The 137,255-nt window shown below is 48.6% G+C and overlaps 9 protein-coding genes and 1 non-coding gene across 44 annotated transcripts; 6 read left to right on the top strand and 4 right to left on the bottom strand.

Moving 5' to 3' along the window:
• Window positions 1-4,767: 4,767 nt before the first annotated feature.
• Window positions 4,768-10,582, bottom strand: LAG3 (lymphocyte activating 3). Its single transcript, XM_059682074.1, has 8 exons — window positions 10,104-10,582; window positions 9,687-9,831; window positions 9,114-9,361; window positions 8,216-8,479; window positions 7,511-7,786; window positions 5,697-5,936; window positions 5,284-5,414; window positions 4,768-4,997 (listed from the first exon to the last, which is right to left on the bottom strand). The coding sequence occupies exons 1-8, from the start codon at window positions 10,159-10,161 to the stop codon at window positions 4,845-4,847; spliced, it is 1,515 nt and encodes a 504-aa protein (XP_059538057.1). The 5' UTR covers window positions 10,162-10,582; the 3' UTR covers window positions 4,768-4,844.
• Window positions 10,583-11,893: 1,311 nt separating this feature from the next.
• On the bottom strand, window positions 11,894-16,453 carry PTMS (parathymosin). Its single transcript, XM_059682073.1, has 5 exons — window positions 16,024-16,453; window positions 13,012-13,083; window positions 12,796-12,874; window positions 12,614-12,675; window positions 11,894-12,448 (listed from the first exon to the last, which is right to left on the bottom strand). Exons 1-5 carry the CDS (start codon window positions 16,066-16,068, stop codon window positions 12,398-12,400), a joined length of 309 nt encoding a protein of 102 aa, XP_059538056.1. The 5' UTR covers window positions 16,069-16,453; the 3' UTR covers window positions 11,894-12,397.
• Window positions 16,454-25,967: 9,514 nt separating this feature from the next.
• On the top strand, window positions 25,968-30,975 carry MLF2 (myeloid leukemia factor 2). 2 transcript variants are annotated; one of them, XM_059682071.1, is made up of 9 exons: window positions 25,968-26,149; window positions 26,661-26,738; window positions 26,980-27,106; window positions 27,362-27,397; window positions 27,853-27,906; window positions 28,700-28,828; window positions 28,994-29,153; window positions 29,937-30,187; window positions 30,427-30,975. In XM_059682071.1, the coding sequence occupies exons 2-9, from the start codon at window positions 26,689-26,691 to the stop codon at window positions 30,463-30,465; spliced, it is 846 nt and encodes a 281-aa protein (XP_059538054.1). In that variant the 5' UTR covers window positions 25,968-26,149; window positions 26,661-26,688; the 3' UTR covers window positions 30,466-30,975. The 2 variants fall into 2 exon arrangements, with proteins under 2 accessions (XP_059538054.1, XP_059538055.1); XM_059682072.1 differs by having other exon boundaries at window positions 25,971-26,149; window positions 29,975-30,187.
• COPS7A (COP9 signalosome subunit 7A) lies at window positions 30,478-49,443 on the bottom strand. 4 transcript variants are annotated; one of them, XM_059682067.1, is made up of 9 exons: window positions 49,287-49,443; window positions 48,622-48,826; window positions 46,530-46,605; window positions 46,214-46,302; window positions 44,814-45,016; window positions 44,077-44,182; window positions 43,763-43,914; window positions 39,294-39,401; window positions 30,478-31,574 (listed from the first exon to the last, which is right to left on the bottom strand). In XM_059682067.1, exons 2-9 carry the CDS (start codon window positions 48,781-48,783, stop codon window positions 31,463-31,465), a joined length of 1,008 nt encoding a protein of 335 aa, XP_059538050.1. In that variant the 5' UTR covers window positions 48,784-48,826; window positions 49,287-49,443; the 3' UTR covers window positions 30,478-31,462. The 4 variants fall into 4 exon arrangements, with proteins under 4 accessions (XP_059538050.1, XP_059538051.1, XP_059538052.1 ...); XM_059682068.1 differs by lacking the exon at window positions 30,478-31,574 and adding an exon at window positions 33,356-34,150 and having other exon boundaries at window positions 49,287-49,442; XM_059682069.1 differs by lacking the exons at window positions 30,478-31,574; window positions 39,294-39,401 and adding an exon at window positions 42,728-43,590 and having other exon boundaries at window positions 49,287-49,442.
• A 5,793-nt stretch (window positions 49,444-55,236) lies between these two features.
• LOC132228856 (U6 spliceosomal RNA) lies at window positions 55,237-55,343 on the bottom strand. Its single transcript, XR_009451467.1, has one exon. It is a non-coding gene; the product is annotated as a U6 spliceosomal RNA (small nuclear RNA).
• Window positions 55,344-65,256: 9,913 nt separating this feature from the next.
• PIANP (PILR alpha associated neural protein) lies at window positions 65,257-74,877 on the top strand. Of its 2 annotated transcripts, none has more exons than XM_059682065.1 (6): window positions 65,257-66,072; window positions 68,205-68,264; window positions 68,520-69,031; window positions 70,026-70,107; window positions 70,885-71,112; window positions 74,021-74,877. In XM_059682065.1, exons 2-6 carry the CDS (start codon window positions 68,248-68,250, stop codon window positions 74,145-74,147), a joined length of 966 nt encoding a protein of 321 aa, XP_059538048.1. In that variant the 5' UTR covers window positions 65,257-66,072; window positions 68,205-68,247; the 3' UTR covers window positions 74,148-74,877. The 2 variants fall into 2 exon arrangements, with proteins under 2 accessions (XP_059538048.1, XP_059538049.1); XM_059682066.1 differs by lacking the exon at window positions 74,021-74,877 and adding an exon at window positions 71,464-72,735 and having other exon boundaries at window positions 65,433-66,072.
• Window positions 74,878-77,661: 2,784 nt separating this feature from the next.
• ZNF384 (zinc finger protein 384) lies at window positions 77,662-97,420 on the top strand. 18 transcript variants are annotated; one of them, XM_059682037.1, is made up of 13 exons: window positions 77,662-77,862; window positions 78,995-79,054; window positions 85,251-85,321; window positions 85,967-86,204; window positions 86,440-86,487; window positions 86,687-87,020; window positions 87,848-87,940; window positions 91,754-91,978; window positions 92,681-92,863; window positions 94,353-94,431; window positions 95,167-95,325; window positions 96,002-96,172; window positions 96,227-97,420. In XM_059682037.1, the coding sequence occupies exons 3-13, from the start codon at window positions 85,256-85,258 to the stop codon at window positions 96,452-96,454; spliced, it is 1,824 nt and encodes a 607-aa protein (XP_059538020.1). In that variant the 5' UTR covers window positions 77,662-77,862; window positions 78,995-79,054; window positions 85,251-85,255; the 3' UTR covers window positions 96,455-97,420. The 18 variants fall into 18 exon arrangements, with proteins under 18 accessions (XP_059538020.1, XP_059538019.1, XP_059538017.1 ...); XM_059682036.1 differs by having other exon boundaries at window positions 96,221-97,420; XM_059682034.1 differs by having other exon boundaries at window positions 96,002-96,196.
• A 2,595-nt stretch (window positions 97,421-100,015) lies between these two features.
• ING4 (inhibitor of growth family member 4) lies at window positions 100,016-107,139 on the top strand. Of its 11 annotated transcripts, XM_059682063.1 has the most exons (9): window positions 100,128-100,187; window positions 103,118-103,189; window positions 103,695-103,792; window positions 104,904-105,070; window positions 105,247-105,361; window positions 105,526-105,634; window positions 105,928-106,120; window positions 106,311-106,372; window positions 106,491-107,139. In XM_059682063.1, the coding sequence occupies exons 4-9, from the start codon at window positions 104,942-104,944 to the stop codon at window positions 106,528-106,530; spliced, it is 648 nt and encodes a 215-aa protein (XP_059538046.1). In that variant the 5' UTR covers window positions 100,128-100,187; window positions 103,118-103,189; window positions 103,695-103,792; window positions 104,904-104,941; the 3' UTR covers window positions 106,531-107,139. The 11 variants fall into 11 exon arrangements, with proteins under 11 accessions (XP_059538039.1, XP_059538038.1, XP_059538037.1 ...); XM_059682056.1 differs by lacking the exon at window positions 103,695-103,792 and having other exon boundaries at window positions 100,016-100,187; window positions 105,247-105,352; window positions 105,529-105,634; XM_059682055.1 differs by lacking the exon at window positions 103,695-103,792 and having other exon boundaries at window positions 100,016-100,187; window positions 105,247-105,352.
• A 2,537-nt stretch (window positions 107,140-109,676) lies between these two features.
• On the top strand, window positions 109,677-121,429 carry ACRBP (acrosin binding protein). The gene is made up of 11 exons (XM_059682052.1): window positions 109,677-112,136; window positions 112,433-112,687; window positions 112,982-113,206; window positions 113,376-113,470; window positions 113,944-114,061; window positions 114,635-115,169; window positions 116,262-116,394; window positions 118,842-119,021; window positions 119,141-119,308; window positions 120,437-120,520; window positions 121,092-121,429. Exons 2-11 carry the CDS (start codon window positions 112,645-112,647, stop codon window positions 121,212-121,214), a joined length of 1,704 nt encoding a protein of 567 aa, XP_059538035.1. The 5' UTR covers window positions 109,677-112,136; window positions 112,433-112,644; the 3' UTR covers window positions 121,215-121,429.
• Window positions 121,430-123,491: 2,062 nt separating this feature from the next.
• Window positions 123,492-135,860, top strand: LPAR5 (lysophosphatidic acid receptor 5). Of its 3 annotated transcripts, none has more exons than XM_059682030.1 (2): window positions 123,492-123,802; window positions 132,055-135,860. In XM_059682030.1, exon 2 carries the CDS (start codon window positions 132,274-132,276, stop codon window positions 133,378-133,380), a length of 1,107 nt encoding a protein of 368 aa, XP_059538013.1. In that variant the 5' UTR covers window positions 123,492-123,802; window positions 132,055-132,273; the 3' UTR covers window positions 133,381-135,860. The 3 variants fall into 3 exon arrangements, with proteins under 3 accessions (XP_059538013.1, XP_059538015.1, XP_059538012.1); XM_059682032.1 differs by having other exon boundaries at window positions 123,492-123,819; XM_059682029.1 differs by lacking the exon at window positions 123,492-123,802 and adding an exon at window positions 129,393-129,556.
• The last annotated feature ends 1,395 nt before the right edge of the window (window positions 135,861-137,255 follow it).

The raw sequence follows: 137,255 nt of genomic DNA, 5'->3' as shown, positions 1-137,255 counted from the left end.
CCAGTTCTGTGAGATTTGATGGTTGCGGAACCAGCTGCCTGATGGCTCTTTTAACTTCGTCCCACAAATGCTCAATTGGATTGAGATCTGGTGATTGTGGGGGCCACCTAAGCAAGGAAAAGTCTCCCTCATGTTCTTGAAACCACTCCTGCCCAATACAAGCACCGTGGCATGGTGCATTGTCTTGTTGGAAGAAGCCATCTCCATTGGGATATACCATCAACATGATAGGATGAACTTGATCAGCAACGATACTTAGGTATGTTGTGCTATTCAGGTGTTGTTCCACACGAATTGAAGGGCCCAAATCATGCCAGGAAAACATGCCCCAAACCATAACACTGCCCCCACCAGCTTGAAGGGTTGTACTCATGTATGTGGGGTGCATGCTTTCATTCTGTTTCCGCCAAATTCTCACTCTGCCATCTGCATGATGCAACTGGAAAGGTGATTCATTGGACCACATGACTTTTTTCCAATGCTCGACTGTCCAATCCTTGTGTTCCTGTGCAAATTGGAGACGATTTATCTTGGTAACTGCAGACAGCGAAGGTGTTCGAACAGGCCTTCGGCTTCCATATCCCATACGATGCAGTGTACGGCTAATATGCCTACAAACGTCAGGTGGTCATAAGAACCTGGCCACTCAATATATATATATAATATATATTTTTAATTTTTTTAAGGAACCCCAACTGGCGTGGCAACTCAGTGGTTGAGCATTGAACTATGAACCAGGAGGTCATGGTTTGATTCTGGTCAGGGCACATGCCCAGGTTGTTAGCTCAATCCCCCATTTTCTTATTTTTAAAAAAGAATTCTATAACATACTATCTTTTAACCTAAATATGTCCTTTTTTATTGAATATATTTTTATTGATTTCAGAGAGGAAAGGAGAGGGAGAGAGAGATAGAAACATCAATGATGAGACAGAATCACCAATCGATTGACTGCCTCCTGCATGCCCCTCACTGGGGATTGAGCCCACAACCTAGGCATGTGCCCCTGACCAGAACTGAACCTGGGACCACAGTCCGCAGGCCAACACTCTATCCACTGAGTCAAACTGGCTAGGGCCATACAGAATTCTTAAAAAGAAGACCAAGGTCAGGGGAGGGGGACATCTGGCCAATGTGACCGCGGGTCTGGATGAGCACAGCATGGCCTCTTGCTTGACACACTTGACTTGGCAAGGCTCTGGGCCTCATTTGGCTTCCAGAATTTCTGGACAGTGGACAATGGGGGAGGCTGTCAGGTCATGCAGGGCTGTGGGGAGAGGGGAGGCACTCAGAGATACCGCTCCCCCTCTCATAGGCTAGCTCTCTTTCAGGCACTGTTCCCCCTATGATAGCCCAGGTGATGCAAGATGGACCCCCAGTGATTCCTGTCTCCTTCAGTTCCCACCCTGTGTTGTCCCCTCCCACACTGCACTAGCATTGGCCTGTGTGACCAATAGAATAAGGCAGGAGGGAAGGTATGCCACTTTCCAGATTAGGTTATAAAGACATGGTAGCTTTTGTTTTGGCCACTCCCTCCCTCTGGGGGAAACCACTAAGAGGCGGCCCACGTGGGGCAGAACTAACCCCTCTGGCCAGCAGTCACCTGAGGGTCCTTCTTAGAAGCAGACCCTTTAGTCAGGCCTTCAGGTGACTCAGCTCTGACCCACATCTTGGCAGCAACCTCACAAGAGAGCCTCACCCAGAACTACTCAGTTCAGCTGCTCCTGGGTTCCTGACCACGTGAGATAGTGTTTACTGTTTAAATGACTGAGTTTTGGGGTGATTTGTTATGTGGCAATAGGTACTTAATACATCCCCACCCCCTTTTCTTTTTTTAATTCTCACCCAAGGATATTTTTTTCCATTGATTTTCAGACAGAGTGGAAGGGATGGAGGGGGCGGGGAGGGGCGAGAGAAACATCGACTGGTTGCCTCCTGCATTCCAGGGTCTGAGATTGAACTGGGAACCAAGGTACAAACCTGAAACCGAGGTACATGCTGTTGACTGGGAATCGAACCCCAGCCCTTTGGTCTGCGGGCCAACACTCTAACCCAGCCGTGGGCAAACTACGGCCCGCGGGCCAGATCCGGCCCGTTTGAAATGAATAAAACTAAAAAAAAAAAAAGACCGTTCCCTTTTATGTAATGATGTTTACTTTGAATTTATATTAGTTCACACAAACACTCCATCCATGCTTTTGTTCCGGCCCTCCAGTCCAGTTTAAGAACCCATTGTGGCCCTCGAGTCAAAAAGTTTGCCCACCCCTGCTCTAACCACTGAGCCAAACCCGGCCAGGGCTGCATCCCTTCCTTTTTTTTTTTTTCATCCCTTCCTTTTTAACAAGGACCTAAGCCCTAGCCAGTTTGGAACAGTGGACAGATCATTGGCCTACGGACTGTAGAGTCCTGAGTTTGATTCTAGTCAAGGGCACATACCTGGGTTGTGGGCTTGATCCCCAGTGGGGGGTGTGCAGGAGGCAGCCAATCAATGATTTTCTCTCATCATTGATATTTCTATCTCTCTCTTCCTCTCTGAAATAAAAATATATTTAAAAAAACACACACAAAAAAAACAAGGACCTGAAATGATCCCTCTCCCACCCTCCACAGGCCCCACTGAGCTTCCTGCCTCCTTTTAAAAAAAAAAAAATTATTTACTGATTTGAGAGAGAGAGGAGGAGTGAAGGGGAAAACAGAGCGAGAGATTATTTGTTGTTCCACTTATTCATCCATTTATGCATTCATTGGTTGCTCCTTGTATGTGCCCTGACCCAGGATCAAACCTGCAACCTTGGCATATCAGGACAATGCTCTAACCAACTGAGCTACCTGGCTAGGGCTGAGGTGCCTGCCTCCTTGGTGCCCCTTCCCCTCTAGGTCCCCAACCAGGAATACTGGTTCGGTTCACAGAGAAGCCGGAAGGAGCAGGATGAATTAACCCAGCTCCCTGGAAGGACGAAGACAACACAAAATGGGCTGGAGGTTATCTTGCTAGAGCTTTGAGGGGAGAGGGGGAGGGGCAGGGTGTGTCACCCCCTAAGAGAGATCTCATAGGGAAGGGGGTGAAACTTAATAAAAGGATCACGGTAAGCACAAGCCCCATGCCCTCTCTTCCTTCCGTTCTTTCTTTGCTCTTCACTTCCTTCGTGGGTGAACAAGGTGGCCCATCGCTCTGCCGCTGTCCCCTCCCTGCTCCCTTTGTGCAGGAACAAGGGGAAGTCCCCCCCAGATTCACACTGGTGAATCCTCGATGACTACTTTCAGAAGCCCAAAGGGCATAGGATGTTACCTAGTCAAAAGGAAAAATGCCACCCACAAAAATTTCCAGGAAACCCCTGCCCCACTAAAACAAGGGGTCCTGCTGCTGCAGTCTTGCTCCCACTCTCTTTCAATATTTTTTCCCTCCTGCCCAGGGTAAAGTTCCCTGACAGCTGTCTGCGGCCAAAGTCCAGAGCGTGGCCCACACTGCAGGCAGAGGTCTAGGTCGCTGTGGGGGTGCTGTGGGCTGAGGCTGTGTGTGTGCTCTAAGACCACGACCAGCACTCATGAATGTTCTCTCTGAGAGGGACAGACAGACAGGCCGGGCAGGCAGGCGGGGGGGTCGTCTCTATCACTCCTGGCATGACCAGAGCAGACCTGCTTCCTCCTTCACAAAGGGATGATCAGACAAGCACATCGCATGCGTGGAGCACAGCACAGTGAAGCCCTTTTGCTATCCAATACTCACAACAGCCCATTCTGGTGGGTTATTACTATCCCATTTAATAGGCGAGGAAACTGAGGCTCAGGGAGATTAACTCCGGTCACGTCAGCACAGCTGGGGTCAGAAGCCAGGGCTCCTGACTCCCAAAGCTGCAGCAGCGGCCAGCTGCCTTGCTGGCTGCTCTTGTCCCCACGTGGGGCCTTTGTCCACAACACTCTCCTTTGTCAGACTTGGATCTTAACCTCGCAGGTCCAGGGCTATGTATCCTGAGGCATGTATTGTTCAGTCCTTCTCCTGGTGGGTGCATAGAGCATGTGACAGCTGCTGGGTGCACCCTCATATGCAGACCATAGCAAGGGCACCCCACAAAGGCGGTGCCTACATGTGGGGACACCAGCTGCCTGTCCACTGCACTGTTAATCTCCCACGTGCCCAGCCTACCCAGTAACCCCCAGTGGTGTGAGACAGTGACCACTGGGTGGCAGTGTGTCCTCATACCTAGGAACAGATGCGGCCCCAGGAGCTGAGGAACATGGGGGTGGGGCAGAAGCAGACAGGAACCCCAGCAGCCCGCACAGAAAGGTTGCAAGACTTGATCTCCAGGAGGATTCGACAGGGCAGGGCTGTTCCGTGTGTGTGTGTGTGTGTGTGTGTGTGTGTGTGTGTGTGTGTGTGTGTGTATACACGCACCCACTACAACTAGAGGGACAAGGACAGTGCTGAAGTGGAGCTGAATGTGGGATGGGGTGGGGTGGGCCAGAGGAATAAAAATATAAAGGAAACCAGGGCAGCCAGCACGATAGCCAAAGGACAGGAAAGGGCTGTCGAGGTAAGGGGTGAGGGCTTTTTGGAGCTTTAGAAAAATTACTCCCCATAAGAGATAGCAAGAAAGAGACTAAGGAGAAAAGAATCACTGAGAAGCCAGGAACAGAAAGGAGAAGATAAGAGAGACTGGCGGGAGGGGGGCGGGGCGGGGGGGGGGGGATTTGGTTGAAAGGCTGGAGTGGGAGAAGGGAGCCCCCAGAGGTTGGGGAGAGACAAGACTCTTCACTGGACAAGAAGGAGCCAGACTCAGGCTTGCTGCTGATGGGAGTTTATTTGTACTGAGCTATGGAGATCCACTGGCTGCCTCAGCTCCAGGTCAGGGCTGCTGTGGCTGTGGCTGTGGCTGTGGCTGTGGCTGTGGCTGTGGCTCCAGCTCTGGCTCTGGTTCTTGCTCCAGGTCCCCTATCTTGCTCTGAGCCTGAGGTGGGTGAATCCCATGCTCTAAAGCAGAGAATCTTCTTGGCCGCCACTGTGGGAAGACATGAAGGGTGAAAGAAAGAAAAGGACGAAGAGAAAGGGAGTAAGGAGGCTACTGGGTCCATCTATTCTTTTTCCGCCCCTGCCCTCGCCATGTGGCCTCCCCTGCATTCTTCAGGCACAAGGGGTCCCTGGAGTGCAGAGGCCTATGAAGAAGGGGTTGTAAAGGCAACTTCAGGCCCCACCTTAGTCACCTTTGCTGAGGAGGTGGTGCCAGACAGCACGGAGGACTGGGGAGAAGGGAAACCAGTGGCAAGGGAGGGGAGTCCCTGGCTCACCGGTCTTCTCCAAAGGTGAAAGCCAAAGGCTCCAGCCGCCAAAAGGAGCAGGAGGAGGACACCGAGGGCGATAAGGAGAGGGAGGTGGCCTGTCTTCAGGGCTCCTGGGGCTCTCTCGGAGCGCTGGGCACCTAAGGAGAAGTACAGGATTGGGCATAGAGTCACGACTGAAAGGACGTTTGGCCACACCCTCATATTTCACAGACGCAGACCATGAGGCCCAAAGAGTTTAAGGGACTCATCCAGGATCATTCAACTAATTCCTGGCAGGAGAGGGTCAGGACTAGACAAGAGCTGGGAGTCAGGTCCCTGATTGGAAAAGAAAGAGCTGGGAGGGGTGGGGAGGAGGTCTGCAAGTGGGATCAATATGACTGGTCTGAAGTTGGGGAACCCCGTGTTGCGGGGTCTCAGACCTGGGCCAGGCAGCTCCGTGAAGTAGACCGCTGTTCCGAGAAGCCTCTCCCCCTGGTACAGATGGCACTGCCAGGGCTGGGAGAGGAGGCTGGCCTCCTGCACCTCCAGCACGGGTCCTGGGGAACTCCGCGAAGACTTGTCCCGGGGGCGCCACACAAAGCGCTCCTGTCCAGATGCCGGTGTCACCTCACAAAGAAGTTTTCTCAGGTTGCCAGGTAACCCGGAGGATTTGGGAGTCACTGAAAACATTAGAGGGAAGAGATCTTTTGAGTCCCCGGCCCCCTTGACACCATAGGATCAACTCCCAAGTCTCAGGCACACTGCACTCCCCTGGGCTCTGATTGGGTGAGGCTGAGGGGAGGAGACCAGGGTCATGGCCAAAGTAATCTTATGAAGACAAAGTTCTGGTCAGATCACTCCGCTGCTCAAAAACTTCCCCGGCTCCCTGTTGCCTTCAGGGGACTGTTCAAACTCAAACTGGGCCAGAAGGATCCCATAACGAATATTATTTCAGACTCTTTTACATTACTACCACTCAAATGCTCAAACCCTCAATATCTGTTGGGTGAGTTGGCCCCCAATATACTTTGCACTGTTCCTGCTTTCATAATTTGAATCACACATCAGTGCCCCTGCCTTGAGGTGCCCCCTGAATGAACTTGCCCACTTCCTGGATGTTTGGAGAAGGGTGAACTGACCAACTGACCTAGAGACAGAGCATCTCAAAGCTCAACGGTGAGAGACAGGGTGAGTAGGAGGAGACAAATAGTGCACAGGAACCTGAAGATTTGGTGTCACAGACACCTGAGTACAGACCCTGAGTCTGACACTTCCCCGGGGTGTGACTTTGGGAATGTTCCTCCTCTAGAAAGCATTTCCCATTGAATTGTCATGAGATAGCATGGGAAACTGACACAAAACAACGGGCCCTCAAGAAAACCTTAGACAGAAAGAACTGGTAGGCTTTGGCAACTGACTGGACATGAGGGAAGGAGAAAGCCAGGTTTCAGGGTGAGTGGGATGCAGATGGCGTTACTGACTGAAAGGCTAAGTCAACAAGACTTAGCACGAGGAAAAGATGGGGTTCAGAGAGAGGCTGAGATCTAGGTAGAAATTTCCAGGAAGTATATGGAAATTCAGCACTGGCAGACAGGGGATGTATTATTTGCTAGCATAGTCACTTATTCATTCAACTATATTCATTAAGCACCTACTATGTGGTGCTATTATTTAGTTTCCACAGGTTAGTACTGCAGACACAGTCAAGTAACCACCACTGGTAATTGATTGAATAACCAATCAATCAACACATTTTGAGGTGGGTTTTTTTTTTGTTTTTTGTTTTTTAATGTGTTTGTTTTACACTGTCTTGAAAAGCTCATGATCAGTAAATATTTGCTGACCAAGGAACTGATGTATTAACTCCTCCCAAATCCAGGCCACTTCCTGCAACTTTAACCCAAGCCCTGGCCCCAAAGTGGGACAAGGATTCTAGAAATATAGTCCACCCCTTTGGAACCATTCAAACTTTTGCCACTTCTCCTTCTAACTTCTCAGACCCCACCCCCCAATTCAGAGCAGGGGATCCCCTTAGAGAAGAGTGGAACATGCATCTAGTGACTCAGGGGAGATTTTTAGTTTCAGTTTTTATATGTGGGGGCGAGAAAAGAAGAGGCCTCGAGGGGCAGCCTCTGGAAATTGTGCCCATGGCGTGGCATCATGAGGTGGCTTTGCCAGTATTTGCCTGGCCAGGCATCCCTCCCTGTCCAGCTCCTCTGGGTTGGGAGCTACTCCTTTCCCACGCAGGCCTGACCTGTGATGACTGCCAAAGTGACGGTGGAAATGAGCTGCTGCCCCTGCAGATGGACGCGGCAGGTATAGGTCCCAGCCTGGGCCTGGCTCACAGCCTCCAGTTGAAGGGTAAAGTTGCCATTGTCTCCAGTCACCAGCAGGTCAGGGCCTCCCCCAGGAGGGGCCCACTTGGCAGTGAGAAAAGACCCGGTGCCTACACCAGGAGGCAGAGGGCAGGGCAGCTCCACCCGGGAACCTGCTCCTGCGTACACTGTCAGAGGGACTGGAGGCTCCAGATCTGGAGAGAAAAGGAAACCCAACGTTAAAGCAGAGAGGGGGAGGTGGCAGAGGGGCTGGGACACTGGATCTGAACGGAAGAGAGGCAGAAAAGTGCAGGAGCGAAGGAAGTAGTCTGGCTCTGAAGAGGGCTGAGGAGTAGAATAAGGTGGAAGAACCAAAGAGGCTCAGAAACCCGGGTTGGGAGTGGGCCAGCAGGAAACCAAAGGCTGGCCATTGTGGCTGGGTGGCCCAAGGAAAGTCTACAATGGGAGAAGGCAGCTGAAAGGCTGCAACAGGAGAAAGGAAGAAACCGGACAGTGAGGCCCAGAATAATCACAGGTGGTGTAAGCTGCTGAGGACCTACTGTGGGGACCCGCAAGTCAGGAGGAGATGAGAAGAGGGCAGCAAGGCATTGTGGTCACGGGTGAAGGCGGACTGGAGGAGTTACCCAGAACAGTGAGGTTGTAGGTGCTGGAGACACTGAAGCCATCTCTGTAGGTGAGGATGCAGCCCCAGAGCCCAGAGTCTATGGGGCTGACTTTGGGCAGGAAGAGGAAGCTCCCATCTAAGTGGTGATGGGGAGACTTCTGAACAGGGACCCTGCCTGGGCCCCGGAACCACCGCACAGAGGCCGGGAAGTCAGGGCGGCTGAAAGAGCAGTTCAGGACGACCCAATCCGAGGTCCTGAGAGGCCCCTGGGGACTGGCGGTCACTGCACAGGGATAAAGAAGGTTGGAAGAGTGGATCAGCCCACGGCAAACACTTTCCCAACACAGCAGGCCAACTAGGCTGGGAGCTCCAGGCACCACCATGTAAATTTCTTTGTCTTCTCCCCTCGCGCTCCTGGCTCCCAGCTCAGTGCCTGGCACCTGGAAGTGCTTAAAATGGATGCCCAGAGTCTCCAGCCTCCAAGTGTACTTGGCTTGGTCTTCCCTTTCACCAGGCCTTCCTTGCCCGAGGATCCCCACTCAGCCCACCTCCTGAGCCACAGATGTCTGAAATGAATCACTCTAGGCCGGCACCCTCCCTCCACCCACCCTCCCCAGGGGTGCCTCCCCTCCTCCACCCTGGCACTCCCACAGCGGGTGGGGGAAGGGGAGCGCAAGGGGTGATATAATCTCTCCAAAGAGCCCTCCTCCCCCACACGTGCTTTTCTGGGGGCACCTTCCACTTCGCGATCTGGTTCCCCACCCTCTTCCGCTGCCCTTCTGGGGGCTTGCCGGCAGGGCCCAGGGCGCATCCTTAGAAGCGCAGCCTCGGCCCAGCCCTTCCTGCCTCCGGACGGCGGCGTCTGGAACTGGGCGCCCTCCTCCCAGCCCGGCGCCCCTCGCCCCGCCCCCACCTACTGGAGGCCTGGCCCACGCGCAGATGGAGGCGGCAGGTGAGGGCGCGGTCCCGGTCCCGGAGGTTCACGGCGGCGCGGTACTGGCCCGCGTCCGCGCGTCGGGCCGGGCGCAGCCAAAGCGAGAAGTCGCCGCGCCGGAGGCCCCGCTCTTCCAGCTGCACGCGGGGCTGCAGGGGCGGCCGCCCGCTGCGCAGGCCCCCGGGCGCCAGCCTGAGCACCGTGTAGGGGCTGCTCCGGGCTGGGGGCGGGCTGGGAGCGGGAGGGAGACATGGAGACGTTAAAGGGAAAGAAGTCTCGAGAGAGATGCAGTCCCGCCACACTCTGAGGATAAGGAAACCCACCCAAAGGGCAGATCTCTTGACCATTAACGCCCCCCGTGTCCGCCCTCGCACTGGGCCAGCACCATCCCCTGCTGGCAACCTAAGGCTGCCTGGATGAGGGAGGGCCGAGGGTGCATGGTGGCCGGGGAGGCAGGCCACTGGCTTCAGAGGGACTGACAGCTCCCGGCAGGGGACCGAGGGCCGGCTTGGACCTTGGATTTGGGAGTTCTGTTGCCCAAGTTTGGAGTGCATACCTGTCTGGTAGATGCTGCCAGGTAACCCCTCCTATTCGAAGGCTGAGATCCTCGAGGGGGATTGTTGAACTGCAAGGGAGCTGGGCAGGAGCCCCCTCCTGGGCCCACACCTCCCGGACCTCTGTCCGGGGCCCTGGTGCCTCCACTGGGGAGGAAAAGAGAGGCCAAAGGGAGGGACCATGAGCCAAGAGACTTAGGAGTAGAGAAGGAGCCTGAGGAAGACCAGGGTTCTGCCCTTTTCCTGCCAAGGGGGAGCCTGATGAGAGGCTTTGGGGCTGAAGGACTGCCCCCAAGCAAGGCTTGAGAAAAATCCACCCAAACTACGAACCCTGGTTTCTGTGTAGTCATCCGGAGATCCCTGCTGACCCCCTCCTGTGGGTCTGGGTCAGCCCTCTCACAGCATCATCCCCATCTTACCTGGAGCCACCCACAGCAAGGGCAGAAGCACCAAGAACAGGAACTGGGCTTCCCCCATCTCCCCTTAGGTCTGGGCCGGGAGGAGCCCTCCAAAGGGAAGAGGTCAAGAAGGAGGGAGAGACAGCCTGACAAAAGAGCGGTTCTGCAAGGTGGAGGGTGGAGGAGAAGAGGGACAGGGACAGAGGCCTGGAGGGAGAGGGGAGGAACCAATGACCAGAGGCTGGAATCCAGAGGAAAGCTGGCCAGGTCAGGCAGCCACGGGCTGGGGAGGGGAGGGAGAAAGGTAGGGGGTGGGGGTGGGCGGGAGTCCTAGGTAATGGGGCAGGGCAGTGGCAGAGAGCAGAGCAGAGGCAAGGTGGATGTCTTGAGCTGGGAGGCCCGTCTGTTCCCAGGGCCCTTGCCCCTGTCCTTCTGCCTTCCCTTCACCTTCCCCACTTCCCCTCTGCGTTGCCCCCCCACACGCCCCAGGGCTCACGGTTTCGCTTCGCAGTGGAAAGTCTGAGGGGGTTGATTCCCAGCAGCACTACCCTCCACCCCTGTGTGGCTGGCGCTCCCCTTGTTTATTTCCTCAGTCCTGGGTGTCCCCACCACCTCCTCCCCACTCCCCGACCCCCCTGACTATTCCCTTTCCCAGGACCTTCTGCCCTTCTCCAAAAGCTGTCAACCGTTCCCCCCCCCCCCCCCCCCCCCCCAGCTCCAACAGCCACACTTTCTTCCTGGCCAGCCCTTCCTTTGGTACTCATCCCCTCCCTCACTCCTTTAACCTCCCAGGACTTCATTACCGCTCTAGACCTGCCTCCCCCACCCACCCAATCATTTTTGGGAATAAGGTAGACAGGAAGATTTATGGGACCTTAAAAGATAGGCCTGGAAAAGGGTGCCTCAAGCCCAAATAGCGATGAGCTTTCAGCATGAGCTAGGCAGTTTTGGACACTACACACAGCAACTCATGAAACCTTGTCATCCCCATTGTACAGATGAGGAAACTGAGGCGGGTTCAGAGACGAACTAATGTGGCAAGGTCAGTTACGGAGTATGAAGACAAAAGCTGTGTGTAGTCCTGACCGCGGGTCAAGTGTGGGTCTTTAACAAGCTGGTGGTGTTAATAAGTCACACGCACCTGCCCCAGCTCAGACCCCTGCTCCCAACCTAGAGGTTCTAGATTGGCAAGGGAGATATGGCGAAACGCAGAAATCCTGCAACAGAGACCAAACTCGAGAAAAACTGAGGCAGAAGTACTAGGGAAGGTTGAAACCCTTGCTTCCCACCTGTCCCAGCCTGAGGAGCCCAGCAGGGAGTGATGGAGGGCGGGGGCCAAGAACTTGCCACCAGCCTGGGTACAAGAGGCCCTGGAGTTCTCTACTTAGCCAGGTACTCACACCTCAGTGCCAGGCAGAGGCAACTCACTCACTCCAGGTCCCAGAAAGTTGAGACCCAGGCCTCCAGCCTTCTCCCACTGCAGGGGTGGGACTTCCTGTTTCTGAGGCTGTCTCTGCCTGGTTCAGCACAATAAGGCTGGTAGCTTTCCACTGGGCTCAGCAGTGTCTAGACCTGGTGTGGGCTAGCAGGGAAGTGCGCGTGTATTGCTGGGGAGGAATTCCCCAAGAATCCAAAATCAGGACAACAGTCAGTTCTCAAAGAAGCCGTCCTCCGTGCCCACCCTGAAAGTGCTGACCTTGTCTTCTTTAATGGTGGGTAATAGGAGGGCACTTTTTAATAGAAGGGAACGGTCCTAACAAAATGTGACATAGCCACCCTCCTCCCTCTGCCCTGGGAAAGCAGGAGACAGGTTAAAAACAGAAGCGCGACCATTTCTTTATTAATTATTAAATTATACAAAAAGGGGAGGAGAGGGGGGCAGCTGTGGGGCTTGGTCCCAACCCTGGCCCCACCCCGGCCTGGCGCTGTCTGAGAGAAGGGGATCTGAAGGAGACCCAGGGATCAGGCAGGGTAGGGATGGGCAGGACAGAAGGCTAGGATGCAGAGGTTCCGAAGGAGAAGCTATCGGAGGCGGGGTGGGAGTGAGGAAGAGAGAAAGAAGAGGGAAAGGGAGCAATTGGGGACCAGCTGGGGAGCTCAGATGGAACAGGTCAGGAGGTGGAACAATGGCAGAGTGAGGATGGCAGGGCAGAGTCTGGAGAGGTGGACATGAGAAGGCTGGGGAGAAAGAGGGTGGCAGCTCTGATGCAGGGCCCAGAGCAAGGAATCAGGTTGAAGAGTGGCTGCACTGAACTGTTCCTGCCCCCATCTCCAGGCCTTGAGGGGCCTCCTTCCCCAGCCCATTGGCAGGGGGCTCATGCCGACGCCCCATTTTCTGTCTTCTGCCGCTTGGGATCAGCTTCATCCTGTGGGAGAGGGAAAGAGCAGGTAAATGGGAGAGGGACTTCCCTGTCCCTGCCCTACTCCAGCACCCGCCCATGCACCACAGGGTTCTGTGATCCAAAATCCAAAGGGCTCCCAGCCCCTGCTGCATCCCTGACAGCCCCTCAGGCCCACAACCCAGCCCAAACCTCCTCTTCAGCAGCTCTCTTCAGCGCGGGCCCCTCGTCGTCATCATCTTCTTCTTCCTCATCTGAGGAGCCAGAAATGGGTCATTGGGGAGGCAGGGAGCCCCAGCAGGCCCCAAGTGGTCGCCCCTCAGCCCTACATCAGGTCTTCAAGCCCACCCTGGCTATTTCTTGCCCCTCCCCACCTTCTTCTTCTCCTTCATCCTCCTCCTCTCCATCCTCAGCGGTTTCTTCTTCCTCCTCCTCAGCTCCATTCTCCTCCTCCTTTGGGGACCAGAGGAGAGAGCAGTGTCAGGCTGGCTGTTTGCCTCCCACACCATCACCACCAGCGGCCAGGGGCACTGGGAGGGCCGGAAGGGTGGGGCAAGGTGGGCACAACCCCCAGCCCTGACCCTCAGCACCTCCACCACTTCTTTCTTCCGCTCTTTCCGGCTCGCCTTCTCCTCCACCTTCTCTTTCTTCTCCTTCAGGTCCTGCGAGAGAGAAAGAGGTCACCTTCTCTCACCAGAAAGCATCTGCAGCCCTGAAGTCCTCTAGCCCTGGTTCTCCCTCTGCAGTGAGCTTAGAGGAGAATGTGAAATAGAGAAGGTAGTGACAGCAGTTTAGAGTCAGAACAGAGGTCACAGGGGCCTAAAGGCCACAACAGGGCTGAGATCAGACACTTTCTTCCTCACGTCTCAGAGGAGATGAAAAGTGATGAGGAAAGAGAACTAGGTGGCCAAGGTAACTGCTCACCATCCCCATCAAGTTCTTCCAAACCTCACTGGCTGCAGAGTTCAGCTCAGCAAAGCAAATCCCCTCCATCTGCTCACAGCCCTGACGCCCCACCCCCTCCCACTGCCTGCCCAGCTCTGCCTTTTGTCTACCCCTAGGGCCTTTTCCTAGTACTCTCCTGGGCATCCCTCCCAGCTTCCCCCCAGCTACCAAAGCCTTTGTTTCCCTGTCTGTGTGTCTGTCCCCAGAATCCTCAGGCTCCTACTTGGGCAAACACCACAGGAATAGGGAGAGCACTCTAGCCCAGTTCCTGGCACCCCCTCTCATTTTTTCCCACTCCCCTCTCTGGGGGAAAAAAAAAGTTCAAGTAGTTTCCACCTCCCTCTGGTGTGTGCACGGTGTGGTAGGAGGGTAGAAATAACTACTTCCAGGGGATGTAGGTCAAGTAGGATAAAACAAACATGGGAGAATGTGGGACATGGAGATGAAATGAGACAAGTTCTGTGTCTGGGGTGGGACAGAAATACAGACAGGGAAAGTACAGGTCTAGAGGACACCCCCCCCCCTGCACTGCCCCTCTTCTTCACCCCAAGATCTTAGCAGGCACACCCTAATGTCCTTTTCTGATGTGGCAGAGGGAGATGCTCCTGAGAGTCCCCCTTCTCTAGACACACCTGCCCTTCCAATTTTGATTCCTCCTCTTCCCACCCCACCCTTGGCAGGCCCTGAACCAGTGTCTCCTTATGATCAGATCTGGCATTGGTGTGCAACTCTGTGTATCTGATTCCGTGTGGATGGAAGTTTTCTGTGTGAGTAGATCACCCTGGGAGGGTGTGTCCTTTCTGGAACTGAACTGGGATAGGAGGGGGTACGGGCTGGTGTCAGTGGTTGGCCTGGAGGGACACTCAATTCCCTTCTCCCTTTCAGGGAAGGGAGAATGCTTGACCCTCTCACTCCAGCTAGGTTTCCTCATGTCACTTGGCTGTCCTCATTTCTTTGCCACATGGTCGGTATGGCATTTCTTTCTTTCAAATTTATTTTTGATGAGCGAGAAAGACATTGATTTGTTGTTCCACTTATTTATGCAGTCATTGGTTAATTCTTGGATGTGTCCCGACCAGGGATCAAACCTTGGCACAACGCTCTAACCAACTGGGCTGCCCGGCCAGGGCAGTATGGTGTTTCTACTATGTGGCGGGCTTGCTCCTCCATCCTGGGCCTGGAGAGCGACCCCGGGCTCATGAGCTTCTCTCTGGGCCCTCGCACCAAGTCTGTGTGCCCCTGGCCTGAGGTTCCCATCTGGGCTTAAGGGGGGAGGGACATTACGAGACCAAAGTCCAAGGGGCCGGGCCCTCTCCTCCCTGCTCTGTCCTTCTGGTCACTGTCCTTCCATGATCCCCTTTCCAGGAGGGTATGACCCAGGTCTGTGCTAAGCAGCCCTCTGGCCCATTTACTCAACACAGGCACACGCTGACACGGGCTGACACCAGTTCACACACACAGCTTCAGAGGAGCCCCACCGCAACTCAGGACACATGGCCCGTGTCTGGGTCTTCTGGCACCCTCCTGAGACAGACAGCACCAGAGCACGGTGGCGTCCTGGGCACGCACGAACCAGCAACACGGCTCCAGGCCTCCACACGCACACATGTAACTGACACAGCAGTCCCACACACTCGCTGCATTTCAGACATACAAAGACACCTACTCAGTGAAGTCACGTGCCACCACACCTTGCCAGATCTCGCACACAGCCCCCCTCTTCCACGGCCTGTAATCCCACGGGGTCCCTCCTTCTCGCTTCACAGGCCATCAGGAGGCCCCCGTGACCTCCTCGGCCACCCTCCACTCCCAAGGTCGGGCTCCCAGCCCCCAAGCCCTGGCCGAATTAACTGCCCAAAGCAATCCTCAGCAAGTTCCCTGGAGAAATGAAAGGCTGGAAGCGAGGCAAGGGCAAACGGATGGGCCGGGGAAGGGAGCTGACAGAGCAAGGGTGGCTTCATGCAAGGCGGTGCAATGCTGAGCAGAGGCTTTTCCGAAGGCTATTCCCATCCCGCTTGTGGTTTTTAGGGACTCAGGGTTCTTTATCAGGTGTGTGTTTGGGGGGGGGGGGCGGGGGGAGGCTGAAAAGGTGCTACGGAGAGAAAAGGCAGCTGACGGCCACGGGCAAAGGAAAGGAGGCAGCCGGCAAGATCGGAGGGAAACGAGAAAAGAGAGGCAGTGGCTGTGCAAGGAGAGGAGCAGGCGGCAGTCGGCCTCGAGGGGAGGGGCCGAGGGGCGGCCTCCGGGGAGAGTCCTGTTTACACCGGAGGGTCTCACGCCGCGCAGCCCAGGAGGTGAAGTCAATTTACACCCCGGGGGGCCGGGGCCGGGGCGCGGGGAGGGGGCGGGCGGAGTGGGCCGCGCGTGCAGGGCTCCGACGGGAACGGAACGGGCCGGGGCCAGGGCGTGCGGGCCGGGCCGGAGAGGGGTGGAGACGGCGCCTGGGCCCGAGCGGGCCGGGAAGCTAGAGGGCGCTGGCGGGCAGCACGCCGCGCCGGGGAGGCAGCGCCAGGCCGGGAGCGGGGGGGAGGGCGGAGAAGGGTCGGCCGGGCTCCGGCGCCCGGGCAGCGTGGGGCCGTCGGGGGCGGCCAGGGGCGCGTGGCCGCGCCGAGTCCGGGGGTCGCGCGGGTCCGGGTGGCGGCCGTCCCCGCCCGTACCTTGGCGCTCAACTCGGCCGCTGCCTCCACGCTCTTCTCCGACATGGTGCCGGGGCCGGGGCTGGCGGGGAGCCGGGGTCCCGGGGTCGGGACGGAGGGGCCCTGGACGGCGGAGGGTGGCCGCGGCCGGAACCTGGCGCGGTGGCGGCGGCGACAGCGGCAGCGGCGGCGGCGGCGGCCGTTCGGCGGGCTGGGGCTCTGGAAGAGGCGGCAGAGGCGCGCGGGGTGGGGCGGGGGTGGGTCCGGAGCGGAGACCCGCAGGGCTGCGCCGTCCGGAGAGCGGGCGGAAGGGCGGTGCGGGCGGTGGCTGGCGCGCTCCGGCCGCGGTCGCTGGGTCCTCGCCGCCCCCGCACCCGCAGAGCTGCCACCGACCAGCCGCTGCCGCCCCCGGGCAGGGAAACCGCTTATAAAGGCGGCGCTGCCCGACGGGAGGGGCTTCCCAGGGGTGGGGCCGGCGGGAGCGGGGAGGAGAGGAGCCGGGAGGAGGATGAAAGCGGAGGTTGGAGAGGTGGGGATAGGAGGATGAGAGCGAGGGGAGGGCGCGCGGCGGGGGGAGGCCGTGCGGGAGGGGCCGGAGAGGCGCGGGGCGCGGAGGTGGGCCGGGGTGGGGTTCCCGCGGGGCGGGGCCTCCGCCTGTGGATGTGGAGTCTGTCTGTTGGGGGCGGGCTGGAGGGATGGCCAGGATCCTACTGGCCTCCCCCCCCAAAAAAACAACCACCCTGAGATGTTGCCAGGGGGTGGTGTGGGGAGCGGAGGGGGAGCTGGGCAGGTATGTGAGAAACCAAAAGCCTCCAGAGGAGGAAGCGGTGGGAGCCACTTGCGCACCGCGCCGGCCTTCCCCTGCCCTCGGGCCTCCGCGTGGCCTGGAGGCGATGGGACCGGGCAGCGCGCCCCGTCCCGCCCGAGGCCGACTTCGGTCACCCTCCCGGCTCTTCCCATACCGCGGGGTCGGAGGCCGCTTCCTTTCCTCTCCCGTCTCACTTCGCCGGGCCCTCCTGCTCCTCTTCACTCCTCTGCGCCCAGCCCCTCTCCATTCGCACCTCACCCATGCGCCCCTTCCACCCTCCTTCCCGGACGCCACTGTCCTGGTCTCGTCTGCCCCCTGACCCTCTCCCCTTGGATTCTCCTGGGTTCCTCTTCATGCCCTTGTTTTCCCTTTCCTTCCATTTCTCTCCCCTCCGCTGCCATCTTCCCCAGCTTTCCGGGATGCCGTGCGCCTCCTTTGCCAGGGCTCCAGGTCTGGGGTCCCACCCTGGTCCACGGCCTCAGTCCCGGGCCCTGAGTCTCGGTGTCTTGGGGGCATTTTAAGACGCTTAGGGTTTCAGGAGGGAACCGGAGCCTGGGGTGGGGGGAGGGGGTTAAAGGTCAGGAATGTAAATGGAGTGGGAGGTTAGGGTTTGGAAAAAGGTATCTTGGGTGTGTGCGCGCTCCCATTATTTGGTTGTCGTTACCATTACTCTATTTTCTTAATAGGAAATACACACTGATCATCATTTGTTATTTGAGGGCTTGAATAAGCCATCTTCTGGTCCGTTGGTGCGCACACCTCTCCATGTCTCTTCCTGACTCTTGTTTCTCAGTCTCCCTCTCCTCAAAAATCTTGGAGCCCCACCCAGGTTTTTCCTTGCCGAACCCATCTTTCTCTAAGATCTTTCCGTCTCTCAATCTGTTTCTCTGACTCATTTACTGATGTATTTAGCGATCTCTGACCCTCTCCATCTCTACTCTCCAGCTTCATTTTTCTCTTTGCCCCCCCCCCGCCCCCCTCCCCGCTCTCACTCCCTCCGGGTCCGTCTCTTTCCTCTCCCTCCCGCCCTCCTCCTTCCTCTACCCCCTCCGCCACCCCCAGCCCCGCCTGCTGTCTCGGACACCCTGCTGGGCTCTTACCCTGTTGCCCTGGTAACCGCCCCCACTCCGGTCACCTCCACTCCCCTCCCCCCTCCAATCCCCGCCACCAACAACCTCCATCCACCTTCCTCCTATTTTTCCCGAGAGCCAATAGAAACCCTGTTGCCAGGTGGAATGCTCATTTGAATCAGCCAATCCAGTAGCCCAACTGCTTGCCCTGCCTTATATGGGGATTTGAGGAGGGCCACTCCCCCCACAGCAGCCCCGCGGGGGAGCAGCCCCTCCACTGCCCTCTCTGCCCGCTCGGGAGAGGGCCGGGGACCCTGGTTCTCGCTCTCCCGTGAGGGCCTGGCCTCCCCTTCCTCTAACCGGGACCCCCGGGGCTAGTGTGGGGAGCGAGCGGGCCGGGGGCGGGGCCTCAGGGCCGGGGGCGGGAATGAGGTGTGATGAAGGAAGGGGAGGCGGAGGGAGCGGGAATTCTGCCCAGGGAGGGGTGTCTGGGAGCGGAGGCAGCTGCAGTGGAAAATTCCAGGGAGATGGAGAGGCGGAGAATGGGAGCCCTGCCCCGAGGCCCGAGGGAGCGCCGGGAGAATCGGAGAGTTTGGACACGAGGGACCACAGGAAAGAGACCCAGTAGCTGGAGGCCTGGCTCTCAATCCCTTCCCGATTGGAAAAGCATCCCTTAGCCTTCCCCGCCTGCGTGGACGACAGACCAGCCTCCCGACGTCCTGGCTTCGAAATAACGGAGCGAGAAGTGAGACGGGCGGATAGGGGCTGGCTGGGCTGCCGAGAGCCAACCCCGCAGCCCCTGAGGCTGCACGAGGACCCGGATCTGGTCTCCGGGTCGGACGGTGTTTGGCGATGCTCGCCGTCTGCTCCCTCCCGAGAACAGGCCTCGTGCAGGCTCGTCTGTCCCGAGTTGTTACTCCACAGTCCAGCTGAGAATTTTCCCCACTAGTTGAGTGGGGGAACCTGTGCTTCTTACACATTTTCTGAGGGTGGGAAAAGGGGGGCCAGATGAGAACAGGGGAGGCATGAACCCAGGAAGCAAGGGGCACTGTGAGCTCTGGCCTGACTTCCCAGACATTTCCCTCGCTGTGTGTACGTGTTCAGTTCTGTCCATCTCACTCAGAAGTGAATTCCTCCCCCTCCCCAGCTTCCTGCTTGTTGGCATTTGGTTTTCGTTTGCCTATTTATCGGATTGGTTGAGTACTAAGGAAGATCTAGTTATTCAAGGCATTGGATAGAAACTTGAAGAGTTGGACCTCCCCTCTCCTCACTGTACCTTTTTATCTCCACTCCCAATAACCTCATTTCTATTCCTTTGCTTTTTTTTGGTGTGTGTGATTTTTTTTATACCTATGTATATTTAAAAAGCTCAAGTCACTGGAGAGTTGAGATGAGCTACTAGAGAGAGACCTAAACCAGCTTAACTTTTTAAGAAATATATATATTTTATTGATTTTTTTACAGAGAAGGGAGAGGAATAGTTAGAAACATCGATAAGAGAGAAACATCAATCAGCTGCCTCCTGCACACCCCCTACTGAGTATGTGCTGGGAAGGAATCGAACCTGGGACCCTTCAATCCGAAGGCCGGTGTGCTATCCACTGAGCCAAACCGGTTAGGGCTTAACTTTTATCTTGTTTTTGAGTATGTTGCCCCCAGGAGCATTACTTAAGAAATCATCTTCACACCCAGCCAATGGCTCAGTGGTTGAACATCTACCTAGAACCTGGTCAGGGCACATGCTCGGGCTGTAGACTCGATCCCCAGTAGGGAGTGTGCAGAAGGCCGCTGATCGATGTTTCTCATCCATGTTTCTATCTTTCTAGCCCTCTCCCTCCCCTGCCCCCCCCCCCCTAAAATCAATAAAATTTTTAAAAAGGATTGGTAAAATGGGACCATTTCACATTTCACTTTATAAAGCTATCTTGAGTACTTCTTCTTCTTACCAAGCTAACTCCTGCGTCTGCCCTGGGGCTCAACATCACTTGCTGACTTTTAGCTTAATTAGGATTTTCAATCAATTGAAAGAATTCTTTTTAAAATATATTTTATTGATTTTTCACAGAGAGGAAGGGAGAGGGATAGAGAGTCAGAAACATCGATGGGAGAGAAACATCCATCAGCCGCCTCCTGCACACCCCCCACTGGGTATGTGCCCGCAACCAAGGCACATGCCCCTGACCGGAATCGAACCCGGGACCCTTCAGTCTGCAGGCCAACGCTCTATCCACTGACCCAAACCGATCAGGGCTGAAAGAATTTTTGTATCTTCAGCATCTACTTTCCTATCTGGGATATTGTAGAAGCTCAAAAATGTTTCCTAAAATGCATAAACTGTCTTTCTACCTAAAATACGGATTGTTTAATTTCTCTATATAAAACCCTTTGATAGTCCTAGCCAGTTTGGCTCAGTGGATAGAGCTTCGGACTGAAGGGTTGCAGGTTTGATTCCTGTACCTCGTTGCAGGCTTTGGCCCTAGTCTGGGCTCCTGTGGGAGGCAACCAATGGATGTCTCACATCAATGTTTCTCTCTGTCTCTCCCTTTCCCTTCCACTCTCTCTAAAAATCAATGGGAAAATATCCTCAGGGGAGGGTTAACAAACAACAATAACAAAACAAACAAAAACTATCAGATAAAGTCCAAAGATCTGGTCCCTTTAAGGGTTTAACCTCTGTAACCTCATCTCTCACCACTGTTTTCTCAAATGTTTTGCTTCAGCACCCCCTGCCCCCCCCTTTTTTTTTTTACTCCTGATAGTTCTTCCCAAATGAGGCATACCTCTGTGCCTTTACATTGATCATATCTTCTGCCTGGAATGCTCTCTTGGCTCCACTCCCAAAGTCACTCCTTCTTTTGAACCAGTTTTGGCCTTTTTATATACCTCTTTCAAAGGCTAAAGGGAGTCAAATATATGGTGACAAAAGGGAGATTTGACTTTCGGTGGTGAATAAACAATGCAATATACAGATTATGATGTATTGTAGAATTGTACACTTGACTAATGTCACCTCAATAAATACAATTTTAAAAAATAAACCTTTCTATTGCATACTTCCTCACTGGATAATAATTAATTCCATGTTGGCCAAAGACCCTTCAGTCCATGGGTCAACACTGAAGGGTTGAGATCTTGGGCAGAGATTATGTCGTCTTTTTTTTTTTTAATATATTTTATTGACTTTTTACAGAGAGGAAGAGAGAGGGATAGAGAGTTAGAAACATCCATGAGAGAGAAACATCGATCAGCCACCTCATGCACACCTCCTACTGGGGATGTGCCCGCAACCCGGGCATGTGCCCTTGACTGGAATCGAACCTGGGACCTTTCAGTCCACAGGCCCATGCTCTATCCACTGAACCAAACTGGTTAGAACTATGTCTTGTCTTTTTATCCCCAGCACCTAGCACTATGCCTGGCACATAGTAGGAGCTCAATAAATTTTTTTTGACATGAACTACCAAACAGGTGACACAAAAATGAATCCTTAATGCCCTTACTGTTAATCACAAGATGCCCTGCTTCCTTCAGGATGTCTTCTTGAAATGATCAAAGAACAACAGGAAGTTCTTAAGACTTAAAACTCCAATGCAATGCAAACCTAGGTTTGGCTCAGTGGATAGTGTAGGTCCATGGACTGAGTGGTCCTGGGTTCGACTCCTTTCTAGCTCAAGGTCAAGGGCACATACCTTGGTTGCAGGCGGTGGAGGGGAGGGGTGAGTAGGGAGGCAATCAATGTCTCTCTCATATCATATTTCTTTCTGTCTCTTTCCCTCCCTTCCACTCCCTCTAAAAAAACAATGGAAAAATATCCTCAAGTGAGGATTAACTAAAAAAATAAGTAAATTAAAAAAAAGTAAATAAAATTATTTTAAAAACCCAAAACTCCAATGCTAATACCAACCATTAACATTAGCAAGGTATCTATCCCTGATGGTCTAATAGCTAACTCACGGTCAAACTAGGTATGAAATTCACTTATTCCTGTTGTCCACATCTCCTCCTGCTTTAGGTGGCTAGCTTTTAAAGGTGAGACTGTCCAGGGAGCTACATGGTCAGGATCTTCCAACCAGACACGATTTTAATATACTATTTTCAAATCATTGTCTGTATATATTCAGTACAATGCAGCAAGCAGACCAGTCATTTATTTCTCATTCAGTTACCCACATCAAAAAACCTTGGGAGTCATTGATTCCTCTCCCTCACTCTGCATCCATCTATCAGCAAATTTCATTAGTTCCATCTTCAAAATATATCTAGAACATGACCACTTCCCATCACCTCCATTTTTTCTAATCTAGTCAAAGCCACCATCATGTGTCATCTGGATGATGACAGCAGCATGTGAATAGGTCTTTCTATTGCTGCTGCTGTCCTCCAACAGTCTATCCTCCATATAATGGCCACAGTGATCCCTTTTGTAGGTCTTACAAACTTCCGCATGATCTGGCTTCTTTCTTTGTGACCTTGTCTCTTACTATTGCTCTTCCCTATTCGTCTCTTACTATTGTTCTTCCCTTTTCCACATCAGTCTAGGCACATTGGCTTCTTTGTTGAACACACTAAGCATACTTCTGCCTCTGGGCCTTTGCACTTACTATTTCATCTGCCTAGAGAGTTCTCACCTCAGCTAGCCCTCCTCTTGTTTAGGTCTCAACTTAATTATCATCTTACTAGAGGCCCAGTGCACCAGTGGGGTCCCTCGGCCTGGGCTGCAGGATCTCCAATATCCCACAAGGGGTCCCGGATTGCGAAAGGCCTCAGGCCAGGCACAATCAGGGCAGGGGAGTGACACTGGAAGTTGGCCAGCTGGGGAGGGACCATGGGAGGGCATGTCCGGCCTGTCTAGCTCAGTCCAGATTGGCTGGACCCAGCAGCAAGCTAACCTACCAATCGGAGCATCTGCCCCCTGGTGGTCAGTGCACATCATAGTGACTGGTCGCCCCGTCGACTGTCTGCCCCCTGGTGGTCAGTGCACATCATAGCAAGTGGTTGAGCATCCTTAGCATATCATTAGCATATTATGCTTTGATTGGCTGAACAGCCGATCAGACACTTAGTATATTAGGCTTTTATCATATAGGTTATGTGATGCCTTCCCTAGTCACTCTAAAAAGCCACCACTACCTCCCAGTTGTTTGTTCCTCTGTCCCCCTTTTAGCTTGCTTTATTTTTCTCTGTATTACTACTATATCTCAGAGCCAGGAACAGTACCTGACACACAGTAGGTACTCAGTAAATATTTGTTGAATGGATGTGGATATAAAAACAAACGGAAAAGCTGATTTTTAAAAAATGCTCCTGAGTCACTTTTCAATCTCACTCTAACCTGGTGTCTGCTGTACAACTCCCTCTACCTGGGGCACCTTAGTGCTAATTTTCAGGGTTCACCTTCCTCCCCCAATGCAAATGCATACACACATACACACATACACTCAGTTACACCCATTCACTTTGGCCCAGGCAGGAAATCCAGTTTCCCCTACTCCCACATCATTCCCCATCCTCACTCTGTTCCAAATCCAACTGCCCTGCAATTGCTCCAGGTGCATGACCTTGCACCTAAAAAGGCCCCTTTCTGGCCAAGCTCTGCTCTCACAAGGACTTCCTGACTTTGTTTCCATCAGATAGAGAAGTGAATATAGGAACTACTTTATTTCTCTTCCATCTTTATCCTCCTGGTGTTAACCCTCACCCCTGGCAGGGTCCACTTCCCTCCTACATCTTACCATCTACAAGACACTCCAGTGACAGAGGAATTTCTGTTCCTCAGTTCATTGGACAGAGATGGAAGGAAGGAAGGAAGGAAGGAAGGAAGGAAGGAAGGAAGGAAGGAAGGAAGGAAGGAATGGGTAGCAGAAAAGCAAGGAGGGAACATGGGAGGAAATATAGGGTGTCCCAAAATTCACGCAAGATTTGAATTTTGCGTGAGCATTAACAACAACAACAAAAAATAAAAGCCTGATTTTACTTGACTTATTGAATCTGATTCTAATATCTGCAGCCCTTTGATTTCAATCCCTTCAATTTGATAAGCATTACCAAGTACCAATTATGGCCCAGGAGCAGGGACAATGAAGACCACAGCTTTGCGTATGTGCCTGTAAAGCTGTGGAGGCCATTTACCTGATGTGCTATTCCATACATAATCCTATACTGTATACTTTATGAATCAATAAAAAATTTACAATTTTTAGATCAACTAAAGGACTTGTATGCATGCATATAAGCATAACCAATGGACATAAGACACTGGGGGATAGGGGAGGCTAGGGGACTGTCTAGGGCGGGGGGAAAAAATGGACACATATGTAATACCCTTTGTAATACTTTAAGCAATAAAAAAATTTACAATTTTTAATTATAAACCTGTGTTTTCTATCAAAATTACTTCTTGCGTGAATTTTGGGACACTCTATAGAAGTGAAGGCAATGGAGAAGGGAGACACACTCTGGTTATTGGGGACAGAAAGGTTCTTGTAAAATTACATTCCTTCAATTCTTGGGAGTAGATGGCTGCCTAAATGGTATGTCTCCTGGAACGCGAAAATGAGCTCTTGCATCGCCTCCTTCATCCCCATCTGTTCAAGGATTTCTGTTAACCTGAGACAAAAACCCAGGTTTGGAGCTTTGTCTCATAGTTAGAAGCTAAACTGTAATTTGTAAACAGCACTTGGGATCTGCTCCAGGGGCACTTGCATGGTGGGATGTCAAGAGATAGAGCATCTGGAAGATAAATGTAAAATATTTTACTAAGTCTCTTCCCCAGAAATATCAATGAAAACAATTTTTCTTTTATTGTGTCTTTGTCTTTCTTTGGCTTTGCCAGTCAGCCTGCTTCTAAATTATCTGTCTCTGTACCCTCTGTCTTCACTATTGTTTTTTCCCCTTTAATGATGATCAAGTCCAAAGAAACCTGAGAAGCCCTGCCCCCAATACCTTTTCCTGAGTCACCATGGACCCCTTCCTCTTTCTCCCCCAGGGAAATATTGGGAACAAGTCTTTCTGATTGTCAGGCTCCACATAGCACTCAGATGGCTGGCAGCCAGAGTAAAGAACCAGGGAGAGCTAGATTTGGATAAATCTGGTTTAAAGTCCACCCTAGACAGTCCAAATTCCCTGATACCCAGGGGGATGGGCCTTTCTCTCCAGTTGGGCCAGATTTTATGCAAGACATTTACTATGTCAAAGTATCAGTCTTTGGCCTCGGAGTCAGGTCTCCAGAGTCTGTTTCCAGCTCCACCCCAGGGTGATTCTGGTTAATGAAGCTTCTCCCAGTCTTTACAGTACACCCTTGACCTAGCTACCTGACTAGAGACAAGATCAGTGCAGGGCTGGGAGCTCTTGAGGACACAGGAATTAGGGAAAAGACAGGGAAGGTTGCTACTAAATGAGCTCCGACCCTCACGGTAGGGTTAAGTGAGGGGTTTAGGAACCTCGCCAAACCCAGTTCCCTGGGGGAGGTCGGTCCAGTCTGACCCAAGAGCGCCATCTGGCGGCCGGATCCCTCCCACACCTGGACTCGCCCCGCCCGCTCGCTCCGAGCCCGAGCAGGCTGCCCGGGGGACTGCCGCCGCCTCCCCGCGTCACTCAGTGGCCCCGCCTCCGTCCGGTAGCGCCTCCTCCCGAGCTGGCCCCCAGCGTCCCCTGCGGGATCGCCGCCCTTCCTGCCTCTTGGGCTGAGCGCTTCTCCGGTAGAAAGTCGGCTCCAGGCTCCCCCAGGGGTCCGCCCCGTCTGGTCCTCCCCGGGGCGCGTGCCCCTCCCATGGGAATCTGCTCCTGGTCCTCTTCCTTCGCTGAGCGAACGTGCCGCCCCGCCCCAGCCCCATCCTTCGCGAGTAATGACTCCCTCTGCTTCCCCCCAAACCCTGACGGGGAGCCTCTTCCGGTCAGCAGAGCCCAAACCCAGGCTGCCAATCAGCTCCCATCACCCTTTGTCCCCGGAGGACCCCGCGCCCTACCCCAGCGCCCTGCCACCCCGGGAGCGGCCCCGGCCTCCTCTCCACGCCCGCCGGCGGGCGGGGCTCCGCGGGCCGCCCCGGGGTGGGCGTCCCCGCCGTGACGTCACTTCCGTCCGGGCCTGGCCGGGATTCGGGTTCCGTGGGCCGCGGGAGGTACGGAGGTGGCAGCTGTGGAAGGCGGCGGCGCGGGAGGCCGAGCAGCTCGAGCCCGGACCGATCTTGCGTCCGGGGCCGCCAGCCCTGATCCTGCAGCGCTCGGGAGGCGAGACCGGCCGGATGGGCCGCTGAGCCCGAGGCGGGGACCGGTGAGGCTCGGTGGGAGCGGGGCTGCAGGGCTGCGAGCCTGGGGTGCGGGGAGGGGAGCGTCCGGCCCGCCTCCTGCTTCGCCCGGCGGAGAGCTCGGGCCGGCGGAGTCTTCTGACAGTTCGGCGGGGACCGTGAGGCCCGCCCGGGGAGGCCTGGCAGCGGCTGGGGGAGGAGGGGGCGGGGTGCTGGGGTCATCACTGGGCGCAGGGCCGGCACTTGGGATTCGCATCCGGAACAGTGGCGGCAGGGGAGGGGTATGCTCTGGCCAGGGCTTTGGGGAGAGGATGGCTGAGTGGGAGAGGCGGGGGAGTTCCCCGTGGCCCGCCTTGCGAGAGGCTGGAAGAGCTCTTCTCTCCCTGGAGGCTGGTGGTGCAGCCCTGGAGGGGGTCTCACCGCGTTCGGGGTGGGAGGTCAGCCGCAGGATGTGGAAGGGACGGTGAGTGCTGTGAGCGCCCCGACACTGAGCGGGTGTGCAAAGCCTGGCTGCCGCCAAGTATCTCATCTTTACAGTGTGGAGCCCCCTGGAGCTAAAATCAGGATGTTCCGCTTCATGAGGGATGTGGAGCCTGAGGATCCCATGTTCCTGATGTGAGTACTGCCTCCCCCTCATGCTCTGGTACTCATCCCACTCCACTGGAGGTGTCTGAGTGCCTACAGACATGTGGGTTCCCATGGTGTCTACAGTACTGGCTGGATACTGAGCTCCAGCCCCATCTTGGAGGGCAAGCAGACATCTGTGCCTCTGTTCCCCAGGACCGGTTTCTTTTAGGGGGAGGGGCGGTTGACTCCTTGGCCCGTCTGCCATCCATACTGTATACTCACTCCACAGGGACCCCTTTGCTATTCACCGTCAGCATATGAACCGGATGTTGTCCGGTGGCTTTGGATACAGCCCCTTCCTCAGCATTACGGATGGCAACATGCCAGGGACCAGGCCTGCCAGCCGCAGGATGCAGGTAATGATGCTGCAGTGTACCTGAGACCCAAAGAAAGGTTGGAGGGTGGTTAGTAAAGCGCTTGATTTTTCTTGCACTACAGCCCGTGTAGCAAAGTGGGATCATCTAGGAGGAGGGGGAAGGGGTCTGGAAGAAGGGCTGAGTGATACCCCTTGGAGAGGAGGGTGAAAAACAAGCTGAGGCCATGGGCTAGGTTGGGGATTGCAGAGCGATCAGTTGCGGTCGCTAATGTCTGTTCTTTCTCTGTTCCTGTAGGCTGGGGCCGTCTCTCCCTTTGGGATGCTGGGAATGGTGAGTTCTTACCTCCTTGTGTCCTTCCATCTCAGATACACTCTATACACTTAGATATTACTTCCAAATGTGCTTCTCTAGAATAGCCTTATGGGTAACCCTAGAAACTTTTTATAGTGTTCTCAGAGCTCTGGGCCTGCTGTGTGCTATGAGTCCATGAGGTAAAGATGCTAATATTGACTTCTGTCCTTGTAGGAGCCATACTCATTAGGAAAATGTACTTGTCTAGGGAAGTTTGTTCTTTTCAGGAGGGAGGTGCAGGTGAAGGGCTCACTAGACATGGTTTTTATAAGATTACAGGTGAGTAGAGACTGAGGAGGAGGGCTGCAGTATACAGGAAGAGAAACATGTTCATGAAGAATGACAAAGAGCAGTTGCTAGGCGTGAAGGAAGAAGAGAACGGGATGGTGGGTTATCTCTGAGCACTCATTCTGCTTTCCATCTCTCTGCTGCAGTCGGGTGGCTTCATGGACATGTTTGGGATGATGAACGACATGATCGGAAACATGGTGAGACTCCTGTTTCATCCCTTGGCACCACCTTGAGTCCTCAGAGGAGTGGGGGAGAGTGCTAGAGAAGGGGTCAAGCTGGGTAAAGAAACTGAATCCGAGAGCACTGGGTTTCGGTGTCTGCTCTCGCCTGAGTGTGAAGCAGCAGTAGCACTCTTATGAAATATGCAGTTAAGGCTAAAACTCTTAAAGTCCTTCTTTTTTATTTTTAAAATATGTTTATATATATTTTAAATATATTTTTTTATTGATTTTTTTACAGAGAGAAAGGGAGAGGGATAGAGAGTTAGAAACATCAGAGAGAGAAACATCGATCAGCTGCCTCCTGCACACCCCCTACTGGGGATGTGCCCGCAACCAAGGTACATACCCTTGACCGGAATCGAACCTGGGACCTTTCAGTCCGCAGGTCGACGCTCTATCCACTGAGCCAAACCGGTTACGGCTAAAATATGTTTATATTGATTTTAGAGAGAGAGGAAAGGAGAGGGAAAGATAGAAACATCAGTTGGCTGCCTCCTGCACATCCCCCAACTGGGGATCAAGCCTGCAACCTGGGAATCCAACTGGCGACCTCTTGGTTCATAGGTTGACGCTCAACCGCTGAGCCACACTGGCCAGGCGGTCCTTTTTTATTGTTGCACTCAGGAATTTGGGGGGTAATGATGAGTCCTGACGTTTTCTTAGTTTTCACATTTTGTGAGGAAGATATGAGCAAGAACAGGCAGCTCAAGGGTGGGATCCTGTCTCCAGAGCCCCTCCCCTCAGGCCCACTGGACCCTTTCCTTCTCAGGAACACATGACTGCTGGAGGCAACTGCCAGACCTTCTCATCCTCCACAGTCATCTCCTACTCCAATACGGGTGACGGTGCCCCCAAGGTCTACCAGGAGACGTCAGAGATGCGCTCGGCACCAGGCGGGGTGAGTTGGAGAGCTTTTCCTCTCAGAGAAGGCAGGATTTGAATGGCAGCCACAGAAACCCTGCCTTCTTTTTTCAAGATTGAGCTGTGGGTGGTTTGTCCCGGGTTGGCGTGGCCTGGGCTTTGGAAGGGGCAGCTGAATGTGCCATGTTCTGCCTCATCCCAGATCCGGGAGACTCGGAGGACTGTGCGGGACTCGGACAGTGGACTAGAGCAGATGTCCATTGGACATCACATCCGAGATCGGGCTCACATCCTCCAGCGCTCCCGAAACCACCGCACAGGGGACCAGGAAGAGCGGCAGGACTACATCAACCTGGATGAAAGTGAGCCTTCCTTGCTGCTCACCGCCCTTCCAGCTTCTCTTCCAATAGCCCCTAGTCCAGTTTCTGTGAACTAGGAGATACCAGCTTTTTCTCCCTACATCCATAGATATTTTTTCGGGCAAAATATGGTGAGCCCCATATTTCTTTTATTTATTTATTTTTTAACATTTTTATTGATCTCAGAGAGGACAGGAGAGAGATAATGATAGAAACATCAATGATGAGAAAGAATCATCCATCAGCTGCCTCCTACATGCCTCCCATTGGGGAGCGAGCCTGCATCTCGGGCATGTGCCCTAACTGGGAATTGATCCGTGACCTCCTGGTTCATAGGTTGATGCTCAACCACTAAGTCACACCTGCCGGGTGAGGGTGAGCCCCATATTCTTACCTCTCTTGGAGGCTTGTCAGCTTTGGGGCTGAGTCAGGTCACCAGGGAGGGGCAAAGTCTGTCACCTAAGTGAGAGATTGATAGTAATCTACCCTCTCCAACTGGATCCATTTTTGTTTTGTTTGTTTTTTTCTTGTTTTTTTAAATCAACAAATATTTATCAAATACTTATTGTGTGCTTGGGACTCTGCTCCTTAAGTAAATAATTATCCCATTCCTGAATTCCTTCTCTAGTGGTCATGCCTTAGGCCTGTTAGTGGCTTCTAGGAACCACATTGAACCAGGAATTGCTAAATAAGCTTGCCCTCCCCCACACATCCCATACCCCTACTCTCAGCAGTTTCAGTCATAGAAGCCTGTGGCTCACCCTTGCATCTTCCTCTGGAAGCCAGGCTGTCCACAGGTGGTGTCTGGTCTATGTCCTCTTCAGGTGAGGCCGCAGCATTTGATGATGAATGGCGGAGAGAGACCTCCCGATTCCGGCAGCAGCGCCCTCTGGAATTTCGAAGGCATGAGGCTTCAGGGGGTGGAGGCCGAAGGACCGAAGGGCCTCCCCGCCTGGCCATACAGGCACCTGAGGACTCCCCCTCCCGACAGTCCCGCCGCTATGACTGGTGAGGGCCCTGGGCCCTCAGCCTCTCTTGTAAGTATTTGAGGGGGAGGAATTGTAAGATGCCAAGCACAGGAGGGAGGTTGGGCAGAGTACCTGTGCCCATTACTCTGCTGAGGCAGAAACAGTCCAGGTGCCTAGCAAATACTGCCTTTGATAGAAGTTTTAGTTGCTACGGAAAGACCTCTCACCAGAATAGGGATTAAACCCCAACTCCTGGCTTTTATCATTTGTCTTCCCTTTGACTTGTACTCATCTCTCTCCCCCTCTAGGTACAGGCTGAGAGGCTGACAAATCATCCCCCGGTATAACTTTTTCCTCTCCCACTCCCACTCCCACTTGAATATTAAATTAACAGGCAAGCTGGCCCCCCACTCTCCCTGGAGTCTCAGGGAGAACCTTCACTGCCCCTTTATCTACATTTTCCTTCTTTAATTCCCTTCCCACAGTGACTCCACATCTCCTGTATCCACTAACTTGATTTTTCATTTTGCTGCTCCATCTTTGAACCTCCTCACCTTCCCCATTCTACCCCTGCCATACATTGAAGGCTTTTGTGGGGAGCTCTGGGTTTAGGGGCTTCCTCCCTCCCTCAGCTACCTTGGACCTTTGCCCACCTCCTTCTCAGATCCCCTGCTACAGGGGTCGTAGCCCTCATTCAGGGGGCTATGTGGAGAGAGAGGACTGGTTCTCACCCCCTTCTCCCTTCCCATCTCCTACACATCACAAAAATCTTCCCTGTGTCCTCTACCTTTATTTTTTGTTTGTGCAACTTGTAACTAGGTGTTTAAGGAATAAAGGAGAATGGGGAAAAAAACCAAGTGGCATTCTGGCTTTGCTTTTAATCTTTTCCTGTTCAATTTCAACCCTCTTGTCTCCTCCTCGTCATTTCCTTTCTTCTGTCTTCATGTGTGGCCTTCATAACTCAAGTTCAATCCCAGTGCCTCAATGGTAATGACATTGGGACTGGCAGATGGGAAGCAGCAAAGGAACTCAGCTGGGCTGGATGAAATGTAAGCAGCTGTCTTCCCTTGCTTTTGCTGTAACTTCATTTGTCAGGGGGAATGTAGGGCATATCTCATAGGTGCCTGAGGAATTTGCTGCCCCTTGTCCCTCAGGCACAGTCTCTCCCATGGACTGTGGGTGGGAACACGTGTGGTCCAGAGCAGGAAGGAGTCCAAATAACCGTAGGCAGGCCTTCAAGTGGGAGGAACTCTGGGGTCAGCAACATTCCACCAAACATTCTTCAAACCCTCCACTGCCAGTTGTTGAGAATTTGAGCCCAGTGAAGGAGACCAGAGGTGAAAACTAACCTGGAACCTGAGCGGTACTGGAAGGGCATGAAGTGCTCAAATTTCTCAAGACGTTCACTCTTGCTTGACCTGGCTCAGGCAAATGGGTCACTGTTTCTCTTGGGAACCTATTAATGATGACAAATGCTTGTATGAGTTTAATGATGGTTTCCACTAATTAAAAAAATCTTCAGTTCTTTTCAGTTGGTAAACAAAGGCAAAACATCCATCAGCAACCACCCAAAATTCAAGGCTCTGAGTCCTCTCAGCAAAGGGATGTTTTAATGGATAAATAGGTTCAAGAGGATTTGTCTAGTTGCTCAATGAGCAGAGAGATGATGTTGAGCTCCACAACCAAACACTGGCTTTGTAGTCCAAGGCAGGTGTTAAATCTTATTAAATAGGGTTGGTGAAGAGGCATGACCAGGGTCAAGGGAACCAGTTCAATGGCTAGAAGAATCCAAGAATGCTCAGTTGGTGAGTGTCATCCTGTGCACTGAAAGGTCACTGGTTTGATTCCCAGTCAGGGCACATGCCCAAGGTGTGGGTTTGGTCCCAGTTGGGGTACTTAGAGCAACTGATCTGTTTCTCACATCGATGTTTCTGTTTCTCTCTCTCTCTCTGTCTATTTCTGTCTCTCTCCCTCTTTTTGATGTTTCTCTCCCTCTCCCTTTCTCTCTAGAAATTAATAAAAACATAAAAACAAAAAAACCCACACCATAACCCAAGAATTCCAGAGGTTAAACAGGTATAGCTAATACAACCTCCATCTGGGTGCTGAGTTATGGTTGATGGAACTCAAAGTGTCTACAGCCCTCAGCTTCAAGTATAATCTGCTCTGTCCAGATAGACACACATTTACTTCCTCTAGCAGGGGGAGTAGCCTTAGTCTCCTGAGGAGGCAGCACATAAAAAAGCACTGGAGTTACAGAAGGAGCCCAGAGGCTGGGTCTTCAACTCAGCTCTGCCACCAACCCAGCCATGTGGTCTTGGGCAGGTCATTCACTTCCCTGGACCTCAGCTATGCAGGTTCCTTCTAGCTACAAAATCTTAGGCTACAGCAGTGCCCAATCTCAACTTGAATTTCTGTGCCAGCACCCACACATGGGTGTAGTTCTGAGTAGGGGCTGTAGCAGGGCAAGGGCTGCCCTTATTGCCATCTAGGTGAGTCACTCCAGTGTTTCACAAGCTCTCCCACTGGGTTCTGGCTTTCAGACACATGAACTAATTTTCACCCCTGCTCCCTGCTCTTGGGTGAGGTCCACCCTTCAACGCAACACTTACTCCGCAGGCCTGTGACTCTAGTTCTCAGCAGTGATGTGTTGTTCCAACAGTTATCTACAACTCTGGGGAAGATTCTTCATCTCTCAACGTCAGTTTCCTGTTTTGTAAAATGGGCCTCTCTTGGCACTGGTGGCAGTGGTGACGTGGATAGTACAGAGAACGCTTTTGACACAGTGCATGGAATATGAATGACTGATTTCTCCCCAGTTACTCTGTCTCAGTCTGGTTCCTTCAGTGCTCTCTGTGGTCCTCATCCTTGATTCCATCCACAGGACTCCTCAAATACTTCCAGACACAACCAAACTTCCATCTTACTGGCCTTGAATCAGCCTCAAGCTCTCCGTTCTTCCAGCTACCAACTATCATCTTTCACCCTGTCATCGCTCAGTTCACAGACCAACAAGTAGAAAGAAATGTTTTGGGCCATTCTGATCCCGTCCCCCTTGCAGTTTGAGATTTTCCCTCCTCCTGTGCTAACAAAGGGCTTCCGGTTCTAGTAACACCTTTTACTCAATGACGCCTACTCAGTGTCCAAGTTATATAAACAGGCTACCCAGAGAACGAGGGCTGGTCTCCTAGCCTACATATTCCAGGCCATTTAACTATTTTTTTTTTTTCATTTAACTTTATATACCTATCCTGCCCTTAAGCTCCCAGTCCTGGGAATGAGGCTGAAGGAGCAGCAAGAGTCAAGGATTCCTTCTCTTGGGCCATTCCAGTTGGGCTAGGAACAAGAAAAAAGTCGCCTTTCCCTTTCTCTCCCTTAGACATCACTGGGGGGCTTCCGATAGGAGAGGTGGGAGCCAGGTGAAGCCACACTAGAGGAGGAGAGATGACGATAGGGACAGTTGGGCAGAGGAGTTGCTGAAAGATAAGAGAAGTAGACTTTGTGTAGCTGGTTCCTGTAAGGAGCCTCCCCACTTGCCTCCATCCCTGGGGAGAACCAGTGGGGGGCATGGAGCTGGAATGGCCGGAGGGAAGATCACTAAAGGGGCTGGGATGCGGAAGGCTGGCAGAGCTGCTAGAGAAGGTGAGCCTAAAGTCCCCTGTGGAGTGCTGTAGCTCTGAGCCTTCCCAGCCTCAATATCTACCTTAAGTGGATTTCCAGGGTCAAGGAGGAGCAGTGGTGCTTCCTGCTCTGGGCCCAGGTCCTTGTCCTCTAGACTGTCCCTGAGGTGAGGTCAGAATTCCTTGCCCTTTCTCTGCCCTTTATGATTCTTCTCATCCTTGAGGACCTTATCTTTTGGAGAATGGGGTGCTGCCCCAGCATCCATCCCATCCTCTTCATCTAGCCTGTCACCTGCCAACTGGAGAACTTACAGGTTCTGGACAATTATCCCCAAGATGTCAGTGTTCTCCATCCAGGATGTCAGCCATATGTCTGTGGGGTCTGAGGCAAAGGACATTGGGATACATGACGCTGGAGGAGGGGAGAGACGGGGGCATGGGAAAGGGCTAGAGATTTGGACTGAGTCTCTAAAAGAGGGAGCAGAAATACCCTGGAAAAGTCATAGTGACACAGGTGGAAAATGGTTTGAGGAAATTTAGCAAAGCTAGGCTCTTAGAAAACTACTGGTGGGATCTGGGTGGGGGGTGGGTTCCCAATTCACAGAGAATGTGGCAGGGAAGGACAGAAACCGATTCCCAATACAGATAGCCCTTGATTTAAGCAAATTAAGTATATGATATAATTTTAGAGTTGAAAGAGACCTTAGAGATCACCTCTGTATGTTCCCAAATGTGCCAGCAGGTCAGAATTACCACCCCAGCCTACTAAAGCAGAATCTTGAGGTTGGAGAGGATTCCAAGGTAGCTTAGCAACAATTACAGATATCCAAACCCCAGCTCCTATTTTACTGTGGAACAGAGGCGACTCGTTGAACATCATATAGCTACCTAGTAGCACTGCAAGAGCCAGGACTCAAAATCCAGATAGACACAAATGATACTAACATGCTGCACAGAATGACTCACAATGGGGCCTCCTTTAAATGAAAAGTTCCTCAGTGATTTAAAGTTTTAAAAAAATTTATATTAAAATTTACCCAACAGCATAGTTTTAAAACGATGGATTGCCAGTAGCCCAGTACATGTTTTTTCAATCTTGTGTTTTTACACACAGTAAAGCTGCTGTGTGTACAGTTTCTATGAGTTTTAACACATAATAGATTTGGGTGAACCAACACAATCAGGATAAAAACAGTCCATTACCCCAAACCCTCTCCTGCTGCTCTTTGTAGTCACACCCTTCCTCCAATCCTAACCCTTGGCAACCACTGATTTGTTCTCCATTGCTAGAGTTTTGCCTTTCCAGAACGTTGTATGATGAAGTCATATAGTGTGTAACCTTTTGAAAGTGGCTCTTTCATTCGGCTTTATTTAGCCCTTGAGATTCACTCTTGATGTTGTATGTATTAATGGTTCGATCCTTTTTATTGCTGAGTTGTATTCTACTGGTTATTGTCTGTTTATCCATTCACCAGTTTTTGGCAATTATGAAAAGAGTTGCTATAAACATTCCTATACACGTTTTTGTGTGAACATGTTTGTTTCTTTAGCATGAAATGGAGTGGGATTGCTAGGTCATATGGTAGTGTATATTTAACTTTATAAGAAAATGATAAACTGTTTTCCTGAGTAGCTGCGCCATTTTGTATTCCTACCAGCAAAGCAAGAGTTCCATTTGCTTTGCCTCCTTGCAAGCAGTTGGTATTGTCAATTACTTTATTTCACCCATTCTATTGGGTGTGTAAGTACTCTATTTATTCTAATAGATATCGCATCATGATTTTAATTTGTATTTCCCTGGTGACTAATGATGCTGAGCATCTTTTCATATGCTTATTTGCCATCATTACAGTCTCATTAATAAAGTGTGTAAGTCAGCTATTTTTCAATTGGCTTGTTTATTTTCTTACTGTTGAGTTTTTAGGGCTCTTTATATATTCTGGTTAGCTCTTTGTTAGATAGGGATTTACATGTATTTTTTTCCCCTATTCTGTAGCTTGTCTCTTCCTTTTCTTGACTTTTTTTCTCCCCAAGCAAAAGTTCTGAATTTTAATGAAGTCCAACTTACCACTTTTTTTCTCTTATGAATTAACATTTTTGGTGTGGCATCTAAGAACACTTTGCTAATTCCAGAAACTAAGATTTTCTCCTATATTATCTTCTAAAAGGTTTATAATTGTATATTTTTACATCTTTCTCTCCTTGGGTGAGTTTTGGTAGCTTGTAGCTTTCAAGGAGTTGATCCATCTCACCTAAGTCGTTGAATTTATGTGTCATATTCCCTTAACTTTTTAATTTTTAAAATATATTTTTATTGGTTTAAGAGCGTAAGGGAGAGGGAGAGAATCATTGATTAGCTGCCTCCTGCACACTCTACTGGGCATATGCCCTTGACCAGAATCGAACCCAAGACCCTTCAGTCCCGTGGGCTCTATCCACTGAGTCAAACCAGCTAGGGCTTATTAACTTTTTAATATCTGTGGGGTTTGTAGTGGTATCTCCTCTTTTATTCCTGATATTAGAAATTTATATCTTCTCTATTCTCTTTTATCAGTATAGCTAGAGGTTTATTAATTTTATTGATCATTTTAAATAATCAACTTTTGGTTTCATTGACTTTTTCTATTTTTCTGTTTTCAATTTCACTAATTACTGCTCTTGTTTTTCTTCTGCTTGCTTTGTGTTTATTTCTCCAATTCTTTATATACCTTTTCAAGGTACAAATGTAGATTGTTGACTTCAGACTTTTCTTCTTTTCTAATATAAGCATTTGATACTATGATTTTTCCCTTAGTCACTGTTTTAGCTGCATCCAATATATTTTGGTATCCTATATAATAAAAGGCTAATATCCAAATTGTCCTCTCAGGCGTTCGACCAGACTGGGAGTTTGCTCGCTCGCTCTGGTGTGCACTGACCACCAGGAGGCGGTGCGGAACATGGCGGGAGACCAGCTGCAGTGGTGGTGGGGCGCTGAGGGAGCAAGGGAAGGAGGAGGCGGGGAGGTGGGGAACCTGATGGGCCCTGGTATCAGGTCAGGCATAGGGACCCTACCCTACCCTAATTTCATGCACTGGGCCTCTAGTTTTATATATTTCTTTTTCTTTTTTTAAAATATATTTTATTGATTTTTTACAGAGAAGAAGGGAGAGGGATAGAGAGTTAGAAACATCGATGAGAGAGATCGATTAGCTGCCTCCTGCACGCCCCCCAGTGGGGATGTGCCCGCAACCAAGGTACATGCCCTTGACCTGAATTGAACCTGGGACCCTTGAGTCTGCAGGCCGACGCTCTATCCACTGAGCCAAACCGGTTCAGCAGATATATTTCTTAAGTTCACAATATTTTCTAATTTCTCTTTGATCCATCAGTTAATTAGAAATGTGTTTAGTTTCCAAATGTTTGGAGAGTTCCCTGCCAGCTTTCTGTTATTGATTTCTACTTATAATTCCATTATGGTCAGAAAACAGTTTGTATGACTTTGATTCTTTAAATTTGTTGAATTTTATGACACAGGACAGTATATCTCAGTAAATGTTCAATGCACACTTGAAAGTAAAAAGTGTATTCTTCTGTGTTGGGGGAGTGTTCTATAAATTTCTATTAGATTTTCTTGGCTGATGGTATCATTCGGTTTTATATACTTCTATATATTTGGTCATTTTCTGTTTATTCTGTTGATTACTGAGAAAAGAGTTTTGAAATTTTCAATTACAATTGTAATCTGCCCATTTTTCTTTTGACATCTATCAGTTTTTGCTCTATTTATTTAAAAAACATATTTTTATTGATTTCAGAGAGGAAGGAAGAGGGAAAGAGAAGAAACATTAATGATGAAAGAGAATCATTGATTGGCTGCCTCCTGTATGAACCCTACTGAGGATTGAGCCTGCAACCCATGCATGTGCCCTTATCAGGAACCAAACCTGTGACCTCTTGGTGCATGGGTCGATGCTCAACCACTGAGCCACACCAGCTAGGCTGAACTTTAATTTTTATTGAATTGAGAGGGAGAGCGAAACATTGATCTGTTGTTCCACTTATTTATGCATTTATTGGTCGCTTCTTGTATGTGCCCTGACTGGAGATCAAACCTGCGATATTGGTGTGTCAGGACAACGCTCTAACCAACTTACCTACCCTATAAATTATGTACTCTTAGACAACAGGGACACCAATCCTTTTACTTTTAACCCACCTGTGTCATACTTAAAAATGGATTTTTAAGGGCAGCATATAGTTGATTTTTAAAATTCATTTTGATAATTTATCTTTTAAGTGTTGCATTTAGGCTATTTACATATAATATCATTATTAATGTTTGCATTTATTTCTATAATTTTATTATTTGTTTCTGTTTGGTACATTGCTCATAGTTCCACTATCTCTACTTAAAAATATATATATATATTAATTGATTTCAGAGAAGAAGGGAGAGGGAGACAGAATCATCGATCAGCTGCCTCCTGCACACCCCGCACTGGGGATCCTGAAACCTGGGCATGTGCCCTGACCAGGAATCAAATCGTGACCTCCCGGTTCATAAGTCAAGGCTCAACCACTGAACCACAATGGCTGGGCCAAATTTGGGATTTTTTAGTTATTTCTTCTAATAACTTTTCTATTTCACATTTTCTCAACTTCTGGGACACTGTTGACATGAATATTAGACCTTTTAGTATTGTCCCACAGGTTCCCGAGGCTCTGGTGTGGTTTGTTTAAACATACTTTTGTCTGTTGTTTTAGAATACACAATTTATAATGATCTACCTTCAAACTCACTTGTTCCTCTGTCTTCTCCTTTCTGCTAATAAACCTATCCAGTGACTATTTTATTTTGGTTATTTCTATTTTTCAGTTCAAAATGTCTATTGGTTCTTCTTTATATCTTCTATTTCTTGGCTGAAACTTCCTATCTTGCCATTTGTTTTAAGAAATTCTCCCTTCTTCCAATGTGGTTTTATTAACTGCTTTGAAGTCTTTGCTTTCAATTCTAACACCCCTGTCATCTTGGGTTGGTTGTCTTTTCCCTGGAGATTTCTTTGTATGCTGCGTAATTTATATTGTATCCTGGATATTTCGAATATTGACTGTAGATCTTGTTAAGATCCTAAGGAGAATGTCGTTTGTTTTTACAGGCAATTAAACAGGTTGGGCTCAGGCAGCAACTTGCCTTCTTTGCATTGTGGTTCCATTATCAATTTAATTTTGTGGTGGTATTTGGATCAGCTCTACATGTGTTCCACCCAGTGGCTAGTCAGACTTGGACAGTGGTCCATCCTCTTGCTCAGTTCACAAAGCTTTGGCAAGCTATTTAGGGTCAGATCCATGCTTGTGCTACTCAGAGATGAGCATAGGAGTTAACACATAATTCTGTAGGACTGTTCTCTTGAATTTCCTCTATGACCTTTCTGGTTCTCTGGGGGCTTCCCGTCCCAATCCTCTGACCAAAAGTTGGAATTTTATTTTCTCTAGTCTGCTAGGCATTTCCCACTATGTCTGGGCTAAGCCTCAAGAGAACAGAGAAAGAAAAAAGCACAGGGGATCTGACTCACACTTGTGGGACCACAACTCTTCTGGTCAGAGATAGGGATTCTCCTCTCAGAATTTCAAGTGCCTGCTCAGCCACTCTTGCAGCTATCACCACCATGGTGTGCTTGGGGCTGGAGGTAGAAGAAAGGGAAAAAAGAAAATTGGATTTCCGCCCTAACTGATTTGGTTAAGTGGATAGAGCATCGGCCTGCAGACTGAAAGGTCCCAGGTTCAATTCGGGTCAAGGGCATATACTTTGGTTGTGGGCACATCCCCAGTAGGAGGTGTGCAGGAGGCAGCTGATCGATGTTTCTCTCTCATCAATGTTTCTCTCTATCCCTCTCCCTTCCTCTCTAAAAAAATCAATAAAGCCCTAACCGGTTTGGCTCAGTGGATAGAGCATTGACTTGCGGACTGAAGGGTCCCAGGTTCGATTCTGGTCAAGGGCATGTACCTTGGTTGCGGGCACATCCCCAGTGGGGGGTGTGCAGGAGGCAGCTGATCGATGTTTCTAACTCTCTATCCCTCTCCCTTCCTCTCTGTAAAAAAACAATAAAATATTTTTTTAAAAATCAATAAAATATATAAAAAAAGAAAATGGGGTTTCCCCCAATCTACCTCTTAGGAGTCCCTTTCTGCTCCTCACACCTGCAATACAGGGTTCCAAGAAGAGTTCTTTCAGTTCACATCTGATGTTCATTTCTGGTTTTGGCTGCCTTTGAGTCCATTTTGGATGATACTGGAGGAGGAAAAATGGTGAACTCACCATTTTTTAGTGGAACGTTGAATTTTGTTTTTTCTCCCTGCTACCATTTACTTCTGAGATCTCAGATAGCTGCTCCATGCATTTAGGAGCATGGGAGACAGGGTGAGGTGTGCCTTCTCCACTTATCATTTGTGTGACCCTGGGCAAATTACATAATCTTCATACCTCTTTTGTCATCTTGAGCAGTGGGTAATCATACAATCTCAGAAGGTCCTTGTGTAAATTAAGTGTTTATATACATAAAGCACTTAGGATACTGCTTGATTATAGTAAACACTTATAAATACTAGCTTGTATTATTAGCAATTATCATAGAAAGATAATTGTTATTTCACCTTGCTGATGTGGTCTCCTGCTCTGATGGAGGCGACCTGGATGGCCTCTAACCAAGTCAGCAGGAAATGAGGTCCTCAGTCCATCCACCTCGGAAGCAGTGAATCCTGCTGACAATCACTGAGCATGCTGGGAATCAAGTCCTTCCCATTGGAACCTTGAAATAATATAGCCCTAATGAGCACTGTTTGTAGCCTGTGAACAACCCTAAAGCAGAAAACTCAGCTCAGTCGTGCCAAATCCCAAAACAGAAACTGAGTTAATAAATGTGTGGTTTTAAGCCACTAAGTTTTGGGATAATTTGTACACAGTAATATATAATACACTGCCTAGATTTGTCTCTCCACATGCCTTTCTTTCCACTCATGTTGGAAGATGCACCGAAGGGGAGAATTTCTTCTCTAGCAGGATTTCACAAAACACTGACTGTAGACATTGTCTGTTTTTCTTATGCATGAGGACAGGCACCAGTCCAACCGCTGTTTTTAGCTTCAGAGACTTTGGTTTAATCTTTTAAGTGTCATCTGTCTCATGTGCATGAACTCTGAATTCTCATGGAAGCAAGTTCTCTTCCTCCTCCTCTTACCATAGTGGTCCAGCCCTGAGGCCATTTAAGATTGCTGTACGTTAGGGATGAGTGTGTGAGTGTGTGCAAGTGGTGATAAGATTCTTGGTTAGGAAGATTTTCCTGGTGCCCTGGGCTTATTTATACATGGAATCTCTAAATCCTGAACCAAATTTCATGCTCAAAAACTGAGTCCACAAATACTCCGCTCCCTCTTCTCCATGCCTTGGTAGCCAAGAGCCCATCTTTGCAAATCAAAGACAAACTGCATTTGCATGTCCCTGGGGCTGTGAAGGGTCCCCCTCCTTCTTTGGATATTTAGCCAGGCAGTCCCAGCCCAACACACACCTGTAGAGTAGCAGTTCTCAACCTGTGGGTCGCCACCCCTTTGAGGGTCGAACAACCCTTTCACAGAGGTCGCCTAAGACCATCGGAAAACACATATATAATTACATATTGTTTTGGTGATTAATCACTATGCTTTAATTATGTTCAATTTGTAACAATGAAATTGGGGGTCACCACAACATGAGGAACTGTATTAAAGGATTGCGGCATTAGGAAGGTTGAGAACCACTGCTTTAGTGGCTGGCTCTAGAGCAGTGGTTCTCAAGCCTTCTGGCTCCTGATTTATTTATTTTTTTAGATGGAGATTTATTGAAAAACAAGTACAGACTCCCACCTAGGTAGGGGGAAAGGGTCCCCTGGCCCTTTAAATACAGTTCCTCATGTTGTGACCCAACCATAAAATGATATGCAGGATGGTCTTAGGCGACCCCTGTGAAAGGGTCGTTCGACCACCAAAGGGGTCGCGACCCACAGGTTGAGAACCGCTGCACTAAAGGATGGAGCTAGGGAGGTCAGGAAGTTATGGAGCCATTAGCTGCAACCAGCTTGCAGGAAAATGTGTAAGTTCAAGAGAAAAACGGGCATGGGCAGAGGAAGGGGAGACAGGTTTAAAGCACTAGGAATGAGCAACTTCTATACATTAGAAGGTGTGGGAGGAAGAAAGGGTTTATTTCAGAGGCAGAGACTGAGAATCAAGATGCAATAGGCTTAATATGCTTGTCTAGGGAAAAGCTAAAATGAGAAGCCAGGAGTGTCAACTCCTGAAGTAGGGCTCTTTGGATTGGTCCCATTAAGTCTCCATAGCCCCCTCAAGACAATATGCTTACCCAGCCCACTTTAATAAAAAACTCAGAATTCCACCCCACTTTCTAGGTCTGTGACTGACACCTTTAGGACCAATAGAATGGTCTGTCCTAAATCTCCATCTAGAGAATAGCACAAGATCTGGGACCCTCAGGAGGCAACTGCTTCACATGCAATTGTGTGTGGGGGGTGGGCAATCATCCCTTACACTAGTGCTTCCCAATTCCAGGGAATGCACAACAGTGCATTAGGCCAAGACCAGTCCTCTCAGTACAATGCTAGGGAAGCTCTGAGCTCTGTGGTTCTGATGCAAAAACAACTGAAGTGTACTGTCAATCTTCCCCTTATAATTCTTTAAGGTGGAAGGAAACAGGCTGAACTCCAGCTCCTTGAGGACTGGGACAGTGATCATCACTTTGCATCTCCAGTGCCTGTCACATGTTGGTGCTCACGAAGTATCCACTGCTTCGGAACGAATGCTGAGATACTGAGCAATCTGTCCAAAGTCACGTAGGCCAAGACTCAGCACAAAGTATCTGGTTCTCTTCATTTTCCAGCACCATGCTGTAGAGTGGACTGGGAACGAACATTCTTCCCATCCACAAATAACAAAGACAGAAGATACCCAGTTCAGGGCATGCTTACAGATAGACTTCTCATAGATTTATTTCTGTGTTGTCATATATAGATATAGTATATATATGTATACTTTTCTTTTTTAATACAATCTATATCCCCTTTCCTTCTCCATAAAACTCACAAAAAGGAAGTATAAATTCTTCCAGGTTTGCCATCAGGCTTTCTAAGGTAGCCAGGGCCAAGAAAGAACTATCTCTCAACATCTCGAGAAACAGCTGCCCTTCTTAGGCTCTGGGGTCATTGAAGAGCAGCATTCCTAGGATCCAAGGGGAGGTGAAAAGAAACGACAAAATTTGAGGATGAAAGTGTCCAGTGACTCCTAGAATGGCAGACTAGCTCCCAGAACTTTCAGGGTGGGAACAGAGATGGGAGCCCTACAGCTCTGTAGATGCTGCCCAAATAGGCTGGGGGCAGGGAGCAGGAATCGGGAATTAGTCATGCAGGGGTGGGGTGGTAGGACAAGGATCACATGTGGGTTTATTGGAGACCAGCAGCCCCACCTACTCAATGACATATAATAAACAAGGGCAGTGCTGTCTCTTAAAAATATAGGAGAGAGAGCATGGTAGGGAAGGGGAGGGGGACAATGGGACACATAAGAAAGTCACATAAAACAAAAAGTACCAACAAAACATGACTTGTACTTGCCTCCTCCCTAGAGAAGGTGTGATCTATGCTTGGGGGTGGGGGACAGAAGAGAGATGAAAGGTCATGAACCTAGAATTATCAGCTGGCCAGGGGCACAGGAAGGCTCTCTGAGGACTCCTAAGGGGTAGCCAGGCAGCTGGGACCCCGTATCCCCAGAGGAAAAAAGCGACAGTCCCTTCAGTTCGACTTGGACCAAATCTTGGCGCTCCCTCGGAGCCTGGCAAGGAGAAGAAAGAGAGAGAAGCTGCAAGGAATCCCCTAATCCCTGAAGGTTCCCCCCATTCCCTACCCCCTGCAAATGACTAAAGGGAGTGAAGGCAGCCAGGTCTCTGAAGAAAAAGCAGGGCACCCCGGAAGCGAAGCGAGCAATTCCTGCCACACTGGCTCACCCCTTGCCCTTTGAGGCTTTCTTGCTGGGCTGGCGCTGGTTGGTGCCAGCAGCTGGTTCTCTCAGTTCAGTCAGGTGTTGCTCAGGGTCCTGAGATGTGGCTGCGGCTGCTGCTGCTGTTGTAACTTTAATGGTTTTTTTAAGGTTGGCGACCTACCAGGATGAAAGGAGTGGGGGATAACAAGGAAGGTTCCAGAACCTGACAGTCCTGCCCACCTTGTTTGTCAGCTACAGCCACTGTCCAAACCCCTCTGCATTCGACAACTGGCCCCGGCTGAAGGAGCTTGGGTCTGTCTCACTCCCCTGACAGCTCACCTCACTCTCAATCTGCTGCTTCAGGCCCAGCTGCTGCTCCTTGTGCTGGTTGGCACGGCTCACCTGCTCCTCAATGCCTGACAGCACTACCTCGCAGCCCACACACCTGCGGGAATGAGGAGAGAAGTGTCAGCAGAAGAGAGCTGTGATCACAGACTCACTAAAAATAGACCCAGAAAGAACCCTAGATCCTGATATGCAAATCCTTGTCTGAGTTAGGAACCCTCACCAGGGCATCTGGAAACCACCTGCAACAATATTCCCAGGAGCCAGGACACTCAGGTAGGATTAGAGAGGTATAAGGAAGTGAATGGAGTGATGTGCAAAATGGGAGTAGGAACTCAAAACCAAAGTGGGATAGGGGCTGCTAAAGAGAAATTGAAGGTGTACTAATTAAAGTTAGAGAAAGCAGAAGTGGAAGAGGCCCAGGCCAGGGCCTGTGGACAGTGCTGGTTACAGACTAATGGGTTGAATCCAGCCTAAGGTAACCAACTTCCCAGTGAGGATCCTCTCAAGAGTACAACTCGCCTTTCCCTCCCCCAATTGTGATACTAAGGACACCATCTCCTGTCTCTTGCCTCCCATGCCCCTCCACTCCTGTCTTCTCTCAGAAGGAACGAGCCCATTTCCCTTCATCCTCTTGAATTCCACCTCTGCCGCCCAGCCCTCCCCCTCCAAAGCACCTCTCCCCTGCGTGGGGTGAAAGAGAAGGGACAGTGCCAGGACACAGGTCTCACCACTCCTGTAGGGTTCGGGCAATGGCACTGAGGTCCTGGCGCTGGATGTCCCGTCCAATGCTGTAGTCAACCTCCAACCGCTGATTGCGCTGGTCCAGGGAGCCACGTAACACGTCGGCATACACGGCCTCTATGACAAGGTCTTCCAGCTGCCGCACATTCCGCAGGGCAAGGGCCTCCAGCAGCACTGCATATGGGATACACTGGAGCCGGGGAGGGCGGGCTGGGATTTGTGAGGCTCTGCCAAAGATTCTTCACTCCTTTCCCCCGCCTAGGCTCACCTGCCTACCCTCCACTCCTATTCCTAAATCATTTCTGCTAAAAGGTTGGTTCTACCACAAAATAAATAGAAGTATTACTGCCTGAAAAATAACAGCATGAGAAGGGCTATCTTAAATAACATATACGACTTGTGCTCTCCTATCACCCTTACCTCTCACACCAGAGGAAGAAAGTGATTATCTGCCTGGGTGTCAATCCTCTGGCCATAGCTCAGGGTAGTGTACAGACCTTGCTCAAGATCAGCTTGAAGCTTGACATAATGGAAGTATGTGGTGTGGGAGAGGTCTAGAGTTACTGTTACCATTTATACTCAGCATACTTCCAAAAAGACTTCTCACAAGAGGCAGCCCGACTTAAGTAAAATCATTAGAATGATGGGAGAGTCTAGTAATGATTGGGAGAGTGCAAATGGACAGGAGGGGGATATTTAACAACAACAACAAAAAAACACACACAAACACTTCTGGTTATATATTCCTTATTCTAGAATAGAAGTCTAGCACTTCACCAGAAGAGAGAGCCTAGGCTGTTTGCATGGGCCGTTCTATGGTGGGAAGGAGGGTGATCCCTTGATCCTTGTAAAATAGCGAGTGGCATCCCAGTTGCTATTTTGACCCCACACACAAAAGATGTTTTAGTTAGAACTTAAAGTTGATTGAAAAATAAAAACGAAACAGACAGCTAAGAGAAAAATACTCAGCCTAAAAAGGCTGCAGCTGAAACCGGTTTGGCTCAGTGGATGGAGCGTCGGCCTGCGGACTGAAAGGTCCCGGGTTCGGTTCCGGTCAAGGGCATGTACCTGGGTTGCGGGCACATCCCCAGTGGGAGATGTGCAGGAGGCGGCTGATCGATGTTTCTCTCCCATCGATGTTTCTAACTCTCTATCTCTCTCCCTTCCTCTCTGTAAAAAATCAATAAAATATATATTTAAAAAAAATAAAAATAAAAAGGCTGCAGATGATGTTTAGATACAGATCTAGGAGGAATGTGGAGGGGAAGGCAGGAAAAAGCAACAGTGTATGAAAGGCTGTCCCAGTACAAATTCCCTTCAGATGGCCCTTGTGAAGGGACATACAAAAGGATGCTCTGTGGCTCACGACTGGGGGACTGTCACTCACCTTGACTTTGGCAGCTAGGGTGACGACTGACAGGTGTCGAAGCTTATTCTTCTGAGCCTCTGTGAGAGGGGGAAGATTCCGGGCTTCAGCTGGAAAAAAAGGACAAAGTAGGACATCCTGATTTCCTTTTTGTGGGAAGGCCAAGACTCTGTCCCTTGCTTTTTTTTTCAAGTTTTCCATGCCGATTCAGGTCTTGACCTTGACCCTGTGTACCTAAGGGATCTAAGTAGGATATCTCGGGAGTTTCTCTGAAGTCCCTCCAGAAATTGCCCTTCTCCCACCCCCACTACTCCCGAGCTCCAGCCCCTCTGGTTACCTAAGTAGTCAGCATACGTCCCGTAAGCAAACACCGTGAGCAGGCGGAACGTGGAAGCGAAGTCGCTCTCAGCCAGCTGCAAGAATATGAGGGAAGAGATGACAGGAAGGGCCTCTATTCACCCTTCTCCCTGCCTTAACCTGCTTTGAATCCCACTTCCTGGCCCCACCATTCCCTTCCATTGGCTCTCCAGGCTCACTGAAAGGAACTCTGCCTCTCTGATCACTGTCCGCATAGGAAGGCCTCATTTCCACCTCCAGGCCTTCGTTTATACTACTCACTCCCCTCCCCCAATCACGATGCCCTCTGCCTTCATAACCTCCAATTCCTACCCTAAATTCAGAGTTGAGAACATTCAGTGTTCAATATTTCACACACACACACACACACACACACACACACACACACACACGCATGTACCAGACATTGCAAATGGTGTTTTTTATTTGTAAATTTAGTGTGTATATTTGTAAATCTGATTATCTTTAGGCAGTCTGCTATACTCCCCAATTCACCAGACTCCTGCCTCAGCCTCACTCATCTCTGCCAGCTGCATGGCCTAGGCAGCCACTGGAATTTGTGGCCTCTGCTTCAGCCCTGCTTCACCAGGCTTTCATCACCCAGGCCAGCCCACCCAGATCTCCTCTCCTCCTATCCCTGATCACTCATTCTGACACTTAATCAAAACCTGCCTAAGGTTGTTACCTTAGAATATCTTTCTCTTCAACAAGATGACAGGCCCAGTCTTTGGTATCCCTCTTAGGTCAAGCAGAGTTAAGCATGTAGTTGTCGCTCTCAATAAATAACTTGCTGAATAAATGATTTGTATATGTATATCCATTCATCTGATCTCTAACTGAAATGAAAGCTTCAGAAGTACTGTTGTCTTTGACTACTTTCCTGGCATTCCCAGACAACAGGCATCCAATAAATACTTTTCTTCACTTTGACTGACTGTTTAGCTCCATTGCAGAGGAAAGCAGGGAAAGAAGGCAGCCAGTTTTCTCTATAGCACAGAGTAATCCCAAAAGACTAAATCCACTGACTCAGTCACTGGCCATTGACAACTTAATTCACAGTTTGCCCACATACCACTGTCACAGCAGCTCAGGACTTGGGCTGGTGTCATACATCTTGGCAATCTACCCCCTGTGGATTGTAAACTCCTAACTCTACCACTTCTGTGTGAATAGTTCCCTCTACTGTGTTTCTAGCACCTTGCCACATGTCTTTGGGGAAAAGATACCTTCTATATGATCTAACTTAAGTGATGGTGCGGGGTGGTGGGGCGGGGGGGGGGGACAGGGTATGCCAATTTCACATTCATTCCTTCCATCTGTACCAGACTTTACACTTTCCAATAATCTCACCTGATTTCTACAGCAATGGTGAAGAGCAGTATCAGCTCCATTTTTTATTTATTTCTTTTTTCTATTTGTTGTTCCATTTATTTATGCATTCATTGGTTGAGTCTTGTATTTGCCATGACCAGGGATCAAACCCACAACCATGGCATATCGGGACAAGCTCTAACCAACTGAGCTATCCAGCCAGGGCACAGCTCCATTTTAAAAAGAGAACACTGAGACATGATTATTAAGAGCTATTACATTGGTGGAGACAAGATGGAATCTGGTCTCCTATTCTGAATCACATGCTCTTTTGCTTAGAAATAAAAAATAAGCCCTAGCCAGTTTGGCCCAGTGGATAGAGCGTTGGTCTGTGGACTGAAGGGTCCCAGGTTCAGTTTCAGTCAAGTGCACATGCCCAGGTTGCGGGTGGCATGCAGGAGGCAGCCCATCAATGACTCTCTCATCATTGATATTTCTCTCTCTCTCTCCCTTCCTCTTTAAAATCAATAAATATATATTTAAAAAAATAAAAATAAAAAATACTGGGTTTCACAGATCATTCATCCTCAAAGGGAAACTAAGAGTTTACTTGTGTACGTACTGCAAGATGCCAGTTAATCATCATCCTGATATTGTTCAAGTGAATGGTTATGGGGTTGCAAAGTGAGTCCTGCCCACCCACCTCAAATTCAAACGTGAACCCCAAGCTTCCCGGTGGGCTATCCAGGCCAGGAACCCACCTCTCTAACATTAGGCATATCCAGCAGTTCCCCAAACACGTAGACACCAGGGGCCTCCAGCACCTGGTGGATGAGTGTGGCCAGCGCTGCCCCCTTGGCCGACTTGGCCAGGAGCAGAAATTGCTCCTGGTTCTGCCCTGTCACCTTCACCTCGGCACTCATGGCTGCACTGAGCTGGGGGGACCTGGGCTCAGGATGTCTGGAGCTGCAAGGAGAGAGGATGTGAAGCTGGAGGTCCCCGGACATTGGGAGGATAAGAAGCACAGGGCGAGGGCTGACTGCAGAGGCACAGAATCCCTTCTGCAACGGGAGTCAGAGAGGGAGCCGTCTAGACCTTGGATACAGGAATCGTCCAATCCGCCACACCTTGAAGGATGCCAGGCTGGGACAGGGTCGCCACGCCCAGTCTGCCCGCCCCCCACCCCTGGGCCTAACCCCAAGCCCTACCGCGTACAGCCCGCTGAACCCCCAGGCACAGGATGCAGTGGGGGAAGGGGTGTCACATGGTCTCTACCCCAACGACAACGCTCCTTCTAATCTCCACTGTGCCCCGCAAGTGCCCCCCGCCACGTGACCTCACCCTCCGGTCCTGCCGCGTGGCTCCGCCCCCTCCCTTAAAGAGGCCGCCCAGAGACTGTGGGCTCCCGCAGCTTGCCGCGTCGTACCCTCGGTTAGACTCTGCGGGCCGCTACCTGAAGCTTCGTCTTCCCGATCGCCGGGCGGGGCCGCCGCTCCGTCACCTCCGGCAGCCGTTCCGAGTCTTTCCTGCCACCTCCCTTCAGGGTCGCTCTGGCGGCTCAACTCTATGGCTGACTTCCGGCCGTACTTCCGCTCTTAGAAGGCGGGCCTGGGGGCGGGACGTGTCCCCGCTCCCGCCTTCCGACTGCTGGAGCGCCTGTGAGCGACATAAACATTCTACTCTCTGATTGGTTGGTGAGGAAAGACTGACGAGCACCTTTTTTTCCCCCCCTGCTTTGTTTCAATAAAACTTTATTGTGGGCCATGGCTAGACGCTAAATGCAGAGGGAGCTTCTGGTCTCAGGCAGGTATCCAGAGGTTGTGTTTAACGTTTCTTGGTCAGCCCTGGCGCGGGGGCTCAGTGTCCTCCCATACACCCAAACCTTTCGGGTTTGAGAACTGGTGGGGGCACCTATGGGAGGCAACCAATAAATGCATAAATAAGTGGAACATGCCCTAGCCAGCTTGCTCAGTGGATAGAGCATCAGCCTTCGGACTGAAGGGTCCCAGGTTCGATTCCCGACAAGGGCACATGCCTGGGTTGCAGGTTCAATCCCCAGTGGGGTGTGTGCAGGAGGCAGCTGATCAATGATTCTCTCTCATCATTGATGTTTTTATCTCTCTCTCCTCCCTTCCTCTCTGAAATCAATAAAGAAATATATATATTTTTAATAATAAGTGGAACACCCCTGGCCGGTGGTGCTCAAAGGTTATAAATCGGCCTGGAAACCAAAAGGTCGCTGGTTTGATTCCCTGGTTCAAGGGCACTACCTGGGTTACAGGTTGGAACCACTCCCCCACGGTGCAGGAGGCAACCAATCCATGTGTCTCTCTCACATCAGATGTTTGTTCCCGTCCCCCCCATCACCCCAACACACTCCCTCTCTCCCTTCCACTCTCTTTAATATATTTTTACTAGAGGCCCGGTGCACAAAAATTTGTGCACTCGGGGGGGGAGGGGGGGTCCCTCAGCCCGGCCTGTGCCCTCTAGCAGTCTGGGACCCCTCAGGAGATAACGACCTGCTGGCTTAGGCCTGCTCCCGGGTGGCAGAGGGCAGGCCCAATCCCTAGGTGCAGCCCCTGGTCGGGCTCAGAGCAGGGCTGATTGGGGAGTTGGGGCGCCGCCCCCTGTCACACTCAAGGCAGGGTCGATGGGGAGGTTGTGGAGCAACCCCCTGTCACACACAGAGCAGGGCCCATCGGGGGGTTGGGGCTCTGTACCCTGTCACGCACAGAGCAGGGCCCATCAGGGGGTTGGGGTGCTGCCCTCTATCACCCACAGAGCAGGGCGGATCAGGGGGTTGGGGCGCCGCCACTCTCACACTCAGGGCAGGGCTGATGGGGAGGTTATGGCTCTACCCCGTCACACACAGAGCAGGGCCCGTGGGGGGGGGGAGCTCCCCCCTATCAGGCACAGAGCAGGGTGGATAGGGAGGTTGGGGCCCCGCCCCCTGTCACACACAGAGCCGCAGGGCGATCAGGGGGTTTGGGTGCTGCCCCCGTCACGCTGATCCCGGTGCCGGGAGGCATATTACCCTTTTACTATATAGGATTGAGGCCTGGTGCATGGGTGGGTGCTGGCTGGTTTGCCCTGAAGGGTGTCCTGGATCAGGGTTGGGGTCCCCACTGGGGTGCCTGGCCAGTCTGGGTGAGGGGCTGAGGGCTGTTTTCAGGCTGGGGGTGACTGAACTCCCAAACGCTCCTTTTTTCCTTTTTTTTTTTTTTTTTTTTTTTTAATTCTGGGCCAGCTTTAGCTTGAGGCTTGGCTCCAGCTCTTAGGCCTCCGGCTGAAAGTAGGTTTCTGGCCTTTGCTTACAATGTTGCCAATCTGCTGGCTGAAGTTGGGCGTATTTGTTACAATGTTTCTTAAACTGCCGGCTCAGAGGCAGCGGCAGGCGGGGAACGTTGGTTTCCTCCGTCACTGAGGCAACCAAGCCTCATGTTAGTTTCAAGCTGCCTGGCTGCCGGTCGCCATCTTGGCTGACAGTTAATTTGCATATCTCGCTGATTAGCCAATGAAAAGGGTATCGGTCGTACGCCAATTACCATGTTTCTCTTTTATTAGATAGGATTTTAATATATTTTATTGATTTTTTTACAGAGAGGAAGGGAGAGGGATAGAGAGTTAGAAACATCAGCCCTGACCGGTTTGCTTAGTGGATAGAGCGTCAGCCTGCGGACTCAAGGATCCCGGGTTCAATTCCCGTCAGGGGCATGTACGTTGGTTGCGGGCACATGGGGGGGGGGAGCACTCCCTACTGGGGATGTGCCCGCAACCAAGGTACATGCCCTTGACCGGAATGGAACCTGGGACCCTTGAGTCTGCAGGCTGACGCTCTATCCACTGAGCCAAACCAGTTAGGACTCCCTTCACTCTCTTTAAAAACCAATGGAAAAAAATATCCTCCAGTAAGGATTAAAAACAAAAAAAGTGGAACAAATCGATGTGTTTCTCTCTCTTCCTCTCTCTCTCAAATTAATTTTTAAAAATGTTCAAATGTCGTGATGGATGCATGAACAGAAGCAACAAGTTCAATTAAGAGGCTACTGAAGCCTGGCCAGCGTGGCTCAGTAGTTGAGCTTTAACCTATGAACCCAGAGGTCATGGTCATGGGAGGTCATGGATTCCTGGTCAGGGCACATGCCCTGGTTGCAGGATCAATCCCCCAGTGTAAGGCATGCAGAAGGCAGCCAATTGATGACTCTCTCATCATTGATGTTTCTATCTCTCTTTCTCTCTGAAATCAATTTTTTTTAAAAAATACAGAGAGAGAGAGAGAGAGAGAGAGAGAGAGAGAGAGAGAGAGAGGCTACCGCAATCATCCAGGCGAGAGATGGTGGTGGCATAATGGCTGTGGAGGTGAGAAGTAGTTTTGAGTTCTGATTTTAATTTAAAGCTAGAGTGAACAGAATTTGCAAATGGTTTAGATGTGTGGTGTGAGATGAAGAGAAAGCGTTAAGAATGACATCATACAGGCAAGTTGCACCAAATTTTCAAAGTGCACATCATTTTAGTGCTGTATGAACTTTTCCAGAAAATAGGAAAAGAAAGGACACCCCTCAACTCATGGGCCAGAATTACTTTGATAACCCCACAAGAAAAGGGAAATACTAGAAAGGAAAATTACAGGCCAATCTCACTTAACAAAGATACAAAAATCTTCAATAAAACACTAGCAAACTTAATCAATGTGCAAAAATAAATAAATAAATAAAATATCCAAGATTAACTTGAATTTATGTCAGAAATTTAAAGGGAGCTCGATAATAGAAAATACATTCACTTTATTAATCATATTAATAGATTAAATAAATAAATCATATACTCATCTCAATAAATACAGGGAAAGCACATGATGAAATCAACCTCCACTTGTGATTTTAAAAAATCTTTTAGAAAACTAGAAGGGAAGTTGTTAATCTGATAATTGAATGCCTGGTATCACCAATTCTGTTCAGTCTTGTAATGGAGGTCTTAGCCAGTGCAGTCAGTCAGATAAAGAGGGAAAAAGTTAAAGGATTACATAAAAAGATAAACAAAGCCATTACCATCTACAAAATATATGAAAATGTGATAGCAAATGCAAAACATTTCAAAGAATCTATAAATAATTAGAATAAGTTTAACAAGGCTATATATATATATATATATATATATATATATATATATATATATATATACACATACACACAAACTCGCCCTGGCTGGTGTGTTTCTCAGTGGTTATCATCTGCCCTAGGATTGAAGGGTCACAGGCTCAATTCCTGGTCAAGTGAATGTACTTGGGTTACAGGTTTCTCTCACATCTACGTTTTTCTCTCTCTCTGTCCCCACCTTCCTCTCCCTGAAAAGCAATGTAAAAAATATCCTTGGGTGAGGATTAACTCTCCCAAAATAAATTACATATCTATACAGTGGGGCCTTGACTTACGAGTGTCCCAACTAACGAGTTTTTCGAGATACGAGCCATCTCTCGGCTGATTTTTTGCTTTGAGTTGCGAGCTAAAATTAGGGTTACGAGCCAACTTCAGATACCCCACCGCTAGTTGGCGCAGCGAACATCACAGTGAACACCACAACATCAGCCCAGCATCACGTGTCTCACTCGTTCACTTTATGATTTGACATACAAGTAATTTGAGTTACGAGCTCCGTCATGGAATGAATTAAACTCGTAAGTCAAGGCCCCACTGTATATGAACAACAAACAATTAGATGATGAATAATTTTTAAAGTTACTACTTTCACTAATATGAAAAATACCAAATACAAAAATATAAATGTAACAAAATATGTGTAAGACCTGTATGCAGCAAATTATAATTTAGGATGAGACACTGCAGACCTAACATAAATGGAGAGACATTATCATGTTCATAGAGTAAAAGTCTCAATATCACGAGGAAGTCAATTCTCCCTAAGGTGATTATAGATTCAGTACAATCCTAATCAAAATACCAGCAGGCTTTGTTGTGACTGTGTGGAACTGACAAACTGATTCTAAAATTTACATGGAAATGTAAAAAGCCAATAATAGCCTCTCGAAGATGAACAAGGTGAAAAGACTTGCTTTACCAGATACCAGGACATAATCACAAAGCCATAACAATCAAGGTAGTATAGTAGTGGCACAAGATAGATAGATAAATTGACCACGGGAACAAAATACATAGGCAGAAACAGATTCACAAATATATAGACAGTTGATTTATGAGAGTTTGCACTTTTGAGCAGGAGAGAAAGTAAGCAGATTTCAATGTGCTGTGACAATTATCTATATGAAATCATAAAACAAACCCCTACCTTAAACCATATACAAAAATCATCCCCCACTATATGTTATATTAAATATAAAAGGCAGCCCAGCCAGCGTGGCTCCGTGGTTGAGCATCGACCTAAGAACCAGGAGGTCACGGTTTAATTCCCAGTCAGGGCACATGCATGGGTTGCGGGCTCCATTCCCAGCTGGGGGCATGCAGGAGGCAGCCAGTCAATAATTCTCTCTCATCATTGATGTTTCTCTCTCTCTCTCTTCCTCTCTGAAATCAATAAAAACAAAACAAATAAATGTAAAAGGCAAATTAAAAGCCTTTTAGAAGATAATATAGAAAAATATATACATGAATTCAGGGGAAGGAAATATTTCATAATAAATACTCAAATACACTAACCATAAAGGAAAAGATTGATACATTTGACTACATTAAAATCAAGAACATTTGTTCATTAAAAGACAAGCCACAGAATAGAAGAAAGCACTTACAACATATATAACTGACAAAGGACGTGTCCAGGATGTATAAAGAACTTTTTCAAATGAATAGGAAAAAAATATCCTAACAATAACAATTATAAACGTGAACTAAAGATCTGAAATAGCACTTTACAAGAGGAAATCCACGAGGTCAACAAAATATGAAAAGGTGCTCAACTTCATTAGTGATCAGAGAATTGCAAATTAAATCCATAATAAAATACCACTGGATGCCCCAGAATAGTCTAAAGTCTGAAAATATTAAGTGTCGACAAGAATATGGGACAATAGAAACCCTGATATACAATTAACGGAGTATAAGTGGTTAAATCACTTTGGAAAAGAGTTTAGCTGCATTATCTAATAAAAAGGAATATACCCTATAATACAGTAATTCCACTTCTATGTATATAACATATATATACACTAGTATTATTACATATACAATATATATCTTCAAAAGCAGACAAAAGAAACTATATTGTTAAATAATGTACACAAATATGGGTAAACTGTTTAGAAAAGCAAGGAAGTGATTTCCATGAAAGTCAGAATACTGCTTATCTCTGAGAAGAGGAAATGGTGTATGACAGAGTAGAAACATACAACTCCTTTTTTTTTTTTTAATATGGAACGCTTCACGAATTTGCGTGTCATCCTTGCGCAGGGGCCATGCTAATCTTCTCTGTATCATTCCAATTTTAGTATATGTGCTGCAGAAGTGAGCACATACAAATCCTTTTTTGAATACTGGCCAGGTTCTCTTAGTTAGCCTGGATGGTGGTTACACAAGTGTCCCCTCTATAAGTATTCTGTATTTTATATTTATGTCTTTCTGCATTATCTTTATGTGTTATACTTCACAATAAAAGTGGGCTTTACAAAGCATTTAGTTCAACACCCAGACATGACAAAACTCAACAGATTAGAAATAAAAGGAGACTTCCTTAACTTGATAAAAGTTATTTTATTATTATATTTTTAATATTTTTTTTATTGATTTCCGAGAGGCAAGGAAAGGGAGAGATAGAAATACCAACGATGAGAGAGAATCATTGATCAGCTGCCTCCTGCACACTCCCTACTGGGATTAAGCCCACAACCTGGGCATGTGCCCTGACCGGGAATCAAACTGTGACCTCCTGGTTCATAGTTCAACACTCAACCACTGAGCAACACCAGCCAGGCTAAAAGTTATTTTTTTAAAAAACTACAGCAAACATCATTCTTACTGGGAAAACACTGGAAGTGTTTCCTTTAAAGTCAGGAACAAAAGAAAGATGCCAGCTATCACTACTTGTATTCACATTGTATTAAAAGCGATAGCCGGCACAAGAAAAGGAAATTAAAGCCATGATATTGGAAAGGAAAAAGCAAACTGCTATATTTGCAGATGATATGATTGTAGAAAATTCAAAAAGTTTATAGAAAAATTATTATACAGAAGAGGGAGCTTATCAAGGTAGCTGGCTCTAAAATCATTATTTCAAATCAACTGCATTTCTGTACACCAGCAAAAACAATTCAAAATGTAATCTTAAAAAATATCACTTACCATAACAGAAAAGCAATAAAGTATGTACTTTAGGAAGAAATAAAACAAGAGATGTACATTATCTGTATGCAGAAAATTATACAATTTCATTGAAAGACATTAAAGACCTAAATACTAGTAAATGGATATCCCAAATCCATGATAGGGAGTGTCAATGTAAAAAAGATGTCAATTTGTCTTGAATTGGACTTTGGATTCAATGCAGCTCCAACCAAAATCCTATTGAACTTGACAAATTGATTCGGAAATAGAGCAATGACCAAAAAGTGGCAAAATACTCCTGAAGAAGACTATATTGGAAAGGTAGTGTTTGCTCCAGGAGATAACTAGATTTACTTTAAATTTGTAGGATTTAAGAAAGTGTGTTATTGGTGCAGGTTTTTAAAAGTTGACAGAAACAGATCCATGTATATATGGAACTTTGATATATAATAGAATTAGCAAAGCAGATCAGGCAGAAAGGGGGGACTGCTTAATAAATGAGATTAGGAAAACCAGTTTTCCATATTACAAACAGATCCTAGCCCTGGCCAGGTAGCTCAGTTGGTTAGAGAGTAGTCCGGATATGCCAAGGTTGCAAGTTCGATTTCTGGTCAGGGCACATACAAGAAGCAACCAATGAATGCATAAATAAGTGGAACAACAACTTGATTTCTCTCTCTCGCTCTCTCTCTCTCTCGCTCTCTCTCTTCAATTAAAAAAAAAAAAAAAAAAAGAGCCCAGCTGTTGTGGTTCAGTAGTTGAGCACTGACCTATGAACCAAGAGGTCATGGTTCAGTTCAATTTCGGGTCAGGGCATATGCCTGGTTTGCAGGCTCAATCCCCAGTGTGGGATGTGCAGGAGGTAGCCAATCGATGATTCTCTCTCCTCACTGATGTTTCTATCTCTCTCTCCCTTCCTCTCTGAAATCATTAAAAAATACAAATAAATATTTTAAAAAGAAAGAAAAATAGATCCTTATAACACAACGTACACAAAAATCAGTTCAAGGTAGACTTAAGCATAAAGAGCAAAAGTTTAAAATCTTTTGGTGAATATATAAGAAAATATCTTTCTGATCAGGAGGGTAGAAAGTGATTCCTTTACACAAGGAAGAAAAGCACAATCATAAACTGAAAGTTTGATAAATATGCCTATGTTAAAATTAAGAACTTATGATCTTCAAAATACAGACAGTCCCCAACTTACAATAGTTCGACTTACAATTTTTCAACTTCATGATGATGTGAAAGTGATATCCATTCAGTAGAAATTGTACTTTGATTTTTTTTTATTTATTGTCTGAAGTTTTACACATGTCTTCTTTGTACTTTGATTTTTGATCTTTCCCATGGCTAGCCATATGCAGTATGATATTTTCTCATTATGCCAGGCAGCAGCAGCAAGCCGCAGCTCCCAGGCAGCCACACAATCACAAGGGTAAACAGCCAACACTTTTCAGTGTACTGTGTTGCCCATGTTTTTGGATATTGTGTTTTGTGTTCTCACATCCCATCATGTGTATAGACTCTCATCTGTGTCTCCTGCTTCTGGTGAAAAGAGGAAGGCAATTACTTGAGATGAAACTCAAGATATTTGTCCAACTGTAGGCTAATGAAAGTGTTCTGAACACATTTAAAGGTAGGCTAGGTTAAGTTATGATGTTCCACTGGGTAGGTGTAGTAAATGCCTTTCACTTTTTAAAAAAATATTTTTATCGATTTCAGAAAAGAAGGGAGAGGGAGAGAGATAGAAACATCAATAATGAAAGAGAATCATTGATCAGCTGCCTCCTGCATGCCCCATACTGGGGATCATGGAGCCTGCAACCTAGGCATGTGCCCCAACTGGGAATTGAACCATGACCTCCTGGTTCATAGGTCGATGCTCAACCACTGAGCCACAGCAGCTGGGCATGCATTTTCGACTTGCAGATATTGAGAGGGTTAACTTGAAATGCAGGCAGATGGGGCAGGGGTCCAGTGGAAAACAAAGGCAGGGGAAACAGGCAGGGGCAGACATGGCAGTTTGAGCAGCCTAACCACAGGAAGCAACCAAGCAGAAATAATAAAATGTTTCGACCCTAAGCAGGAGGCATGGGAAACCAAGGGAGGGCCTGCAGTAAACAAGATGTACAAACACATAGAAACAGAGAAAGTTCAGCATAGAAACAGAAAAACAACACAGAGAAACGGGGAAAGTTTAGGTCCGTTGCTGGGCAAGAACAATTGAGGGAATCAATCAGGTGACGACACAGGTAGACATAGAGCAGGCTTGTAGCAAATATATACCCCTGGACCACAGGGCTTTAACGGGCAGCCCACTATTGGGCCCCCGACCCCTTGCGGGGAGTCTGAATCTGCTTGTAATGAATTTTCCACACTTTTGCTTAAATCTTCTGGTCCGCGTAGCTCATTCTTCAGCGTTGCGAGACACGACCTCGGGAAAAACACCTCAGCTCACCGTTTGGGTTATCAATATTTTCAACTTACAATGTGTTTATGGGGGATATAATCCCACTGCAAGCCGTTGAAGCATCTGTACATAATGAAAAAAGTCAAAGAACAGGTCACAAAATATCCTCACAAAAAAGAAAATATTTGCAACATACGGAACTGACAGAAGATTGGTATCCAGAATGTATAAAGAATGCCTACAAATCAATTAAAAAAATACAAACAACCCAAATGATCAGGCATTTCCCAGAAGAGAAAATTCAAAAGGCTAATAAGCATATGAAAAGATGCTCAACTGCATTAATAATTAGATATGTGCCAAATAAAACAAAATGAGATACTTCTGGGTTGGCAAAAATTAAGTAGTCTAAAAATACAAGTGCTGGAGAGAATGTAGATAACTCAAGCATTGCTGGTAGGAGTGTATACTGAAAAAAAACAACAACGTGGCATTCTTTCTCAAAGATGATTATTCTTTGTTTTTCCATTCAATATTATTTTGTATTAGTTTCAGGTGTACAGCATAGTTGTTAGATAATCATGTACATTGCAAAACATGATTATTCTTATATCTCACAGCCTAGCAGTCTCACCGATAGATATATGCTCAAGAAGAACTCACACATATACAGGAGACAAATGAAATAATGTTCATAGCAACAATATTTATAATAGCAAAAATATCACAAATCCACCAAAAGAATAGATAAATTATGACCTATTTGGTGTATTCACACAGTGGCACATTATCTTCCAGTGAAAGTGTATGAATTCCAGTTACCTGCAACAAGATGGATAAATCTTGGCAATGTCCTATTAAGTGAAAAACAAACAGCCCTGGCCTATGTAGTGTATGCTTGATCCCCAGTAGGGGGTGTGCAGGAGGCAGCTGATTGATGTTTCTCTCTACCTCTCCCTCTCTTTCTAAAATCAGTAAAATCATATTTTTTTTAAAAAAAGAAAAAACAGCCGAAACCGGTTTGGCTCAGTGGATAGAGCGTCGGCTTGCGGACTGAAAGGTCCCAGGTTCGATTCCGGTCAAGGGCATATACCTGGGTTGCGGGCACATCCCCAGTGGGAGATGTGCAGGAGGCAGCTGATCGATGTTTCTCTCTCATCGATGTTTCTAACTCTCTATCTCTCTCCCTTCCTCTCTTTAAAAAATCAATAAAAAATATATTAAAAAAATATAAAAAGAAAAAAAGAAAAAACAAACATATACCAGAGGGTTACATGTAATATAATATAAATACTACTTTATAATATACAATGTTATTTATTTATTTTTAAATATATTTTATTGATTTTTTACAGAGAGGAAGGGAGAGAGATAGAGAGTTAGAAACATCGATCAGCTGCACACCTCGTATTGGGGATGTGCCTGCAACCCAGGTACATGCCCTTGACCGGAATCGAACCTGGGACCTTTCAGTCCGCAGGCCGATGCTCTATCCACTGAGCCAAACCGGTTTCAGCTATACAATGTTATTATATTAAAAGTAAGCAAGACTAAACAACATATTTATTGTTTAAGCTTATATCCATTTGTGAGAAAACCATATTTTTAAAAAATGGAATACTTTTTTAAATCGGGGAGGTAGTAATTATAGGAAGAGGAGGCAGGGGGATGGGAGGATGGGGGAACCACATAGATGCAACTTATTGGTAACTTTCTAGTCCTTGGGTTGGGTGGTAGATTCACAGACATTTATTTAAATTTTCTACTTTATAAGTAACATATATAATAGTATCTTGTGCATCAAATTTTACATATATAAAATTATATTTGCATATAAAATAAATACATATTATACATAATGTATATTTAAAGATAACAAAGTTAAATTTTAAAAAAATACTAGCAGGCTGTAGACATTAAAAATAAAAAGATGACTTGAGGGTCCAGCCGGGTGTGGCTCAGCGGTTAAGCTTCGACCCAGGAACCAAGCAGTGACTGATTCGATTCCTGGTCAGGGCATATGCCTGGGTTGTGGGCTTGGTTCCCAAAAGGGGGCATGCAGGAGGCAGCCAATCAGTGATTCTCTCTCATCATTGATGTTTCTATCTCTTTCTCCCTCTCCCTTCCTCTTTGAAATCAATAAAAATATATATATTTTTAAAAGTGGTAGGTTTGATTCCTGGTCAGGGTGCATACTGGAAGCAACTGATCAATGTTTCTCTCTCATGTCGATGTTTCTCTCTCCCCACCCCTCTCCCTTCCTCCTACTTTTTCCCTCCTTCTCTCCATTCCTTATAAGATCAATAATTTTTTTAATTTTTTAATTTTAAGTTAATAAAAGAGAAAGAGAAGGAAAATGGGAGACGTGGAAAAGATGGTGAATGGAGACCATCTTCTGAGATGCTTTGCTGTACAAGGAAACAGAGAAGGGCTGATACTGGAGGGAACAGGGAGCTACGAAGGGTTTGTTTTCAGCTGTGAGAAATAACAGCATGCTTACAAGCTGCTGGGAGTAACCAAGTGGAGAGGAGGAGTGATGCTGGAGGAAAGGTAGGGACAATCCCTGGAGTGAAGACTTTGGTGATAGAAAGGCCTGGGATCCCCCCAGAAGGAGAGGTGGGATGGGATGTGGTGGCAGAAGTGGGAAGTTCTCTTCTGTCTGCATCTATTTACTCTGAAAAGCAGAAAGCAAGATCATCAGCTGAGAGTGAGAAGAGTTCAGAAGGAGTTGGGCATTGGAGGACAGGAAACAGACAGAAATTTACCTTGACAAAGACCAGCACCTCCCAGTGAGCCCAGAGATCATGATAAAGAGCCAGACACAGGGAGAGAATTTATAGACTGGAGTGTGGGAAGGTCTTAAAATTACCTGAAAACACACTTGTCACTGTATTTCATTGTCTCCCTCACTAGACTCTAAGTTCCAGGAAGACAGTAATGGCTTTGTTCTTGCTCTCCACTGTATCCCAGTACAGTACCCAGTATAGTACCCAGCATGTGGTCGGTGTTCAAAAAAGAGTGTTTGAGCCCTGGCCAGGTGGCTCAGTTTGTTGGAGCGTTATCTCATACACCAAAAGGTCATGGGTTCAATTCCCAGTCAGGGCACATACCTAAGTTCCAGGTTCAGTCCCTGGTTGGGGTGCTTATAAGAAGCAGCTGATAGCTGTTTCTCTCTCACATCAATGTTTCTCTCTCTCTATTCTTCTCTCTCTAAAATATATATATATATACATATATATATATATACACTTGGGTGAGGATAAACAAACAAAAAAGGAGTCCCTGAATGAATGAGTGAATCAAAAATACTAGAAATAATTGCTAATGACCCAAAGTCCTCAGTGTAACTGGTAGTGAATAAATCTGGCCCACACCCATCGCATAATGAGTCCTCTTATTGCACATCCTCAGGGTGCACTGGGGCCCAGGGAGGCCCAGGTTATGGTATGACTTGTGGACCTGCTTCGCATGGCGAGGTTCACATCCAATGTGCACTCTTCCCACTGGGAGACACGAGGAGGACGGCTCACTCGCTGCTGTTTTGACCTTGGAATGAAGGACTGCCAGGGACAGACAAGCAGGAGGGCAGCGCTGCAGATGCTGGTCAGAACAGCAGGCTTCCTTCCAGGGGGCGGGAGTGCCAGGCTAATGATAGTAATAGTGCAGGGGATGAAGGATGATTGTCTGGAGGGGCGTGGGTGTGAGCAGAGACTCAGCCGGAAGCATTGTGCACAGATCACAGGGCAGAGATCAGGAAGGGCAGGAAGAAAGAGAGGAAAGGCAGGTGGAGGGTAAAAGAGAGAATGAAGAGTTCCAGTGGGCAGGAGTCCCAGGTCAAGTTCACTAAGCAATACATATTGAGCATCTACGTATATGCCAAGCCCTAGTGTATGTGGGGCGGGGCAGACAATAAACAATAAACAGCTATAAGATCATTCAGTGAGTGAGATGAGTTGGAAAGACAATGAAACATACTGATGAAATAGAGTGGGTGGCTGAGTGACAAAAGGGAGGCAGCCAGGTAAAAAGGAGAGGGAGAGGGAGACAAAGGATTCCAGAAGGAGGGAATCAAAAGTGCAGGGGTTCTAAGAGAATGATTTTGGATGTTCTAGATCTAGAACATCAAGACGCCCGATCTGGCCCTGACTGGTTTGGCTCAGTGGATAGAGCGTTGGCCTGTGGAGTGAAGGGTCCCAGGTTCGATTCCGGTCAAGGGTAATGTATCTTGGTTGCGGACACCTCACCAGTGGGGGGTGTACAGGAGGCAGCTGATCGATGTTTCTCTCTCTCATCGATGTTTCTAACTCTCTATCCTTCTCCCTTCCTCTCTGTAAAAAGTCAATAAAATATATTAAAAACAAAAACAAAAACAAAAACCAAGACGCCCGATCTGGCAGGAACATTGTTGGAACACTGAGGAGGAGTACAAGGTGAAGGGCCTCTCCTAACGAGTTCAGATCTATCACGAGCACAATGAAAAGCCACTCAAATATCGTAAGCACGGAAGAGCATGATAAGATTCTGATTTTTAAAATATCCCAGATATTGTGAAGACAAGTTTGTAAAGGGTAAGGGAGGAGCAAGGGAACTAGCTAGGCAGCTATTGCACTATTCAAGATGAGAGACGATGGCTTGGACCAGGGTGAGAGCAACAAAGATGGAGAGAAGTGGATGGATTCAGGATATATTTTGGATGCAGAACTCATAGGACTTGCTGGTGAATTAGATACAGGGCGGGAATTAGTAAGAAAGGGGAAAGGGAAGAAGGACGTTTCCTAGGTTTTTAGCCTAAAGAAGTGGATGGGAAACACCGGGGTAGGGGGTGGGGGTGGGGTGGGGGGGCACGGAATGGATTGGCCAGGAGATCATTCAAGATGCATTTTAGCCGCATTAGCTTTACATGGCTATCAGACACCCAAGTGGAGATGTCAAGTAAGCTGTTGGATAAATGAGTCTAGAGCTCTGGATATAAATTTAGGGCTCGCTGACATTTACATAGTGTTTAAGCCCTGGGACTGGATGACATCATTGGACAGAGGATGTGGAAAGACAAGAGGGCCAAGGACTAAGCCCTCAGAAGCTCTAATGTTTAGAGGTCGAGCAGAAAAAGACTGAGAAAGAAAAGCCAGCAAGGTTGGAGGGAAACAAGAGTGTGCTGTCCTAGAAGTGCAATCTGAATAAGACCTGGTTGTGGCCCTGGCTGGTGTGAATCAGTTGGTTGGAGCATCCTCCTGGTGCACCAGAAGGTTGTGGGTTCGATTCCTGATGGGGGCACATACCTAGGTTTTGGGTTCGATTTGAGGCAACGATGTCTCTCTCTCTCTCTCTCTTTTTTCCTCCTTCCCTAAAATAAATTAAAACAAAAACCTGATTTTGATAGAAATGAATGCATGAGCTGGGATGGGGCAGGGGAAGCTACTTTTAATATATATATATATACACTAGGGGCCCGGTGCACGAAATTCGTGCACTGGGTGTGTGTGGGGGGGGGGGGGGGAGTGTCCCTCAGCCTAGCCGGCCCCCTCTCACATACTGGGAAGCCCTCAGGTGTTGACCCCCCATCACCCTCCAATCGCAGGATCGGCCTTTTGCCCAGGCCTGACGCCTCTGGCCTAGGCGTCCGGCCCGGGCAGTGGGGACCCACAGCTGCAGCGGCCCCGCGATCGTGGGCTTCGCTTTAGGCCCAGGCAAGGGACCCCTAGCTCCTGGGACTGCCAGCTTCGACCATGCCCAGCTCCCATCGCTGGCTCCACCCCTACTTCCTGCTATCACTGGCCAGGGCGGAAAAGGCACCTGATTCTCCGATCATGGCTGGGGAGCAGGGCAAAGGCGGCCCCAGGGCCGTCTTTGCCCTGCCCCCCAGCTCTTAGCTCCCCCCTGGGTTTCTGATCACTGTCAGTGGCAGGGGGCTTCTTCCTGCTTTCCCTTTCGCCTCCCTGCATTGTGCCTACATATGCAAATTAACTGCCATCTTGTTGGCAGTTAACTGCCCATCTTAGTTGGCAGTTAATTTGCATATAGCCCTGATTAGCCAATGAAAAGGGTATCCTCGTACGCCAATTACCATTTTTCTCTTTTATTAGTATAGATATATGTATATATATATATATTTTTATTTAAAATATATTTTATTGATTTTTTACAGAGAGAAAGGGAGAGAGATAGAGAGTTAGAAACATCTATGAGAGAGAAACATCGATCAGCTGCCTCCTGCACATCTCCCACTGGGGATATGCCCGCAACCCAGGTAACTGCCCCTGACCGGAATCGAACCTGGGACCCCTCAGTCTGCAGGCCGACGCTCTATCCACTGAGCCAAACCGGTTTCGGCTATATATGTATATATTTTATTGATTCAGGGAGGGAGAGAGAGATAGAAACATCAATGATGAGAGAGAATCACTGATAGGCTGCCTCCTACACGTCCCACACTGCGGGCTGAGCCTGCAATCCAGGCATGTGCCCTGACCAGAATCGAACCAAGGACCCTTCAGTCCGAGGCTCTATCCACTGAGCCAAACCAGCTAGGGCAGGGAAACTGCTTTGGACAGAGTGGTTAGCACAGGCCTCCCAGAAGAGGTGGCACTGGATCTAAGTGAAATATTAATGAAAAGAGTGAGTCATTATTAAAAGCCAGGGGGGAACGTTCCAGACACAGGGAACAGTCAGTGCAAAGACCCCCTGGTCAGTTAAGCTCTAGTTTTAGAAATACAGATCAGGTCCAGTGTCGCTGGGGCATAAAGACGTGTTGGGGAAAGACATCAGAGAGCTAGGGGCGAGGTCATCCAGACTGGTAAGCCGCAGTAAGGAGTTTGGCTATTCCGATTGCCAGATAAGCCGAGTAATGCGACTTGATCTCCTTATTTTAAAGGTAATCGGGTTGCTGTGAGGCAATGCATTGTAGCAGGGCCAGAGTGGAATCGGGGATCCAGTCATTGGGAGAATCCAAGGCTGGCGCGAGGTCTTCGCTGCCCCCGCTGCCCGGGCCCCCACTCCGCACTCTTGGCCAGGGGTGAAACAGTTGGAGATGCCGAATCGCAGAAATGCACTAAGGTGACCACGGGTTTCCACGGTGTTGGGTGAAAGGGCGGGGAGGCCGCCATCAAAACGCGGGGAATCAGACCGTCGCGCAGCCTCCGCCGCCCTCTCCAGCCTCACACCTGGGACACAGCTGAGCGCGACTCCCGCGGTGCGGCAGCGGGAGGGTTAAACCGTGCGCGGCCCGGGGCGGGGGGCGGGAGGGGGGAGGAGGAGACCGAGCGCTCCGAGCCGCCGCGCCGAGCCCCGCCGAGCCGAGTCCAGCCGAGCCGAGCCGAGCGGAGCATCTCCCCGCCGCCGCCTCCGCTGCCGCCGCCCCGCGCCCCGGGCGCCCGCCCCCCACCCTCTCCAGCACCCCGCTGCCGGCCACCCCCCTGACCATGCCCCGCGCCCCACCCGCTCCCGCGTCCCCCCAGCCCGGCGCAGCCCCGAGCGCCAGCAGTTGTCGCGCCGCCGCGCCAGGCACGCAGGTGAGTGAAAGGGTCCCCCACGCCCCCACCCGAGGGAGCCCGGCCTGGTCCCTTCGAACTCCGAGCCTTTCGCCCCCGCCCCTCCCGGCGCGGTCCCTTCCCGGGTCCCAGCCTCCAGTCCCGAAGCGCCCCTTCCCTGCGGCGCTCTCCATCCCTGCTCCGGTCCCGGCTCCATCCTACCCTCCTGGCGCAGCGGTTGCCGTCCCCGTGGCCGCCTCTATCCTGCCTTCGGCTCAGGCTCCCCGCATCCTCTTGCGTCGGGTCCCTGTCGGCTCCCTCCCTGGGAGTCCCTTCGCCGACCCCCGGGTCCGCGTTTTCTCCCCAACTCTCGCTGCTTTCCAGCGGGGTGCGCGGGCCTGTGAGAGGGGTGGGCTGGGGCCACGCTGGAAACGGGGCCGGATCCCCCACCTCCAGGCTCCCGCCCCACCCCCAGCTGGTCTCCTGCGCACAACAGGTCCGCGAGGCGCGAGGAAAGGGTGGGGGTGGCGCGCCAGCCTGGGGACTGCGGGCTTCCTGGAAGGGGTGGCTGGAGGGGCGTAGGGTCCTGGGACCCGAGTTGACGGCGTGGGGAGGGGGTGATGCACACGGCGGAGAGGTGAGTGAGTCCCGGAGTCAGCCGGCCGCAGAGACCCCTGAGAGCCCTCTCCGCTTCACTGGTTCGCTCCCACACTCCTTACCTCCTCCCTCCTGCTGCTTCTCTGTCATCCCTCTCTCCCTTCTTCCCACCATGCCCCTATCCGCGTCTCCTCCCATAGCCCCACATCCCTTTACATCGGAAGAAGCAATTTCCAACTCCTCCATCTTTGCTGTTTGTCTTCGGTCCCCAGCCCTTCCTCTTATTTTGTCATCGGTATTATGCTCCCTCCTTTCCCATTTCCCTTCTCCCCAACCCTGCTCTTCTCCACCCCTCTCTCCCTTCCCCTTGCACGGTGCCCACCTTCCCTTCCTGCCTGCACCTTTCCTTCTCCCCTCCTGCCCTTTCCCCTGCTTCCCCTGCTCCTGTGACCCCTTCACCCTCTGTTTCCCTCCCTGACCTTTAACTCATCCTGTTCTCCCTCAGCATCCTCCAAGCGTCCAGCCTCTGTGCCCTCCCCCCCTTCTCTTCTCTTTCAGGACGGACTCCTGTCCCCCGCTCTGTGCTCTATGCTGGCTTCCTCTTCACTCTTCTCCTTCCTTCTGGCTCCTAACCCACCGTTCCCTTCTGGGCCCTTCACCCCTTCACATCCCTCCCCACTGCCCATTTTCCCATTCCCTTCCCCAGACCTTCTTATCTTATTCCCATTATTCTCTGAGAGTACTGAGAGTTCAGATTTAGACCCATAATCCACAGGGTATCATAGTCCCATTTACTTAGGGGAGCCGGAGCCTGGCCCACCCTGGGTCCAGCACCCTCAACCCTGAACACATGTCCTTCCTCTTTCAAAAGCAACCACCCTGACTCTTCCAGGATTCTTCACCCAGGAGAGCTCCATGTAAGGGTGGCTCCTCCCGTCAGAGGGCATCTATGCATTTGTATGATTAAACACTGAGCAAAAAGTATATTCTGTAGTTTTTCTCCCACTCCTCTCTCTGCCTCTTTCCTTCCCTCCCTCCATCTCCTCTTCCCCTTCTCCTAAAGATGCAGATTCCTGGGGCCAGTCCTAAGAGAATTGCCTGGGACTACAGGTGGGGCGGGCAGGCCGGGCACGTGCCACACACACACACACACACACACACACACACACACACTCACACACTCAGACTGACTTCCTCTACCCTCCCCCACCCTGACTCTCTCCCTAGCGGTAGGTGCTCAAGGAATCACAAGGTTCTTGACTCTAAATTAAGACCCAAGAAAAGCTTGGAGCTGTGGGCAAGGAAGTGAGAAGGAAGCCTGAGAAGTGAGAGTAGGCCCTGGGATGGGGCGATAACAGCGACCTGGGTAGTTGTAGAGAGGGGCTGGGAGCTAGACAGGGAGCCACTTGGGGAGTTTTTCCCCCCAAAGGATGCTCAGCAGCAGTGAATCCTGGGGGGAGCAGCTTTGCTGGCAGCCAGCAGCATGCGAGGGGAGATGTGGGTAGAATTGGTGGATGAATGAGCTGGGGGAGAACGTAGGGCAGGGTGGGGATGTGACAATCCCTTCTCTTCCCCAGTAAAAGCCGAAAATCTGGGTCACAGCTGAGGAAGATCTCGAGCATGGAGTCCAGGATGTGGTAAGTTCGGCACAGCGGAGGGAGCGTTCCCTGAGGTCTTGGCCCTTTCCTCCCTAGACCCATCAAGGGCCCTCCATCCTAAGGGCTCTAGACCCTGGGAAGATAGGAAATGAGGCTGAACCTTCCCAAAGCCCGCCTGCTTTTGCAGAGAGACCTGGAGAGAGGCAGCTGGGGATCACAGGTATGAGCCTGTCTTCCCCACACACAGGCCCAAGATGGGCTTCTGTCTCACCCTCTCTTTCTCCCTTTTTGTAGGCCTGCGCTGCTGCTGTCCCACCTCCTCCCTCTCTGGCCACTGCTGTTGCTGCCCTTCCCACCACCTGCTCAAGGCTCCTCCTCCTCCCCTCGAACCCCACCAGCCCCAGCACGTCCCCCATGCGCCCGGGGAGGTCCCTCAGCCCCACGCCATGTCTGTGTGTGGGAGCGGGCACCCCCACCAAGCCGATCCCCTCGGGTTCCAAGATCCAGGCGGCAAATCCTGCCAGGCACTGCGCCCCCTGCCACCCCATCAGGCTTTGAAGAGGGGCCACCCTCATCCCAGTATCCCTGGGCTATTGTATGGGGCCCTACAGTGTCTCGAGAGGATGGGGGGGATCCCAACTCTGCCAATCCTGGATTTCTGCCCCTGGACTATGGTTTTGCAGCCCCCCATGGGCTGGCTACCCCACACCCCAACTCAGACTCCATGCGGGGTGATGGAGATGGGATCATCCTTAGAGAAGCACCTGCCACCCTGCGGCCATTCTTGTTCGGGGGTCGTGGGGAAGGTGAGTGGAAGTGTGAGAGGGCGGTAGGGATATGAGGGTGGGGAGGCTGGTTGAAGCTCAGGGCAGCAAGCGAGGCCTTGTCTGATAGCTCCTTCCACAAATGTGTCAGGCACCACGCCGGCACAGGCGGCAGAGATGAAGACGCGTCTGAGCCCTGGAGGAGCTCGGGGCCATTGGAGAAGACAGATGTGTAAACACTTGGGGATGTCAGTGTAATAAGTGCTCTACTAGAGGCATGCTCAGCATGTTGCTTAAGAAAAGAGGAGAGCCCTAGCCGATTTGGCTCAGTGGCTAGAGCATCGACCCTCAGACGGAAGGGCCCTGGGCTTGATTCTGGTCCTCGGATTCCTGGCTCTGGTCGAGGCATGCGGAGGCAACCAATTGATGTGTCTCTCTCACATTGATGTTTCTCTCTGTGTGTCTTTTCCCTTCCCTTCCACTCTCTCTAAAAATCAATGGAAAAATATCCTAGGGTGAGGATTAACCAAAAAAAAAAGAAAGAAAAAGAAAAGAGGAGAGACGGCCTCTGCCTGGGCATCAGAACACCTTCCAAGAATTGACATTTGAACTGAACCTTGAGTGGGTGCATTTCATGCGGAGGAACACCATGAAAGGAACCCCAGGGTGACAGCTCAGCTCAGAGAATGCAGAGCCAGGGCCAGTGGTTTGGGGGTGAGGCCAGAGCACAGATGGACGGTTCCACCCCCTGGTTTCTGTACAGAGAACAGGGTTCTCTCTGACCTTGGAGCCCCCTCCTCATCACGTATATACAGGATTGGGAAAGGGGGGGATTTGGGAGGAAAAGAGCTGAAAACTCTGGGTAAAGCTGATGAATGGAATAAAGGGGGAGGGGCTCTAGAAAGAGTTGGGCAACGTGGATTCACATTGGCAGCCCTCCTCAAGCTTACTGAACCTGCAGCCTAGCCCCGTCCCCACTCCCTCGTGGCTCCTACCACACTGAGCCCCCCTAAAACTTTCTTCCCACCCCAATCAGGTGTGGACCCCCAGCTCTATGTCACAATTACCATCTCCATCATCATTGTTCTCGTGGCCACCGGCATCATCTTCAAGTTCTGGTAAGCTGCGGGGATGAGGGTGCTGGCCGTTGGGAACTGGATGTTTGCTGGGAGGAGGGAAGGCGCAAGGGCAGGATTTTGCTGGGGGTGGGATAGGGAGTGGTAGATTAAGGCAAGACCTTGGGGAAAGGTAGTTAAGGATTTGGGTGAGAAACCAGGGCACATTCCTTCTCCCAGGGACATACAAGGATAATGGGAGCGGTGGGGGGTTATTATGTGCACTAGGGGCTTTGCTGGTCATTCCTTGTCCCTCCAAGACTGAGAACAACGACCCAGGCTGCAGAGCCCCTTCTTAGGGCACCTGGGGAGGAGGGAGTAAATCTAGAGCTTTCTTGGCCTGTATTTAATAATGGGTCACCCAGTCCTTCACACGTTACTGAGAGAATCATTGAAGTGTCCAGGTCATTAGCTGGCTTTGAATTAGAACTAAACCTGCCAAGGTGCTTGCTGAGGAGAGAAATGGTTTTTCTGGGTACGCCTCCCCAGGCTGCGATTCCGGAGGATCCCACCTGTTGGTGGGGAGGAAGTACTAACTCTGTGGATCTGGACCAGGTTGGGGGGATGGTTTAGATCCCAGCGTCCCAGGGCGGGCAGGGTAGGAGAAGTGGTTTTATGGACACTTGGTTTCAGATTTGGTGTAGGGAACTGTTAGAGGCCGGTTTCTCAGCTGTAGGATCTTAGGGGTGCCTAAGGGAGGCTGGGGGTGACCAACCCTGCCGGCTCAGGATGGGGGCTTCTTAAGTGTGCGAGAGAACCTCTTCCCTTCCGGTGCACCAGCTGGGACCGCAGCCAGAAGCGGCGCAGGCCCTCAGGACAGCAAGGTGCCCTGAGGCAGGAGGAGAGCCAGCAGCCGCTGACAGACCTGTCCCCAGCCGGGGTCACTGTGCTGGGGGCCTTCGGGGATTCGCCAACCCCCACCCCTGACCACGAGGAGCCCCGAGGGGGACCCCGGCTTGGGCCTGGGATGCCCCAGCCCAAAGGGGCTCCAGCCTTCCAGTTGAACCGGTGAGGGCCAGGGCAAAAAGATGGAGGGTGGGGAGGGGAGGACGTTTAGGTCTCTGGAGCTGTGGTTGGGGGTGCTCCCTCCTGGGTGGGTGGGAAGGAGGAAGGGCCTGGCCCTCCCAGAGCCCCTGGCTCTCCTTCCCAGCCTGGTCCCTGGCCCTCCCAAGGAGCCTGGACCCCTGTTCTCTGAGGGGACCCTTCCTTCTCCTGCTCTGTGGATCTCTGTCCTATTCTCATGCTGCCATTTAACTCCAACTCCGCCCGCTTAGCCGTGACTCCCTTTGTCTTGGACTCCCCTTTCAATTCCGGCTTACCCCTTGTTTCCTGACTGCACCCTTTCCCTCTTCCTCTCAGGATTCCCCTGGTGAATCTGTGATGCCCATCAATGTTGGGGTGCCACCAAGCAGGAGGCCAAGGGGCCGGCATAGCCACCATCCCACTGAGGGTAGGGCAGCTGTGGGAGCTGGGGCTGCAGGTGCTCCTGGCTTCTGCCCTGGCACACCACCCTGGAACACTCACTGGCCCTATAGGCAATCCTATCTGCTCACCCTCCTTTAAGTGGGGCCTCTGGTTTCTGGTGCCCCATCCCCACCCTTGCACACTCACATGAAAGCCTTGCACACTCACCTCCACCCTCACGGGCCACTGCACACACTCATGCTCTTGTGCAGCCAGCCTTCTGCACCCTCTCCCCATCCACCTCTCTCCCCTCTGCTGACCCCCCCACATTCTCTCTTTTGTTTCTCATTTTTCATTTTCTCTTCCCACATTTCATGCTCGTCTCAGTCACTCAGTGGTCAGTGGCTGACTTTACCATTCCTCTCACATGCATTTCCTGGCCCCATGTTGTGTGTTGTGCTTACATTCTCCCTCATGAACACCCACTAATCTATTTTCTGTGGCTCCTGCATGCTGCCCCAGAGGTGGGTGGGAGGTGAGCTGGGGGCTCCTTGTGCCCCCCATCTGTCATGGCCCATCCTGTTCCCTGTCATGTGTTTCACTGTCTCCCTCATTCCACTCCATGGGTGATCTCATACCCTGAGGGCTCCCATAAGGATGAGGGTAGTGAGGCCCCACACTTCTCCCCCACCCCACTGCTAAGTTCTGTTGTCTGGGAGACGGGTTTTGGGGAGTCACCTGCTGCACTACCCACGAAGGGGCTCCCATTTGCCCTGCCCTTCCTCCTCAGTCCCTTTTGTCTTATCTGTCCTGGCTGTCTGTGTGTGTGTCACTCTCTGGAATTCAGAGCCCCCTGAGCCAGTCCTCTGCTTCCCAGCCTCTCTAAGGGCCTCCCTAATTCCACTGAGGCTGCCAGGGAATGGAGCCAGCTGGTTCAAGGCCATTGGGAGCTCTACCTCCCAATTTATCCCTCCCCTTCTTGGGCTCCCTAACATCACTCCTTCCTTCCCTCCTTTGTTCTTCCACTCTCCCTCCTTTTGTCCCCCTGCCCCCAGGTTTCTCCCTACTTCTCATAATTTTTCCCACCTTCCTTCTTCCTCTCTTACCTGGCTCCTATGCTGTGATATATATTTTTGTATTATCTCTTTCTTCTTGTGGTGATAATCTTGAATTCTTGTGGGATGTAAGTTTCAAAATTTTCAAATAAAGCCTTTGCAAGATACCTGAGTTCCCTGATTCTGTCTTATGAGCCCTGTAGAGTGGACGGGAGGAGAGGTGATGGGCGGCCAAGAGAGAGAAAGAGGATGAACCCGGGAACCCCTCCAGCCCAATGTGACTGGCCTACTCTGACCTGGAGTTGGGATTCAAGGGCTTTAACTTAGGACTAGCTGGAAGGAAGAGAAACTAAGGGAGCAGACAGAGCAAGAGAAACTGGAAGAATGGCTTGCCTGTCACTTGCCAGTGCAGGTCAAGAGAGACCATGTGAAAGGAGACAAAGTAAGGGCAAATTACATAGAAGGACAGGCAATGGAGAAGCAAGAAAATGAAGAAGAGAGAGCTGATAATACAGAGGGAGGGTGAAAGGTGAAAGAAGAGAAAAATGAGAAATGGGAAAGGGGCTGCCCTGCTTGGTTTATTTTCAGCCATGCTCCCTAACCTGCCCCCCAAAAGCTGTGTAGCATTAGAAGCCCTGTAGTTAACGCATTAGCTTTCCCCACTCTGCTTTCTCTGATAGGGTGTGGAGGTGGAATCAAGGGGTGTGTTTGGGGGAGGGGATCCAAGCTGCCCAGCTGGGATCAGTCACCTCTGAGCCCCCAATTCTAGGTTTGGCTCTTATAACAACCCTGCAAAAGCCCACACACACATCAGCCTCTCAGCTGTTGCTAGGCTCCGTTGCCATGGTAACCACCCAGGTCCCATTTCTCTCCCCACCCCCATCTGTTCCCCCCTTGCTCCCTGGAAATGGGGAGCTCCAGGGAGGAGAGGAGACTGTAATGTGCCAAAAGGCATCTGGGCTGCCCCGGGCTGTGTATGCATACATGTGTTTATATTTGTAGCTCAAATTAGGAATGGACATGGGTTGGTCGGTGTGTGCGTTAGGTGTTGGAGAGCTTGACTGTGTACTCAGGGAAGTAAGACTGAGTCCATCCGGCGCACAAAGGTTAGTGGGGAGGAGGCAGCATATTTCTCAGGACCGGAGCAGTGCGTGCATTCAGGATGTCAGACTCCCTAAGAGAAAGACAGACTGTGACAGAGGGAAGAAGCAGAGTGGGGCCAAGGAGCGATAAACCAACTAAAAGCAGGGGTACACAGCAAATAAGCTGCTGCTGAGGGCTCCGAGGCAGCCCAGTGGGGCCTGAAGAGATCCCAGTGGGTAGCTGGTGGACGGGATGGCTGGATGGGACTGAGGGCCCAGGAAGAGGCGCTGATGGGAGGGGTTGGGGGCAGCGAGAGAGGAATCCTGGAGGATGGGAGAGGAAGCCTCATTAACCTTTCTCTTCTTTCCCCACAGGAATCTAGTCCTTGTCAGGTGCAGGGAGGGGGAAGCACAGGACGGAAGGGGGAAGGAGCTCAAGTGCTTGGAGAGCACACTCAGCTCTGTCACCTTCAGCAGCTGTCTCTCCAGAGGGACAGTGTGACCCTGTGGCTCATCCATATGCAGAGGGCACACATGAAGGCCCCTGATGAAGAGGGAATTAATTATTGCCTGATTAGACTGCTGTTTCTCTAAATTTAAATATATTAAAATACACCAGAAAAACACTGGAAATCCTCACCTGCTCCCTCTCCCTAAATGCTCTTCCCTATGGAAAGTCAGGTGGAGAGACAGAGGAGAAAGGAGACGTCCTAGTCTTCTGAGTTGTCCTAAAGGAATTACCCCAAACTAAGTCACACTGCCATGCTGACCAGGAAGTCCCGAGCCCACAGGGAACAGACCCTAGCCTTTCTCTCTCATGGAGTTGAAAATGGAACGGTGGGACCTGGGAGGCCCTCAGAAGGCTGCCAGTAAGTGGTAGGGCAGAGAGTCACTGCATAATGACAGACGAAGAACATAAACAATGACTATACTACCCTTTTGGTTCTTGGATCGCAGGCACTACTGGGACCAGGGTCTCTCATCACTGTACTTTCTTTGCCTCCTGAGCTGTGCATCAAATGACTCAGCCAGGCTTCTCTTAAGCATTTTTCTGGAATGCTTACCATTGTGGCTCAGACCAAACCAGGAATGGGGAAGCCCCCGGGAGGAGGGATCTCCCAGGCAGAGCTCAGGGTGTGGAAGTGATTCAAGATGGTAACAGTGTGCCAGCTGGAAAACCCCAAGCTAAAATTAACAGCCTTCCTCCCTCTGCACCCCACAGTTCTCTATCTAAAGCTTCTCTCTGAGGAGTTCAAGGAACTTAAAGACTTGCTTCTTAGAGCGAGAGCAGGACTGACAGTTGCAGACACTGAGGCCCAGGGAGTATCGGTTAATGTAAAGAGGAAAAGAACTAGAAAAGACTTATAGTGATGACCACTATTTTGCTCCCACTTTTCTCTCAGCCCCCAAATTCAACATTTCTCAAATCATTGATCTCTAACTCATTCAGCAACTGGGTCTGGTCACATCTGAGCCCTTACGACTGTTGCTAGCCCTAGCTGTTGCTACCAGGTTAACACAGACAGTGCAGACCCCCAAAAGGTGATAAGAATATTAGATACTTTAAAAAAGATATGAACAGCAACAGAGTGCAGAATCTGGGAGGGAAGGTGGGGGTGGGTGGGAGGTAATCAACCAAAGACCTTGTATGCATATATGCATAACCCATGCACACAGATAACAGGGTGGTGAAGGCCCGGTGTGTGTGTGTGGGGGGGGGGTCAACGGGGGGGAAAAAGGGAACATATGTAATACTTTCAACAATAAAGATTTATTTTTTTTAAAAGATACAAATAATTACAGGCCAAAGATACATGTCTTTTTAAACATTTAATTTAAGTGTTTATTTTTAGGTGTTCTTTTCTAGTTCATTGCTGTGATCTTGGGGGGAAAATCACCTAAATCTTTCTTATTTTCATTATTTGTAAAGTGGGCATTATAGTTATTTTGGAGTTATTTTGCTCTCTGACCAAGGGGCTGTTTCTGTTAATAAGAGGGACTTCAATTCTGTTTCAGCCAAAATAGAGCTGAATCCAGAGCTGAATCAGGGTGCAGGCTAGTGGCAGCATTCATTTACTTAAATAACATACAGTAGTCCTTCCTTATCTACAGGGGATAAGTTCTAAGACCCCCAGGGTATGGTACAGAAATATATATATATATATATATATAGTGTTTTTCCTATACATATATATCTTTTTCTTTTAAATAATTTTTTGTTGATTTCAGAGAGGAAGAGAGAAACATCAATGATGAGAGAAAATCATTGATCAGCTGCCTCCTGCATGCCCCTGAATGGGGATCAAGCCTGCAACCCGGGCATGTGGCCTGACCGGAATCGAACCATGACCTCCTGGTTCATAGGTCAACGCTCAACCACTGAGCCATGCAGGCTGGGCCATATATACCTTTTCACTTACAGCAATCATTTCCTGGCTTTTGAACTGCCATATCTGAGTTGCCAGCACCACCACTCTGGTGCTTTGGGGCCATTATTAAATAAAATAAGGGTTACTTGAACACAAGCACTGCAATACCTCCAGAGTCAATATGACAACCAAGATGGCTACTAAGGAACTAATGAGAGCGAGGAGAATGTACATCTTGGAGAGCCTGGACAAAGGGATGAGTCATGTCCCAGACTCAGCTGGATGGCTGGAGATTTCATCACGCTACTGAGAAAGGCATGTCATTTAAAAGTTATGAATTGTTTATTTCTGGAATTTTCCACTTAATATTTTTGGACCACAGTTGACCAAGTGTAACAGAAACAGCGGAAAGCGAAACTGTGGGTGACCAGTGTATAACTATTCAGCATTTACTATGTGCTCAGCGAAGCAGCTCCTCTTCCCTGAGAGCTGACAACCTCGCTGAAGAGTCACGTATATGAAAGAGATAAAACAGCAACGAAAGGTACAGACTAAATGCTGTAGGAATTCAGAGAAAGGCACCGTTATGGGTTGGAGCAATCAGGGAAGGCTTCCTGAAAGAGTTCACATTAAGTGTTCATTTATGCAACAAACGTTTACCGACCACTAACTAAATGCCAGGCTCTGAGGATACAGCAGCAAACAATTCAAAGAGCTTGCCCTCACGAGGCCGATATTCTAGTGGGAAGAGATGGAAACAATACAATGTCAGGTAGTGATGAGTGCCCTGTGTAAAAGCTAAGCGGAGTGGGGAGACAGAGACGTGGAGGTGGTTGAAAAGAACCTAGAGACCAAAGCAGAGAGTAAGGGGTGTGGTCAGGGAGGGATCGGATTTTTGTAATTAATCCTCGCCCGAGGATATTTTCCCATTGGTTTTTAGGGAGAGTGGAAGACAGGGGGAAAGACAGAAACATGATGTGAGAAAAAGTCATGGATTGGTTGCCTCCGGCAAGAGCCCTGAGCAGGGCCCGGGCGGGGGAGGAGCCTGCAACCAAGGTAGGTGCCCTTGATCGGATTCGAACCGGGAGCCTTCGGTCCGCAGGCTGACGCTCTAGCCACTGCGCAACCCGGCTGGGGCGGGGTGGGATTTGGATGGCTGGGGAGAGGTTATTAGTTACTCTCTGGGCCTAAGTAGGAACCTCAGAAAACGGACACATCCAGTCCTCACCCGCGTATTCAAAGCATTGAAACATCCTTGCGAGTACCATATAAAAAAACAAAAACGGTCACTTTCTACGTCGCCTCCTCCCCCACCGAGGTAAGGCAGACGCGACCCTCGTCTTTAAGAACCCGCAGGTCCGCCCGTACCTTGATGCATAATTCATGAACCTGTCACGGTTCCGCCCTCCCACTTCCCCAGAAGCCCCTTCCGGAAGCCGGGGGCCCGCCGGGCGTTCGGAAGGGAAGGTTCGGCTTCTGCCCTCAGCAGAACGCTCCTTCACTTCCGTTGTGGCGTCACATCCACGGAGGTTCCACCGGGTCCCGGAGCCGAAGCCACTTCCGCCCCTCCGCGGCGTCACTCCGGGCCTCAGGACTCCTGGCGCGAGCGGCGCCGGATGTGCTCTACCGCTTCCGGAAGTGACTCGACCTTTGCATTCCCCCACCCTTCCCAATTGCCGCCCCCCCTACATTGCTATTTCCCTCCCTCCCCCCTTTTTCGTTTCCGGCGCTCCCGCCTTCTCTCCGTGGCGGCTCAACTCGGACCGTGTGGGGGGGAGGGAGGGAGGGAGGGAGGGGGCGTGGAGGAATTGGGGTTCTCAGGAGCACTAGCGGCAGCACCACTTCCGGGTGAGTGTTAGGGGGAGGGAGGACGGTAGAAAGGGGGCCACCCACTGCCTGGAGCCCCCGCCCTGCGGGTGTCTCGCGCGCATTCCGTGTGTGGGAGTGTGTGGGTCTGTCTCGCGCCTAAAGTGCGTGCCCGCGCGCTCCGCCGCGCGCTCCCCCTCCCCTCGCCCCCTCCGGTCCTCCCACCCCAATCGGCTCCCTCCTCTCCCAGCCGACGCCGCCCCTCCCGCGCTCTGGCGCCGCCGCTGCCGTCGCCACTGGGTGAGTCTCGCGCCGCTGCAGCCGGCGCGCGCCAAGCTCTCTGCTCCTCCCCCTCCCCTTCTCGCTGGGGGGGGGGGGGCGGGCGTGGAAGGGGGGGCTTCACGGTGTGACTGTACGTGTGTCCGTCCCGGAACCGGAAGTGGTGCTGGAGGAGCGGGCGATGGGGAGGCATGGGGGGGCTTAGGGGGCGGGTGTCTGGCTGGTGGGTGGCAGAGTTCAGCTCCCTGGAGGAGAAGGAGGGACGTCCCAGAGAAGGGTCTTTGATGAAGGGGTGGGCGGCGACCTCAGGAGAAAGCTGCCAGGGGCTGTTTCAAGGGAGCAAAGGTTTTGGGGGCACAGCTGGGGTCTCCAATAGATAGACCCCTGTGCAGCCCGAGGGAGGTACTTCTTGGCGCAAGGCCTTTGGTAGGCAGGGGCGAAGTCCTCGGAGAAGTGGAGGGGGGAGACCAGAGGAAGTGTCTGGGCCTGAACTGGCACCGTGCCTGACACAAGGGCTTGTGCACCCCCTAGTCCCCAGTTTCCCCTCCGAGCCAGTCCTTAGGGGCAGGGACCTTTCTCTTCCAACTCTTCTGTTCTCTGGCCCCTGGTTCCCTGTGGCCCTGAGGATCGAAGAAGAATCCGTGTCTTCTTCAGGAGTGGAACCCAAACACTGGTTGATAGAGATCATCTTAGTTTCTGGGAGTTAGATTTATTTCCCTTGTCTCTACAAAGGGGTGGCACTGCACTCCTGTTATTATATCCTTGCACCTTCGGATGGTTGGCTGGGGGTCCACCTGCCTTTCTGACTGACTGCTGACAGTCAAAGAATTCCTCCACAGTTCTCTGGTGTCTGCACCCTTAACTGGCCCGTGTAACCCAGACAATTTGTTTACAGAAAGTTCAGGAGCCCTGGAAAGGAGAAAGAATAAAACAACAGGAGGAAGAGAGAGAGAGGGTAAGACAATTTTGGGTTAATGGTTTTTCTGGTTTGGGGTGGAGAAGGGTTCATAATAAAATAAGTTTCTTTGGGAGACAGTAGGACAGCATTCTTTAAGTAATAGCAATTGTAATACTGGTGTTTGCTGTGGGAGAAAAATCAGCCTTTTTCTACTATCTCTTGGGGGTACTCAGGAAGTTTTTGTGTAAAAAGTTGTCTCCGTCCCCATCACCTTCTCTTCCCACCAATACTCATCAGGAATGAATTATGAGATGTGCACGTGAAATGGTGGAGTAGCGCTGCATTGTGTGCAAAGGAGAAACTTATTTCCACTTTGGGGACAAATGGGCCCTCGTTGCTAGTATAGTCCTTGTGGCATAACTTATGGAATTGCTTTCCGACACTTGGAACCAGCAGAGTTGAGTTTAGAGTGGGGTCATATCCTTAATATTACAGCTTAGTGTTTGGAGTGGATCTGTTGAGTGATTGAATCTATGGCAGTTATTTGAATTTGATATGACAGGTTGAAGTTTTCATGACAAAATTGGTTCATAGGTAGCTTGAAGTGGATAAAACTATGAAGAATTCAAAATACAAGATTTGATGGTGATTGAGTTTTAGGTAGCTTGAAAATGACAATATTGATTCGAAAGAGTTTTGAGTTCAGAGCTTATAATCCTAGGGATGTGTCTCCTAAAAATCAGTTCCAGGCTGGTTTATAAAATGTGTTCCCCATAGGTTTCTGAGCCAGGTTCATGATTAAATATTAGGTGCATATTCCTTGAACCCCAGCCTTATTTCCCCTGCCTCACATTGCCTACATCCATTATTTATAGCGGAATGGGCAGGGCAAGGGGAACCACTGAATTGTTCTTCCCATAGGTATCCTGGTCCTGTGGGAATGATGGTCCAGCAGTGCTGGGGTAGATGGTGATGGCCCATATTCCTGTTGGTCCCAAATAGATGTGGTGTGATGGTCTTTTCCAATAGAATTGGGATAAGCCTGTTCAGAGTTATTTTGTACTTGGGAGAGTTTACAGGTAGTAGGAAGGCCTCAAATTCTTTCGGGACAGTCCTTGAATGTCCTTAGGACCTGAGAAAAAGACTTTGTCTGCTTACTGAGTTAAAAATGGTTCTCTGTTTCTTCACTTCAGGCCCTTAACTAATATTGCATCCTTTCTGCAGTTGTGCATTTTGGAACAGTTTTGCTCAATAGAATGTTTGAGATCTGTGAGTCAAGTTCTTTCTGTAGTTGAATTTGAGTTGATTGTTCTTTGCATCTCTATTTCTTGTAAGTGCTTCTAGTTGGTGATTACTGAGCTGGAGGCTATAGAACTGATACTTTGGGGTAGTTCCTTTGTAATTATGTGGTCTTTATATAATTTTCACTAATTGTTCCTAATAGTTCTCATCACCCGGAAATATTTTTCTTTGTTCCTTTCAGGAGTACTTTGAGCATTTTTTTTTTCTGTTCTGCCTTCATTCCATAATTATATGCCTTGTGAATTTTTTAAAGGGGTTTATTCTGTTCCATCCTTAACCCAAATAAAACCTTAGTAGAGTTATAAGTTATTCAATCACCCACAGATAATCGTAAAATTAGATTCCAGAAGTCTTGATTCCTAGGTGGTTGGGGTGTTTCATGATTTTTCTAAAGGTTGGTTGTGTTAAGAGAATATTATTTATCTGAGAAAAGAAAATCATGCTGTATTTGAAAAACAGCAAAAAATAGTGTGTACCGGGAAAGAGGTGGTGGTCTTCATCATGTATACAAAAACCACGTGTTGCGGGCAGTGACATCTTTATTCCTGGATGGCTGGTAGCACTGTGGAAGGATGGACAGATGGATAGAGCTCTGGTGTAAGAGTTTCAAGTCCTACTATGTGTTTCATGGATGCTATGTAATACTGTCTTTTTCTTCATCTCCTCAAGATTTCTTTTTGAGATTGAAAAAGAAATAAATATGTAGTTCCTTGAACCTTTTGAAAGAAAAGTCCTGTCCAACTTAATTATAGTAAACCACCCTTCTTAATAACAGTGCAGTGGTAACGTTGAAATTAGAACTCAGATTTTCTTTTTTCTTTTTTTAAATATATTTCTTTATTGATTTCAGAGAGGAAGGGAGGAGAGAGAGAGATAGAAACATCAGTAATGAGAGAGAATCATTGATCGGCTGCCTCCTGTACAACCCCCACTGAGGATTGAGCCTGCAACCCAGGCATGTGCCCTTGGCCGGAATCGAACCTGGGACCCCTCAGTCCGCAGGCTGAGGCTCTATCCACTGAGCCAAGCTGGCCGGGGCAGAACCCAGATTTTCAATCTGCCAATATACTTCTCCCCACTTACTGTGTTTTTCCTTCTTTCCTGCTTTTTGGGACTATACTAGAAGTTTTCTCAGTCTAGGGCCGTGGTCGGCAAACTACGGCTCGCGAGCCACATGCGGCTCTTTGGCCCCTTGAGTGTGGCTCTTCCACAAAATACCACGTGCGGGCGCGCGTACAGTGCGATTGAAACTTCGTGGCCCATGCGCAGAAGTCGGTTTTCGGCCTGGGTGAGTCTATTTTGAAGAAGTACTGTTGATATTTGGCTCTGTTGACTAATGAGTTTGCCGACCACTGGTCTAGGGTAAACCAGTGCTGTTTTAGTATAATGGCACAGTCATCAAAACTGGTGCTCTGTAGAGATGAGATTTCCTCATAATATCATTGGCTTTCTTAAGGTTCCAGACTGTTAATGCATGCCTGCTTGGATGTCAGGATAGTTTGCTAAGAGTTTTATGCCAGAAAGAGTTAAGAGGATAAGTGGTAAAGTAAACAAGTATTGGAGTGATCTTGTCCCAGGGGTACCCTGTTACACAACTCTGGGGGCACCATTTTTATGTATTTCTTTCATGAGCCTTCTTGATTCTCCATTTGATCTTATTTCAAGGATACAGAGTTTTAAGTTAGCCTTTTCAGAAAAGCATTATAGCATTTATCAGGTCTCATTATGCAGACAAATATTGCTTCTAGTTGGCCTAGCAGTACTCTTCATGAACCCACATTTTGGGCTGACATTTTTATCAGAAATCCACAGAGCACATTTATCATTTTGTTCTAGGACCAGCTGTGGTTCTGATCTTCAGCTTTGTTCTCTTAGGAACCAAAGCAGAGTGATAGATTGGGTATCCATGGAAGTGGAGGGGCCCCTCTGGACAGCCTGGCCTTTTTACTCAGACTCCATGATTCTAAAATCAGTTATTGGGGCTAAGTAAGTTTTCACAGGATGTGGACAGAGACTATCATCTTTAATTGCTGTCATCCGAACTTCATTTTTTAAAACATTAATGAGAACTACCTGAAAAATGCATAGTCCATTCCTGCCAGTATTCTAAATTTTATTTCATGAATCAAATCACAATGTCAGAGTATGTACTTAAGTTGTATGGTTTTGAACTCCTTTCCCTAACTTGCTCTGTTATTTACTGTTAGCCTCCAGTTTCCTTGTTTGAAAAATGGGATTACAGTACCCTATTTATAGAATTGTTAAATGATGTGAAGTTGTGAAGTGCTTAGAACAGTATCTTGAACACACTAAACACTTAATAGATGTCAATGGTGATGGTGGTGGTAATATTGTCCACCATATCACTTTGTATGCCCCCTAGTTCCCTAAGAAACTGCTTCACCTGAGTCACTTGTAAGACAATATGAATAGATACAATCTTTTGTGGGAAGGAGGGGCCTTGTCACAGGAATCCTATCTGAGGACATTCATATTTTCAGGCTCTCAGTTCCTCCTTCCTAAATTTTCACGTCCGTAATGTGTTTACTTCCTTGAGTCTTTAGAGGGATATTATATATTAGACCCTCCTTTCTTTTACTCTCCAGCCTAATTCTCTTTTATACATTACCACTCTTGCTGTTTCATTTCTCTTAGCTGGAATATTAGACAAAGTGGGGTTGTGAGTTAAGATTTGAACCCCTTGCAATGTTTTCAAAATCTGAATGTCTGGAGTCCACTGTCATTCAGTTGATTAAATATGGAGTTTCTTCCTGGGTGATGAGTCCTGTGTTAGAGACTCTGGAGAGGTCCAAGATGTGATCCCTGCCTCCTGAGAAGGTTGGCAAGACTGGATCCCCCTGAACTAGTGATGGCGAGCCTTTTGAGCTCTGCATGTCAGCGTTTTGAAAACCCTAACTTAACTCTGGTGCCGTGTCACGTATAGAAATTTTTTGATATTTGCAACCATAGTAAAACAAAGACTTATATTTTTGATATTTATTTTATATATTTAAATGCCATTTAACAAAGAAAAATCAACCAAAAAAATGAGTTCGCGTGTCACCTCTGACACGCGTATCATAGGTTTGCCATCACTGCCCTAAACTGTAATTTGATTGTTTCTTGATTTATCTTGCCTGAGGAGGACCTGAGGCCCCTAATACTGGGAGGAAAGGCTCAGCACCTGTTTCGGAGACTGTCTGACTTTATTGTATTTTATAACTCAGGGAGCGTGATTTACCTGCAATCAGTCCTCGGTCATTTAATATTGAGCTTCATTTGTGTGAAGCTGTCATCACAGATTTGGTTCATTGCCTCTCCCTTGCTACTATTTAGGAAAAAGTAGGCTGAAATTCAATTCTTCTTCCCTTTATAGGACTTAGAAAATTGAGGGTGCTGTTTAGTAGAGCAAAAAATGTCATGAGACTTCTGGAGAAAGATAAGGAACAGGGTTACTTTTAGAGGGAGATCCTTTATGCCTAACTTCTTTTGTTGAAAATCTTCCCTAGTTTCCTTAGTCACTACTTGAAACCAAGTTTCTGTGTGCAGTCTACCCTCCAGGTTTTAGTATCTCTGGTATCTGCTGCCAGCATTTCCTCTGCAGGACCTGTAGTTGTAGGTCACAGGTCCTTTCCCACCTGAAGCTTGGCTGCTCTTGGCTCAGAGTGATCATGTTTATTTCTTGCTGTTACTTGTTTCCACATTCTACCAGTCTCACTCTCCCTCTTCACCTGCTTTCTCCTGGGCTGGATCTTTCCTGGTCCAGAATTTTGGGAAGCTACTCTTGACCAACATACTGTCAATTAGCCTTTCTAGAAGTGATAAGAATGTAAAAATGAGTGAGTGGTGCGATGCCTCGGTTCTGTACTCATCGGTGACTTGCAAAGTGATTCTGAGGGATTCATTTTCTTGATTATTCTTCACTCCCAGAGTTTTAAGCTTAATTATCATCTCTTTACAGAGAAGAACTCAAGTTCTGAAGTTCAAACTCTTAGAAACCTCGAGTTTGAGAACTACAGAGCAGAAGCTTTGTATATGTGTTCTGGCCAACTGTTGTCCCTATTCTGAATCCCTTTAGGTGGAAATCTGGGGTACTGCTGCTACTGCTGGTGCTAGAACCCTTTTCAAACTGGTAACTCCTGGGGTTCTCACTCCTCAGCCCAACATGTGTGGTGTCCAGTGTAGCACCATGGATGTTCTAATTAGACCTTGGGATCAGTGCGGTGTGGTGCCCAGGTATCATATGGTACACAAAAAATACCTTAATTTTGATTCCTGCCAATTTCATTCTTTAATTCCCTTGGGCATTTTGTGTTCTGGCCTAGAACCTTTTCAAGCTGCATGGAACTATAGGTGTGTTGCTTGAAACTCTGAAATTCTTTATTTCAAGGAAGGACAATTTAAGGAATAAAGGAAAAGAGGAACAGTGATAGGTATCCTGCTGTTTGAAGCTAGTCAGTAGTTTGCTTTGTGGGACTTTGGGCACATCCCTTCCCCTCTCATGACTTCAGTTTCCCTTCTTCCCTCCCTCCCTCCCTCCCTCCCTCCCTCCCTCCCTCCCTCCCTCCCTCCCTTCCTTCCTTCCTTCCTTCCTTCCTTCCTTCCTTCCTTCCTTCCTTCTTTCCTTCTTTCCTTCTTTCCTTTCCATTTTGGTCAGCAAAGGAAAGTAATACCAATTCTACTTCTTGGGATATGGGAAACATTCTGTGGGTAACTGAATGTGTGTAAGTTCTTTCACCAGCATCTTATCTAGGATAGCCTCTGTTGGATAGGAGTATAGTGCTGAGTGGTTCTGACTAATGGGACTAATATAATATGCTAGATCCTAAGGTCTTTACCACTAATTCCCAGCCATGCTGTCAGAGGAGAAATCAAGAACTCCTCATCTCCACTTCTCCATTGCTAAGCTTCAGATTTATTCCTGAGTGTGATGTGGTCTCTCTTTCTTCAGGTAGAATGGAAGAATCTCACTTCAATTCTAACCCATACTTCTGGCCTTCTATCCCCACAGTCTCAGGACAGGTAGGTGGAGTTCGCTTTTTTGCTCCTCCCCCATGGTGTCCTTTTTTCAACTCTGAGTAGTAAGTTCTACTTGCTCCTCAGAGACTGAAGCAGGTGGAGACTGAAGCAAGACAAACCACCTGCTTTTTCATCAGGTCCCCATCACTGAAAATTGTATAGTGTTTCTGTTTGGCTTCTCTCTGGAAACACAAAGATATTAACTATCATTCCTTGATATCCAAGGAGGTCAGACAATGCTAAGTGCTTGGGGAGCAGACATAATCAGACTCTTTCTTAAGAGGCCACTTCCCTTCCCTTCCCTCCCCTCCCCTCCCCTCCCCTCCTATTTATTTATTTATTTATTTATGTATGTATGTATGTATGTATGTATGTATGTATGTATGTACATCATAGTGATTGGACATGTATATAATTTACAAAGTGACCCCCTACTCCCCATAAGTCTAGTACTCATCTGGCACCATTCATAAATTATTTTATCCTATTATTGACTATATTCCTTCTGCTGTACTTTATATTCCTGTAGCTATTTTTATTACTGGCAGTTTGTACTTCCTAGTGCTCTTCACCTTTTTTTGCTCATTTCCCTACCCCTTCCCATCTAGTGACCATCAGTTTGTGCCCTTCCCCTTCCATTTCTTTCAGATTGAGAACACGATGTTCATCAACAAGATGAAGGATCAGCTGTTGCCAGAGAAGGGCTGTGGGCTGGCTCCACCCCACTACCCTACCTTGTTGACAGTGCCTGCCTCAGTGTCCCTGCCCTCAGGCATCAGTATGGACACAGAGTCCAAGTCAGACCAGCTGACCCCACATAGCCAGGCATCCGTTACCCAGAATATCACGGTGGTCCCTGTGCCGTCTACAGGATTAATGACTGCTGGTGAGCAACTCTGCTCTTCTCCAATCTGAGGTGTTGATCTTCCATGATCAGTACCCCAGGCTGGAGGGCTCCAACAACATGGGGAGTGGGAAATGTGTTTGATTACTCAATCAAATTTTTATTAAGAGCCTACTGTGTGCCTAGCAATGCTCTAGGCATTGTGGGGGATACAAAGAAGTAGAAGATGCGGTCCCTGCCTTTGAGGAGGTGACATTCTTTCCTTCTCTGAATCAAGGAGTCTCCTGTTCTCAGAGGTGGAGAAGAGAAGGGAGTCAATCAAGGGGTAAATCTCACTGTTACTGGGGTTGGGGTGGGGACAGGGGTTAGGAGACCATTATTTTTCTACAGGGTTTGGGGTTTCCTATATACTCTGGGCTGGGGAGGTGGTAAGGGTTTAGTTAGACAATGATCTGGGGAAATGAAATAGGATTAGGACCAGAACTGGACAACATGACACCATCTCCTTTTTCTCCCAATCCTAGGTCCTGGTTTGGTAATCACGTCCCCCTCAGGCTCCCTTGTGACCACAGCCTCATCAGCTCAGACCTTCCCCATTTCGGCTCCCATGATTGTCTCAGCTCTTCCCCCTGGCTCACAAGCCCTGCAGGTGGTCCCTGACCTCTCCAAGAAGGTATCAGCAACCCTAACAGAGGAAGGAGGCGGAGGTGGTGGTGGAGGTGGCAGTGTGGCTCCAAAGCCCCACCGGGGCCGAAAGAAGAAGCGGATGTTGGAATCAGGGTTGCCCGAGATGAATGACCCCTATGTCCTCTCCCCTGAGGATGATGATGACCATCAGAAAGACGGCAAGACCTATAGGTATGAGTCATCCTGGGGCAGGATGGGGTGTGAGGATCCCTGTCTCAGCTTCCCTACCCTATCTGTGTCTTGCCCCTAATCAGGCTGTATGCTCTGCCAGCTTTTCACCTGAGATCCACATGCATGTCAGGCATTTTGCCACGGGGCAGGAAGGTAGAGCTTCTAGCACTCCTCTTGTGCCTTTTCCCCCAGGATGGAGACCCTTTGGGGTCATCAGCATTGAGTTATTTTTGAGTGCCATAATAGAGGTTTTTCTTGTATTGAGGCTTTAGACTGGGTTTGAGATTCTATCTCCAGCTCCTTTTTGCTTTCTCCATTTTCCATTCCCATTTTTCCAAGAAACCTTTCTGGTAAGCCCCCTCACCAGTATGCCATCCACTGGTTCTTGAGTCATATTTGGGCATTGAGCCAGCCTGACCCTGCATGGTTGGGATAGTGGGAGGGTCTATATAAAATGGTGGGAGGAATAAGATGCCTCCCTTCCCCTACTTATGCTTATAAAATGACTGCTTACTCTCTGATTCATGGAAGTCATTTTGATTATTTACTGCCTTTAAGTTGTCCATGGCCAAAAAGCATTATATTTGCATGTGATGCCGTACAAAAATAATTACATAAGTAAACTTCCCTGCCCTTTGAACATTGGAAATCTTTTAATTCCCTTCAGACCTATCAAGGGCCCTAGTGGGTTTGGGGAGTTTGGTCCCAGTGTATAGAGTAGGATAACCACTGCCACAGCTTTGACGCAGACAGGGGCAGAGATGCATGGCTGGGAGACTGGGTCTGTCCTTAGTGTACCGAGATGGGCAATGTTGTTCCCATTTTAGGAGCGAAGGGAACTGCGGCACAGGAAATGGACAGAGCCTTGGGCTAATGGATTCAGTTCCCGGCTCCACCACGAACTTGCTGTGTGACCCTGGGCAAGTCCTTTTCCCCTCTCTGGGCCTCAGTTTCCTCATCTATAAAATGGGGAGAATTCTGTTTTTGCCTCCCATTTGTTGGGAGTATATATCAGATAAGATTTGAAATGTTGGGAACTTCAAAAGAGATAAAAGTAGTTAGCATTTATTATTGTGTTGTACACTTTTGTAGAGAGCAGCTACGACTACAGAGAATTTAAATCCCTCTTTGTAAGTGAAAATGAGGGGAGTGTTGCTATGCAGAAAGTGTAGAGCACTACAGAAGTCAGTTTATAATCTGAAAGTTCATTGCAGCTTTATTATTACAGGTATATCCCACTTTATACAATAAAAGTGTTCCTGGAAAATGTTTACATCATATCATATTATAAAGGTACCTGATAAGTTTGATTAATTTAAAGGCATTATTTTATATATCATTTCATAAAATGAAAATCCCTCTTAAAGATATTTTGTAGAAATCTGGATTTTTATGTATTTGCTTAAAGTGAGGTCATTGTGACATGGAGGTTCACCTATACAAAATTCGCTGTGTTAGAAGTAGTGGGGGGAGGGCGTGTTCTCTGGCATCCTATGGAACCCTTCACATGGATCAGGGTCCTCTGATTCTGCTAAGGTTTTCTTGTTTGCTAGTTTTTTGGACCCACATTAAAGCTATCTCTGGACTTCCCAAATTGTTTATATGGAAAGAAATGTGAATACACAATTGGAAGGAAGCCCTGGTGGGATTTTCTGCACCCTCCATGTTTTTGGAATTCTTGCTGGCCCTATGCCTAGGTGATGAAAGAGAACTCTGAAATTTTAGGGTGACTAATTATATTCTAGGTGGACAGGATTTCTTCAGAAACTCAGAACTCTGAAGTTCCAATGGCAGAATCTTTTTAATCACAAAGAATCCCTCTTTCAATGCATATATGGGTCAATCACATCCATTCCCGTGGCAAGTGGCATTTGACTGTATTGGGGGAATTGGGTTCTGTTGCTCTGGACAAGTAAACTTATTTCTGACTAAAGAGTTCCTATCTGTAAAATGGAAGGTCAATCATGGCCCTCATCTGTCTTGTGGAACTGTTTTAAGGGAAAATCAGAGTATATGAAACTGTTTTTGAGCATATTAGGGGAAAAAATGGAATGATAATTCAGAATAGTTATTGTAAGCAAGGCCATTGCATTTCATGCCTTCAAAGCGGCACCTTTCTCTTGTTGAATATGAATGGTGCCCACTGCCACAACTCTCCTAAATCAGATTTCTTTTCGACTACCTGACACTTTAAAGGACTTGTACTCTTACTTGGTTTCATAAGATTTCAGAGTTGGAAATACTTTAATGGTCACCTAAACTGTCTCTCCCCTAAGATTTAGTTCTCTAAACATTCCTGGAAGATGACTGTCCAACCTTTCCTTAAATACCTCTAGTGTGAGAAATCTTTAAATTAGGCTGAAATCATAGCTTTATAGTAAATAACTGTCCTTTGGCACATTACTTAACCTTTCTGAACCTTTGTGTTCTTTTCTATAAAATAGAGATAATACTTGCTAGCTTATTGTGAGGGGTGGAAACAAAGTTCCCTGGCAATATCAGGCACAACAACAAATGGCAAACTATTATTATTATCACCATTATTACACCTAGTACCTTTTGAGACTGCTGGTTTTGTTGCCAGTCCATTATCGATTAATTTAAGTTTTGTGGATTTTTGTCTAGTTGAAAACTTTGATGAAGGTTATTTCTTCTTTTATAATTAGTTTCATATTAAGGAAGTAAACAGCACTCATATATACTATCTAAATGAGTTAAAATGAATGTGTTGTTCCATTTATAAGAAGTTTTAGCAACCAAGGGAAATTATTTTATAACTTTAATACAGTTCCCCTCCCAAGTGGCAATGTGACCAGTTTCTAACCTCAGCCTTAGTGAAACTACAGTAGCATGAATGCAGCCATCACACTGGTGCTGTTAACATTAATGCAGTTTTATTATTTTAAAAGATATTTTTATTGATTTTTAACAAGGAAGGGAGGAGGAGAGAAACATTGATGATATAAGAGTGAAACATCGATCGGCTACCTTCTGCACGCCCCCTACTGGGGATGGAGCCCGAACCCGGGCTTGTGCCCTGACTGGGAATCCAACTGGCAACCTTTTGGTGCACTGGATGACACCCAACTAACTGATCCATACCAGACAGCGCAATGCAGTTTTATTTTTAGAGAACACTGGCTTACTTTTGACTGTCCTATTTGCTGGCCCTTGTAGGGGCAGATATTTAATTTATCTCTCTATTTACAGACCAGAAAAGTAAGGTCTGGATTGATGAGCAATCCTATAACTGAACCCTGAGTAGAGAGCCTAGGTGTCCAGATTTCCTGTTGGCTGTCTTCCATTGGCTGTGTCCATTAGACTGTGCTACCTATAAGCAGAGCCTCCCCATCTCTCCAATGGTTGGGCATCCCAGACAATAGTCAGGGATTGGTAAACTGGTAATTTGGCTTCCTTCAGAGTTATCAAGTAACTAGAGAAAACGAAATTGGCCTTAATGATTAGAATTTTAATAGAAGCGTTAATAGAGACCATATCCCTGCTAACAGTGATATCTTTTTCTCTGAGGAGCTCAGAGTTCTTTGTAGCCTTGATCTCACTTATTCTCCAGAGATTCTCCTAGAATCAGGAAAAAGTAGAAATCATACCTCACACCATCCTAAGCCCCTCTTACCGTGATAAATTGGGAGGACCCAAAGAAGAGGGATTTGTCCCAGTTACCTGGCTTCTAGGCTATTGCCCTTTCTACCAGTCCACATTGTACACTGGTGACTTGTTTAGGAATGTTAGGGTTCTAGCTCACATATAAATAGCTTTTACCCAATAAAGTCTGAATAGTTGTGGTTTGTCCTCAGAGGCCTTCTTACTTGGTATTGTTGGACAGTGTCAGAGCAGGAAGATTACCAGCTCAGGGGATGAATAAAAGTGTATTCAGATTCTATAAATGTCAACCCAAAGTGCTAATGTTGGCTCCATGTGTGAGGAAAGAGGAAAGGTTTAGTATGGAAGCTTGGTGTTTTGCAAATCTTTTTCTCCTACATATTTGAGGGACACAACCCACTCCTAACAGATACCTTGGCTCACTGCAAAAGTGGTTTTCACTTGACTGTCTAGAGGGTGGGGGTGATTGGCTGGTAGAACATCAGATACAGGATGGAGGCCAGATAAACATGGGTTGGAAAAGCCCCTCCAAGTACTGAAATTCTGATACTTCCCCCAGCCCCATCCCTTCAAAAATCATGGCAAAAAGGAAATAGGAGAAAATCTGAGAGAAGGCAATTATCTGAAGAAGATGGGAAAGGAGACCTGGGTAATCTAGTCAGTTTGTCCTCATCATTTCAGAAGCTTGAGGAATACCTGATGGGTGTACTTTTTACATGGGAAATTAAAGAAAAGAGTTCTTTTAAAATTTTGAAATTAAAATTATAGGCAGAAGGAAAACAGAAGTTAGCTGCTGATCCCAGCCCAGTGAAATTCACATCAGCCAAAGCCCATAATAAGGTTTTCCTGTCTTCCTTGGTTGAATTCTTGCTTTTGTGCACACTTGGGAATCCAGTTACTCAGCAAATATGCATTGAGCAAATTGTACTGGGCTGTGTTAGAAGCTTCAACTATAAAAATAAATAAAACAGAGCTCCTCCTCGCATGGACCTTACAAGGTAGTTGGAATAAGAGAGAGATCAGAAAGGTTGGCTTCTTTGGAAGTGGAGGGGAGGGTTCAGCAATGCCCTCTTGGTGGGAAAGGTTCTAATGGCTGCCCTCACTTGGCCCAGGTGCCGGATGTGCTCACTGACATTCTACTCAAAGTCGGAGATGCAGATCCACTCCAAGTCACACACCGAGACCAAGCCCCACAAGTGCCCACATTGTTCCAAGACCTTCGCCAACAGCTCCTACCTGGCCCAGCACATCCGTATCCACTCAGGGGCTAAGCCCTACAGTTGTAACTTCTGTGAGAAATCCTTCCGCCAGCTATCTCACCTCCAGCAGCACACCCGGTAAGGCTGCTCTTGATTTTACCCCACTACCTGGCCTTGAACCCCCCCACCCTGAGACGATGTTGCCTGCGCCTATTATTCTATCTATAGGTTTCCTTTTTTCCTTTTCAACTTTGCCCTTTGGGAGCCTCAATTCTCTCCCATTACTGTTTGTGAAAATTAAACTGTGTCTTAGGAGTTTGGCGTGGGGGGCCTGGAAAATTGTGGTCTTCAATCCCAAAGTCTGGATCAATTTTTGTGGTTTCTCTCTGTGTCTGTGTTTGGAAATCTTCTGCAGAGCAGGCCCTGCATTTACTATATGCTTCAGTTCAGAGCCAAGGTGTGCATTCAACTTCAGGTCCATGGGGAACAGGCGGTATTGGTCTTTGTTCAAATTACAGTTTGGAAGCAGGGTATCTGTGGTGAGTGTGTAACCTTAGAACCAAACGGAGGGTTGACGAAACTGAAATCTTTAAGGTTAACAGGAGCCAGGGGTTGCAGCTCTTCATCATCTCACTGCCATTCTAGCTACCGACGTAAGATCAGCAACAACCTAGATCTTGGTGTCCTCGTCATTAGCCTCTACAGGCCGGAATGTGTTTGGGAGGAGGGAGGAGGGGGCGTTCTCATCCCTCAAGCAACATCATTTCACCCAGCAGAGAGCTGAGCCCGTGGTGTCGAACTGCTTCCTCCTCCCCCCTTCCTTCCTCTCCTCTCCGGCAGGATCCACTCTAAGATGCACACGGAGACCATCAAGCCCCACAAGTGCCCGCACTGCTCCAAGAGCTTCGCCAACACCTCCTACCTGGCTCAGCACCTCCGTATCCACTCGGGGGCCAAGCCCTACAACTGTTCCTACTGCCAGAAGGCCTTCCGCCAGCTCTCCCACCTCCAGCAGCACACACGGTAAGGGAGAGTGGCGGGCTACTGCCCCCGCCCTGCTGGCATGCCCTCCCCACCCCCGCCCCGGACACACACAACAACCCGCATGCGGGGGGCGGGGGAGAAACCTGGCTGGAGGAGAGACCTGGCTGGAGGAGAACATGACTGGCATCTGGGAAAAAGAACAAGCAGCAACATGGAGAAACAAGTGGATGCTCAGAGAGAGCCTTTCTGAGGCAAAAGCTACATTGGGGAGATGCAGTGACTGTTATTCCCGGATGCATGGGAGGAAGAGATTGATCTGGAGCAGAGACAACTTTATTTTCCTCATTTCCTTCCTTGAAAATACCCATGCACGCATCTTGCAAGGTTTTCTCCTTGATGCCAAAGCTGGGGCATTTGAAGATGTTACCTCTAGTCCTTAGAGCACTGCTTATGAATGGGAGATACAGACTTTAGCTGGGTACCAGCCTGGTGACAAAGCAACAAGCAAGCTCCAAGGGATGCCCGGAGTAGAGAACAAAACCAAACATGTCTTAAATCTTAAAGAGCCAGCAAATAATGAAAAAGCTCATACTTCATAAGGATGCCTACTGTTTGTCCCATGAATCTGGAGTGACTAGGAGGAAGTGACCCTGCCAACTAGAATTGGTGTTCTTTAATGTATCTCACGTTGAAGTGGAATCGAGACTCTTACTAGACACCTGGCTGCTTCTGGATGTGGTGATCTTAGAGTGGTCAGACTTCGTGCTTTGTGAAGAGGAGTCGGGCTTTCCTCACAAGAGACATCCTGTGATATTTTCAAGAGTTTATACCAGAGGTCCAGAAAAGCACCTGGTCACAAAGATGGTTCTGAAGTCCCTAATGAGGAGCAGATGTTCATGCACCTTCAAGTCCTTGGCTCATTTCAGTGGAGGACCCTGTAGAGATTGGGAAAGAGGTCAAATTGATACTAAACTAGACATTTCTTGCCATTAGGGGGCTGTACTGGGAAAAGCCTGAAGGAGTTTGTACAAGTATTCATATCACTGATACTTTCCACAATTATCATAACTCTCTATTTTTCTTTGACACTAGAACTTTCTCTGGGAGTGGTGCTTGAGTTTGAAGAGATAGTTTCTAGTTGGATAGTGGGGGCCAAGGAAAAAGTGTTACGTGTTTCTTTTTCCCTACCATTGTGTTGATCTTACGTTTCTAAGCATTCATCAGAGAGTTACTGTAGGAGCTTTCTTGTATACCAGATTGTGAGCTGCCTGTCCCTAGGCTGCCGTGTCACCCATCCCTCCTCCCCCAGCAGAGAGGAGCCCATCTTGAGCTGAGTGATGCAGGCAGTGAGCAGAAATCAGGCACTACAGCGTGTCAGAGAGCAGCTGAGGCATCCTGGAGATCCATCTCATACTACTCCCACTCCTGTGGGAGGGCAGGCGTGGCCTTGAGGAGGCTTGTTAAGGAGCCAGTCCCCAAGTGGCCTTGCTGACATCCTTCCCCTTTCTTGTTTTCTCATCCCGTGCAGAATCCACACCGGGGATAGACCATACAAATGTGTCCACCCAGGCTGTGAGAAAGCCTTCACACAGCTCTCCAATCTGCAGGTAAACTTTCCTCCTTCCACATGAGGCCTTGACTTTAAGACGTGGGGTGAAAGTGCCATTTGACTAATATAGCAGTCCTCAAATGTTTTCAGGGCCCCTTCACACTTGTAGTAATTACGGGGGAACCCAAAGAGCTTTTATTGATGTGGGTAATATCTATCTATGTAGATATTGTGAAACTGAAAAACTGGAGAAGATATTTAGTAATTCATTTAAAAAATAGCAAACCCATTGCAAAACACAAATAACATTTCCAAACACACCCCCAAAAAAATTTAGTGAGAAGAATGATATTGTTATACATTTTTTTTCACATTTCTTTAATGTATGGCTTACCAGAAGATGGCTAGATTCTCGTGTCTGCTGTATTCAATCTATTGCAATATTATGCATCATTTAATCTCATACAGTCATGAGAGAATGAAAAGGCCAACATTATTATTGTTATTTTGAAAATAATTTGGACCTTATAGATAGACCCCCTAAAAAGGTCTTGGTATTCCCTAACAATCCCCATACCTCACTTTGAGAACCACTGGACTAGTGGGACCAGGCATAGTCATCATTCTGACTTTCAGGATCCTGGTCTGTGCTGCCTGAGGTATGCTGCTTCCCTTAGCCTGTGGCTCCTGAAGTTTCATTTGAAGCAATTCCTACTGCCTTCAGAGGGAAAGAGAACCTGGGAGGCAAGAGGGAAAAGTCCAATACACTCATCATTTCTACCAATTTTCTCAGTCCCACAGACGGCAGCACAACAAAGATAAACCCTTCAAGTGCCACAACTGTCATCGGGCGTACACAGACGCAGCCTCACTAGAGGTGCACCTATCTACGCATACAGTGAAGCATGCCAAGGTGTACACCTGTACTATCTGTAGTCGGGCATATACGTCGGTGAGTGCTCAGTGTCTTCTCTTTCCTTTCTCATAGGCCTGTAGACTATAATCCACTTCACCTCATCTTTCTGGGTAAAGACCTGTTGCAGTGAATCTGCAGCTTCCCTAGCTCCAACTTACAGAATCAGACAGAACAAAAATTAAACAGACCCATAGCTGAAGAATTTAGGGGATGCCTGATTTCTTAAGCCTATAGAGATCATTAAGCAATGATTCTTCATTTTACTTGAACATAAGGCAAAGTAAAGCAACTTGAGAATTTGGGAAGAGAAAGATTTCAGTTAGATGTTTCCATTAGACTCCAGAAAAGGGTTTTAAAGTTATTCCATTCAAAGATCTTTGAGAAAATGACAGCCTTTTCCTGTGCCAATTGAATGTCCATGGTGACTCTAAAGCATCAGTTGCCAACCTTTCGGACCTCACGGACCACCAGTGGTCCAGGGACCACCAGTTGGCAACTGCTGGTCTAAAGGACTCCCCCCCACCCCCCGCCTTTTTAGCCAGTAGTGAGCCCTGAAAGTGGCTCGTGGGGTGAACTTGCCCATGGCTTCAGAATATATCTGAGTGTAAGTCCTGCTCTATTTTAAGTAAAGTAAGAGCCCAGGATGCTAGTTATAAGTAACCTCTTTCCTTCTCCCCGCCCCTCCCCAACTCTTTTTTACCATCTCTCCCAGGAAACGTACCTTATGAAACATATGCGCAAACACAACCCTCCTGATCTCCAGCAACAAGTGCAGGCAGCGGCAGCAGCGGCAGCAGTGGCCCAGGCCCAGGCCCAGGCTCAAGCTCAGGCCCAAGCCCAGGCCCAAGCCCAAGCCCAGGCTCAAGCCCAAGCCCAAGCCCAGGCTCAAGCCCAAGCCCAAGCCCAAGCTCAAGCCCAAGCCCAAGCTCAGGCCCAGGCTTCCCAGGCATCGCAACAGCAGCAGCAGCAGCAACAACCACAGCCACCACACTTCCAGTCCCCGGGGGCAGCCCCCCAGGGTGGGGGTGGTGGGGACAGCAACCCCAACCCTCCACCCCAGTGTTCTTTTGACCTGACCCCCTATAAGACGGCGGAGCATCATAAGGACATCTGCCTCACTGTCACCACCAGCACCATCCAGGTGGAGCACCTGGCCAGCTCATAGAGACCTATGCTGCCACCCCACTGGGAAAAGGGAGAAGAAGTTCTGGCCTCTTCTTTCTCTAACTCCTCTTGGTGGGAAACGTCTTCTTCCTTGACAGGCCTTGGCTCCATCTCCTTGGGCCTCAGGCACAGCCTTCCTTCACAGGATACCATCCTTATTTTCAACTCCTCTTCAAAAGGATTATCAGCCCTCCTGATTGGCAAAGGAATACTGAGCTGGTAGTGTAATCCAGCAGCCTCCCTCCTAAGCATAGCTTTTAAAAATTGGGAGTTGGTGCTCAAGGGGGGGATTTGCTATGACCTCATAGAAACGTTTCCATTGTGGGCACTTACTCTCTCCTTACCCTCATAATCTTCAAAGTTTAGGCTGATAGAAGACTAGAGGCTGGCCCTCCCAGATACCAGAAAGAAGAAAGCCCTAAATGCAACCAGCCTCCTGTTCCAATCTTGCCTGTGTAAGAACAGAGGTTTCTCATGTGCCCTGACCCTGGGAGCCATTTCCCCTCATGGTCTCACTTCAGTTCCTACCTGATGCTGGAGGAAGGAGATCTGGGTGGGGGGTCAGACTCCCTTTACTTGTAAAGGGCATGAGCCGAGATGTGGTCCCCACGGGGCCGGTGATCCCCAGATGGTCGAGGGTGGCTTAGAAACGTGGGATATGGTCTTCCTTGGAGCCTCTCCCCTTCTCTGCCAACCAATGCCCTATACTCAGCCTCCCCATCCCCAAACTTAAGGAGCTGTGGGAGCTTTATGAAATCCGAAACAAAGGAGTGTTGCACAGAAGGGAAAGTTCAGGGCAAACACAAGGACTGGACTTAGCTTCCTAGGTGCCACGGTCAGTTGCTGGACACGGATTTATATATAAATATATATATATATATATATAAGTATATATATACCCACTCATCACGGCCATTTTTGTTGTAACCATTTCTGTGTTTATAAATGCATTATCGCTGAGAATTTTCATATTTGATCTTTTGTTTATTTTTGTCCCTTTTTCCCCCACCCTGTCTTCTGACCAATGACATTTTTATTTTCCTTTGTCTTTTTCTTTTTCCAATCATGGCAGATTTCAGAGAAAAGAGAAAATGAAAAAAAAAAAAAAGACAGGAAACCAGTTGTTATAAAGCAATTTAAAATGAAGAAAAAACTTATGTACAAACCAAGGGGTGTTTTTAGAACCTTGTATAGAAATAAATTCATGTAAAAGGATCAGAGGCAGTGGAGCTACTGATGTGAGCGAGCATGGGAAAAGCTATTTGGAGAGATGTTAGAGGCCAGTACTGAGGGTTTACACTAGAGTTTCTATATGTGAAAAACGAATGCTGCGTGATGAGACTGTATCCCCAGCCACAGAAGGGAACAGCTTTGATATATCTGAAGTGAAATCTTGGTTGATGAGATTTTCTACATACAAATCTTATGGGGACTGCATTGCCTAAATATGTGACAGCAAGGTTTCAGTTGTGTTAAGACCACTTAAGCTTCTTATCAAAGAACAGCAAGCATGGCCTCTTGAAAGGACCTGTACTCCTGCCTGAGCATCAGTGGGCTCAGTGCTAATTCCGTTTGGCATGCGTCTATATACATGTATCTTCATTATACTGTGGCACCTAAAACCATAGGTTTCCAGTGGTGGGAACCATAACCAGGATTGAATAACATTGCAGGACAGTTTTCTGATGGTCAGAAAACCTGGACATCAGCCCTGGCTCTTCTATCAACCAGTGTTGGCCATGATGCATCTTCAGCTGTTAAATGAAGGGATTGGACTAGACTATCTCCAAGATTTCTTTCTGAGAATTAAACAAAAAACCTTTAAGCCCTAGCCAGTTTGGCTCAGTAGATAAAGTTGGCCTGCGGACTGAAGGGTCGCGGGTTCAATTCCAAAAAAGGGCACATACCTCAGTTGCAGGCTCCATCCCCAGTCAGGGCAGTGTGGTAGGCAACCAATTGATGTGTCTCTCTCACATTGTTCCTGGCTCTCCCCATCCCTTCCACTCTCTAAAAAAATCAATGGAAAAATATCCTTGAGTGCAGATTTTAAAACCCCCCCAAAACATTTAAGCACTGAAAGTGACAAACTTCCCACACCTGATAACATGGCTATCCTATGGGACTGCTTGGCAACGGTGCTCATTACCCAATGGCGTGAGATACTCGAAATGTTACCCACTTAATTTATGGTTCAGTCTCGTGTGGGTATCCAAGGTAGTCTCCACCTGTGGTGTGACATAACGGATATCACATGACCAAATATGCCAATATTGGTTAGCTTCCTGAGTACTAACTCCCCCCCCCCCCCCAAAAAAAAACTCACCAACAGTTGAAAAGACCTCTATAGCCCTGCCTTCATCACAGGTATTAGAACCAGAATCTACTTTTTAAAAAAGGATATGCTCAACTCAGCAACAACTTTATGAAGTGGGTACTGTTATTCTCATTTTATAAGGAAACAGGCACAGAGCTGAAATTACTCGCCAAGGGGCCTGACAGTTCAGCGTGAAGTCTGGGTTCCATTGCCATGTCTTACCACGTGCTCAGTGGAGAATGGGGTTTCACCTAATCTTCACATATTTGGTCTAAATTATGTGGTTGGAAATCTGTTTCATTAAAAACCTACTGTGTAACATGGATGATCATCAAGCATGTGTGAGTTAGGGGTGACAATGATGTCCAAAACACTGTCTTGCTGACATCGCTGTTAGGTTACGCGTTTTGAGTTCTGTTTCACTGGTGTGGTCCAGCCCGTCTGCACTCGATCGCTTTCCATGCTGACGAAAAGCACAGTTTTAATTGTACTGCAGCTGAATAGGGTGATGGCTGGCGTCTCATCGGACCGGTTGCCACAGCTCCATGTTCCAATCTTTTCAGAATCCTGGTGCTAGTTTACATCATCAATAAACTCGAATAAAAAGGGAGACAAAAGCAAGAGGGGAAGGTCATTTTATGTGAGAACGTATTTGAATGTAAAATAGACAAGAATCCTGACAAAAAGTGTCGGTAATTACAGATTTATTGTCAGGATTATAGATTTATTTGAATGTATAAGCAAAGTGGATACACAATCTACTTTTTCCATGTTAAAAAAAAATCCTGGGGAGTTGGTATTCGTGTGAGTGAACACAAATGCCGATGTTTTAATCTCATAACACTCGATTTGCCTCCCCAACTTCCTTCAGAAACTAGCAACCTTAGAGAAAGTTCCCACTCAGCTGGGATCAGCTCTAGTCACCAGATTTCTATTTTGCAAAAGGGATGAATGATCCCCCGGGTGCTGAAAAGGGATATTTATGAGAAATCATCCAAGAGACAGGTTTTTGTGGGTGGTTTTTGTTTGTTTTACCTCATGACCGCACACTCCCGTTGTGGAGGGAGAAAAAAGTTCGATGGAGGATGCAAAATGGCGACCTCCGGTGACGTCATGACCACCACGGTCGGTCGCGTATCGGGGCTCAGTGAGGGCGGAAGCGGGCTCCAGCCGCTTCAGGGCGCTTCTGCGGGCGGCCCTGGATACTTACGCAGAAGGACGAGTGTCGACATCGGGCCGCTGTGTCCCGGCGGATAATTCACTAAGGGCGGAAGCTCTCCTCTTAAGGGCGGAAGGGCCCAAACCCAAGAATAATAGCTGCGGCGCCTGTCGCGGTTCAGTCACTTCCGGGGTGGATCGGAAGTTGCTTTGTTTTGCTTCAAGATGGCTGCGGGGATGTATTTGGAACATTATCTGGACAGTAAGAGCAGTCTGGAGGAGGGGGTCAGGGGTCACAGCGTGGTGGGGCGGGGGCGGGCTGAGGAGATCTAAGGCCCCGAGGTCCCGGTGGTCAGAAGGTCACCATTGTGCAGGGGCTTCCGGAGAGAAACATTGAAGGGTGTGAAGAAGGAGGGGGCGGGGCAGCAGGGTCGAACCCGGGCTTTTGGGTGTCAGGTGAGGGAGGGGGTGCGCGGTGGGGCTGAGGGATGTGGCTTGAAGAGGAAATATTTGCTGGCCCCGTCTTCAGGGTCTCCAACCTCTGGGTATATATTTTCCTCAAAATCATTCCGAATCTTTCTTCCTTTGTGCAGACTATAAATCTGGTCGTTTTAGCATTTCACTCACTGCCATTTGGAGCAGCGACAAAGATCTCGCGGCTCCTCCACTTAGTTCTTTCTCAGGAGTGGCATCTGGTGGGGGTGGGGGTTATGGGTGACACTGTCAGACGAACTGGAAGGCTCCTCTTCTGGGAGTAAAGATCCAGTTCCCATCAAATGGAAATCTGGGTTATGTTTGTACCGTTTATGTGGCCCACCCCTTCACAAAGCCTGTCACCCTGTGCGCTTACATTTGTCTTAGTGTTGGGAGTCATTCAACCATTCATTCATTCATTCACTTATTGAGGGTCTGCTATGGTTCAGACAGAGTAGCAGGTACTGGGGATATAAAAAAATGAATAAGACAGCCCTTACCCTCAAGTGCTCATCGTCTAGGAAACTGATTCCGCTAATAAATAGTGTGGCAAGTGACATACTAAAAATACATGAAAAGGACACTTGTAACACTGGAGAAAGAGAGGCTAATGATGTAGAGTCTTGAAGGTCGAGTATTTTGCAGTGTGGAAAGAGGGAATTGCAGGTTGGGAAGAGCATCAGCAAAGGTATTATATGGGTTTGTGGGGTCAAGAGTTTGATATGTAAGACTCTGAGGCAGTGGTTCTCAATCTTCTTAATGCCGCGACCCTTTAATACAGTTCCTCATTACTGTATTAATGAGGTGACCCCCAATTTCACTGTTACAAATTGAACATAATTAAAGCATAGTGATTAATCACAAAAAAAATATATAATTATATATGTGTTTTCCGATGGTCTTAGGTGACCCCCGTGAAAGGGTCGTTTGACCCCCAGGTTGAGAACCGCTGCTCTAAGGTGAAAGAATGGGAAGTGAGACCCAAGAAAGAGGCGGGGCTATCAAGGTCTTTTAAAACCAAGCTAAGAAGTTTGCACTTTAGTGAGGAACCAACAGATTTTTTTAAATGGAGTGATTTTTATAAAGGAAAACAACTGATATATGATCAACTGGAGCATGATAGCCTTTGTAATAGGGAGCTCAATTAGTAATAACAGTCCAGCTCAGAGCTGAGGACCTCATCTCAGGGAGTGACAGAAATATTTAGGAGTTAAATATGACAGGACTGACTGAATGAGTAAATGATTAAGGGAGAAGGAAGGATCTAAGGTGACTTCTTAATTCCCTGTTTGGGAAATGAAGTAGGTAGTATGTCATCAACAAGATGTGAAATTCAGGAGTAACAGCAATATGGTTAATTCCATTTAGACTTAAGTATAGGAATGATCATTGTATCCATGAGAATGAATGAGCTCAAGATCGTGCAGAAAAAAAAAAGTGAGAAAATGAGAGGGCTTGAGAGTAATCTCAAGAAAACATTAACATGTAAGGGACAGGCTATGGAAACACCAGTGTGGGAATTACCAGTAAGTATATGTTAAGAGATTCAGAATCCTAAGAGGAAGAAAGTTACTCAAAGCAGAGAAGATGGTACCAACTGCTGCAGACACATATTTTAGGAGAGGACTGATAACATCGTTTGCTTTCATAAGTCATTGGTGACATAAAGTAATCTCAGTAAACTGGTGGTAGCTGATCTGAGGTTATAGGTTAAAGCAGTGGAGGCATTTTAAAATTTGAAGTATAGTCATGCAAAGAGATTTTTCTTTTATGGGAGAAACTTAAGAATTCATGCATTTCTACAAGTATTTATTGAGGACCCTCATATGCAAACCATAGTTCTAAACACTAGAGAATAAGGAGAAGGCAGGCATGTCCAGCCCTTCTGGAAGGCTGAGGAGACAGATATAAAAAAAACACTGTAACTAATTACGCAATTATTTAATGATAGTTGGATAAGTGCAAGGAATAGTGGAGATAGAATAACTTGACAGCAAAATTCAGGCACTTATTTGAGTATGGGAGAGTCAGAGTTGAGCTGAATGTTGAAGAATAAACAGGAATTTAGCAGGCCGAGAGGCATGGTGGAGGTGGAATGAAAAAGACCAGGTGGTACATTCCAGGCACGGAGAGCAGCATGTAGGAAGCCAAGTGGCAAGAAGCTTGCTGGCAAGTTCCAGGCAGTCCGAGAAGGCCAGTATGATCAGAGCAGGGAGCACAGAGGAGGACTGACATGAATTAAGGCTGGTGTGAGGTAAGCAAGGGCCAGAAAGTGCAGAACAGGACTAGGAATAGTGCCATAGGAAGTTACTGTAGGGTAAGTGACTTGATCAGATTTGCATTTTTTTAAAAGAACAGTCTGGCTATTATATGGAGAACAGATTGGGAGTATGTGATGAGTAGTGGAGGATACCAGGAGGGTATTTGTAAGTTGAGAGCAAGGAGCTTGGAGGCAGAAATTGGAAATAAGAGAAAGGGAAGAGCTAATTTGTAGAGTACGTCACTAAAGCGGGGGAAAGGGTTGGACGGCTGTGTGAGAGGGAGAGGTTAGTTGTAGAGAGAGGCAGACACAGCCCCTTCTGAGGAAGGAGTGATGAATGCTGTCCCAGATACATCCAGTGGTTCAAAGGAGGGAAATTTGAGTCCTGTTGTATACTTTAAAAACAGCTATAAGGCCTATGAAGTCCAGCGAGTCTCAGTTACTCCTCTTCTTCCTAGGTATTGAAAACCTCCCCTTTGAGCTCCAGAGAAACTTTCAGCTCATGAGAGACCTGGACCAAAGAACAGAGGGTACGTACAGAGTAAGGAGTCCATGTGAATATTGAGTGTATGTGGTCATTTCTCTTTCTGTTCTGTGTTACCCTATCATCTGGTCTTATCTGAAGAACTCTGGCTTCTCTCTTTTGTACTCTCTTGCATTTCTTAAAATGAGAGTAACGATGATCTGCATTTCTATATCAGCCTTTCCATAACAAATGGAATATTGCAACAATGCCTCAAGAATTCAGAGATGCTATGTTCTTTATAGCTTCCTCAAGAAGAATTCAGCAAACTAAAAGCCCACTCTAGAATCATGTCTGTTCTCCATGTTTAATATATTTATAGGAAGGCGAGACTCTTTCTACTCCATTGTTAACGTTACTGTCACAAAATGCAGCGTGGCTTTAGACAGCAACTCACGTTGGTAGACAGGAGCTTTGCTGCGTCAGAAGCTCTTAAAGAGAGAGAAGGGAAAAAAGAAGGAAAAGCAGCAATTAACGTCAGGATCTCTACACTGTATTCTTCAACCTTACAGAAGCACTAGATACCATCTGTGGCCTTCCTTGGAAGTTGAACAAGTTTGGCTGCATTGAGGCATTCACTGGGAGCCTGAGGCTACACTGCAGTGGTCAGGTTGGTCTCTTCAAAGTCAAAGGTGTCTGTTGGATCTATCCCCCACACCTGCTGAAGGATATATAGGTCTTATCTTCCATTCTTATGAAACCATGCTCAAGAATGTAACAAGCTGATGATACAGTTTTAGGTAACTTAAGTTACTCTGGGTAAGTTTACTCACGAAAAGGTGAACATCATCTGAAATCTGGATATAGGTCCTTAAGAACTGCCTGCTGAATTCTGAGAACCAGCTTGCTCTCTTTGTAATACAGTTCCAACTCTTTCTCTGGCACAGAAAGGCCACTTGGAGATTATCAGACTACATGCTTTTTCAGCTTCCTCCAAGGGCCCCGAAGAAGTGGGGCATAAGCATAGTGCGTGCGCAGTCCTTCCTGTTCTCTGTTGCTGCGCTGTTACAGTCATGCTTCTGTCTCTTTTTTTGTCGACATTTTTTTTATGAGCCCTACCAAATATTAGGCAGTAGATACCTATAGGCTGTGTCTTGGGACATCACCAGCCTTCCAATACTAAAATGTAAATGTTTGGAGCAATATATGTAAGATAACAAACAGAAAAAAAGTGATGAGAACTATTAGCAAGTTGCAAATGCTGAGAAAAAAAGGGTGGACAGTAAGTAGAAGAATTGTTATGTCTCATTTTAAATGATGAGCTATAAATGTACAGACCTGGAAGCCAGCAGCAACAGATGACCCAACCTTGTTTATAGCACTCAGAGCTGTTGTGGCATATTTTTGCGACGAAAAACCTTAACATTTTGGCTTTTAAGACAAAAATTCATTCAAGAAGCAGCAACAAGACTTGCAAAGAAACATCTTCAGACAGCAACAAAAACATAATTTGTATTAGTGCAGTATGCAAAGGGTCCCTCATTATGTTTCAATAATTTAAGTTCCAACTCTGATAGCAATGTTTGCAGCACCTGAAGGCACCTTTGAAACAAATGTTGTCGATTTGTATTACTTGAGTACATGGCACAGTATCTATGAACACTCAGTACGTTTTACTTCAAAGGTTATGGTCAATGGAAAAGGTCCAAGGAAGAAGAGGAAGAAGTGTGTATCACCTAGCTACTCAGGGGCCACTGTGACCAGGCCTCTCTCTGTTGTAGACCTGAAGGCTGAAATTGACAAGTTGGCCACTGAATATATGAGTAGCGCCCGCAACCTGAGCTCCGAAGAAAAATTGGCCCTTCTCAAACAGATCCAGGAAGCCTATGGCAAGTGCAAGGAATTTGGTGACGACAAGGTGCAGCTTGCCATGCAGACCTATGAGATGGTATGGCCCTGTTCATGACTCCCCACATATCTCCCATCTATTCCTCAGGGTCCTAGACCCCTCCTTCATCTGTGTTGGGATCTGTGTCGGGTCTGGGAGATTCATAAAATCTGCCTTAGCCTGTTATCTTTCACTGGCACCAGCCTTGTACCTCTATCTTCTTCCTTTCCTCCCAGGTGGACAAACACATTCGGCGACTGGACACAGACCTGGCTCGTTTTGAGGCTGATCTGAAGGAGAAGCAGATTGAGTCAAGTGACTATGACAGCTCTTCCAGCAAAGGCAAAAAGAGTGAGGAGGGGGGTGGGCTCTCAGAAGCGGGTCGAGGATTCAGAGGGAGAAGAAGCCAGCTCTTCAGCTATGAGGGAGGGGCACTAGGTTGGAAAGAGGAGGAAGAAGGGGGACTTAACCTGTCTTTCTGTCTCCCTGCCTTTTGCCTTTCTCCTCTTCCCTAGAAGGCCGAACTCAAAAGGAGAAGAAAGCTGCCCGTGCTCGTTCTAAAGGGAAAAACTCAGATGAAGAAGCCCCCAAGGCTGCCCAGAAGAAGTTAAAACTTGTACGCACGTGAGTGTATCAGGGAGCCAGATGACATCCTCTTCTCTCCCATGACCCTACTCCCACCCTGCACTGCCCCTTGCCACTTTCTCTGTCCTCTTCATGGCCACCCTATAGACCTCCCATCTATTCCTCAGGGTCCTAGACTCCTCCTTTCTTCTCCTTACGATTTTGTTATCTGCTGGACAGAGAGAAGCAGCACCAAATCACTTGCCCCACCAGGATCTCCTTCACCACCTCTGAGTCTCAAGTAGTAGCTTCCCTTCCTGCAGATGACACTTTCTTTTCCTCTTGGTGTACAGAAGTCCTGAGTATGGGATGCCCTCAGTGACCTTTGGCAGTGTCCACCCCTCTGATGTGCTGGATATGCCTGTGGATCCCAACGAACCCACCTATTGCCTTTGTCACCAGGTCTCCTATGGAGAGATGATTGGCTGTGACAATCCTGATGTGAGAACCATTTTGCCTCAGGATGGCGGGTTCTGGGGACATGAGGTAGAAACAAGAGGTTGAATAGTGGGACATCAGGATAGGAAGAAGGTGGTTGGAGTTTTTGGCCTTGGGACCTCTAAGAATTCTCCAAAGGAATGGGATAGGGGAATACTCCTAAGGAATTTATGAAGGGGGGCTTCTTTTTTCCTCTGTCCCACCCTGCCTTGACTTCTGCTTCTTCCATCTTTTCTAGTGTTCCATCGAGTGGTTCCACTTTGCCTGTGTGGGTCTGACAACCAAGCCTCGGGGGAAATGGTGAGTGAGAGAGTTGTGGTAGGAGCTGGACTGCCCCTATGCTGAACAGCGGAGGGCATTCTCTCTTTCACTCACTTTCTCCTTCCCCTTCTCTGTCATGTTCTATTTATTTCTTTAGGTTTTGCCCACGCTGTTCCCAAGAACGGAAGAAGAAATAGATAAGGGCTTTGAATTCTGACATAGTTTCTTCCACATCCCCTGACCTGGGCTAGTGGGGAGAGGAATGCCTGTGCTGGGCCAGAGGGTTCAGGGAGAAGTGAATGGTGCAGTGTTGTCATCCTCTCTTCTCCCCTGTCCCCGCTACTGGTGCTGAGGCTGCATTCAAATCCTGGTAGAGAGGAATTTGGTAGCCACTAAGGGTATATGCTCTCATTCAGCCCCACCCCCTTCAGAAGGAAGTGGTCTTGCCCACTCTCCTTTGCCTCCATGCTGAGGTAGGTGCTGTATTTCCAAGGGATGGTCCTCTTTACTCCCCTGGCTTTGTATTTAAGGACTGGGGCAATAGCATGGGGGCACTCCCGCAACCCTCCTGATTCCCTCCACCCTGTGAGGGGCTATGGTATAATAAACTTTCATTGTTATCTTCCTTTTTCCATGCTGGGGGCTCCCCCAGCTTATCTGGGCTGTAGCCCTAGTTGAAGGGCCACCCCTTCCTCTGTGCCAAGAGGCTTTGTCCTAGCCTTGTGAATGGGAGAGGGGGCAAGGTGGAATGCAAATAAGCCACATGTAAAGGAACTTGGGTAGGTGAATAAAAGCTATACCCATTGGCATGCTGTGTTTTTTATAAAGATACCATTTTAGTATATAGGCCAAGCATTTTTTTTTTTTTACTTTTGCATTTCTGGGTTGGATAAGAGGTGGGAGAATGACATGCCAAAATCAAGACAAAACAGGGAACCAGAATCCACAACTTCCCAGTTTGGAAAGGACAAAGCTGACTGGCGGGGGGGTCTGCCTCAGACAGGGAAACCACTTCCCTGTACTGAGCTCCCCCACACCTGAACCTTACTCTTTGTTTCTCCTGTTGGCTCATTTCTTACCTGGAGAATTCCTCTCTGGTTCCTATCCCAGTAGGCCCTGACTGTTTTGTATATTCCATGTCTGCCACCTCAGAACCCTGCCTAGACTCACATTTAGACCTCACTACCTAGTTGGTCAATTTGTTTCTCAAAGCAGGTTTCTGCATCTGTAAAATAGGGATAATAATAGTATCCAGTATGGGATTACCTTGAAAAAGAAATAAGGTGATGCACTTAAGTATCACATATGTCCCCTTTTTCCTATCCTAGGTAGCCTGGGTGACATGGCTCAGTGGTTGAGCATTGACCTATGAACTAGGAGTCACAGTTCAATTCCCAGTCAGGGCACATGCCCAAGTTATGAGCTGGATCCCCAGTGGGGCACATGTAGGAGGCAGCCAATTAATGATTCTGTCTCATTATTGATGTTTCTGTCTCTCCCTCTCCCTTCTCTGAAGTCAATAAAAATACATTTTTAAAAAGACAACACAGGGCCTATTCCATCAAAGGTAAAAAAAACTCCCAACAAATGAAAGTCCTGGACCGGATGGCTTCACAGGTGAATTTTATCAAAATTCAAAGGAGAACTAAGACCTATAATTCTCAAACTAATTCAAAAAATTCAAGAGGATGGAAGACTCCCAAGCTCATTTTATGAGGCCAACATTATCCTAATTACAAAACCAGATAAAGACACTACAAAGAAAAAATTATAGGCCAATATCCCTGATTAACATAGATGCTAAAATTCTCAACAAAATATTAGCAAACCAGATCCAGCAATACATTAAAAAAGATCATACACCGTGATCAAGTAGAATTTAGTCCAGGGATACAGGCTCATACAATTACCTGTAAGTCAATAAACATGATATACCACATAAACAAAATGAAGGATAATAATTACATGATCATATTAGATGCAGAAAAAGCATTTGATAAAATCCAGCACACATTTTTTTAAAAATCATTGTTGAAAGTATCACATATGTCCCCTTTCCCCCCCCAATAACCTCTTCTAACCTGCCTCCACCCCTTCCCCAGGCCTTCACCACCCTATTGTCGGTGTCCATCAGTTATGGATATGTGCCTACAAGTTCTTTGGTTGATCTCTTCCCACCCACCTTCTCTCTGAGATTCCAGTCTGTTCCCTGCTTCTATGTCTCTGGATCTATTTTGTTCATTAGATTCCACATGTAAGTGAGATCATGTGATACTTGTCTTTCTCTGACTGGCTTACTTTGCTTAACATAATACTCTCCAGGTCTCTCCATGCTGTCTCAAAGGGTAAGTGCTCCTTTTTTACTGCTGCATAGTATTCCATTTTGTAAATGTACCACAGTTTTTTTATCCACTCACCTACTGATGGGCACTTGGGCTGTTTCCAGATCTTAGCTATTGTAAATTGCACTGCTATGAACATAGAGGTGCATACATTCTTTCTGATTAGTGTTTCGGGTCCCTTAGGATATATTCCTAGAAGTGGGATCATTGGGTCAAATGGCAGCTTCATATTTAATTTTGGGGGGAAACTCCATACTGTTTTCCATAATGGCTGCACCCATTTATGATATAAACTCTTGACAAAGTAGGAATAGAGGAAACACACCTCAACATAATAAGGCCATATATGACAAACCCAGAGCCAACATCATACTCAATGGGCAAAAACTAAGATCAGGAGCAAGACAGGGATGTTGTCTTTCACCAATCTCATTCAACATAATATTGGAAGTCCTGGCTACAGTGATCAGACAAGAGAAGGCAGGAGCGGCTGGAAGAGGTTAATGGGGAGAAAAGGAGGACCTATGTGAGACTTTCAACAATAAAGATTAAAAGGGGAGAGGGAACAAAATCACAAAAGAAGGGGGGAAAGGCATCCAAATTGGAAAGGTAGAAGTAAAACTTATTATTTACAGATGACATGATACTGTGTATAGAGAACCATAAAGATTCCATCAAAACACTACTAGAACTGATAAATGAATTCAGTAAAGTAGCAGAATACAAAATAACTATCCAGAAATTGGTTGCATTTTTATACCCCAATAATGAACTATCAGTAAGAAAATAATCCCATTAATAATTACATTAAAAAATAACACCGAAATACCTAGGAATAAACTTAACCAAGGATGTAAAAGACCTATACTTGGAAAATTGAAGAAGATAAAGATAAGTGGAAGCATATACCATGTTCATGACTAGAACATCACTAAAACATCTAGGCTACCCAAAGCAATCTATAGGTCAACACAATTTCTATTAAGATACCAATGGTGTACGCCCTGACTGGTTTGGCTCAGTGGATAGAGCGTTGGCCTGCGGACTGAAGGGTCCCAGGTTCGATTCCAGTCAAGGGCATGTACCTTGGCTGCGGGCACATCCCCAGTGGGGGGTGTGCAGGAGGCGGCTGGTCGATGTTTCTCTCTCATCGATGTTTCTAACTCTCTATGGCTCTCCCTTCCTCTCTGTAAAACATCAATAAAATATATTAAAAAAAAAAAAAGATACCAATGGTGTATATTTCAGAACTAAAACAAACTTAATAGGAAACCACAAAAGAACCCAAATAGCAACAGCAATCTTGAGAAAGAAGAACAAAGTTGGAGGAATCACACTACCTGATATCAAAGTATACTACAAAGCCATAGTAATCAAAACAGCATGTCACTTTAAAAAATAGTAACAGTGCCCTAGCCAGTTTGGCTCAGTGGATAGAGCGTCAGCCTGTGGACTGAAGGGTCCTAGGTTTGATTCCGGTCAAGGGCACATACCTGGATTGCAGGCTCAATCCCCAGTAGGGGATGTGCAGGAGGCAGCCAATCAATAATTCTCTCTCATCATTGATGTTTCTATCTCTCCCTCTCCCTTCCTCTAAAAGCAAAAAAAAAAAAAAATGAAATAGTAACAGTTGAGCCTGGCCAGTGTGGCTCCGTTGAGTGTGGTCCCATATACCAGGTGGTCACTGGTTCAATTCCAGCTCAGGGTACATGCCCAGGTTGTGGGCTCAGTCCCAACTAGGGGATACAGTAAAATTTCAGACATTTCACATAGCAATATTGTTTCTGATGTATCTCCTTGGGCAAAGGAAACAAAAGAAAAAAACAAATGGGACCACATCAAACTAAAAAGGTTTTGCACAGCAAAGGAAGCCATCAACAAAATAAAAAGACAACCCACTGAATGGAGAACATATTCACCAATAAGGGGGTATAAGATGGCCAATGGACATATGAAAAGATGTCCAATGTCACTAATCATCAAGAAACACAAATAAAAAACAGTGGAGGTAACACCCCACACCTGTCAAATGGCTGTCATTAATAAATCAACAAACACCCTAACCGGTTTGGCTCAATGGATAGAGTGTCGGCCTGCAGACTGAAGGGTCCCAGGTTCAATTCTGGTCAAGGGCATGTACCTTGGTTGTGGGCACATCCCAGTAGGTGGGCAGGAGGCAGCTGATTGATTTTTCTCTCTCATCGACATTTCTAACTATCTCCCCCCCTTCCTCTCTGTAAAAAAATCAATAAAATATAAAATAAAATAAATCAACAAAGAAGTGTTGGCAAGGATGTGGAGAAAATGGAACCCTTGTGCAGTGTTGGTGGGAATGCCAATTGGTGCTGCCACTGTAGATACAGTAGGGAGTTTCCTCAAAAAATAAAATGGAACTGTCTTATGACCCAGTGATTCCACTTCTGAGAACATATCTGAAGGAACCTGAAACACTAATTCAAAAGAATATATGCACCCTGTGTTCATTGCAGCAATATTTACAATAGCTAAGATTCGGAAGCAACCCAAGTGACCATCCATGGATGAGTGGAAAAATAGCTGTGGCACATTTACACAATGGAATACTACTCGGCTGTAAAAAAAAGAAGGAAATCTTTCCCTGGCTGGTGTGTTCAGTGGTTAGAGCATCGGTCACGCACAAGGGTCTTGGGTTCAATTCTTGGTCAAGGGCATGTACCTGGGTTGCTAGTTCACTCCCCACTCCCCTGGTCTCTACACATTTGGGAGGCAACCAATTGATGTATCTCACATCAATATTTTCCTCCCTCCCTCCCTTTCCCTTCCCCCCTCCTTTCACTCTCTCTGAAAAGCAATGGAAAAAATACCCTCTGGTAAAGATTAACAAAAAAAAAGAAAGGAAATCTTACCTTTTTCGATAGCATGGATGGGCCTGGAGAGTATTATGCTAAGTGAAATAAGCCAGTCAGAGAAAGACAAATACCATATAATCTCACTTATATGTAGAATCTAATAAACAAAAAAATTGAAACAGACTTATAGATACAGAGTTCAGACTGACAGCTGTCAGAAGGAAGCGGGTTGGGGGCTGAGTGAAAAAGGCAGGCAAGGGGATTAAGGGGGGAAAAGCAGACAACAGTATGGTGATACAAGAGGGAAAAGGGGCGCAGAAGGTAAAGGGTGGGTAAATGGTGACAAAAGAGACTTAACTTGGGGTAGTGAACACACAATACAATATACAGGTGATATATTATAGAATTGTATACTTGGGACCTATCTAATTTTATTAACCAATGTCACCCCAATAAATTCATTAAATTTTTTTAAAAAGATATTTGGGAAAAAAAAACACCGATTTTCCTCTGAGACCAAGATAAGCACAATCTCCCTCAGACATTTGACGTCGACAGCCTGTTGGGCAGTCCAGTTTCCTTGGTTAATTTACTGCCATTTACTGAATGCCGGCCATGTGTCAGAAGAATAAGGTATGACACCCCTGCCATCCCAAAGCCCGCAGTCCAGGAAGGGAACCCAGACATGTAAACAATTGCAATCTGTGTTGGAGGTACGCACTGTAATAACTGAAAATAAAACCTACAGGCGCATAAAGGGGAATAATCTCCTTCAGTGCTGTTCCTGGAGACATTTATATTCACTCCTGTGGACAGGGACCATTTTATCACTGATGTATCTCAGGCACCTAAAAAAAAGTGCCTAGCACCTATAATGAGTAGATGCCTAATAAATGTTTGGTTTTTGTGCTTAAAAAAAAAAAAAAAAGATACAGCGTCAGTGGTACCTTAATCATTATCCTCCCGAACTGGAATGGACCCACGAGGACTCCCACGTCAGTTTCGGAGGCCCCGCCCCCGGGCCTCTGTGACGTCAGAGCAGCCCCCCTGCTCCCCTCTGCTGGCCGCAGCCGCTGCGCTCTCTGGCTTGGCCCGTTAGAGGCCGCTTTGGTCCGGGGAACGCGGGCGGACCGTCTGGGCCATGAGGAAGCTCGGTGCTGGCTTCCTCCTCTCGCTCCTGAAGGGTGAGAGGTTCCCGCTCCCGCCTCCCCGCCCCCCCCCCCCCCCCCCCGGCCGGGTCCGCCTCCCGGGGATCCTCCTTCACTGATTCGGAAACGTTTCCCACGCCCCTCGCTTCTGCCCCATCTCCTCCCGTCTCCCCAGGGCTCTCCTTTGCCTCTGTCCCTGGCATCCCCACCGACCAGACACCCCGATGCTAATCCACACGGGGCTCCGCTGGCCAGCGTGGGTCCATCCCGGGCCCGGAGCGGGTTCTGGAGTTGGGTCCGTCCGCCCACCCGCCTGTTCCCCGCCCGCAGTGCTGCTCTTGCCTTCAGCTGCCCCCGGCGGCGGCGGCGAGGATTCAGTTCCGACCTCCACGCCCGGGAGCCCCCTCTCTCCCGCCGAATATGAGCGCTTCTTCGCACTGCTGACCCCCACCTGGAAGGCAGAGACTACCTGCCGTCTGAGAGCCACCCACGGCTGCTGGAACCCCACCCTTGTCCGGCTGGACCAGTATGAGAACCACGGCTTGGTGCCCGACGGTGAGGGCCCGCCTCCTGGGGCAGATCTGTGCTCGCTGGAGACGGGCGGGTCTGGCCGGCCTCTGGCCCTGGGCCAGTAGTCTCCACTCTCCAGACCCAAGGCGCCCACCGCCCTCAGGAGGGAGGTCCCCCTTGTGTGTTCACCGTCTGCACCCCTGCCCCTGCCCAGGTGCTGTGTGCTCCGACCTCCCTTATGCCTCCTGGTTCGAGTCCTTCTGCCAGTTCACTCAGTACCGTTGCTCCAACCATGTCTACTACGCCAAGGTGAGTCCCAGGACAAAGATGGACCTGGTGGCGCAGGACAAAGGGAGGGGCAGTGGCAGTAAGGAGCTGAGGAGGGCCATCCCTAGGGCTTTCTTCCCTGCCACTTGGCCAATCATTTACCCAGATTATGTATGAATGCAGACTCCCTTTGGCCATTCAGACGGTCAGAACACTCCTGTTAACTGTAAGAAAAGGAGGGGAGAGGCAAAAAGATAAGCCCTTCCATTTCTTCTAACAGTCAGTGAGTCACTCAAATCAAACATTAAAGACCAAAGGCAGGGTTGTGTCTAAGACATGGAGTTTTATCTTGCAGGGAAACCCTTCCTCAGGTCTAGAGGGTTCCACCAGGGACCCTGTGCCTTCGTCTCTGCCCAGGAGCTGTGAGGGAAGCAGCTGGGAGAGGGACTGAGGAGGAAGCTGGGGTGAGGCATCCCTTTGGGAAAGGCTTTCCCACATCCCTTCTCTTCTTGCAGAGGGTCCGATGCTCCCAGCCAGTCCCCATTCTCTCACCTAACGCTGACCAGGAGACAGACTCTTCTACTGAAGCACAGCCCTCCACCATGACCTCCCCCATGCCATCCCACAACACAGGTGAGACCCTCCCAACCAAGGAGACTCGGTGGTAGGGATACGGAAAGAATGTTGAGCAAGGGTGGGTGATGGACACAGGCATCTCTTTACATAATGGGGAATCTGCTTTTTAGGAATACAAGTTAGAGCTGTCCTGTCCCAGAATATCTTCTGGCATTACTTCCAAAGCTGCCCCGACTCCATTTTTCCTAGCTCCCCAAAACATCCCCAGGACTTTTGTAAGCTAACATCTTCAGTCTAGAAAGGATTAGCTGCCAACTATTCAGAATATGTGCTAGTTCCTAAGTGAGAGAAACAACAGGTGGAATTTGAGGTGGCAGTTACGAGGGGCACTGGTAGGGAGGTGGAAAGGTGGCATACCACCAACGCCACAATCGCCATGGTAATGTTATTTTGATATTTGTATTCTTTTCTGTGTCATCTATACCTGACCGTGTGAATAATTTGGATTGAGGCTGCTTTCTTCTGCCTTGGTGTTTATGTGTGTGTCTCGCTGAACAAAAACATTCAGAGGCCAGAAAGCTGACTGTTCCTTTCCTTCTCTTTCTTGGTCCCTCCCAAACCCTGCTGCAGCCACAGAACGGCAGGCCTTCCAGCCCTGGCCCGAACTGCTCAAGAACAATGTGGAGGAGCTGCTGCAAGCCTCCATGTCCCTGGGAGGCCCAGAGCGGGTGTCAGGCCACAAGCAGGGTCAAAGGCAGGAGCAACAACAGGAGCAAGGACAAAAACATAAACAGGAGGGAGAGCAGGAGCAGGAGAAACCAGAGGAGGAGGAGGAGGAGGAGGAGGAAGAGGAGGAGGAGGAAGAGGAGGAGGAGGAAGAGGAGGAGGAGGAGGAGGAAGAGGAGGGGAAGGGGAAGCAGGAGGAAGGACAGGGAACAAGGGAGAGACTGCATACCATGTATGGGCTGCAGACAGACTCAGAGCCCAAGCACCAGGCTAGTTTATCTTCCAACCCTTTGTCCTTCGCTGCCCGGGTGCGGGAAGTGAAGTCTACGCCTTTGATGACGGAGAAGATCCAGGAGCTCAGTCAACCTGCCCAGGAAATGGATGAAATGAGTGAGGTGTTTGCTGAAGACTCTGCTTGGAGAAGCCAAAACTCTGGCAGGTACAGGAAATTCTGACTCCTCTACCTTTCCTGCTGCCTTTCCTGCAGCCTTTCCTGATGCCTTTCCTCCTACCTTTCCTGCTGCCTTTCCTGCTGCCTTTCCTCCTACCTTTCCTGCTGCCTTTCCTCCTGCCTTTCCTGCTGCCTTTCCTCCTACTTTTCCTCCTGCCTTTCCTGCTGCCTTTCCTCCTACCTTTCCTCCTACCTTTCCTCATGCCTTTCCTGCTGCCTTTCCTCCTACCTTTCCTCCTGCCTTTCCTGCTGCCTTTCCTCCTACCTTTCCTCCTACCTTTCCTCCTACCTTTCCTGCTGCCTTTCCTGCTACCTTTCCTACTGCCTTTCCTGCTGCCTTTCCTGCTGTCTTTCCTCCTACCTTTCCTCCTACCTTTCCTACTGCCTTTCCTCCTACCTTTCCTCCTACCTTTCCTCCTGCCTTTCCTCCTACCTTTCCTCCTGCCTTTCCTGCTGCCTTTCCTGCTGCCTTTCCTCCTACCTTTCCTGCTGCCTTTCCTCCTGCCTTTCCTGCTGCCTTTCCTGCTGCCTTTTCTCCTGCCTTTCCTGCTGCCTTTCCTGCTGCCTTTTCTCCTACCTTTCCTGCTGCCTTTCCTGCTGCCTTTCCTGCTGCCTTTCCTGTTGCCTTTCCTCCTACCTTTCCTCCTACCTTTCCTGCTGCCTTTCCTGCTGCCTTTCCGGCTGCCTTCTTTGGGAATGAGAAGCCCACTTTCCAACTTTGACCTCCAGACCTAATCAGACCTGCTTGGGCTTCAGGCGCACCTAGTAACTGCATGCCTCACCTGTTCTGTGGCCATCATTGGTTTAAGTCCTGCCTTAGATGCCTGTTTCCTTAAACCTGGAGCTACCAGGCTTGAGTTCCGGTCTTGTTTATGGCCTTGATAAACACTGCAATTTTGAGGAAGTTACTTCCCCTTTCTGGACCTCAGTTCCTCATTTTTAAAAGGAGGCAGTTGGTCCAGAGGCCTCTAAGACCCCATCCAGCATGCTGAATGTGTGTGACCAAGAACAGAGTCTGAGGGAAAGGAAAGAGAATGGATGTAGCTTTCTTCCCCACCAACCAGGTCTGTCTCCTTGCAGCCTCTTGCAGCTGCCCCATGAGGAGGCCTTACTGGTGATGTGCTATTCCATTGTGGAGAACACCTGCATCATGACCCCCACAGCCAAGGCCTGGCGGCACTTGGAGGATGAGATCCTTGGTTTCGGGAAGTCGGTAGGCCCAGCATGCTGTTTAATGGATACTTGCTCACTGGGCATCCTCTGGGCCTGGCACTATTAGGCCTTGGGAGTGGGGGGATGGGCAGGGATACAGACAGCATGAGGCATCACTGGAGAGGTCCTCTTCAAGTGGGAATCCCTTCTTTGGAAGGCCATCTCCAGCTCACCTTAAAGGAGGAAGGCTCAAGACTAGTCTGGAATGCATTCCAATTCAGAATTCATTCTTTTTTTAAAATATATTTTTATTGATTTCAGAGAAGAAGGGAGAGGGAGAGAGAGATTGAAACATCAATGATGAGAGAATCATTGATCAGCTGCCTCCTGCAGGCCCCCTACTGGGGACCGAGCCCACAACCCAGGAATGTGCCCTTGACCAGAATCGAACCAGGGACCCTTCAGTCTGCAGGCCAACGCTCTGTCCACTGAGCCAAACCTGCTAGAGCCAGAATTCATTCTTCAGCTCTCTGAGTTGTTAGGCTTGAGTCATCTCCTGATCTAGTTCACCATCTTCAAAACTTGGCTTTACCTTAGATGCAGCTCTCCTTTCCAAGGCGGGCATAGAACCCATTCCAGGGATCTGTAGAGAAATTCGTCTCGATGTGTCCTCACCACCCAGCAAGTCCTATTCCCAGGAAAATATCATTTAGGTTTTTATTTTTTTTAAATATATTTTATTGATTTTTTACAGAGAGGAAGAGAGAGGGACAGAGAGTTAGAAACATCGATGAGAGAGAAACATCGATCAGCTGCCTCCTGCACACTCCCCACTGGGTGTGTGCCTGCAACCAAGGCACATGCCCCTGACTGGAATCGAACCTGGGACCCTTGAGTCCGAAGGCTGACTCTCTATCCACTGAGCCAAACTGGTTAGGGCTCCTTTAGGTTTTTAAATAACACAAGCTAGCAAACATCTGTTGGGAGTTGGTATGCCATTTATTCATCCATTAGTTCAACAAATATTGATTGGTCACCAACTCTGAACAGGTATTTGAGATATTAACGATGAGCACAATAGATCTAATTACCGTGGGGGCTCTTGAAGTCCTAGTGGGAGAGGCAGATGAGGAAACAGGCAGAACAGTGTGACAGGAGAAACGCTGTGATGGATAAATACAAAGTGTAGAGAGAGCGGAAGGGGACAACTGTCTGTGTTTGGGAAGATCAGAAAATGCTTCTTAGAGGAACTGACGTTTACATTGAAACCTGAAGAGAAAGGAAGTTAACCTGCCAAAGAAGGGACTTGGTAGACGCTTCCTGCTAGAGGGAATAGCATGTGCAAAATCTGTGAGGCAAGAAAGAGATTTCATGAGGGACAGACCAAGAATGAACATATTGCTCCTGCCCTTAAAGTACCTGGGGCCCCCGGGGACTCGGCAGCATTACAGAAGGAGTATGGTAGGTGCTGGAGAGCGGTTTTTAAGTGTAGGAAGTTCAGGAGTCATGGAGAGCCCACTGGATGTTAGGGCTTGGGTAAGGGAACAGTAAGGAGCCCATTTTGCCTGGAGCAAAGCAGTAAGGGATAGAGTCAGAGAAATAGTAAGGGTCACAATGTGAAAAATCCCAGGTGGCAGTATGGAGCATTTGTATTTAATTGGGTAGGAAAAAGGAACTTAGTAACTAACCATTTTTGGTGAGAGACATGACTATGCCTCCCTTATGAGCTGTTGTGCGGAGTGAACAAGGAGATTTTTTGCACCTGTGGTGTGCTGGACCCATGGGTGGAGAAGGAGGAGGCTGGGATTGACTGCAGATTTCCTGAGGAGACCGAGGGACTCAGGGCAAAGCACCTAGCTAGGAGATGGGGAGCTCCACTCTAAAGAATGTCTTCCAGGAACTTGGAGGTTTAAACCTAAGTAGAGTATAGGTTTTGAAGTTAGAAGGACTAGATCTATGTCTCAACTCTACCATTTATAAGGCATATGCTTTTGAGCAAGTTAGCCTCACTGAGCTTGTTTCCTTATCAGTCAAATGGAGATATGATGAGGGCTAATGTGCAGGGCTCCTGAGAGGACTAAATGAGATGATAGCACTTACATCCACGGTGCTTAGCCCTGTGTCAACTACTAGCACTATCATTAGGAAAGAGAGAGAAAGGGGGAAAGTTAGGAGATGTATTCAGATAGTCTAGGTGAGAGGCGGTTGTAGGTCACCCGAGGGTGGGCAGCTGTCAGGCACCTGGCAAGTGAGGATGTGGAGCTTGGGAAAGAGATCAGAATGGATGATGAAGAGCTGGGTGTCACTAGCAGAGAGATGAAGATTACCTGGGAGTAGAGAAATCATCCAGTGAAGAAATAGAGTGCTGAGGCGAGGTCCTTGAGGAACCCTTGGGGAGGGGGGCAGGGAGAAAAGCTTTTGGAAGAACCTGGCTGCAAAGACATTGTGGGAACTGCTCTGGAGGGCTGAGGTCTCGGCCTCAGCCTCTTAACTACATCCCTGCCTTAGGTCTGTGACAGCCTTGGGCGGCACCACCTAGCTATCTGTCCCCTCTGTGCCTTCTGCTCCCTGAAGCTGGAGCAGTGCCACTCGGAGGCCAACCTGCAGCGGCAGCAGTGTGACGGTTCCCACAAAACACCCTTCATGAGCCCCTTTCTCTCATCCCAGAGCATGGCCATCGGCATCCAGGTACCTAGCCAGCTGGGCAGCCTCAGTGGGGGAGGCCTCAGGCTCTGGACCTCTATCCGGAAGGGAGACCTGCAGGGGGCGCAGGGGTTCACACCTCTCCCCTGTCCCCTCTGCTACAGATGGGGAATGTAAAATCGAGCCGCTATTACGGGCTGGATATTTATGGCGGGCTCCGCATGGATTTCTGGTGTGCCCTGCTAGCCACGAAGGGCTGTGAAGATACTAGAGTAGCTGGCTGGCTCCAGGCTGAGTTCCTTAGCTTCCAGGATGGGGATTTCCCCACTAAGGTCAGAGCCTTTCCCCAAAGCTGAACCCCGCCTCACTCACCCCAATTCCTGCTGGTTATTTGCTCCAGGCAGTCCTAGGATGTGGAAGGGGACTTGGGCCCCTGGCTTCTGAGAACCAGTCCTCATTAAACCAGCTGCCTCTTTTTAGTAGACCACACACACACACAATAGAGCAGGATTGTGTTTGGCAAAGAAGGTAGGATTGGGGAGGGGTGGGAGAGCGAGCACAGGACCCTGAGGCAGGAGACAGAGCTTCTGGTCCCAGCTCTGCCAGTTACCTGCCAAGGGGCTTTGGTCAGGTTACTTCCCACTCTAGGCCAAAGTTATACTCATCCCTACAACAAATGGCTAGGTGATGGGTGAAGGGCCACCCCTCCCCTGATCCAGTCCTTCCCTGACAGCCTCCTTCCCTAACTCTTGCAGTGCTTTTCCTGCCCAGTGGCATTATTGTTCCCCCTCTCCCCAGAGTTACCTGCTCTGTGGAACTACCTGTTGTACCTGAGAGCCAGGCCCCTCCTTTCTGTGGTTTCACAGGGGAAATCAAGACAATGAAAAGTAGGGGCAGCTTAAGAAAGGGCTGGTCACTGAGCTGAGGGGCCCTGCCCAGACCTTCTCCCTGGGCTGCTAGATCTGGAAGAGGCCTCAGAGATCATCTCTGCTGCACCCCTGGGTTTATAGGTGGGGAGGCGAGGTCCACAGAGGAAAGTGATTCAGCCGCGGTCCCACATGAGATTGTTCTACCCTCTCCCTCACTTGCCCATCACTAGAAGGCTCCCTGAGGCTGGTTCAGTCATTGGCCCCCTTCCAATGTTCTGCACCCTTAGTGCCCCTTCCTCACTCCCCATTCCTCAGCCGTTTTATCAGCAACTGAACAGCGGGGAAGCCATTTCCCACTCTCCGGCTCCTGGCTTCTTCCCACTAACTGAACTATGAGTGAGGGTGGGATGGGAAAGGCAGAGGGGACAAAGGCCTCTTCCTCAGAGAGGGACACCCCCAGTGTGGAAGGTCTGGTTCTGAAAGGTCACACCCCTGCCCTTGGTTCCTTCACTGCGGGCACTCTCTGGAGGGCTGATGTCTCATAAGGCTTCTGATATCTCCCCGCCTCCCCATCCCTGGCTCCTGGCTTAGATTTGTGACACAGACTATGTGCAGTACCCAAACTACTGTGCCTTCAAAAGCCAACAGTGTCTGATGAGAAACCGGGATCAGAAGGTGAGCTCGTCACCACACCCCGCCTCCTCCCATCAGCCCCTCTAAATCGGTCACCTTGGTGGGGTGTCTTTTCTGGGCCACCTCCTTTCCCCTGCTCCACACAGCTGGGATGTGGAGAGCAGTTTCCTACTTGCCTCTCAGGGCAGAGGCCTCCACCAGAGCACTTGCTCTCCTCCACGCCCCCAGCCTTGGAGTAAGCAAGGTGCCCCAGCCAGAGGTGTCTGCAGGAATGCTGCAGAGAGGTGAAGGCCCTGAGGGCACCACAGGAAGAACCTCCGCTGGGTTGGGAACTAGATGTTGAGGTTGCAGTCTTGCCTTCTGCTCTTACTCACCAAGAAGTCTGGGATAAGTCACTTCCTCCCCCAGCCTCAGCCTCCTGATTTCTGAAAGGGGGAGGGGCCCCTTGGTATCTCTTGCAGCGGGAAAAACCCACAGCTGAGTTGCTTCCTTCCCTCTACTGCCCTGTGCCCATGCCCGCCTGCCTCTGGTTCTCGTGGGACTTCTGACACCTCCACACTGCTGGCTCCTTGCTCTATAACTCACATTGTGTGTGTACTTGATCCCCGTGTAGATATCCCGTATGAGATGCCTGAAGAACGAGAGTTACAATATCTTGACCCCCGCCAGAAGCGAGGACCTTGTGCTTCGATGGAGCCAGGAGTTTAGCACCTTGGCTCTAGGCCAAGCCGGATGAGCTGGGATTCTTCCTGTCTCCACCTCAACCCAGACTGTCCACATTCTCCATTGCTTTCTTACTCCATTGGCCATCAGTTTGTGCCCAGGCTGCCCCTTTTGTGTCTCTTACCTGGTCCCTACCCACGTTTTCCTTGGGTCGGGGCAGGAGTCCCTGAAAGTGATGGAACTCCACCCGCCTTAAAGGATGTCTTTGCATAAAGTGTTTATTTTCAACCTATGTGGCCCATTCTGGTTATAATCCCATCCTCAGCACTGCCACAGTGCCCCATGGGGATCAACTCGCCCCCCCCCCTTGCCCAGGGGCTTATGGACCCATCTATAGGAGAGATAATCTCATGGGAATGATGCTCAGCGAAGCAGCCATCTGCTGGGAGAAGAGGCCCTGAAAATCAGGGAGTTGGATTAAAGAAGAGCATGGCTGGGGCTGAGGGATCCTGTGGGCCAGGAGGGCATGTGTCTTCATCTCTCTTCATCTTTGAATGATGTTCCTATTGCCCCCTCTCTCTTCCTCTCTGAAATATAAAATATTTTTTAAATATATATTTTATTGATTTTAGAGAAGAAGGGAGAGGGAGAGAGAGAAAGAAACATCAATGATGAGAGAGAATCATTGATTGGCTGCCTCCTGCACGCTCCTTACTGGGGATCGAGCCTGCAACCCAGGCATGTGCCCTTGGCTGGAATTGAACCTGGGACCCTTCAGTCCGCAGGTCGATGCGCTATCCATTGAGCAAAACCAGCTATGGCATAAAATATTTTTTTAAGGGTGGAAACATCTGGGGCCTGGAGCTCAGAAAACCTTTGATTTGACATCTAGTAACGTGCCAAATGGTCTCAATGTTGAAGTGGTTGTGTCTAGACAACATACTTTGAGATGTGACTTCAGCATTGGCCTTTAATAACTTGGGATATCCCAGAGTATGTTCTGGGGACACACATGTTTGGGAAACTGTACAGTCTCTTCTATAGGTTTATAGTGATTAAAGCATTAAAAACAAACAAACAAACAAACAAAAAACTATGCCCCTAGCCAGTGTTGTTCAGTGATTGAAGCGTTGGCCAGAGTACTGAAGGGCCTTGGGCTTGATTCCCAGTCAGGACATGTAGCTGGGTTGCAGACTCAATCTCCAGCCCCAGTCAGGCACGTGTGGGAGGCAACCCATAGATATGTGTCTCATATCGATGTTTCTCTCTCTCTCACACACAAATACACACAAATGGAATAATATAATGCACCTCTATGCTTCATCCAGCTTCAATTAACACACTAGAGGCCCGGTGCATGAAATTCTTGCAGGGGGGTGCATGTCCCTCAGCCCAGCCTGCACCTTCTCCAATCTGGGACCCCTCAGGAGATGTCTGACTGCCGGTTTAGTTGAACATCCCTCTCTCAATCCAGGACTATTGGCTCCCAACTGCTCGCCTGCCTGCCCGCCTGATTGTCCCTAACCACTTCCCTGCCAGCCTGAGCAATGCCTAACTGCTCCCCTGCAGCCCGATCGCCCCCCAACTGCCCTCCCCTGCTAGCCTGGTCGCCCCTAACTGCCCTCTCTTGTTGGCCTGCTTGCCCACAGCTGCCCTCCCCTGCCGGCCATCTTGTGGCTGTGGGCGCCGCCATCTTTGAGGGCATGGCAGTCAATTAGCATATTACCTCCTTATTGGCTGTGGGTGCTGCTATCTTTGCAATGGCATGAGGGTCAATTAGCATATTCCCTCTTATTAGATAGGATGGTCAATCTTTCAGTGGCATGTTCAAAGCTCTGAGAAGCCCTGTAATAGAGAAACCTGTTTAAGCCAGCATTTTCCAACCTCACTTGACCACAATATCCTTTTTCACTCACCACTCAAAAACTTGAACTTATTTTTGCGTATTGAGTATGGACAACATGTCCAACCCTGCTGATACAGAAGACAAGGGTCTTGGCCAGGGTACAGAAAAGAGGGGCTGTCGTCTAAGTTCTCCCCAGCCCTCCGGCCCCCCAACCCCCAGCCTAGGAAAGAGACAGAAGCCAGGAGGAACAGCCCAGCCTGGTATCTGCTGTGGTGGAGAGGCTGTGCACACTCTGCAGTGAGAGTGGGCCCAGCAGCAGCCCTGGCACGCAGAGGGGCCCGAGGCAAGGGGAGAGATAAAGCCACAGGTGGCAAGAGCAAAACCACCTGCGGGGATCCAAAAGAGAGACACCCAGAGGGAACTGGAGAGAAAATCGAGAGGCTGGTGATTAGTCATCGAGTCAGAGGTGGGTGTGCCCGTTAGGCTTCCCGGAAACTGTGGGGAGTCTGTGAGCGATGGGCGGGGGGAGTCATTAGTTGGCCCAGAGTTGGGGCTAGACTAAGTGCCATTATCTGCTGGGGTTTCTTCTCTGGCCAGTCTGTGAAGACCGATGAAGGCACTGCTTCCTCCTCCCTCTCCCCGTGAGTGGAGTGCGAGTGCGGGGTTGGGTGAGTGCACAGAGCTGGAATCTGTTGAGATCTGCCCAGGTGGGTGTGTCCCCACCCGCCCCAGGAGCAGGTCCTTCCAGCCCAGCCCAGTGCAGAGCAGTCAGCGGAAGCCAGCTTGGGGCAGCGGCAGAGCTCGACGGAGCGCAGGTACGGGGGTGTCACAGGTGGGCTTGAACCTCATGGGGGCATTAGGGGCGGCACCCCACTTTTCGAAATGGGGGATGCGGGTAGGGGCAGAGGTGAGGGTGGGCCACAGGCCCCAGAAAACCTTTTGAATAGAGTAAAAAGCTAAAGGGGCTGCCTCAGGCAGAGAGACCTCACACAGAACACACCCTGGGGTGCCCCCTCTGAGGCTCGAAGCCCCACACGGGGGCATCTTGGAAGGCTGTGTTCTCCCCTTCACCCGTTAGGCCCACTGTCATGCTGAGCCCAGGCTTCCCAAGACCAATGAGGAGGGTCCTCTGGGGTTGATTTCCAACCTTTTCCCATCCTCAGCTAGTACTTAACCCCTAATACCCACTCACCGCCCAGGGCCAGGCCCTCTCCTAGGTGACAATAAACTTATCTGATTAAACTCCATGAATGGGTTCACGGCACAAAGGTGTTCTTATGGTTATTCTTCCTAGCTAACCAAGGGGTATTAACCAAGGAGTATTTCTATCTATCTATCTATCTATCTATCTATCTATCTATCTATCTATATTGATTTTAGAGAGAGGAAGGGGGAGAGAGAGAAAAAAACACATTGATTTGTTGTTCCACTTACTTACACATTTATTGGTGCATTCTTGTATGTATCCTGGCTGGAGATTGAACCTGTAAGCTTGGTGTATCAGGACAATGCTCTAACCAGCTGACCTACCCAGCAAAGGCCTCCAAGGGGTATTATAATGGGGTTTTTGGAAAACACGGCCTTAACACAATGCGTTCATCTATATCAGTGGTTCTCAACCTGTGGGTTGGAACCCCTTTGGGGGTAGAACGACCCTTTCACAGGGGTCACCTAAGACCATCAGAAAACACATATATAATTACATATTGTTTTTGTAATTAATCACTATGCTTTAATTATGTTCAATTTGTAACAATGAAAATACATCCTGCATATCAGATATTTACATTATGATTCATAACAGTAGCAAAATTATAGTTATGAAGTAGCAATAAAAATAATTTTATGGTTGGGGGTCACCACAACATGAGGAACTGTATTAAAGGGTCGCAGCATTAGGAAGGTTGAGAACCACTGATCTATATAAAAGGGTTAGACAAAATTATTTCTCATGTCCCTGTAGCGATGCTAGAATGTGGCTCACGGGCGACATGAAGGAGATGAAATTTCAGATATTGAGCACAGGTGGGGGAAATATTTGAGGGTGGGCAAGGCCTTATGATACCTGTCTCACGTCAATGAGGGCAGCTGCCTCCCTGTTACCTGTGTTTATGGGGGCCTCCCTGAGAGAAGGGGACCTCCCACCTGATTGCATCTCCAGCTCCTTTTAGGGTGAGCTGAAATTGTAGCCCTAAGGGGAGATGGAGGCAAGGATTGAGGTGGAAACGGAATCTTACCCCTGTAAGCCTCACCTCCTGGCCACTCAGAGCACTAGAGCCCAGCTCTGCCTGCGTGTGTCTGATGCTGTCAGCTCTCCCCACCCTGCTGCCCCCAGTGTACACCCCAACACAGGCCCAGAGGAAGGAGACAGTAGAAAGGTGAGGGCAGAAGCCAATGGTGCTGCCTGGAGTTCTGGGTGAGGTCAACAAGGCTGGAAGGCTGCAGGAGACTCTCTGAGCCAAGCAAGGTTAGCTGCATGCAGACACGCAGAGCACAGGGCCGAGACAGCTCCTCTGAGTGATTTCTCTTGATTGGGACTTTACTTCCTGTTTTTCCAGCTCTTGAAAGCAGCGGGGAGGGAGATGTGCAGGTGGGGAGGTGACACCCCACATTGGGGAAACTCATTATTGAGCTGTCGGCCGCCTTTACTTTCTGCCTTTTCCCAGAAAGAAATGGGCGAGATGAGGTCAGAATGCCTGGGACAGGAGAAGACATGACTGGGGATGATGTTGGGAAGGCAGCAGGAGACAGGCTCCGTGTGGGGGCAGGCATTTTGGCTGGAGCAAGCAGAGCAGGCCTGGACCGAGGAGGAGAGGGGATGGAGATGGGACAGGACAATCCCTTGGGGTCTGTGCCAGAGAGGTGCCTGTCCTTGGGGAGGACGTGGTCCCTGAGTTAGGATGAGGCCATCTACTCACCCTGGCAACCTCGAACTACTCCACACCACAGAGCCCTCAGACCCAGGACAAGCTGATGAGCAGGATTCATCCGTGTCCCTAAAGCAGCTCTGGGACAGATCTTTTCAGGAAGCCTTTGGACTGGGTTAAGCTTCTCCCAGAGGCTCGGCAGTTTGGATCCATGTGGGGAGTCTGAATATACAGATACGGAGAGGCCTTTATAATGAAGCCGGCTGCGTGCCAGGGTGCATCCTCCCAATGCTGCCTGAGCCCAGCACCAGAGGAAGTGGGCTGAGCTGACAAAGGCAGGTTACCGCACACTCTGTGTAGCGCAAGCATGTCAAACTCGCAGCCTACTGGCCGCATGCAGCCCGCAACGAATATTTTTGTGGCCCAGCCAATATAACAGTATGTAAGAAACGTTTTAATAAAAATTTTGTAACTTAATTTTTACTATATCCTATTATGCATAGTTATTAATAACAAACTACAACGTTCGCTAATGACTGAGTACTATAATCATGTTGCATTCATTTCCCTTTCGCACCTTTACACGCAGGCGCACCATTTCTCCCCACTAATACTATCAGGGAATATTTTAGCAGCCGATGGCCACGTCATTAGTCTTGGACTGACTTGTTTGGTGTGCGCAATAGGAAATATTTTGCTTTCGGAGAACAAGAAGAATAGGTTTATTTGCATTACGCTATTATGCAGTGTCTGATAAGTTAATGTTCAAGAAAAAGTATTAATTTTTATTAAAATGTTCTATTATTTTATGTTAACAATTACTCATTTATTTCAGCCCTTTGTATTCAGCATGTCTCTATCGAAATAAACCTAAGTTTCTATGAAAATTGAAGCTTTTGTTTTTTCGTGGCCCACATAAACTTAAACCTTGTTTATTTGGCCCGTGTTAGCCTTTGAGTTTGACATGCTTGGTGTAGCGGGTGGGACACACTGACAGGCCGGGACTTCAGAATCTAAAATGCGGTTGGGGTTATTCTAGAGCGGATCTCCTGGGGCAAGGAGGACGAGGATATCTGAGATTCCTTCTTTTCAAACTTCTGAAAGATGTGAATTAATTACTAAAAAGAGGAGGTGAAGAGAGAGCAAGGCATTTGATGAATGTGTGGGAGGGAAAAGGAGAGAAGTGCCTGGAGAGGGTAGCAGAAAAGAAAGCTGGACCAAGGGGAAGTATTTCTTTCCCGTCCCTGCCTCCATCATTGTCCCAAGTCACGTATTTGTCTTCAGCTCTTGTCTGTGCTGTTGGTCAGATGCCAGAAGGATGGGTACTGCTGGCGGGTTCTGTGTAGCAGGGAGAGGGAATGATCATGATCTAGCCTCCTGCCCACTTTTACTCTCTCAGTCTTACTTCCTGCCTGTGGCAGAAAATAGCCCTGTCCCTCCTGCTTATCTCAGCAAAGAGCAGTGCCCAGCCCAGAGGACAATGGGACAGGTCTCAGAAGCCCTAAGGACACGAGGAAGGAGCCTGGGTCTGGAGGTGCACAGGGGAGGCTGAAGGACAGGGACACAGGGAGGAGGAAAGTGGCCACACGCTCTGGTGTGAGTGTGTGGTGGGCAGGTGATGTGGATGGCACAGCACCTGGTGCCTCTGTGTGTTTGGTGCTTTATTTGCCCTTCAGTGCCTTGGTGCTGGGATCTGTTTGTGCACATCCGTGTAGGTATGTGCTCCTGAAGCTGCCTGCCTCTGTCTGTTGGCGCAAGGACACGGTCCCTGAGGCAGGGGCTGTGTCTGCCCTTCCTCCTGGGGCCCTCTGTCCATGCCTCCATGCATTTGTGAGTTACAGGGCGAGCAGCCACACTGAGGGACAGGTTACTAGGAATCTTATGTTACCACATCCATGTGTGTTTAGGTGGCTGAGCCTATACAGGCTTCCGTGTCCTATCCCTCCTCCCCTGTGAAATGCAACCCCCGTGTCCATTCTTTTCTGGGTTGGCTGCTGTTTCTTTACTTCCAACATCTCCCCTACAACCCAACCTCTGCTGCAAGGCAGGGATGGGGAGAGGGCCAGGCTGCCCCTCCCCCACATCTAAAACCCTCCTTCCATTTCCTACTTGCCTCCTTTTTGGCAGTGTTTTCCATCTTGTCATCTGGCCTGGCACTGTGCCCATTCAGCTCCACTGACGGGAGCCTCAGGGAAGTGGGCAGATGGGGTGGGGAGCAGGGCAGGGGCCTGGCAGCTTTCAATGCTCAGCTTGGGCCATTCTGTGTAAGCCTGTCAGGAAGGGGTGACTTTTTGACAAATAGGTTCCACTATAAAGAAACCCAAGGACACCCTTCTTTTGGAGCAAGAGCATTAGCATCAGTTTTGCTAAGGGGTTCCTAACTTTACCTTTAAATAGCAGCTCACGTAATACATTTTGGTCTGTTAAACAGTGTCAACGGAAAGACTTGCAATTTGGGGGAAATAATTAGTATTGATTGTCCAAGTAATGGTTAAGAATGATAAAGTGTTACAGTAGTTATAGTGTGAACTGTTACTGAAATTTTAATGCAACCTGTTTCCAAACAGGCCTTTTAAGGGGCATGGTCTTTTACTAAGTGAGTTATACACGTGGACAAGATAGCCAGAAATGTGATAATAAGTGGTTACTTGCAAAAACAAAAAAGAAAAGAAAAGAAGAAGTGGTTAGTTGTGGTTAGCTAACTGATTTGATATATGTTATAACAATTACAAAATAGTTAAACAATGGGGGAGGGGACAGGGGCCTGCTAAGTAGAGAGACTGAGGTGTGAGCGAACGGGAAGAAAAGCAGTGAAAGATGTGGTCCCATCCCAGGATCTTACCATCTAGTTGGGGAAATGGAACAAATAGACACAGTACAGCCTGATGAGTTCAAGGCAGCAAGCTAAGTGCTTAAGTAGGTGAGCGGAAACTGTAAGGAGGGGCTTATTTGTGTGTGTGAAAGACTGATGAGCCCACGTTACCAGTGTTTGAAGTGGGAGAAGAAGAAAGCAGGTTACTTAAAAGTATATATTTCAATTAGACAAATGAGGAAGTAAAACCATATCTCTGTGGGCACAGATTTCATATCGGCATCTGTAAAAGACCGGGAGCTCTATGCAGCGTCCATCCTCGTCTCTAACCAGCCACTCTTATTGGAAGTAGCACCAAACAGCTTGGACTTTGGAGCCAGGAAGTCCTGGGTTTGAATCCTGACTTCACTCCTCACGGAGCTCTTGAGCTGTTTCCTTGCCTGTAAAAATGAGGGTAAACACCGACCTCCAAGGGCTGTTGGAAGGATTAAATATTGTGCATATAAAACACCCCAGGATTTGGTGAACAATCAGTAAATGACAGCTATTTCACTCAACATTTATTGACAGTGACGTAGGTGCTGGCAATACAAAGATGAGTAAGTCACAGTCCATAGCCCTTCCCTCAAGGAGCTCACAGTCGAGTGGGAGGTGCAGATAAAAGAACAGCTCATTACAGTACGGGGCGGGAACAGCTACTACAGACCTGCGCACCGAGGGGAAGTGCCAGTGAGGGACCACAGAGGGGAAGTGCCAGCGAGGGACCACATCTGCCTTGTAGGAAGGGAGTCAGGAAAGGCCGCACAGAGTCCTAAGAGATGACTGAGTTTGTCAGTTGGAGAATGGGAGGAGGCTCATTCCAAGTTGAGGAAACAGCATGAAAACATAAGGTACGTGCAAAATGATTAGTTTGGTGTAGCTGGAGCAAAGGAGCATGGGAGGCGGGGCATGTGTCAGGAACAGAGCCTGGTTTTATTTGCTTTTCAGCTCCAGTTAGTGTTGTTCTCCCTGTTGAAACTGGTATTTTGGAGAGGAAGTGTTTCTTTAAAAAAAAAAAAACTATTTATTTTATTTATTTACTTACAATATACAAAGTAAATCGGTCTCTATGCGGTCTCCAATTTTGGTCCTCCGGTATCAGGGTTCTCTCCTGTGAGTTCTTCGTTGATTACTCGGGAAGTTTTTCTGTATTTTAGTTGTAATACCAGTTTGTTCCTGGGAGCATGTCCATGCAGCATCCACTTACTCTGCCGCCTTTTTTTAATCCTAGGAAGTGTTTCTTTATTCCCTTTAACTGTCCTATGCCTCTCACGAGTCTTAAACTGCGGTTAGTAGTGGTTGGAGGGAGAACAAATGAACAAAAACCCACAAGAAAACTTGTTACAGTCAGGTTTACAATTTAGTTTCATGTAAGAATTCAAGCAGTTCCTTTTGAAAGGAGTAAGTCCAGTATCTTAGGATAATTGCTCAGGGTCTCCGCACAACTTTGCTCCCTAAGATGGCATGTGGATACCCATATTCATAGCATTATTCACAATAGCCCACAGGTAGAAAAACCCAAGAAACCATCGACAGATGAATGAATAAACAAAGTGTGATATACATATATATGAATATATTATTCAGCCATAACAAATAATGCAATTTGATACATACTACAGCATGGATAGACCTTGAAAACTTTTGCTAAGTGAAATAAGCCAGGCACAAAGGAACAGATATTATATGACTCCACCCATGCGAGGTATCTGGAATGAGCAAATTCATAGAGACAGAAAGTAGAATAGAGGTTACCAGTGGCTGGAGGGCAGGGGTGGTGGTGGAATGGGCAGTTACTGTTTAATGGGTATAAAGTTGTTGTTTGGGATGGTGAAAAGGTTCTGGTGATGGTTACACAACACTGTGAATGTACTTAATGCCACTAAAGTGTACACTTCAAGATGGTTACAAGGGTAAATATTATGTATATTTCACCACAAACACACAAAATAGATGGCATCTGGGTAGCTTCTGTGGCCTCGTGGCATTAAGGAAGGTGGGATAGTGAGACCATGTCCTGTCATCTGGCTACTCCACCTCTTAACTCTATCCTTTGTCAGCCAGCTGTTGCCTCTCTCCGGCAGTCTCATCAGTACCCATGGTACTTTCTCACCTCACTGCCCTGCTCTCTGGGCTTAGGGTCCCCTTGGGTCTCTTACTAACAAACAACCATCTCCCCCTATCACAGAACCCCATCTGGGGATGTCCCTAGTCCAGCAGTTGCCAACCTTTCAGACCTCACGGACCACCAGTGGTCTGCGGACCTCCGGTTGGGGACCACTGCCTAGTCAGATCCTCCAGGGGAAAGCTCAACCCACAGAGCCTTGCCCTGCCTGCAGGGCTGTGCGGGGGTGTGATCAGCCCAGGAGGACCCTGTTATATTATTATCCCCACTTTACAGATGAAGAAACGTAGAGAGGTCAACTCAGGGGTAAACTCAAGGGCACTCTGGGCGCAAGCCCAGCCCACACAGGAGCAACAGTGGGTGTGAGGAGTGAGGCTGGAATTTTGACCTGTACTTGGGAGCTTGAACTTTATTCTTTAGATAAAAGGGAACCAGGAGAACACCTGTTCCGGGGGAGGTGCTCCACAGCACTTGTCACCACCTGACGTGACACCTGTTTACTTGCACTTTATTACCTGCTTCTCTCCAGTGGAATGAAAGTAAATTGGGGGCAAGGCCTTTTTGTTCACTGCTGCGACCATGTCTGTGGAAGCCTAAGCACTTTATATACATTGTCTTATTTAATCTAAAAACCTCATGACCCCCACTCCTCGACCCCCACTTCACCCCCAGGTAAAGAAAATGAACTTCAGAGAGATTAAGTCATTTTTCTGACAACTGAAGTTAGGTGAACTGGCAAAGACAGGATTGAAACCCAGGCAGTCTTGCCCTAGCCGGTTTGGCTCAGTGGATGGAGCGTCGGTCTTTAGACTCAAGGGTCCCAGGTTCGGGCTGTGGGCTCGGTCCCCAGTGGGGGGCGTGCAGGAGGCAGCCAAGCAATGATTCAATGATTCCTTCCCATCATTGATGTTTCTATCTCTCTCTTCCTCTCCCTTCCTCTCTGAAATATATATATATATATATATATATATATATATATATATATATATATATATATATATATATATATATATTTTTTTTTTTTTTTTTAAAGAAAGAAACCCAGGCGGTCTGAACTGCTATAGAGCCCTGCTGCAGAAAGCTACTCTGGCAGGACAGAAGGTGGGGCAAAGGCTTGAGGCTGAGAAAAGATTCAAGAGGCCAGACAGTTTAGCTAGATAAACATCTGTGTCCTCCACCCTGGCCTTGCATAAGGATGACTTCTGGTTTGCCTTCCCATTCCAGGTCTCGGGATGATGAAGCCCTGACCAAAAGCACCCACCCCCTGGCAGCCATCTGCCCTGCAGCCATAGCCCACGTTCTCAAGGCCTACCTCTGCTGGCTTTGGGACTGTCTCGATGCAGCCTGCAGGCCCTGTTCTGGAGATGACCGCCCTGTCAGGACCTTGGTGTGCCCCGTGATGCCCCGAGGCTCGCTCCTCGCTCCTCGGCACACTTTGGCAAGATGTTGGCCAACTCCTCAGCAAACACTTCTACCAACAGCTCCGATCTCCCGTGCCCTGACTACCGGGCCACCCACCGCCTGCACATGGTGGTCTACAGCCTGGTGCTCCTCGCGGCGCTCCCGCTCAACGCGCTGGCCCTCTGGGTCTTCCTGCGCGCGCTGCGCGTGCACTCCGTGGTGAGCGTGTACATGTGCAACTTGGCGGCCAGCGACCTGCTCTTCACCCTGTCGCTGCCCGTGCGCCTGCCCTACTACGCGCTGCACCACTGGCCCTTCCCGGACCTCCTGTGCCAGACGGCGGGCGCCATCTTCCAGATGAACATGTACGGCAGCTGCATCTTCCTGACCCTCATCAACGTGGACCGCTACGCCGCCGTGGTGCACCCGCTGCGGCTGCGCCACCTGCGGCGGCCCCGCGTGGCGCGGCTGCTCTGCCTGGGCGTGTGGGCGCTCATCCTGGTGTTCGCCGTGCCCACGATGCTCGTGCACAAGCCCTCGTCCTGCAGCTACCGCGGCAAACAGGTGCGCCTGTGCTTCGAGAGCTTCGGCGACAAGCTGTGGAAGAGCCGGCTGCTGCCGCTCGTGCTGCTGGCCGAGGCGCTGGGCTTCCTGCTGCCGCTGGTGGCCGTGGTCTACTCGTCGGGCCGGGTCTTCTGGACCCTGGCGCGGCCCGACGCCACGCAGAGCCGGCGGCGGCGGAAGACGGTGCGCCTCCTGTTGGTCAACCTGGTCATCTTCCTGCTGTGCTTCGTGCCCTACAACACCACGCTGGCCGTGTACGGGCTGCTGCGGGGCGACCTGGTGGCGGCGAGCCCCGCGGCCCGCGACCAGGTGCGCGGGGTGCTGATGGTGATGGTGCTGCTGGCGGGAGCCAACTGCGTGCTCGACCCGCTGGTGTACTACTTCAGCGCCGAGGGCTTCCGCAACACCCTGCGCGGCCTGGGCTCTCCTCTCGGGACCAGGACCTCGGCCACCAACGGGGATGGAGGGACGCTCGCCCAACTGCCCCAGGAGACCACTCCCGCCAGCGGGCCTGCTGCCTCCAGCCAAGGACTGATCAGGCATTCCAATCCCCGGACGCCCATCCCCGAGGATTCTGTCCTCTAAAGGAACATGGGGCCCTAGCCCGGTTACACCCACCTCCATCCCCTCGCGCCTCTCGCACTGGAAAACTTGCAGGGTGTGCACAGGAGGGCGGTGGATCCGACACTTGGATTTCTGGGTGGCAGCTCCAACTCATAAATGCAGAAGGAGCAAAGTGTGGGAGCAAGGGGCACGGGGAAGGGAGGGTGCTGGTGGGAATGTCCTCTTTAAGTTCGTGGTGATGATGAGCACAGAAAAGGCCCCGTCCCCAGTCTGTAGGAAGGGGTGGTGCTGTGAGCCTGCCAAGGCAGAGGCAGAGGAATGGGTGAAATGCCCTCGCGGGGGACTTGAAACACTGCCCAGCGCTAGTAGATGTAGCAGAAAAATGGATGTCCTGGTTGTAGACGGACCACAGCAGTCTTAGGGCCAGAGATGCCACCCACATTTCATTCCCACCTGGGCTTGCCCTCCCCGCATTGCGGCACAATACAAGAGTTTATTGGGTAAGACAGAACTGGTTTCCTTCTTGTTTCGAGACTTGTAATAATTTAGACCTGACCTCCATCATGGGGTGGTTGGGGGCAGGGCAAAACTGAGTTAGAAGGTTTTCTTTTCTCCAAAATCTTGGTCCCTGTTCCCCTTTCTAGGTCTTTTCTTATCCTATGTTCCAACCCCCTTTCAAGACCTCCTCCATTCTAGATCTTAAGTCTACTCCTGCCACACACACACCCGCCCCCCCCCCCCGTCCCCATAGCTTCATCTAGAATAAGGGAACAATTCTTTGTACTAAAGTAGCAGTTCTCAAATTTTTTGGTCTCAGACCCTTTACACCCTTAAAAATTGAGAATTCCAAAGAGCTTTTGCATATACTTTGTTCTTTTGTTACTTACCATATTAGAAATTCAATTAAGTTTTCAAAGCATACAGATCTGGCCACTGCACCGTAAAGGTCCTCGGTTCGATTCCTGGTCAGGGTACATCCCCAGGATTTTGGTCTGGATTCCCAGTAGGGGGGTGTGCAGGAAGCAGCCAATACAAATCCATGTTTCTCTCACACATCGATGTTTCTCTTTCTCCCTCTCCCTCTCTAAAATAAATAAAAAACATATTTGAAAAAACAGAAATACATAGGCACACATTCCATTAGCTGTGAGAGCAATGATATCTTTCATGAAGCCTCTGGAAAACCCCACTGTATACTTGTGATGGAATGAAAGTGAAAAAAACAAATGACAATAGTATTATGAAAATAGCTTTGACCTCATGGACTTCTCAAAGAGTCAGTGTCCAGATCACACTTTGAGAACTATACCTATACTAAAGTATTAAAGTTCTTGTGTAACTTCTTCCCAGGGCATTATACAGAGTGCTTTTTATTGCTGTGGAAGAGAGCAATGCTCAACAAATCAATTAGTAATTGTAGCCCTTAAGGCTTGGGGTTGGGGGTGGGGGTGGGACAGTAGGAGCTGCACACCAAATGGAACATGGCCTTGGGCTTGCTGGAGCTGCAGCCCTAAGGGGGGGAGGGGGGTGGAACTGGTCACACACACACTCTCAGGAGGAGGGGGTGGGGCTTCCCTGGAGGGAACAGGAACTGTGCCACAGCCAGGAAAGAAGTTTACAGGGAAGTTAGAGTGTGATGGGAGGACAGGGACGGGACGGGCTGGCTGTTCTTAGCAAGCGGGAGGCAAGGGAAATGGAAGACTGGTTTATGGGCCACCTACTGCTTTCTTCCCTTTTTACCGAGTCGGAGTCGGGAGCTGGTAGGGGTTGCAGAGTTGGCACTAGGACATCTTGAGACCCTGGCATTAGCGAGGGAGTTGTTGCATGCCTAGGTCTTGCATGCCTTTCTATGCCTGTCTCTGGATGCTGTATGTTTCTGTGTGTGTGTGTGTGTGTGTGTGCGCGCGCTCCTGCCAGTGTCAGGGTTTTCCTGTGTGTATCTCTGGGCCTTTTGTGTGTCTCTATGTGATCCGTCCAGATGGTGATTTACAGGTGTAAAATGACCCCTGGTGGCCAAACCAGAGAACTGACCCAGATTCCTCCGTCATAGCTTCGAAGTCTGGGCCTTCCACCATCTGGCGGGAGCTTAGAGACCCGCACAGGCCCTCACCGCCTGCTGTTCTAAAAGAGGCCTGAAGGTTAGCACCTGCTCCATCTTGCCTCATGCTTAGGGTTCAGGACCCGTGCCCTTCCAACTCTGGGATTAACAAACAGAACTGAACACAATTTTTAAAAAATTCTTGATTATTTTTATATGCAGATACATGAATAAATTCCAAAGTAATTAAAACTAACATAGCAAGTATCTTCTACATACTATATAATTTACTTATTTATTTATTATAATTTTTATAATTTATTGTCTGTCTCCTCTCCCTGCCCAGGTAGAATGTAAGCTCCCTGAGGGCAGGAATTTTTGTTTGATGGTTCTCTGATGTATCCCCAGCATCTAGAATGGAGCTTAGAACAAAAGAACAAATAAATATTTGTGGAATGTTGAACAGTTGGGTCTTGCTGTGAAGTAGTTTTCTATCCAGTGGGACCAAAAGAACAAATCAACTATAATTACCATTCAAGACAGAAGATGCAAGAATGCAGGGTAAGCTCTGGCCAGTGTAGCTCAGTGGTTAAAGTGCTGGCCTGAGTATCAAAGGGGCTCAGGTTCAATTCTGGGTCAGGGGCATGTAACTGGGTAGTGGGTTCAATTCCCAGCCCTGGTTAGGGCAAGTTCTGGAGGCAACCAATCAATGTGTCTCTCTCTCTCCTTCCCCCTCTTCCATTCTCTCTAAAACTCAATGGGAAAAATATCCTCGGGTGAGTATTAAAAAAGGGGTGGAGGATGCAGAGTAAGGTTAGCAGCTCATTTAGTGGGCAACGGAAGCCCATGAAGGTTCTGCTGACCTTGACATAGTGTGGGATAAACCGTAGGAAATCAGGTGGAGAGAGTCTAAGGAGAAAGGAAGACTGGTCAGGGAGCTATTAAAATCGTCCAGAAAAAAGTGTGACCGTGGCCTGTGCGGTGGATGAAGTAGGCTGTCTCCAATGTGAAATCTCTGGTGTCTCAGCTCTGGTGGACTGTGTCCCCACATTCGGTATACCCCAAGGGTTTTCATCACAAGAACAGAGAGGCAAGAATAGATTAAGGAAAAGTGGCAGGCAGAGAAGAAATGATCAAAGCTGACAAGTAACAGGCTGGGGAAGTTTAAGAAAACCCATAGCCATTACCATTTTCACAGGACTCCCCAATTACTGAGTGGACTGTATGATGGAGACAGCATGTGGGGACTCCACAGTCCATGTCCTGGAGTTACCTCAGTTGAAGTTTAGGAAAATCCAAAGGTGGAAAAAGAGGAAACCTTAAATGGAGGGAGAAGAGCTTTAACAAGTTTTTAAAATGCTCTCTGAATGCCTGGATCTCAATTAAGTGCTTAAAATGCATTATCTAATTTATTACAACAACTCACTGAGTTAGGGATGATTATTACCCCATTTTACAGATGAGACACACTGGAGAAGTTAAGGTCCTAAGGTCACACAACCAGGAAGTGGTACAGTATCTTTTTGGCTCCCCAACATCCTACTGTATCTCCCCTTCCTGGCACTTCCCATCTCATCCCTGCCTTTATGACATTCACCCTTCCCTACTTTCCTTTCTCCCCTTTCCTCCCCCATGTAAGTCACCTCTCCTTCACCTCTTTTGACTGAAGTCTCACCTTGGATCTACTGTACCATCTCTAGCCCACTCAGCCGACAGCACACCTGTCCCTCCCTCTGCGCTTGCCTCCGGCCCCTGCGCAGAACACAGTGTGGCGGGGGCACGCTCAAGCAGGATGGCCCAGCCTCTGTGCAGTTGGCCGCAGGTCCCTTCCCCAGTGAGGAGGTGCCCAACATCTCCA

Source organism: Myotis daubentonii, chromosome 2, assembly GCF_963259705.1.
Source record: "Myotis daubentonii chromosome 2, mMyoDau2.1, whole genome shotgun sequence".
Taxonomy (NCBI): Eukaryota; Metazoa; Chordata; class Mammalia; order Chiroptera; family Vespertilionidae; genus Myotis; species Myotis daubentonii.
Note: the sequence above shows the minus strand (reverse complement) of the source record. Positions and strands in the feature narration are given on the sequence as shown.

Bases quoted from the DNA above. Each gene is read 5' to 3' on its own strand.
- LAG3 (XM_059682074.1), bottom strand. From the start codon at position 10,161: ATGGGGGAAGCCCAGTTCCTGTTCTTGGTGCTTCTGCCCTTGCTGTGG. The intron at 8,480-9,113 runs GTAGGTGGGGGC...ATCCCTGTGCAG, and splicing joins GCGCGTGGGCCAGGCCTCCA to TGACCGCCAGTCCCCAGGGG. The intron at 7,787-8,215 runs GTAACTCCTCCA...TTTTCTCTCCAG, and splicing joins CTACAACCTCACTGTTCTGG to ATCTGGAGCCTCCAGTCCCT.
- PTMS (XM_059682073.1), bottom strand. From the start codon at position 16,068: ATGTCGGAGAAGAGCGTGGAGGCAGCGGCCGAGTTGAGCGCCAAG. The intron at 13,084-16,023 runs GTACGGGCGGGG...TCTCTCTCGCAG, and splicing joins CGGCCGAGTTGAGCGCCAAG to GACCTGAAGGAGAAGAAAGA. The intron at 12,676-12,795 runs GTGGGGAGGGGC...CTGGCTCCTCAG, and splicing joins GGATGAAGGAGAAGAAGAAG to ATGAGGAAGAAGAAGATGAT.
- MLF2 (XM_059682071.1), top strand. From the start codon at position 26,689: ATGTTCCGCTTCATGAGGGATGTGGAGCCTGAGGATCCCATGTTCCTG. The intron at 27,107-27,361 runs GTAATGATGCTG...CTGTTCCTGTAG, and splicing joins CTGCCAGCCGCAGGATGCAG to GCTGGGGCCGTCTCTCCCTT. The intron at 30,188-30,426 runs GTAAGTATTTGA...CTCCCCCTCTAG, and splicing joins CTGGGCCCTCAGCCTCTCTT to GTACAGGCTGAGAGGCTGAC.
- COPS7A (XM_059682067.1), bottom strand. From the start codon at position 48,783: ATGAGTGCCGAGGTGAAGGTGACAGGGCAGAACCAGGAGCAATTTCTG. The intron at 44,183-44,813 runs GTGAGACCTGTG...TCATTCCCGCAG, and splicing joins GCCCGAACCCTACAGGAGTG to GTGTGTGGGCTGCGAGGTAG. The intron at 39,402-43,762 runs GTGAGCCAGTGT...TTCTACCTCCAG, and splicing joins AAAGCCTCAAAGGGCAAGGG to CCCCAAGCACACCATGGTGG.
- PIANP (XM_059682065.1), top strand. The intron at 69,032-70,025 runs GTGAGTGGAAGT...CACCCCAATCAG, and splicing joins GTTCGGGGGTCGTGGGGAAG to GTGTGGACCCCCAGCTCTAT. The intron at 70,108-70,884 runs GTAAGCTGCGGG...CCGGTGCACCAG, and splicing joins GGCATCATCTTCAAGTTCTG to CTGGGACCGCAGCCAGAAGC.
- ZNF384 (XM_059682038.1), top strand. From the start codon at position 85,256: ATGGAAGAATCTCACTTCAATTCTAACCCATACTTCTGGCCTTCTATC. The intron at 86,205-86,439 runs GTGAGCAACTCT...CTCTGAATCAAG, and splicing joins TACAGGATTAATGACTGCTG to GAGTCTCCTGTTCTCAGAGG. The intron at 92,864-94,352 runs GTAAGGGAGAGT...CATCCCGTGCAG, and splicing joins CACCTCCAGCAGCACACACG to AATCCACACCGGGGATAGAC.
- ING4 (XM_059682053.1), top strand. From the start codon at position 100,151: ATGGCTGCGGGGATGTATTTGGAACATTATCTGGACA. The intron at 105,362-105,525 runs GTGAGGAGGGGG...CCTCTTCCCTAG, and splicing joins TTCCAGCAAAGGCAAAAAGA to AAGGCCGAACTCAAAAGGAG. The intron at 106,121-106,310 runs GTAGAAACAAGA...CATCTTTTCTAG, and splicing joins GCGGGTTCTGGGGACATGAG to TGTTCCATCGAGTGGTTCCA.
- ACRBP (XM_059682052.1), top strand. From the start codon at position 112,645: ATGAGGAAGCTCGGTGCTGGCTTCCTCCTCTCGCTCCTGAAGG. The intron at 113,207-113,375 runs GTGAGGGCCCGC...GCCCCTGCCCAG, and splicing joins CCACGGCTTGGTGCCCGACG to GTGCTGTGTGCTCCGACCTC. The intron at 119,022-119,140 runs GTACCTAGCCAG...CCTCTGCTACAG, and splicing joins GCATGGCCATCGGCATCCAG to ATGGGGAATGTAAAATCGAG.
- LPAR5 (XM_059682030.1), top strand. From the start codon at position 132,274: ATGTTGGCCAACTCCTCAGCAAACACTTCTACCAACAGCTCCGATCTC.